The sequence below is a fragment of the Pristiophorus japonicus genome, chromosome 3, assembly GCF_044704955.1.
Source record: "Pristiophorus japonicus isolate sPriJap1 chromosome 3, sPriJap1.hap1, whole genome shotgun sequence".
In the NCBI taxonomy this organism is placed as follows: Eukaryota; Metazoa; Chordata; class Chondrichthyes; family Pristiophoridae; genus Pristiophorus; species Pristiophorus japonicus.
Window position 1 is genome coordinate 316,663,288 of NC_091979.1, and position 144,179 is coordinate 316,807,466.

The following is a 144,179-nucleotide window of genomic DNA, read 5'->3' on the forward strand; positions in this document are numbered from 1 at the left end:
TTCCGAAAGTACTAGGGGACTGAGGGTCTAGTGAGAAGGAGAAACTGAAGGATATCCTTATTAGGCGGTAAATTGTGTTGGGGAAATTGATGGGATTGAAGGCCAATAAATCCCCGGGGCCTGAAGGTCTGCATCCCAGAGTACTTAAGGAAGTGGCCCTAGAAATAGTGGATGCATTGGTGATCATTTTCTAACAGTCTATCAATTCTGGATCAGTTCCTATGGACTGGAGGGTAGCTAATGTAACACTACTTTTTAAAAAGGAAGGAAGAGAGACAACGGGTAATTATAGACCGGGTAGCCTGACATCAGTATTGGGAAAAATGTTGGAATCAATTATTAAAGATGAAATAGCAGCGCATTTGGAAAGCAGTGACAGGATCGGTCCAAGTCAGCATGGATTTATGAAAGGAAAATCATGCTTGACGAATCTTCTGGAATTTTTTGAGGATGTAACGAGCAGAGTGGACAAGGGAGAACCAGTGGATGTGGTGTATTTCGACTTTCAAAAGGCCTTTGACAAGCGATTGGTGTGCAAAATCAAAGCACATGGTATTGGGGATAATGTACTGGCGTGGATAGAGAATTGGTTGGCAGACAGGAAGCAGAGAGTCGGGATAAACGGTTCCTTTTCGGAATGGGAGGCAGTGACTAGTGGAGTGCTGCAGGGCTCAGTCCTGGGACCCCAGCTCTTTACAATATATATTAATGATTGGGATGAAGGAATTGAGTGTAACATCTCCAGGTTTTCAGATGGCACTAAATTGGGTGGCGGTGTGAGCTGTGAGGAGGACACTAAGAGGCTGCAGGGTGATTTGGACAAGTTAGGTGAGTGGGCAAATGCATGGCAGATGCAGTCTAATGTGGATAAATGTGAGGTTATCCACTTTGGGGGCAAAAACATGAAGGCAGAATATTATCTGAATGGCAGCAGATTAGGAAAAGGGGAGGTGCAATGAGACCTAGGTGTCATGGTTCATCAGTTATTGAAAGTTGGCATGCAAGTACAGTAGGCGGTGAAGAAGGCAAATGGCATGTTGGCCTTCAGAGCTCAGTGATTTGAGTATAGGAGCAGGGAGGTCTTACTGTAGTTGTACAGGGCCTTGGTGAGTTCAGTTTTGGTCTCCTAATCTGAGGAAGGACGTTCTTGCCATTGAGGGAGTGCAGCGAAGGTTCACCAGACTGATTTCAGGGATGGCTGGACTGACATTTGAGGAGAGACTGGATCGACTGGGCCTTTATACACTGGAGTTTAGAAGGATGAGAGGGGATCTCATAGAAACGTTTAAGATTCTGACGAGACTGGACAGGTTAGATACAGGAAGAATGTTCCCGATGTTGGGGAAGTCCAGAACCAGGGGGCACAGTCTTAGGATAAGAGGTAGGCCATTTAGGACTGAGATGAGGAGAAACTTCTTCACTCAGAGAGTTGTTAACCTGTGGAATTCCTGCTGCAGAGAGTTGTTGATGGCAGTTCATTGGATATATTCAAGAGGGAGTTAGATATAGCCCTTACGGCTAAAGGGATCAAGAGGTATGGAGAGAAAGCAGGAAAGAGGTACTGAAGGAATGATCAGCCATGATCTTATTAAATGGTGGTGCAGGCTCAAAGGGCCGAATGGCCTACTCCTGCACCTATTTTCTATGTTTCTATGTTTCTATGACATACTGCCCCTCACTGCCTCTGCTCCATGACTTTGTGCAGGAGGGCAGTGGAGCCCAGCTGCCGTGTTCGTCTTGGAGAGAATGTAGGGGGTGAGATGGAATCCGCTGGTAACTCCGGCTCCTTGGGATCTGTCGGCCTCGTTGGTGAGGCACCGGGGGGTTGCATGACATGGCCCGAAAGCATCGATTGGCACATGGCCTCTACAGAGTCGGTGTTTCGCTCCACCGCACTGATGAGCCGCGACATACTGGCAGAATGCTCCTCTGCAAAGGTGGCAATGCTGGCACCTATCCCAGCCCTGGCCTGCAGCAGATCTCGACCTATCTCGACACTCGTCCTCAACAACTGCACCATTTCCTGGAATGCCTCCCCCCAGTCCTGCATCCTCATCGGCTTGTTGCATCATCATGGATGATTGTGGCTTGGTGGCTTTTCTGGCACGGCTTCTGTACCTCCCAACACTTGTTCCCACGTCGTCCAATTCGAATTCCAAAAAATCCGACCCCGAAAGCGATGTTGGCCGAACAGGTGACACACATGTCAGGAGGCTGGAGTCCTCCTCTTGCAGCTCCTCGACCTCAAGTAGTTCGAACACTGGCACTTCTCCCTCCTCTCCCTCCTGGTCTTCGTGTCTCTGTCTCTGGGTGGCGGAGGTTGATGTGGGGGATGTGTGTGATCTGGGGGGTGGGGGAAGGAGCTGGTGTGTTGAGCTGCTGATGGTGTCGAGGTGGAAGGCGGGTTGTTTGACACTGCCTTTGTGTATCAGAGGTGGATGGGGTGCATTGATCGGTGCTGTCCCAATCAACATCTGGACGTAGAGGACAACATTTAGGTGTGTAGCGGGGGGTTGGTCATGTGACATGTTTCCGTCACATTTCACATTCTTACTTCAAGGACTTCCATCGCTACATGAGCACAGCATTAATGGGCGACACAGTGCGGTAAAAAACAGTTGACATAACATTACATGACCTTGCATGACATGAGCGTGACACAGACTGGAGATTCAGTAATGCTTACCCTGCTCTAGCACGGGATCTGCACCACCCTGTGTGGTGGCACGGGGGTGGTCACCCACCATAGCCAAAGCACGCTCCTCTAAGCTAGTCACCTCGATGACATCTGGTGAGCCCCCTCCCATGCCACTCTGCTTTGATGTGTTGGATGCTCTTTTCTTCTGCAGAAATAAAAGTTGCAGCCTTTACCTGTTTTGCTCATGTAACACCCGCACACACAACCACACAGACACAACGGACAGAGAACCTTTTGGAATAGTATGGGAGTGCAACAATACATGTTTATTTATTCTTGATGATGCAACCATATGGTTCCATCGTTTCCTACACTGGTCTCCATCCCACACAACATTGCTCACTGAGGACACAGCCTCCCCCATCTCCCGCCAAATGTGTCTGTATTCGGGTGGTGCAGGCTTGCCACGACCATCCCGGGTAAGGTCTTTATAATGGCACTCCAATTCACATACAAGTTCTTCCAGCACCTCCTCACTAAACCAGGGAGCTCTGGGCCTCCCTCCATTCGTGTTATATCTTGAACAAAGCAATGTGACTGAGTACTGTAGACGTGAGTAAGTGTGACCTTAGTCTCTTTATTCTAACTCCAGAGTGCTGGTACAGCATGGGAGGCCTGCTTATAAACATTACTGCCAAGGGATGCTGGGATCCCTTGGAACTCCAACAGATACACTCTCTGGTGGCAGTAGAATGCTGGTTATATCGGGTTGCATACATAACATCACTCCCTCCCAAAGTCAATAGTATACTTATTTACAGGGTGAGACGATCTGGGGCTTTCCGCTCCCTAGACGATCTTCTCGGTACAAATGCAGGTGCAGGTGAGGCGGTTGGTTCTTCGCTGGGCTGCAGCGCAGCTGGCCTTGCTGGGCTTCATGGTCAACCGTGATGTTGGTTGCCACTTGTATGTGCCGGAGGGTCAAAGTTGGTGGTGTCTTCTTCAGGTTGCTCGTGGCTGTCTGTGAATCGCAGTTTGGTTTGGTCTAAATGCGTTCTGCAAGTTAGTCCATTTGCGAGTTTGACCTGAAACACCCTACTCCCTTCTTTGGCTATGAAAGTGTCAGCAAGCTATTTGGGACCATGTCCATAGTTGAGTACAAATACAGGGTCATTGACTTCAATATCGCATCACAAATTTGCGCGATCATGGTACATGCTTTGTTGATGCTGCCCATCCTCGACGTGATCATGGAGATCAGGCTGGACAAGACAGAGTCTTGTTTTGAGCACACTTTTCATGAGCAGCTTGGCTGGGGGAACCCCGGTGAGCGAGTGGGATCTAGTGCGGTAGCTGAGCACGACTCAGGACAGGCGGGTCTGTAGGGAGCCTTCCGACATGCGTTTCAAGCTTTGCTTGATGAATGAACTGCCCGTCTGCCTGGCCGTTGGATGCGGGCTTGAATTGGACAGATGTGACATGCTTGATCCCATTGCTGGTCATGAATTCCTTGAATTCAACACTGGTGAAGCTTTTCATTCTCTTTTCTATTTCAGTAAGTAACCTTTAGCATTGTTGCTGCCAAATTAAGTTCATCTAGGGGTTAAGTCATGACAGGAGAGCTCGGACACGTGTTATGCTCTTTCTGTACCATGTGGGAAATCAGGGACGCCTCCGGTGTCCCTGACAACTCCGTGTGCGGGAAGTGTATCCGCCTCCAGCTCCTGACGAACCGTGTTGCGGAACTGGAGCTGCGGGTGGATTCACTTTGGAGCATGCACAATGCTAAGAAAGATGTGAATAGCACATTTCATGAGTTGGTCTTACCGCAGGTTAAGGGTTCACAGCCAGATAGGGAATGGAAGACCAACAGGAAGAGCAGTGCAAGGAAGATAGTGCAGGGGTCCCCTGCGGTCATCCACCTGCAAAACAGATACACCGCTTTGGGTTAGGTTGAGGGGGATGACTAATCAGGGGAGATCAGCAGCAGCCATGTTCATGGCAGCGTGGCTAGCTCTGCTGCACAGGAGGGTAGGAAAAAGAGTGGGAGAGCAATAGTGATAGGGGATTCGATTGTAAGGTGAATAAATAGGCATTTCTGCGGCCGCAACCAAGACTCCAGGATGGTATGTTGCCTCCCTGGTGCAAGGATCAAGGATGTCTCGGAGCGGGTGCAGGACATTCTGAAAAGGGAGGGTGAACAGTCAGTTGTTGTGGTGCATATAGGTACCAATGATATAGGTAAAAAATGGGATGAGGTCCTACGAGACAAATTTAGGGAGCTAGGAGTTAAATTAAAAAGTAGGACCTCAAAAGTAGTAATCTCAGGATTGCTACCAGTGCCACGTGCCAGTCAGAGTAGGTATCGCAGGATAGCTCAAATGAATACATGGCTTGAGCAGTGGTGCAGAAAGGAGGGATTCAAATTCCTGGGACATTGGAACTGGTTCTGGGGGCGGTGGGACCAGTACAAACCGGACGGTCTGCACCTGGACAGGACCGGAACCAATGTCCTAGGGGGAGTGTTTGCTAGTGCTGTTTGGGAGGAGTTAAAACTAATATGGCAGGGGGATGGGAACCTATGCAGGGAGACAGAGGGAAATAAAATGGAGACAGAAGCAAAAGATAGAAAGGAGAATAGTAAAAGTGGAGGGCAGAGAAACCCAAGGCAAAAAACGAAAAGGGCCACTTTATAGCAGAATTCGGAAGGGTCAAAGTATGTTCAAAAGACAAGCCTGAAAGCTCTGTGCCTCAATGCGAGGAGTATTCGGAATAAGGTGGACAAATTAACTGCGCAGATAGCAGTTAACTGGTATGATGTGATTGGCATCACGGAGACATGGGTGACCAAGGCTGAGAACTCAACATGCAGGGGTATTCAGCATTTAGGATATATAGACAGAAAGGAAAAGGAGGCGGGGTGGCATTGCTGGTTAAAGAGGAAATTAATGCAATTGTAAGGAAGGACATTAGCTTGGATCATGTGGAATTGGTATGGGTGAAGCTATGGAATAGCAAAGGGCAGAAAACGCGAGTGGGAGTTGTGTACAGGCCACCAAATAGTAGTACTGAAGTTGGGGACAGCATCAAACAAGAAACAAGGGACGTGTGCAATAAAGGTACAGCAGTAATCATGGGCGACTTTAATCTATATATTGATTGGGCTAACCTAACTGGTAGCAATGCGGTGGAGGAGGATTTCCTGGAGTGTATTAGGGATGGTTTTCTAGACCAATATGTTGAGGAACCAACCAGAGAGCTGGCCATCCAAGACTGGGTGATGTGTAATGAGAAGGGACTAATCAGCAATCTTGTTGTGCGAGGCCCCTTGGGGAAGAGTGACCATAATATGGTAGAATTCTTTATTAAGATGGTGAATGACAAAGTTAATTCAGAAACTAGGGTCCTGAACTTAAGGAAAGGTAACTTTGATGGTATGAGGCGCGAATTGCCTAGATTAGTCTGGCAAATGATGCTTAAAGGGTTGACGGTGGATAGGCAATTGCAAACCTTTAAAGATCACATGGATGAACTTCAACATTTGTAAATCCCTCTCTGGAGTAAAAATAAAACGGTGAAGGTGGCTCAACCGTGGCTAACAAGGGAAATTAAGGATAGTGTTAAATCCAAGGAAGAGGCATACAAATTAGCCAGAAAAAGTAGCAAGCCGGAGGACTGGGAGAAATTTAGAATACAGCAGAGGTGGACAAAGGGTTTAATTAAGAGGGGGAAAATAGAGTACGAGAGTAAGCTTGCCGGATACATAAAAAATGACTGCAAAAGCTTCTATAGATATGTGAAGAGAAAAAGATTAGTGAAGACAAACGTTGGTCCCTTGCAATCGGATTCGGGTGAATTTATAATGGGGAACAGAGAAATGGCAGACCAATTGAACAAGTACTTTGGTTCTGTCTTCACAAAGGAAGACACAAATAACCTTCCCGATGTACTAGGGAACCGAAGGTCTTGTGAGAAGGAGGAACTGAAGGATATCCTTATTAGGCGGGAAATTGTGTTCGAGAAATTGACGGGATTGAAGGCCGATAAATCCCCAGGACCTGATAGTCTACATCCCAGAGTACTTAAGGAAGTGGCCCTTGAAATAGTGGATGCTTTGGTGATAATTTTCCAACAGTCTATGGACTCTGGATCGGTTCCTATGGACTGGAGGGTTGCTAATGTAACACCACTTTTTAAAAAAGGAGGGAGAGAGAAAACGGGTAATTATAGACGGGTTAGCCTGACATCAGGCGTGGGGAAAGTGTTGGAATCAATCATTAAGGATGAAATAGCAGCACATTTGGAAAGCAGTGATAGGATTGGTCCAAGTCAGCATGGATTTATGAAGGGGAAATCATGCTTGACGAATCTTCTGGAATTTTTTGAGGATGTAACCAGTAGAGTGGACAAGGGAGAACCAGTGGATGTGGTGTATTTGGACTTTCAAAAGGCTTTTGACAAGGTCCCACACAAGAGATTGGTGTGCAAAATTAAAGCACATGATATTGGGAGTAATGTACTGACGTGGATAGAGAACTGGTTGGCAGACAGGAAGCAGAGAGTCGGGATTAACGGGTCCTTTTCAGAATGGCAGGCAGTGACTAGTGGAGTGCCGCAGGGCTCAGTGCTGGGACCCCAACTCTTTACAATATACATTAATGATTTGGATGATGGAATTGAGTGTAATATCTCCAAGTTCGCAGATGACACTAAACTGGGTGGCGGTGTGAGCTGTGAGGAGGATGCTAAGAGGCTGCAGGGTGACTTGGACAGGTTAGGTGAGTGGGCAAATACATGGAAGATGCGGTATAATGTGGATAAATGTGAGGTTATCCACTTTGGGGGCAAAATCACGAAGGCAGAATATTATCTGAATGGCGGCAGATTAGGAAAAGGGGAGGTGCAGCGAGACCTGGGTGTCATGTACATCAATCATTGAAGATTGGCATGCAGGTACAGCAGGCGGTGAAGGCAGAAAATGGTATGTTGGCCTTCATAGCAAGGGGATTTGAATATAGGAGCAGGGAAGTCTTATTGCAGTTGTACAGGGCCTTGGTGAGGCCCCAACTGGAATATTGTGTTCAGTTTTGGTCTGCTAATCTGAGGAAGGACATTCTTGCTATTGAGGGAATGCAGCGGAGGTTCACCAGACTGATTCCCGGGATGGCAGGACTGTCATATGAGAAGAGAGTGGATCGACTGGGCCTGTATTCACTGGAGTTTAGAAGGATGAGAGGGGATCTCATAGAAACATATAAAATTCTGACGGGACTGGACAGGTTAGATGCAGGAAGAATGTTCCCAATTTTGGGGAAGTCCAGAACCAGGGGTCACAGTCTAAGGATAAGGGGTAAGCCATTTAGGACCGAGATGAGGAGAAACTTCTTCACCCAGAGAGTGGTGAACCTGTGTAATTCTCTACCACAGAAAGTAGTTGAGGCCAATTCACTAAATATATTCAAAAGGGAGTTAGATGAAGTCCTTACTACTCGGGGAATCAAGGGGTATGGCGAGAAAGCAGGAAGGGGGTACTGAAGTTTCATGTTCAGCCATGAACTCATTGAATGGCGGTGCAGGCTAGAAGGGCTGAATGGCCTACTCCTGCACCTATTTTCTATGTTTCTATGTTTCTATGAACACCTCGATCAAATCTCCCCTTAATCTTCACTGCTCTAAGGAGAACAACCTCAATTTCTCCATCTCTCAACACAACTGAAATCTTCCCACCCTGGACCCGTTCTAGTAAATCTCCTCTGCACCCACTCTCAGGCCTTGCCATCCTTCCTAAAGTGTGGTGCCCAGAGTTAGCCACAGGACTCTTGATGGGGCCTAACCATGTTTTATAAAGGCTTAGTATATTTTGTCTCACATATTTGAAGATAACTAATTTTCAGGGTTATGGGGAAAAAGCTGGGGTGTGGGACTAAATTAAACAACTCTTCCAAAGGGCCGGCCCAGGCACGACGGGCCGAAGGACCTCCTTCTGTGCTGTAAGATTCGATGGGCCAGATTTTCCACTGTTTTTGCATGCATAACGCCCACTTAATGCCCATTTCACTGCTGAAATGACGTATAACGCCCATATATCGCCCACTTAGCCACAAAGTGGAAACTGACGGGCATTTTTGGACACTTGTCGCCGAGCATTACTTTCCCCATGTGCGTAACACCGGGAAAAAATAATACCGACCGCCCAACTTTTTTTGGGCGGAATCATCAGAATGGGCGAAATCAACGGCCACAATATCGGCCAGCGGTAGTTTCCGCATGTAATTAACGCCGAGATTCAATAATACCGCCCGCCCATCTTTTTTTGTCGTAAAGATCACATTTGCCAAAAATAACGGGCAGGAGATCACCCAGCGTGACTTTCACCACCTCGCACACATCTCGCCCACAATATCGTTCACCCAAAACACCGCTCAGAAAAAGTGCAACTCTTCTGACCGAATGACAGCGGTGTGGACGCCATTTTTTAAATCGCAGATCGTTTCATTCAAAAGGCTGCTTCAACTTCGGGGGAGTTTGCATTGACTCTGGAGTTCTTCTCAGGTGAAGTGACCATCTCAACAGATATATTTTCAGACTCTGGACTATTGGGGGTTTAGTGTAGGTGTATTTTAGTGAGGAAATTATTGTTTCTGATCAATCACTATTATACTTTCATTGCAATGGGGCCAGCCATTTTTCAGCCTGCATCGATTAATACGCAGCTGCTGCAGAGTGCAGATGGCTCATTGTGTCCCCAATTTAACACATGCAAGAATGAGGAGGAGGTCCAGACCATACACACCCCACACTTACAGGTAAAAGAGGTTTTACCTCGACATGTCCGAGCACACCTGCCTTCGGAGAATGCACTTCCACAAGGTGGTGATCAATGAAATATGTGAGCTCATCAGGCCACATATGTAGCCTGCCATCAGGACATCAGTGTCGGTCGAGGTCAAGGTCACCGCGACACTATCTTTCTACGTGTCCGGTTCCTTTCGGGACTTCGCGGTCGAGATTTCCCTTCTATCTCACCATGCCAACCATCGCTGCATTAGATAGGTCACAGAGGCCCTGTACGCATGAAGGATGGACTTTATCAGCTTCTTCATGACCATGGAGGCTCGGACTGACAGGGCTGGAGCATTCTACCTCATTGCTAACTTCCCCAGGGTGCAGGGAGCAATACAGTGCACTCACATTTCCATGCGGCCACCTTCTCAGGACCCAGAGATTTTTCAGAACAGAAAAGGATTTCACTCCCTGAAGGTCCAACTAGTTGTCGACCACAACCAGATCATAATGGCAGTGAATGCCAAATGTCCGGGCAGCTTCGATCAGGCTCACACCCTGCGTGAGAGCGCTGTCTCTGACATCTTTAAGAGTCAGCCACAAGGATAATGTTGGATGCTTGGTGATAACTGATATGGCCTCATCACCTGGCTGATGATCCCCCTGGTGACACCCACACCGAGGCCGAGAAGTGATACAACCAGACCCACAGAGACACATGCAATGTGGTCCAGAAAACAATAACTGTGCTTAAACAGCGCTTCAGATGCCTGGACCACTCAGGAGGGGAGCTACAATCCAACACTGAGCAAGTAGGTAAATTTGTGGTCGTGTGCTCCATGCTGCACAACCTGGCTATCAGGAGGGGACAAGAATTGCCAGAAGGGACTGATGCTCCACCTCAGGAGAGAGAGGAAGAGGACGAACAAGGGGCTGGACGATGGCCTAGGGCCAGACAATCAGGCTGACTATGCAACCATGCCCACGACCCCCTCCAGACCGCAGGAAAGGGCCCATGGTGGCTACAAAGCTGCAAGACTCTTATGTGAAGAGCTGATATCTGAACGATTTGCCTGAGAGAACGTTGCTGTAAGTGACAACGCTGACACACTGCTGTGTGTGTGCAGCTCAGACATCAATGGTGGCCATTACCTTGGTGCCAGTTAAAGTTTACTTTGATTGAATTAAGTTTTATTTAACCCTTTCATGTTAAGGAATCACCAGTGTGTAACAGTCCAGCTATCTGAGACAATGCGCAACAAGGTTATGTTCAATAAAAAAATGTTTTTCCAACATTGGCCTGAAATCTTAAGTATCTTGGGCAAAAACACCCCATCCCCGCCCACACCCCACTTTTTTCACCATTGACATCAATCAAATATTCAACATGTCCAGCAACACAGAATACAAAGGCAAAGCAGGAGGGTGGTCCCCTCCCCCATACATTACAACAAATTGCATACACCCAGATGGAGATATAACACAGTCATCACCTGCGGACATGCACCTCACTTTCCTTCCCACCTCCCCTTCTTCTCCCCACCTCTACCCCTTCCCCTCCTCGCTCCATGCCGCCTGGCCGAAGAGCTCCTCAGGCAGTGCCTCATTGCGGGGGGTATGAAGGCAGAGACGGTGGTTGCATGGGTACGGGAGCGGGGGGTGCCGAGGGGGGAAGATTCTCTGATCCAGAAGCAGGATCTTGGTCCTGCCTCTCTTCTGTCATTCACAGTGGTGGTGCGGAACCGAGGGATGGAGTGCCACTCTCGGGGACCACTGGGAGGCCTGTGCCAGCAGTGTTCCTGGCTATCTCCTCCAGGGCCTCTGCCATCCATGGAACGTACTCAGTCATGGTGGCCAGCTGTCGGGATATGCCCCCCAATGCATCGAGGAGCTGGTCATCAATGTTTACAGTCCTCCTGGACAAGTCTACCATCTCTCCGCTCTCATGTCGCACTCGTGGACCAGACCTGCCGTGTCCACGAAACCTCCGCGGGGTGGGCGCCGTCCTGAGGACAAATGGGGTGCCCTGTGGCCAGGTGCTTGGAGCCGGTACCTCCAGAGTGGAGGCGGGAATGACCGGAGTAGCACGAGATGGCCTTGGGGTGGAATGGCTTCTGGAGCGTGGTGATGCAGGTTCCTCGAAGTCCGCGCTCTCATCTGTAGAGAAGAGACCCAGCGGATTGCCGGGCGAGAATCGGACCTCCTCAGCAGATGTAGGATCGTCTGGTGAGTCTGGCCCCGCGCCCCCACCTTTTGGCCTCTGTGGTCTTGCCTGGGGTTGTGCTGCTGGCTGATCTGCAAAACACAAATGAGGTTATTAGAGGAGAAGGGGGTGCTAGGGTGAAAAGGTGAGTCCAGCGCTACACACAGCATATGCACGATAAAAGCACCACCGCTCTCAAAATCATCACAGACATCACATTTCATGACCATCAACACATTGTGCATTGCAATGATTTCATTAGGCCAGCATTATTTCTAGGAAAAATTTATATGATTGTTCAGATATGAGTGGGTGTGGCATGTATTGACTTTACATCACGCAATGGTGTATACTTTACTCACATTGCATCACTTCAGGGTCTGCAGCTCCTTGCGTGGCCATCCAGGGGCTGCTTCCCCATGAGTGCAAGCACCCGCTCCTCCGTCTCAGTGATGTCGCTGGGGACTGGTGACCCCTCACCCGTTCACCTCTGCACGGACCTCATCGCCGATAGCTTCTTCTGTAAAAGGTGACAAGACGACATGGTATGAGATCATTGTGTGAGATCTTTGCTAGGTACTGTCACAGAGACTGAGACAACACATAACCGACAGATGTAATCATGATTATTATGATAATTATCATTCTTTACCTAAAGACGTACACCGTGACCGCAGGTCTTGACTTCAACGTTCCCGGTAAAAGTGAAAGACCTCCCATCTGCTGATAGTCACTCATGGTACTTACAAATCAAATTATATAACTACATAAGTACATGTATATCAATGTAATACTTACTCTTGTGGATCCCACAAGGTCGTTCCATCGTTTGCGGCACTGGTTGCCCTCACGCACCACGTTGGTCGCCGACGAGACCACCTCTGTTATCTCGGTCCATATCTTCTGGTAGGCCTTTGGGGTGGGCTTCCCACGCCCTCCTTGGGTCACATCACCCCAGCGTGACTCGACCTCCTGCAGGAGGGAGGCATTTGCCTCATCCGAGAACCTCCTGGCTCTTTTGCAGCCTCCAATGTGTTCGTCTCCCAGCTCACTGCTCTCTCCAGTGTTAGTCTCCACAGTATGTTGTGATGCCTCCTCCTCTCCCTCCATTTTAGGCCAAATTTGGGCAAATACCTGTTTGGTAACAGCTAAGTTTTGTTTCCCTATTTGCTCCAAAGCTCTAAACTCTCCCTCCTTCCTCCCAAAGCAGCCACACCACACCCACACACACCTTCATTCCCTCTCAGCTCCCTCTCTCTCTGTCTCCTCTTCTGCGCATGTCATGGTGACTCTTGACCTCCTGAATCACGGGAATCGAGCGTTGCCATGCCGTTGCTAAGGACGGCCACACTTTACGGCAGAAGGTCAGAGAGATTTAACGCTACCGCCCATTTCATATCGCTCGTGGTAACGCCCAATTTCAAAAATGGAGACTAGGGGCTTTGAGAATGGGCGACAAGCCGGCGATCTGAAAACCCATTTTGACCACCCACACTGGAAATAACGCACATTTTTGGGCGATCTGTACAAAAGTGCAAAATCTAGTCCGACGATTCCTGTCTTTTGTACTCTATGCCTCTATATAAAAAGCCAAGGATCCTGTATGCCTTTTTAACAGTCTTCTCAACTTGTCTTCCACCTTCAAAGACTTGCGTACTTACATGCGCTCTTTTTCTGCACCCTTCAAAATTGGGCCATTTACCTTATATTGCCTCTCCTCATTTTTCGTACCAAAATGAATCACTTCACATGTCTCTGCATTAGATTTCATCTGCCAGGTGTCTGTCCATTGCACCAGTTTTTTTACGTTCTCCTGAAACCTGTTACTATCCTCCTCACTGTTTAATATATTTCTGAGTTTCATCTCATCTGCAAACATTGAAACTATGCCCCATACACCTACGAGCAGCTCATTAATATGTATATAACAAGACCAGTGGTCCAAACACATTTCCCTACAGTCTGAAAAACAAGCGTTCACTACTACTGCCTGCTTTCTGTCCCTTAGCTAATTTTATATGGACACAGCCACTGGCCCTTTTATCCCATGGGCTTCAATTTTGCTAACAAGTCTAATATGTGGCACTTCATCAAACTCCTTTTAAACTCCATATGCACAATATCAACTGCATTACTCTCTTCAAGCCTCTCCGTTACTTTATCAAAGAACTCAATCAAGTTCGACAAACTTGATTTGCCTTTAACAAATCTGTGCTTGCTTTCATTTAGTAGCGTATACTTTGACAAATGCCAATTAATTTTGTCCCGGATTCTTGTTTCTGAAGTTTTCCATACCATCGATGTTAGGTGACTGGCCTGTATTTGTCGGGTTTATCCCTCTCCCCATGTTTGAACAGGGGTATAACATTTGCAATCCTCCAGTCCTCTGGCACCACTCACAGGTCTGAGAAGGATTGGAAGATTGTGGTCAGAGCTTCCGCAATTTCCTCTCTTACTTCCTTCAGCAACATTGGATTCATCCCGTCTGGACAGGGTGACTTTTCTAATTGGATCCATTTCAGTTTGTGTTGATTCCTTGAAATCCGATTGTTCTATCGGAATTGCATAACCCACAACTCTCTTATTCTCCTGTCAATGTATATGGCCCATGGGATCATGTGACCCATATCATTAATATTGCTCTAGTGATCTGATTGGTCTGTGGGAACATGTAACCCACGGGAGGGGACTAATTGGTCTGTTTTCTTTCAATAATGAAAGACACTCTGATTCCTTGTTTAAACAGGCCCTGCTCCCACCTCGGCCTCACCAGTCAGGGCCAGAAGTGTCCCCCTCGAGGGCTTCAGGCTGTTAGTCTCATGTTCCCCGCTCTTCTTACTGTGTGAAGATGCCTTTGTACATTTAAAATGTATGAATACAGCTGCACTGAGCGGGCTGCAAAGGATCAGGAACTCAGCTCTGTGGCCTTAGGCTGGGGGAATTTCCTGGAAGTGACCATCCCCTTTACACTCATGGCCCTGACCCTGGGATTGGGGATGGTGTCAGTGCGAGGGCAGACTGCTGGGCAGGACGTGCTGCTCCAGCACAGTTCCAGTGGCTCAGCAGCCTGACTAGACTTTCCAGTTCCAGGAGTTACCGACATTGAGATCAATTTACCATGGAGATGTCACTGAAGCATGTTGTATAATTGCATTCCAGAGGAGGTTTTCAGTAATATGGTGAGAAGGCGGAGAGAAAACAGTGGGAGTAAGTTTTGTTTACCAGATTCAGTTTCTAGTTTCACATTCAGGAAACGAATTATCTGGAAATGACAACACACCGAGTACTGTGATCACTCAACTCACCATCGGAGGTAAAGTTGACGAAGGAATTCCTTACTCAACTTTACCTCCGATGGTGAGTTGAGTGAGCACAGTACTCGGTGTGTTATCATTTCCATACAAACAGAATTATGAGATTTAGGGAGTGAAATTCCCCTTTTTTATAACTCCATTAGCGCCTCTGCGGGGTGCTAATGGGGCGCATCAAGATTATCGCCCGGGGGAAGGGGTCGATAGCGCCAGCGGGGAAATTGCCCCTGGAGATTTGGGGGCTGCGTGTCGTTGAGCCCCGGCTGGCGCACGCCCAGCAATAACCTCATCAGCATGTGAGGGGACCCCTTACCGCCCCACACCAACCCCTGAGCACCCCATAGGGTAACTTAGCCCGCGGGCACCGAGGATGGTGAGGCCGGTGCCACCGCCAGCTTTGCGGGACGCGAACCTGGCAGACATCCGCCACTGGAGCACCCTTTAAAAGGGAGGCCATTTACGCCATGGGCCGCCATATTCTTCTGTCGGTCCAACAATGGTGGCCCGCGCATTGACCGGGCTGCCATCCTGCAGCCCACAGCTCCGTTATGGGTGCCCGGCTGTTGACCCGGTCGAGGGCATCCCTGGTGGACCAGTGGGGGCTGCCAAAGGGACGGCAGAGCGCGCAGCGGCCTTCCCCTTTAATTGAAGGGGCGGGGTTTCTGCCGCGTCAGCGCTAAGGGGAGATCTGCGAAGCACTGATGTTGCCAGCGAGGCACTGAGCTCCGGAGCATGGCCGTGGACTCGGCATCACACTACTGCCTGGGAGCACCCCTCCACGGACACAGAGCACCTCCGATACTGCTCCGCCCCTCGAAGTGACGAATAAATGTCCCGGCCCCGGAAGGTTACCGCCACCAAACGGGGCGCCGGGCAATTTTGCTCACTTAGATCATTGGAATTCCTTCTGGATTTAAATTTACATTTACATAGAAACATAGAAACATAGAAAATAGGTGCAGGAGTAGGCCATTCGGCCCTTCTAGTCTGCACCGCCATTCAATGAGTTCATGGCTGAACTTGCAACTTCAGTACCCCCTTCCTGCTTTCTCGCCATACCCCTTGATCCCCCTAGTAGTAAGGACTTCATCTAACTCCTTTTTGAATATATTTAGTGAATTGGCCTCAACAACTTTCTGTGGTAAAGAATTCCACAGGTTCACCACTCTCTGGGTGAAGATGTTTCTCCTCATCTCGGTCCTAAATGGTTTACCCCTTATCTTTAGACTGTGACCCCTGGTTCTGGACTTCCCCAACATTGGGAACATTCTTCCTGCAACGAACCTGTCTAAACCCGTCAGAATTTTAAACGTTTCTATGAGATCCCCTCTCATTCTTCTGAACTCCAGTGAATGCAAGCCCAGTTGATCCAGTCTTTCTTGATATGTCAGTCCCGCCATCCCGGGAATCAGTCTGGTGAACCTTCGCTGCACTCCCTCAATAGCAAGAATGTCCTTCCTCAAGTTAGGAGACCAAAACTGTACACATTACTCCAGGTGTGGCCTCAGCAAGGCCCTGTACAACTGTAGCAGCACCTCCCTGCCCCTGCACTCAAATCCCCTCGCTATGAAGGCCAACATGCCATTTGCTTTCTTAACCGCCTGCTGTACCTGCATGCCAACCTTCAATGACTGATGTACCATGACACCCAGGTCTCGTTGCACCTCCCCTTTTCCTAATCTGTCACCATTCAGATAATAATCTGTCTCTCTGCTTTTACCACCAAAGTGGATAACCTCACATTTATCCACATTATACTTCATCTGCCAAGCATTTGCCCACTCACCTAACCTATCCAAGTCACTCTGCAGCCTAATAGCATCCTCCTTGCAGCTCACACTGCCACCCAACTTAGTGTCATCCGCAAATTTGGAGATGCTACATTTAATCCCCTCGTCTAAATCATTAATGTACAATGTAAACAGCTGGGGCCCCAGCACAGACCCTTGCGGTACCCCACGAGCCACTGCCTGCCATTCTGAAAAGTATCCATTTACTCCTACTCTTTGCTTCCTGTCTGACAACCAGTTCTCAATCCATGTCAGCACACTACCCCTAATCCCATGTGCTTTAACTTTGCACATTAATCGCTTGTGTGGGACCTTGTCGAAAGCCTTCTGAAAGTCCAAATATACCACATCAACTGGTTCTCCCATATCCACTCTACTGGAAACATCCTCAAAAAATTCCAGAAGATTTGTCAAGCATGATTTCCCTTTCACAAATCTATGCTGACTTGGACCTATCATGTCACCTTTTTCCAAATGCGCTGCTATGAAATCCTTAATAATTGATTCCATCATTTTACCCACTACTGAGGTCAGGCTGACCGGTCTATAATTCCATGTTCTCTCTCTCTCCCTCCTTTTTTAAAAAGTGGGGTTACATTGGCTACCCTCCACTCGATAGGAACTGATCCAGAGTCAATGGAATGTTGGAAAATGACTGTCAATGCATCCGCTATTTCCAAGGCCACCTCCTTAAGTACTCTGGGATGCAGTCCATCAGGCCCTGGGGATTTATCGGCCTTCAATCCCATCAATTTCCCCAACACAATTTCCCGTCTAATAAGGATTTCCCTCAGTTCCTCCTCCTTACTAGACCCCCCGACCCCTTTTATAACCGGAAGGTTGTTTGTGTCCTCTTTAGTGAATACCGAACCAAAGTACTTGTTCAATTGGTCTGCCATTTCTTTGTTCCCCGTTATGACTTCCCCTGATTCTGACTGCAGGGGACCGACATTTGTCTTTACTAATCTTTTTCTCTTTACATATCTATAGAAACTTTTGCAATCCGTCTTAATGTTCCCTGCAAGCTTCTTCTCGTACTCCATTTTCCCTGCCCTAATCAAACCCTTTGTCCTCCTCTGCTGAGTTCTAAATTTCTCCCAGTCCCCGGGTTCGCTGCTATTTCTGGCCAATTTGTATGCCACTTCCTTGGCTTTAATAATATCCCTGATTTCCCTTGATAGCCACGGTTGAGCCACCTTCCCTTTTTTATTTTTATGCCAGACAGGAATGTACAATTGTTGTAGTTCATCCATGCGGTCTCTAAATGTCTGCCATTGCCCAGCCACAGTCAACCCCTTAAGTATCATTCGTCAATCTATCCTAGCCAATTCACGCCTCATACCTTCAAAGTTACCCTTCTTTAAATTCTGGACCATGGTCTCTGAATTAACTGTTTCATTCTCCACCCTAATGCAGAATTCCACCATATTATGGTCACTCTTCCCCAAGGGGCCTCGCACAACGAGATTGCTAATTAATCCTCTCTCATTACACAACACCCAGTCTAAGATGGCCTCCCCCTAGTTGGTTCTTCAACATATTGGTCTCGAAAACCATCCCTTATGCACTCCAGGCAATCCTCCTCCACCGTATTGCTTCCAGTTTGATTAGCCCAATCTATGTGCATATTAAAGTCACCCATTATAATTGCTGCACCTTTATTGCATGCACCCCTAATTTCCTGTTTGATGCCCTCCCCAACATCACTACTACTGTTTGGAGGTCTGTGCACAACTCCCACTAACGTTTTTTGCCCTTTGGTGTTCTGCAGCTCTACCCATATAGATTCCACATCATCCAAGCTAATGTCCTTCCTAACTGTTGCATTAATCTCCTCCTTAACCAGCAATGCTACCCCACCTCCTTTTCCTTTTATTCTATCATTCCTGAATGTTGAGTACCCCTGGATGTTGAGTTCCCAGCCCTGATCATCCTGGAGCCACGTCTCTGTAATCCCAATCACATCATATTTGTTAACATCTATTTGCACAGTTAATTCATCCACCTTATTACGGATACTCCTTGCATTAAGACACAAAGCCTTCAGGCTTGTTTTTTTAACACCCTTTGCCCTTTTAGAATTTTGCTGTACAGTGGCCCTTTTTGTTCTTTGCCTTAGGTTTCTCTGCCCTCCACTTTTCCTCATCTCCTTTCTGTCTTTTGCTTTTGTCTCCTTCTTGTTTTCCTCTGTCTCCCTGCATTGGTTCCCATCCCTCTGCCATATTAGTTTAACTCCTCCCCAACAGCACTCGCAAACACTCCCCCGAGGACATTGGTTCTGGTCCTGCTCAGGTGCAGACCGTTCGGTTTGTACTGGTCCCACCTCCCCCAGAACCGGTTCCATGCCCCAGGAATTTGAATCCCTCCCTGCTGCACCATTGCTCAAGCCACGTATTCATCTGCGCTCTCCTGCGATTCCTACTCTGACTAGCACGTGGCACTGGTAGCAATCCTGAGATTACTACTTTTGAGGTCCTACTTTTTAATTTAGCTCCTAGCTCCTTACATTCGTTTCATAGGACCTCATCCCTTTTTTTACCTATGTCGTTGGTACCAATGTGCACCACGACAACTGGCTGTTCTCCCTCCCTTTTTAGAATGTCCTGCACCCGCTCAGAGATATCCTTGTCCCTTGCACCAGGAAGGCAACATACCATCCTGGAGTCTCGGTTGTGGCCGCAGAAACGCCTATCTATTCCCCTTACAATTGAATCCCCTATCACTATCGCTCTCCCACTCTTTTTCCTGCCCTCCACTTTTATTTAGAATATTGTACATGGAGTTTGTTTCCAGAAATAGAATAACATACACAGCAATTCAGTTGCCAGCTCTGTTAAACATTTCTACTGACTTTGTGATCCCGATTTTAACTCCAAGGGCTAGACTTTCCACCTTTGTGCAGATCGCCCAAAAGTGGGCGTTATTTCCGGCGTGGGCGGTAAATATGCGTTTTCAGATCGCCGGATTATCAGCCATTTTCAAACACACGCGTTTCCATTTTATAAAATGGCCGTTACCTTGAGCGATCTGAAATGGGTGTTAGCGTTAAATCTTTGACCTTCTGCCATAAAGTGTCGCCGTCCTTAGCAACAGCATGACAACGCTCGTTTCCTGCGCTTCAGGAGGTCAGGGGTCATCATTACATGCGAATAAGAGGAGACAGAGAGAGAGGGAGCAGAGAGGGAGTGAGGGCATGTGTGGGTGTGGTGTGGGTGCTTGTTTGGCTACTTTGGGAGGTAGGGAGAGTTTTGACATTAATACACAATTGTGAGAAAAATTTTAGCTGTTACCAGCCAGATATTTTCTCTAATTTGATGCCTACAATGGAAGGAGTGGAGGAGATGACACAGCACACTGTGGAGACTAACGCTGGCGGGAGCAGTGAGCTGGGAGAGGAACAATTGGGAGGATGAAAGAGAGACAGGAGGTTCTCGGATGAGGCAAATGCCTCCTTCCTGCAGGAGGTCGAGTCACGCTGGGGTGATTTGACCCAGGGAGGGCGTGGGAAGCCCACCCCAAAGGCCTACCAGAAGATATGTGCTGAGATAGCCGAGGTGGTCTCGTCGGTGACCAACGAGGTACATGAGGGCAACCAGTGCTGAAAGCGATGGAATGAACTTGTCGGATCCGCCAGAGTAAGTATGACATTCGTTTACATGTACTTATATATTTATATAATTTGATTTGTAAGTGTAATGAGTGATCAAAATCAAATATGAGGTCTTTCACTTTTACCGGGAATGTTGTACTCCAAACCTGCGTTCAAGGTGTACGTCTTTAGGTAAAGAATGATAATTATCATAATAATCATGATTACATCTGTCGGTTATGTGTTGTATCAGTCTCTGTGACAGTACCTAGCAATGATATCACGCAATGATCTCATGCCATGTCGTCCTGTTATTACCTTTTACAGAAGAAAGTTTCAAAGAATAGGCCCGAGCAGAGGCGAACGGGTGGGGGGCCACCAGTCATCATCGACTTCACCGATATAGAGGAGCGGGTGTTCACACTCGTGGGGAGCCACCCCCAGTCAGCCATGCGAGCAGCTGCAGAACCTAAAGTGATGCCACGTGAGTAAAGTATACACCATTGCATGATGTAAAGTCAATAGATGCCACACCCACTCATATCCGACCAATAATATATGATCGATGATTGCTAAAAGTGTCCTCTAAATAATGCTGGCCTCATGAGAATCATTGCAATGCACAATGTGTTGGTGGTCATCAAATGTGGTGTCTGTGATGATTTTGCTAGCGGTGGTGCTTTTTCGTACATATGCTGTGTGTAGCGCTGCAATCACCTTGTGAGCGTAGCACCCCCTTCTCCTCATTTGTGAGTTGCAGCTCAGCCAGCAGCGCGGCCCCAGGTGAGACCACCGAGCCCAGAAGGTGGGGGCGAGGGGCTGGACTCGGGGGACGATCCTACATCTGGTGCTGAGGAGCACCGATTCTCGCCCGTCAACCTGCTGGGTCCGTTCTCTACGGGTGATGGCGCGGACTTTGAGGAGCCTGCATCGCCAGGCTCCAGAATGCATTCAACCCCAACGCCATCTCGTGCTCCTGCGGCTATTCACACCACCACTCTGGTGGTACCGGGCCCAAGCTCCTCGCCACAGGGCACCTCAGTTGCCCCAGGACAGCGCCGACCCTGCAGAGCTTTCTTAGACGCGGCAGGTCTGCTCCACGAGCGGCAGGTCAGGGCGGCGACATGGTAGTCTTGTCCAGGAGGACTGTTGACATAGGTCAGCAGGTCCTCCAGACATTGTGGGGCATACCCCGACAGCTGGCCAGCATGTCCGGCACCATGGTGGAGTACGTTCTGTGGATGGCAGAGGCCCTGGAGGCGATAGCCAGGAACACTGGTGGCAGAGGCCTCCCAGTGGTCCCGGAGTGCAGCACTGCACCCCTAGGTGCAGGACCCCCAATGCCGACGACACATGCAAGCCAGGAGGAACATCTTGCTTCTGGCTCAGAGAAGGTTCCCACCTCGGGACCCTCCTCTCGTATCCGTGCAACCACCGGCTCTGCCTTCATCCCCCACAATGACGCAGCTCCTGAGGAGAGGCGGCGTGGAGTCAGGAGGGGAAGGGGTAGAGGTGGGGAGAGGAAGGGGGGGTGGGAAGGAAAGTGAGGTGCATTTCCGCAGGTGATGTCTTGTAATATCTCCATCTTGGTGTATCAAATTTGTTGTAAAGTCTGGGGTATGGGGGGAGGGGGCCACCTTGTTGGTTTGCATTTGTGTTCTGTGTTGCTGGAAATGTTGACCATTTGATTGATATCAATGTTATAAAATGTGTTGTGGGGTGGGGTGGGGGTGGGGTGTTTGTGGCAGTTGTACTTATGATTTCAGACAAATGGTCAGATTAAATATTTTTTATTTAACATAACCTTGTTGCGCATTATCTCAGATAGCTGCACCATTACACACTGGTGATTCCTTAACATGAATGGGTATAACTAAATTTAACTTGAATCAACTTAAACTTTAACTGGCACCAAGGTGATGCGCACCATTGATGTCTGAGCTACACACACAGCAGTGTGTCAGCTTTGTCAATAACAGCAACGTTCTTACAGGCAAAGCGCTCAATTATGAGATGCTGACGTAAGAGTCTAGCAGCTGTGTAGCCACCACGGGCCCTTTCCAGCAGTCTAGAGGGGAGCGTGGACATGGTTGCATAGCCAGCCTGATTGTGTGGCCCGAGGTCAGCATCCACCTCCTCGTCCTCCTCTTCCTCTCTCTCCTGAGGTGGACCGTCAATCCCTTCTGGCAATTCTTGCCCCCTCCTGAAAGCCAAGTTGTGCAGCATGCAACACACGACCACGAATTGAGCCTGAAAGGAACCGGATGCGTAGAACGAAAGTGCCGCAGTGACGTTGCCCTCGATGGACAGTGCGGTCCTGAAGGTGCTGGCAGGCTGCAGATCTGCTCTGATGAGCTGGCATATCTCACTAATAACGTCCTTGTGGAAGCGCAGTCTCCGAAGGCAGGTGTTCTCGGACAAGTCGAGCTAAGACCGCTTCTACCTGTAAGTGCGGCGGGTGTCTGGTCTGGTCCTCCTCATCAGTCTGGCACGTCTTAGATTGGGCACATAATGCTGTCGATTACACCCTGTGCCATTTCTACTCTGCAGCATCTGCGTTGTCATCAAGGCAGGCTGAGAAATGGCTGGCCCCATTCCAATAACTATAAGTATAATGCCGATTGTTCACAAGCAATAAATGTCCCCACTAAGACACCTAAAGTAAAATCCAATCATCCACAGTATGATAAGATGTCTGTTCAGATGTTCACATCACCTTAAAAGAACTCCAGAGTACATCCGAACTCCCCTGAAGTTGAAGCAGAGCAGCCTTTTAAATGAAGTGACGTGCGATTTACGAAATGACGTCCACACCGCTGAGAGTACTTCAGGTCAGTTCAACTTTTTCACGGCGTTTTTTTCGGCGAGCGAGATTGTGGGCGATATGCGTACGAGGTGCTGAAAGTCACGCTGGGTGATATTATGGCCATTGGTTTCGCCCATTCTGATCTTTCCGCTCAAAAAAAGTGGATGGGCAGTATTAATTTTTATCAGCGTTACGTACATGCCGAAAGTAACGCTCGCCGATAAGTGACCTAGAAATGGGCGTTACTTTCCATTTTGTGGCTAACTGGACGATATATGGGCGTTACACCACATTTTAGCGTTAAAATGGACGTTAAGTGGGCGGTATGCCTGCAAATATAATGGAGAATCTAGCCCCGAGTCACTTACAACTTCACTTTCAAAACCTTAACTGTCTAGCCTTTAACCCTTCATTCACCACAGCATTTCTGCAGTTACTGACCTGCTCAATCACACCCTCACCTCCAGCTTTGATGCCCTTGTCCCCATTTAATCCATTACTCTCTTTCACCCTGGTTGTTCTCCCTGGTACAGACCTCATCGCTGCTCCCTCAACTCCAAGAGACACAGACATGATCGTTTATAGCGGATAAATGGTTTTGCTATTCATCGCCAGATCTTACTGGACCACATGAAGCGTTATCGGGCCCCGCTCTCCTCTGTCAAAACTGATCACTGTTCCACGATCATCCTGAAACACAATGAAAACCCCTGGCTTCTATTCTCCACGACAAACAGCAATCTTCAATCCCTCTCCACCTGCCTCTTCCACCCTCATCTCCAATAACAAGTGCGAGGAGGTCACGGACATCTTGGTCATGAACACTGAGACCATCCATTCAGCTGTGTCTACCACTTCCGTCCTTTGACCAAGCCCACCAGGACAAACTCCACCGATAGTTTCCCTCTGCCCTAGCTCTGAACTTGTATCTTTCTCTAGTTTCTCTCCAATCTCCCCTCATGGCCACTCCAAGCTCACCTTGTCCATCGGACCCACCTCCTTGTCACTCAAACCCTATTTTCACCAAATTGATGACCACCCTACTTCCCTTCCTGGCCCCTATATTAGCACATATTGTTAAATCTCCTCAGGCACTGTCCCCCTCCCCTTCAAATCTGCTGTCACCACCCTTCTCAACAATTCATCTCCAACTCCTCTGTCCTTGTGCATCACAGACCCATCTCCAAATTCCTTTCCTCTCCAAAGTCTTTGAATGTGTTATCGCCTCCCATGCCGATTTTTCCCAAAACTCCATGTTTGAATCCCTGCAATCAGTTTTCCACCCCTGCCACTGAACTGAAACGGCCCTCATCAAAGTCAGAAGGCGGTCAGCAGGGACTACAAAGGGCAGCGACAGCTTGGAGCAGCAACAGTCGGGAGGAGACCAGCATCGCGAGAGCGGAGCGGGCATGGTGGGACTACAAAGGGCAGCGACAGCTTGGAGCAGCGACAGTCGGGAGGAGACCAGCATCGCGAGAGCGGAGCGGGCATGGTGGGACTACAAAGGGCAGCGACAGCTTGGAGCACCAACAGTCGGGAGGAGACCAGCTGGGGACACTGCGGTGCATCCACGAGACTGAGAGCTACGTGGATAATTCCCTGGATTCTGGGGCGGTCCCAGCAGATTGGAACACTGCAAATGTAACGCCCCTATTTAAAAAAGGAGGCAGAAAAAAAGCAGGTAACTATAGACCAGTTAGCCTAACATCTGTGGTTGGGAAAATGTTGGAGTCCATTATTAAAGAAGCAGTAGCAGGAAATTTGGAAAAGCATAATTCGATCAGGCAGAGTCAGCATGGATTTATGAAGGGGAAGTCATGTTTGACAAATTTGCTGGAATTCTTTGAGGATTTAACGAGCAGGGTGGATAAAGGGGAACCAATGGATGTGGTGTATTTGGATTTCCAGAAGGCATTTGACAAGGTGCCCAATAAAAGGTTACTGCACAAGATAAAAGCTCACGGGGTTAGGGGTAATATATTAGCATGGATAGAGGATTGGCTAACTAACAGAAAGCAGAGAGTCGGGATAAATGCTTCATTCTTGGGTTGACAATCAGTAACTAGTGGGGTGCCACAGGAATCAGTGCTGGGATCCCAACTATTTACAATCAATATTAATGACTTGGAAGAAGGGACCGAGTGTAACGTAGCCAAGTTTGCTGATGATACAAAGATGGGAGGAAAAGCAATGTGTGAGGAAGACAGAAAAAATCTGCAAAAGGACATAGACAGGCTAAGTGAGTGGGCAAATATTTGGCAGATGGAGTATAATGTTGGAAAGTGTATGGTTATAAACTTTGGCAGAAAGAATCAAAGAGACAGTTATTATTTAAATGGAGAAAAATTGCAAAGTGCTGCAGTACAGTGCAACCTGGGGGTACTGGTACATGAAACACAAAAGGTTAGTGTGCAGGTACAGCAAGTGATCAGGAAGGCCAATGGAATCTTGGCCTTTATTGCAAAGGGGATGAAGAATAAAAGCAAGGAAGTCTTGCTACAGTTATACGGGGTATTGGTGAGGCCACACATGGAATACTGCGTCCAGTTTTTATTATATATGTAAATCTGTAAATACTTTGTTTAACCACCAGAGGGCTCATGCCCTGGAGTCCCAAGGGATCCCACAATCCCTTGGGAGCCCTTGTACATCAGGAGGCCTCACAGGCTGGAGAAGCACTCGGGAGACCTGTTACTTTCAGCTTACAGTATCTGGTTAAATTCTTGATTCAAGACATAACAACTGGCGGCGAGATACAGACAACGAACCCCACCGCAACAATGCAGAGAACCGTGGACATCCTGGAGATATTTTCGGAGGGAGATGATTGGGAAACCTTCGTGGAGCGACTCAACCAATACTTCGTGGCCAACCAGCTGGAAGGAGAAGCGAATGCTGCCAAACGAAGGGCGATCCTCCTCACCGTTTGCGGGGCACCACCGTATGGCCTCATGAAAAATCTGCTCGCTCCAGCAAAACCCACAGAGAAGTCGTACGATGATTTGTGCACACTGGTCCGGGAGCATCTAAACCCAAAGGAAAGCGTTCTGATGGCGAGGTACCGGTTCTACACGTATAAGAGGTTTGAAGGCCAGGAAGTGGCGAGCTACGTCGCCGAGCTAAGACACCTTGCAGGACATTGCGAATTTGAAGGACACTTGGAACACATGCTCAGGGACTTCTTTGTACTTGGCAAGGCCAAGTAATACTTCGCAAAATTTTGACTGTAGAGACCCAACCTTGAGTAAAGCCATAGCGATAGCCCAGGCGTTCATCGCCACCAGTGATAATACCAAACAAATCTCTCAGCACGTGAATGCTGCTGCAAATACTGTGAACAAAGTAACGTTGTTTTCGAATCATAATGTACAGGTCAGGCCTCACATGCCTGCAGCTGCATGTCCGCAGATATCTCAGAGTCCACCATCAAGGGTGGTGAATGCAAGGCCATTAACACCTTGTTGGCGCTGCGGAGGTGATCATTATTTCCGTTCATGTTGCTTCAAAGGATACGTTTGCAAGGGCTGTGGAACAGTGGGACACCTCCAATGTATGTGCAGGCGAGCTACAAACCCTGCTAATCCTGCAAAGCACCATGATGCAGAGGAGGACAGATCCACGGTGGATCATGACGAACCAGAGCCTCTGACTGAGGAGGCAGAGGTATATGGGGTGCACACATTTACCACAAAGTGTCCCCCAATAATGCTGAAGGTTGAATTAAACGGACTCCCGCTGTCAATGGAGCTGGACACGGGCGCGAGCCAGCCCATAATGAGCAAAAAGACTTTCGATAAATTGTGGTGCAGCAAGGCCTCAAGGCCAGTCCTGACTCCCATTTGTACTAAACTGAGAATGTACACAAAGGAACTGATTCCCGTAATCGGCAGTGATACCGTAAAGGTCTCCAATGATGGGGCGATGCACAATTTACCACTCTGGGTGGTACTGGGCGATGGCCCCACGCTGTTCGGCAGGAGCTGGCTGGGAAAGATATGCTGGAACTGGGACAGCGTCCGAGCGCTCTCGTCCGCTGACGACACTTCATGTGCCCAGGTCCTAAACAAGTTCCCCTCACTGTTCGAACCGGGCATCAGGAAGTTCCAAGGAGCAAAAGTGCAGATCCACCTGATTCCGGGGGTGCGACCCACCCACCACAAGGCGAGAGGGGCACCGTACACGGTGAGAGAGAGGGTGGAGATTGAGCTGGACAGGCTGCACCGAGAGGGCATCATTTCGCCGATCAAATTCAATGAGTGGGCCAGTCCGATTGTTCCAGTTCTCAAGGGAGACGGCAACGTCAGAATCTGTGGTGATTACAAAGTAACTATCAATCGTTTCTCCCTGCAGGATCAATACCCGCTACCAAAGGCAGACGACCTATTTGTGATGCTGGCGGGAGGAAAAACATTTGCGAAGCTGGACTTGACCTCGGCCTACATGACGCAGGAGCTGGAGGAACCATCGAAGGGCCTCACCTGCATCAACACGCACAAAGGTCTCTTCATTTATAACAGATGCCCATTTGGGATTGATCAGCTGCGGTGATATTCTAAAGGAACATGGAATGCTTGCTGAAGTCGGTCCCGCGCACCGTGGCCTTCCAGGACCACATCTTGGTTACAGGTCGGGACACTGTCGAACACCTGCAGAACCTGGAGGAGGTTCTTAGTCGGCTTAATTGTGTGGGGCTCAGGTTAAAATTCTCGGTGCCTTTTCCTGGCGCCTGAAGTGGAGTTCCTGGGGAGAAGAATCGCGACGGACGGCATCAGGCCCACCGATTCGAAGACGGAGGCAATCAAGAATGCACTGAGACCATAGAACGTGACGGAGCTGCGGTCGTTTCTAGGACTCCTGAACTACTTTGGTAACTTCTTACCAGGTCTTAGCACACTTTTAGAACCACTGCACTCTTTACTATGTAAAGGAGATGAATGGGTATGGGGTAAATACCAAGAAAATGCTTTTGAGAAAGATAGGAAACTGTTATGCTCAAACAAATTGCTTGTGTTGTATGATCCAATTAAGCGTTTGTTACTAGCATGTGGTGCGTCGTCATACGGTGTCGGGTGTATATTGCAACAAGCTGATGAATCTGGGAAATTGCAACCGGTTGTTTATGCATCCAGAAGTCTGTCTAAGGCTGAGAGGGCCTACAGCATGATTGTAAAAGAAGCGTTAGCGTGTGTTTATGGGGTAAAGAAAATGCATCAATACCTGTTTGGACTCAAATTTGAATTGGAAACCGACCGTAAGCCACTGATATCCCTCTATTCTGAAAGTAAGGGGTTAAATACGAATGCATCGGCCCGCATCCAGAGATGGGCGCTCACATTGTCCACATACAACTACGCCATCCGCCACAGGCCAGGCACAGAAAACTGTGCCGATGCTCTCAGTAGGCTGCCATTTCCCACCACGGGGGCAGAGATGACACAGCCCGCAGATTTAGTTATGGTAATGGAAGCATTCGAGAGTGAGCAATGCCTATTACCGCCCGACAGATTAGAACCTGGATGACCCAGCACCCCTTAGCGTCCTTAGTAAAAAACTGTGTGCTCCACGGGAGCTGGTCTCGTGTCCCGTTAGAGATGCAGGAAGAAATAAAGCCGTACCAGCGGCGCAGAGATGAAATGTCCTTACAGGCAGACTGCCTCCTATGGTGTAATCGGGTCGCGGTGACAAAACGGGCAGGGACACTTTAATTAGTGACCTCCACAGTACCCACCCAGGTATTGTAATGATGAAAGCGATAGCCAGATGCCACATGTGGTGGCCCGGTAGAGATGCAGACTTAGTGTCCTGCGTGCACAAATGTAACACATGTTCACAGTTAAGCAATGCACTCAGGGAGGTGCCACTAAGTTTATGGTCCTAGCCCTCCAAACCGTGGTCCAGGGTCCATGTCAACTCTGCAGGCCCATTCTTGGGAAAAATGTTCCTTGTGGTTGTAGATGCATACTCAAATGGATTGAATGTGAGATAATGTCGGCAAGCACATCCGCTGCCATCATTGAAAGCCTGTGGGCCATGTTTGCCACGCACGGCCTGCCTGATGTCCTTGTGAGTGACAATGGGTCGTGCTTCACCAGTGCCGAGTTCAAAGTGTTCATGACCCGCAATGGGATCAAACATGTCATATCTTATCCGTTTAAACCAGCGTCCAATGGTGAGGCAGAGCGAGCAGTGCAAACAATCAAGCAGAGCTTGAAGAGGGTAAGTGAAGGCTCACTGCAGACTCGCCTATCCCGAGTCCTGCTTAGTTACCGCACAAGACACCACTCGCTCACTGGGGATCCCCCCACTGAACTGCTCATGAAGAGGGCACTTAAGACAAGGCTCTCGCTAGTCCACCCTGATCCACACAAACAGGTAGAGAGCAGGCGGCTTCAACAGTATACATATCATGATCATGCAAATGTGTCACGCGAAATCAAGATTAATGATCCTGTACTTGTGTTGAACTATGGACAAGGTCCCAAGTGGCTTCCCGGCACTGTCGTGGCCAAAGAGGGGAGTAGGGTGTTTCTGGTCAAACTTTCAAATGGACTCACCTGCAGAAAGTACTTGGACCAAACCAAACTCAGATTTATGGACTATCCAGAACAACCCACAATAGACTCTACCTTTTTCGACCCTCCAACACACACACAAGTGGCAACCGACCCAGCGGTTGACCACGAAGCAGAACCCATCACCTGCAGCAGCCCAGCAGGACTCAGCACACCCAGCAGCCCAGCAAGGCCAGCTGCACAGCAGCCAAGCGATGGTCCAAGAAACGACTCACCAAAACCAGCATTTGCACCGAAACGATCAACCAAGGAAAGGAAGGCCCCAGATCGACTCACATTGTAAATAGTTACACTATTGACTTTGGCGGGGGAGTATTGTTATACATGTAAACCTGTAACTACCTTGTTTAACCACCAGAGGGCTCATCCCCTGGAGTCCCAGGGGATCCCACAATCGCTTGGGAGCACCTGTAATTAAGGAGGTCTCACAGGCCGGAGAGGCACTCTGGAGACCTGTAATAAAGGCCTACGGTCACACCTTACTTTGAGCTTACAGTATCTGGTCAGACTCTTTATTCAAGACATACTTTGGAAGCAGATCAGAGAAGGTTTACTCGGTTGATTCCGGAGATGAGGGGGTTGACTTATGAGGAAAGGTTGAGTAGATTGGGCCTTTACTTGTTGGAATTCAGAAGAATGAGAGATAATCTTATCGAAACGTATAAGATTATTAGGGGGCTTGCTAAGGTGGATGCAGAGAGGATGTTTCCACTGATAGGGGAGACTAGAACTAGGGGGTATAATCTTAGAATAAGGAGCCGCCTATTTAAAACTCAGATGAGGAGGAATTTCTTCTCTCAGAGTGTTGTAAATCTGTGGAATTCGCTGCCTCAGAGAACTGTGGAAGCTGGGTCATTGAATAAATTTAAGACAGAGATAGACTATTTCTTAACCGATGAAGGAATAAGGGGTTATGGGGAGCGGACAGGGAAGTGGGCCTGAGTCCATGATCGGATCAGCCATGATCGGATTAAATGGCGGAGCAGGCTCGAGGGACCATATGGCCTACACCCACTCCTATTTCTTATGTTCTTATGTTCAAAGGAATTTGCTCTCCTGAGTAGCCTCGAAGCTCGAACTTGAATTTCTCAAATGGGAAATCACTCAATTTGTCGAGAAATAGCGATTCCGGTACTACGCTCACGGATGCGCCAATGTCGATTTCCATGGGTATTCTGGTTCCTGCAACATCGACTGGGATGGTGATACTTTTCGAATCACTGTTAGATACCCTTGTGCTCCTGATCAATTGTATTTCTTCGTCCTGTTGCTTTTCTTCCTTGTTATGTAGTCTCTGAGGATTTCTACTTATAGCCTTGAAAGTTGGTTTACTCTTCAGTCGGCATGCTTTCACAAGATGCCCAGTTTTCCTGCAGAAGAAACACTCTGCCTTCACATATGGACAACTTTGAGCAATGTGTTGTCACAGGCACCGATAGCATGACTACAATGCTCTGTTACCATGGCCAGTTGCTGAGGCCTTGGGGTTCAACTGCCTTTTTCTTTTAACCTGTGGGTGATTCACCTCGGTTGTCTGATGACTGGAAATGGCTCGAAATTCTCGGGAGTATTTGTGGGCCATATCCATTGACATAGCTGTCTGACAAGCTGAATGAAAAGTCAAGATAGGAGTTGTCAATAACTTTTTTCTAATTGCTTCATTTTTTATTCCACAAATAAAGCGGTCACGCAATACTCGGTCCTGAAAGTTTCTGAAATGACAGTGAATAGGTAGCTTCTTTAAGGCTATAATGTATGCACTGATACGCTAGTCGGGTAATTGATTCCGTATTCCAAACGCTACCTTTCAGCAATTTCCAGGGGCTCAGGACTGTAGTGCTGTTCTTATTCTCATTAGTGGCATGTCCTTTGGCTTGACAGGAACAAGCACATTTTTCAGGATTTCATACACCTCGGGGCCTGCTTCTGTCAGGAAATTAGCCCATTTTCTTTCTAAAACCACCTGATTATTACTTTCATCATCGTGGACTTCGATGATACTATTTGCTGAGAAAAACATTTCTAGCCACTCCACATGTGCTCTGAAAGTCTCTCGGTCATGTTGAAACTCACCATGCGCCCTATTATTGCCATAGGCCCAGCCATCTGAACTCTTCAGTTCAACCAAGTGTGCTTGAAATTTTCTTTGGATTTTTAACTGTTAATCAAAACACAGAAGCCCTCAAAGTATCTCTGTCGGTTGGCTGAATCATCCACCAACAAAAATTTCAGCTAGGGAATCCAATTATCCCATCCTTCATCGCCAAATTTGATATATTCTCGATGACATCACAAATGAACCCTTACAAGATGGCTCTTAACACAGGAACTTGTCAAGTGACCTGTCACGTGATGCCTTTATTGTATTTATAGCAGTGGCTGCATTACCACAGTAGTCCTTTAGGTGGAGCAGTAGTTCACAAGGTGGAACTATATATTACTTCTGTAAACCTGAGGAACAGTTTATAGAAACTGCCTCATCGCCTCCCTATCATTGTTATTCCAAAGCACTTAAGATGCAAGGATATCGGCGAAAGGTCGTCAACCTGTAACAATAACTCTGTTTCTCTCCACAGAATCTGCCTGATCTGCTGAGTAGTTCCAGCATTTTCTGATTTTAATTTCAGATTTCCAGCAGCATGTTTTGTTTTTGTAAGAGACGTTGAATTATTTTATGAAATCCAGCCATTGTTGCTATGCAGCAAAATATAACATCAACAGAGCAACCAATATACGCACAGCAAGTTCCAAACAATGCAAGAAAAAACAAATAATCCAGAGGCATTCTTTTGTTTTGGTGACATTGATTAACATATTTTCTGCAGATGCTAATGTACCTGTTGATTTCAATTTCCTGTCTCAAGTATAATTCTGCAAAATCATCTGACTCAAAAGGGTGTGGATGGTATATACGTATCTTGGAAAAGCTGAACGCACTTAGTTCTGATTTTGCAGCTGATCAGACAACAGAAATAAATGCAAACAAGAAACCGGCCTATTCATTCTGATCGTCATAGAATCATAGAATCATAGAAATTTACAGCACGGAAGGAGGCCATTTCAGCCCATCGTGTCCGCGCTGGCCTAATCCCACTTTCCCGTTCTAGGTCCGTAACCCTGCAGGTTACAGCACTTGAAGTGCACATCCAAGTACTGTTTAAATGTGGTGAGGGTTTCTGCCTCTACCACCCTTTCAGGCAGTGAGTTCCAGACCCCCACAATCCTCTGCATGAAGAAATTTCCCCTCAAATCCCCTCTAAACCTTCTACCATTTACTTTAAATTTATGCCCCCCTGGTTGTTGAACCCTCATAATTTTATACACCTCAATGAGGTCTCCTCTCAGCCTCTTCTGTTCCAAGGAAAACAAACCCAGCCTATCCAATCTGTCCTCATAGCTAAGATTCTCCACTCCCAGCAACATCCTCGTAAATCTCCTCTGTACCCTCTCCAGTGCAATCACGTCCTTCCTGTAATGCAGTGAACGGAACTGCACGCAGTACTCCAGCTGTGGCCTAACCAGTGTTTTATACAGTTCAAACTAACCTCTCTGCTCTTGCATTCTATGCCTCGGCTAATAAAGGCAAGCATTCCGTATGCCTTCGAAACCACGTGATCTATCTGGCCTGCTACCTTCATCTTCATCATAGGCAGTTCTTCGAAATCGAGGAAGACTTGCTTTCACTCTAAAAGTGAGTTCTTAGGTGACTAAACAGTTCAATACAGGAATTACAGTCTGTGTCACAGGTGGGACAGACAGATGTTGGAGGAAAGGGTGGGTGGGGAGTCTGTTTTGCCACATGCTCCTTCCTCTGCCTGCGCTTGATTTCTGCATGCTCTCAGAGATGGGACTCAAGGTGCTCTGCGCCCTCCTGGATGCTCTTCCTCCACTTAGGGCGGTCTTTGGCCAGGGACTCCCAGGTGTCAGTGGGGATGTTGCATTTTATCAAGAAGGCTTTGATTCTTTAGGGATCTGTGGACATGCACTCCCAGGTCCCTTTGTTCCTCTACACTTCTCATTTAATGTGTATTCCCTTTCCTTGTTAGCCCTTCCCAAATGCATTACCTCACACTTCTCCTGATTAAATTCCATTTGCCACTGTTCTGTCATGAGGTAAGAGAGATTTTCATCTGCAATTAACATATATAGTAAAGATGTTGTAAGAACATAAGAACATAAGAAATAGGAGCAGGAGAAGGCCATACGGCCCCTCGAGCCTGCTCCACCATTTAATACGATCATGACTGATCTGATCATGGACTCAGCTCCACTTCCCTGCCCACTCTACATAACCGCTTATTTCCTTATCGTTGAAGAAACTGTCTATTTCTGTCTTAAATTTATTCAATGTCCCAGCTTCCACAGGTCTCTGAGGCAGCAAATTCTACTGATCCACAACCCTCTGAGAGAAGAAATTTCTCCTCATCTCAGTTTTAATTGGGCAGCCCCTTATTCTAAGATCATGCCTTCTAGTTCTAATCTCCCCTATCAATGGAAACATCCTCTCTGTATCCACTTTGTCAAGCCCCCTCATAATCTTATACGTTTCGATAAGATCACCTCTCATTCTTCTGAATTCCAATGAGTAGAGGCCCAAACGACTCAACCTTCCTCATAAGTCAAACCCCTCATCACTGGAATCAACCTTGTGAACCTTCTATGAACTGCCTCCAAAGCAAGTATATCCTTTCGTAAATATGGAAACCAAAACTGCACGCAGTATTCCAGGTGTGGTCTCACCAATACCCTGCACAACTGTAGCACGACTTCCCTGCTTTTATACTCCATCCCCTTTGCAATAAAGGCCAAGATTCCATTGGCCTTCCTGATCACTTGCTGTACGTGCATACTAACCTTTTATGTTTCATGCACAAATACACCCAGGTCCCGCTGTACTGCAATCCTTCTCCATTTAAATAATAACTTGCTCTTTGATTTTTTTCTGCCAAAGTGCATGACCTCACATTTTCCAACATTATACTCCATCTGCCAAATCTTTTCCCACTCACTTAGCCTGTCTATGTCCTTTTGCATATTTTTTCTGTCTTCCTCACACATTGCTTTTCCTCCCATCTTTTTGTCGTTGGCAAACTTGGATACATTACACTCAGTCCCTTCCTCCAAGTCGTTAATATAGATTGTAAATAGTTGGGGTCCCAGCACTGATCCCTGCAGCACCCCACTGGTTACTGATTGCCAAACCAAGAATGAACCATTTATACCTACTCTTTGTTTTCTGTTCGTTAGCAAATCCTCTATCCATGCTAATATATTACCCCCAAGCTCATGAACTTTTATCTTGTGCAGTAACGTTTATGTGGCACCTTGTCAAATGCCTTCTGGAAATCCAAATACACCGCATCCAATGGTTCCCCCTTATCCACCCTGTTCGTTACATCCTCAAAGAATTTCAGCAAATTTGTCAAACATGACTTCCCCTTCATAAATCCATGCTGTCTCTGCCTGACCGAATTTTGCTTTTCCAAATGTCCAGCTACTGCTTCTTTAATAATGGAATCCAACATCTTCCCAACCATAGATTTTAGGCTAACTGGTTTATAGTTTCCTGCTTTTTGTCTGCCTCCTTTTTTAAATAGGGGTGTTACATTTGCAGTTTTCCAATCTGCTGGGACCGCCCCAGAATCCAGGGAATTTTGGTAAATTACAACCATTGCATCCACTATCCCTGCCGCTTCTTCTCTTCAGACCCTCGGATGCAAGCCATCACATCCAGGGGATTTATCCGCCTTTAGTCCCATTATCTTACTGAGCACCACCGCCTTAGTGATTGTGATTGTGTTAAGTTCCTCCCCCCCGAGAGCCCCTTGACTATCCACTGTTGGAATTTTATTAATGTCCTCTACCGTAAAGACATATAAAATATTTGTTCAGAGTTTCTGCCATCTCCATGTTCCCCATTACTAATTACCCTGTCTCATCCTCCAAAGGAACAACATTTACTTTAGCCACCTTTTCCTTTTTATATACCTATAGAAACTCTTGCTGGCTGTTTTTATATTTCGTGCTAGTTTACTTTCATAGTTTACCTTCCCTTTCTTAATTGTTTTTTTAGTCATTCTTTGCTGGCTTTTAAAAGGTTCCCAAAATGCTTGAAACTATCATTAAGGAAGAAATAGCGGGACATCTGGATAGGACTAGTGCAATCAAGCAGACGCAGCATGGATTCATGAAAGGGAAATCATGTTTAACTAATTTACTGGAATTCTTTGAGGATATAACGAGCATGGTGGATAGAGGTGTACCGATGGATGTGGTGTATTTAGATTTCCAAAAGGCATTCGATAAGGTGCCACACAAAAGGTTACTGCAGAAGATAAAGGTACGCGGAGTCAGAGGAAATGTATTAGCATGGATAGAGAATTGGCTGGCGAACAGAAAGCAGAGAGTCGGATAAACGGGTCCTTTTCCGGTTGGCAATCAGTGGTTAGTGGTGTGCCACAGGGATCAGTACTGGGACCACAACTGTTTACAATATACATAGATGACCTAGAAGAGGGGACAGAGTATAATGCAACAAAATTTGCAGATGACACTAAGATTAGTGGGAAAGCGGGTTGTGTAGAGGACTCAGAGAGACTGCAAGGAGATTTGGATAGGTTAAGCGAATGGGCTAAGGTTTGGCAGATGGAATGAAGTGTGAGGTCATCCACCTTGGGAAAAAAAACAGTAAAAGGGAATATTATTTGAATGGGGAGAAATTACAACATGCTGTGGTGCAGAGGGACCTGGGGGTCCTTGTGCATGAATCCCAAAAGGTTAGTTTGCAGGTGCAGCAGGTAATCAGGAAGGCAAATGGAATGTTGGCGTTCATTGCGAAAGGGATGGAGTACAAAAGCAGGGAGGTGTTGCTGCAACTGTATAAGGTATTGGTAAGGCCGCACCTGGAGTACTGCGTGCAGTTTTGGTCACCTTACATAAGGAAGGATATACTAGCTTTGGAAGGGGTACAGAGACGATTCACTAGGCTGATTCGAGAAATGAGGGGGTTACATTATGATGATAGATTGAGTAGTATGGGTCTTTACTCCTTGGAGTTCAGAAGGATGAGGGGTGATCTTATAGAAACATTTAAAATCATGAAAGGGATAGACAAGATAGAGGCAGAGAGGTTGTTTCCATTGGTGGGGGAGACTAGAACTAGGGGGCACAGCCTCAAGATATGGAGGAGCCAATTTAAAACCGAGTTGAGAAGGAATTTCTTCTCCCAGAGGGTTGTGAATCTGTGGAATTCTCTGCCCAAGGAAGCAGTTGAGACTGGCTCATTGAATGTTTTCAAATCACAGATAGATAGATTTTTAACCAATAAAGGAATTAAGGGTTACGGGGAGAGGGCGGGTAAGTGGAGCCGAGTCCACGACCACATCAGCCATGATCTTATTGAATGGCGGAGCAGGCTCGAGGGGCTAGATGGCCTACTCCTGTTCCTAATTCTTATGTTTTTATGTTCTGTCCTCCCACTTGTTTTGGCCACATTGTATAGCCTTGTTTTTAATTGGATGGCGTCCTTTATTTCTTTAGTTAACCACGGATGGTTATCTTTTCTCTTACGGCCTTTCCTCCTCACTGGAATATATTTTTCTTGAGTGTTGTGAAATATCTCCCTTAATGTACACCACTGTTCATCAACCTTCCGACACTTCAATCTGTTTTCCCAGTCCACTTTAGCCAGCTCTGCCCTTATACCTTCATAGTCTCCTTTATTTAAGCTTATTACATAGAAACATAGAAAATAGGTGCAGGAGTCGGCCATTCGGCCCTTCGAGCCTGCACCGCCATTCAATGAGTTCATGGCTGAACATGCAACTTCAGTACCCCATTCCTGCTTTCTCGCCATACCCCTTGATCCCCCTAGTAGTAAGGACTACATCTAACTCCTTTTTGAATATATTTAGTGAATTGGCCGCAACAACTTTCTGTGGGAGAGAATTCCACAGGTTCACCACTCTCTGGGTGAAGAAGTTTCTCCTCATCTCGGTCCTAAATGGCTTACCCCTTATCCTTAGACTGTGACCCCTGGTTCTGGACTTCCCCAACATTGGGAACATTCTTCTTGCATCTAACCTGTCTGAACCCGTCAGAATTTTAAATGTTTCTATGAGGTCCCCTCTCATTCTTCTCAACTCCAGTGAATACAAGCCCAGTCTTTCTTGATATGTCAGTCCCGCCATCCCGGGAATCAGTCTGGTGAACCTTCGCTGCACTCCCTCAATAGCAAGAATGTCCTTCCTCAAGTTAGGAGACCAAAACTGTACACAATACTCCAGGTGTGGCCTCACCAAGGCCCTGTACAACTGTAGTAACATCTCCCTGCCCCTGTACTCAAATCCCCTCGCAATGAAGGCCAACATGCCATTTGTTTTCTTAACCGCCTGCTGTACCTGCATGCCAACCTTCAATGACTGATGTACCATGACACCCAGGTCTCGTTGCACCTCCCCTTTTCCTAATCTGTCACCATTCAGATAATAGTCTGTCTCTCTGTTTTTACCACCAAAGTGGATAACCTCACATTTATCCACATTATACTTCATCTGCCATGCATTTGCCCACTCACCTAACCTGTCCAAGTCGCTCTGCAGCCTCATAGCATCCTCCTCGCAGCTCACACTGCCACCCAACTTAGTGTCATTCGCAAATTTGGAGATACTACATTTAATCCCCTCATCTAAATCATTAACGTACAATGTAAACTGCTGGGGCCCCAGCACAGAACCTTGCGGAACCCCACTAGTCACTGCCTGCCATTCTGAAAAGTACCCACTTACTCCTACTCTTTGCTTCCTGTCTGCCAACCAGTTCTCAATCCATGTCAGCACAATACCCCCAATCCCATGTGCTTTAACTTTGCACATTAAGCTCTTGTGTGGCACCTTGTCAAAAGCCCTCTGAAAGTCCAAATACACCACATCAACTGGTTCTCTGGTTAGAGATCCAACTTTCTCACCCTCCATCGGAATTTGAAATTCAACCATGCTATGATCACTCATTCCAAGGGGATCCTTTACCAGGAGATTGTTTACTAATCCTGTCTCATTACACAGGACCAGATCTAAGATAGCCTGCCCCCTGGTTGGTTCTGTTACATACGGCTCAAGGAACCCGTCCCTTATGCACTCTATGAACTCTTCCTCATGGCTACCCTGACCAATTTGATTTGTCCAATCAATATGGAGGTTAAAATCACCCATGATTATTGCTGTTCCCTTTTTACAAGCCCCCACTATTTCCTGGTTTATACTCCGACCAACAGAGTTGCTACTGTTAGGGGGCCTATAGACTACACCCAGCAGTAACTTTTTCTCCTTATTATTCCTTATCTCCACCCAAACTGTTTCAAAACCCTTATCATTTGAGCCAATCGCGTTTCTCACTATTGCAGTGATTCCATTCTTTATCAATAGAGCTACCCCACCCCCTTTTCCTTTTTGTCTGTCCTTCCAGATTGTCAAATACACCTGAAAGTTTAATTCCCAGTCCTGGTCACCTTGCAACTGTTACGTATGTAAACATTGTAACTGTGTAAGACTTGCCACCATAGGGCGCAACTGTTGGAGGCCCAAGGGTCACCTGCACACCTCGTGCAAGGGAGTATAAAAGGTTGTCTGCCATACTGCTTAGGCACTCTGGGGTTGTATTAAAGAGACTAAGGTCACATCAGTTTTAGCTCAAAGTACTCTATCTTGTGGAGTTCTTCCATACTTAATAGCAACCACGTCTCTGTAATGGCGATCAGATCATACCCATTTTTCTCAATTTTTGCCGTCAACCCATCTATTTTGTTACAAATGCTATGTGCATTTGGACATAGTGCATTTACGTTTGCTTTATTACCCTTTTTTCCTGCTTATTTCCTCTCTCCTTCAAACTCACTTTCTTTATTTTTGCTTTCTAATTCCAGCTTTTCTCCCCTCCCTACTGAATCTATTTTCAGATTCCCATCCCCCTGCCAAGCTAGTTTAAACCCTCCCCAACAGCACTAGCAACCCCTCCCACGAGGATATTGGTCCCGGCTCTGTTCATGTGCAACCCGTCCGGCTTGTACAGGTCCCACCTCCCCCAGAAGCTGTCACAATGCCTCAGGAAACTAAAGCCCTCCTGCCTGCACCATCTCTCCAGCCACGTATTCATCTGCTCTATCCTCCTATTTCTGTACTCACTAGCTCGTGGCACTGGGAGTAATCCGGAGATTACTGCCTTTGAGGTCCTGCTTTTTAATCTCTCTCCTGGCTCCTTAAACTCTGCCTGCTGGACCTCATCCCTCTTCCTACCTGTGTCAGCTGTGGTTCAGTGATAGCACTCTCACCTCTGAGTCAGTCCCATTCTAGAGATATGAGCACATAATACAGGCTGACACTTCAGTGCAGTGCTGAGGGAGTGCTACACTGTTAGAGGCGCTGACTTTCAAATGGGATGTGAAACAGAGACCACATCTGCCTCCTGAGTTGGACGTAAAAGATCCCATGGCACTATATTTAAGAAATGCAGGTAAGTTCTCCCTGGTGTATTGACCAATATTTATCTCTTAACCAACACCACTAAAACAGACGATCTGGTCATTAACACATTGCAGTTTGTCGGACCTTACTGTGTGCAAATTGGCTGCCACATTTCCTATATTACAATAGTGACTACACTTTAAAAGTATATTATTAGCAGAAAGGGCTTTGGGACGTACTGAGGGTCGTGAAAGGTGCTATAGAAATGCAACTCTTTCTTTCTATAAAAGATCCTATCCTTTATATTACACTAATTAAAGAATAGAAGTCAGTCTTGTGCATGCTGAAATACCAATCAACTCACACATCCACCACTGAGTGAGAAACAAGGATCTGGATTTACTTCTGCGAGACCACCTAAGAATGGAAGGAGGATGAAAATGGGGTGCGGAATCATACTGTCAGATTCTCACTCCTCAGAGAACCTCCAGAAAGTCCAGCCCCACATCTCCGACCCAGCAATTTGTCCACCCTCCATCATGTAATGTGTTGGTGGGATGAGTGGGACAGGGAGTGGGAAACAGGCCGAGTTCCCAGCCTCCCATCTGATACATCACCAACCAACAGGGGAGGGGTGGCAGTACAAGCTGGGGAAGTAGCAGAACGCCCTTTTGTACAGCGATGGCCCAGTACGGGCACTCTCCCTCTCTTCTGTCCCCAGTCACTAAGTTTATACAAACGCCGGCTCATTCAGCAGCGGTAAGTAAAATTGTGCTGCTAATCTTTGGGGTGTTTCTGCCCCGGTTAATGGCGGATCTTTCTCTCTCTGGTGTTGCTGTGCGATGCCACCATTCCCTGGCTGGCAGTGGTTTCTATTTTTATATCAGATTTCCAGCATCCGCAGTATTTTGCTTTTATATCCTTCCATCGGTGAGGAGACCAATACTGTGCACAGTACTCCAGGTGTGGTCTCACCAAAGCCCTACATAATTGCAGGAAGACTTACTTATGCTCCAATCACCTGCCATAAAGATGAACAGATCATTTGCTTTCCTAACTGCCTGCATAATAACATTCTCTGATTTGTGTACAAGGACTCCCAAGTCCCTCTGCACACCAACATTTACTGGTTTCTCAACTTTTAAAAACTATTCTACTTTTAGAAACATAGAAAATAGGTGCAGGAGTAGGCCATTCGGCCCTTCGAGCCTGCACCACCATTCAATAAGATCATGGCTGATCATTCATCTCAGTACCCCTTTCCTGCTTTCTCTCCATACCCCTTGATCCCTTTAGCCGTAAGGGCCATATCTAACTCCCTCTTGAATATACCCAATGAACTGGCATCAACAACTCTCTGCGGTAGGGAATTCCACAGGTTCACAACTCTCTGAGTGAAGAAGTTTCTCCTCATCTCAGTCCTAAATGGCTTACACCTTAACCTTAGACTGTGACCCCTGGTTCTGGACTTCCCCAACATCGGGAACATTCTTCTTCCATCTAACCTGTCCAGTCCCTGCAGAATTTTATATGTTTCTCTGAGATCCCCTCTCATTCTTCTAAACTCCAGGGAATACAGGCCCAGTCGATGCAGTGTCTCCTCATATGTCAGTCCTGCCATTCCGGGCACCAGTCTGGTGAACCTTGGACAGATCCTGTCACTGCTTTCCAAATGCACTGCTATTTCATCTTTGATTCCAACATTTTCCCCACTACTGATGTCAGGCTAACTGGTCTATAATTCTCCATTTTCTCTCTCCCTCCTTTTTTAAAAAGTGGTGTTACATTAGCTACCCTCCAGTCCATAGGAACTAATCCAGAGTCGATAGACTATTTGAAAATGATCACCAATGTATCCACTATTTCTAGGGCCACTTCCTTAAGTACTCTGGGTTGAAAACTATCAGGCCCTGGGGATTTATCGGCCTTCAATCTCATCAATTTCCCAAACACAATTTCCTGAATAATAAGGATTTCCTTCAGTTCCTCCTTCTCGCTAGACCCTCGGTCAGCCTAGTATTTCCAGAATGTTTTTTGTGTCTTCCTTAGTGAAGACAGAACCAAAGTATTTGTTCAATTGGTCTGCCATTTCTTTGTTCCCCATTATAAATTCACCTGATTCTGACCGCAAGCGACCTACGTTTGTCTTCACTAATCTTTTTCCTCCTCACATATCTATAGAAGCTTTTGCAGTCATGTTTTATGTTTCCAGCAAGCCTCCTCTCATACTCTATTTTCCCCACCCTGATTAAACACTTTGTCCTCCTCTGCTGAATTCTAAATTTCTCCCAGTCCTCAGGTTTGCTGCTTTTTCTGGCCAATTGATATGCCTCTTCCTTGGATTTAACACTATCCCTAATTTCCCTTGTTGAGCCACCTTCCCTGTTTTATTTTTACTCCTGTGATGTACAATTGTTGAAGTTCATCCATGTGATATTTAAATGTTTGCCATTGCCTATCCACCGTCAACCCTTTAAGTATCTTTCGCCAGTCTATTCTAGACAATTCACGTCTTATACCATCGAAGTTACCTTTCCTTAAGTTCAGGACCCTAGTCTCTGAATTAACTGTGTCACTCTGCATCTTAATAAAGAATTCTATCATATTATGGTCACTCTTCCCCAAGAGGCCTCGCACAACAAGATTGCTAATTAGTCCTTTCTTGGTACACATCAGCCAATCTTGGATGGCCAGCCCTCTAGTTGGTTCCTCGACATATTGGTCTAGAAATCCATCCCTAATACACTCCAGGAAATCCTCCTCCATCGTACTGCAACCAGTTTGGTTAAACCAATTTATATGTAGATTAAAGTCGCCCATGATAACTGCTGTACCTTTATTGCATGAATCCCTAATTTCTTGTTTGATGCTGTGTCCAACCTCACTACTACTGTTTGGTAGTCTGTACACAACTCCCACTCATGTTTTCTGCCCTTTGGTATTCTGCAGCTCCACCCATACAGATTCCATATCCTCCAAACTAATGTCCTTCCTTACTATTTCTATTCTTCCTACCAGAGTGGACAATTTCACATTTCCCCACATTATACTCCATCTGCCACCTTCTTGCCCATTCACTAAACCTGTCTATAAACCTTCACAGTTTCTTTGAATTGATCTTACAGCTTACTTTCCCACCTAGCTTTGTATTGTCAGCAAACTTGGATATACCACACCTAGTCCCCTCATCTAAGTAATTGATATAGAATGTAAATAGCTGAAGTCCTTGCAGCAACCCTCTATTTACAAGTTGCCAAGCCGAAAATGACGCGTTTATTCCTACTTTCTGTTTTCTCTCCGTTAGTAGAATCCAAGCTAATATATTGTCCTATTCCCATGAGCCCTTATCTCATGTAACATCTTGTGTGGCACTTTATTGAATGCCTTTATAAAATACAAATATACTACATCCAGTGGTTTCCCCTTATCTACTCTGCTAATTGCACCCTCAAAAAATTCTAATAGATTTGTCCAACACAATTTCTCTTTCATAAAACTGTGTTGATTCTGCCATATCACATTATGGGGTAAAATTCAGCACCTTAGCACCTCCCATTAGTTCAGTAATTGGTGTTAATGGGATGTGACAACATGAATGTGGGGCGAGGGGAACCCCGCTCCACACATCAAATCCCCTCCACCGCAGCGTCGGTGCTAACAGTTATTGCTGGGAGCCTCAACACCAGGTGGATCGTGATGTCAGTGAGTGTGCAATGCTCACTGACCGCCCGATCTGCAAAACTGATTGTCGCCACTTACCTTAGTGCCAGAAGAAACAGCCAACGGTAGAGCTGGCATGGAGCACCAGGAAGTCTACTCCAGTGATGTTTATTTAAGGGATCATCAGCAGTGAGTTGCAGCCGTAGGTTCGTGGAGCTTCAGTGCTTTCTTCTCAGTTTCATATAATGCAACAGTCTCAATCCGTGATTTCAAGGTTATTGAATATCAGGAGTGTTGTAGCAACTAAAAAGTGCTGCATTTATTCTTTAAAAAATCATACCACTACAATTGACAACATTAATTGGGGCTGTGCTGGTAGTCGACCTCCCCCTCCAGGATCTACGGCAGAGGGAGCGGAGGCAGGGAGAAAGATTGGAACATGTGGCCAGAGGAAGGAGGAGGGCCATAAGTGCTCTCAACAAGAGGGGGTTGGGCGCCTCTTGCAAAATTGTGCTGGAGTTAGCCGAGGCGCTGCCACGATAGCCCCGTGCCCCACCAATAGCACCCCGGGCCGGGGCACAACCGCCGATGACCCCTTAGTGCCACACAATGACCCCGCGGCCATTTACATTGGCCAGTGCCCCGTAAGTATTCCATGAGCGGTGTCAGTGCCAGCCTCGTGGATCGCGAACCAGGCCGAACTCCGCTCACAAGGTGAAAGTTACAGGGGAGGTCGGGAGCGCCCTGTGCAGCCATATTACCTGTTTCACCGACTCACCGATCGGCTCGTTCTTTACTTCCCTGGCATGGCCCAAGCTGCCATTGTGCAGCTTGGCATTCTGTCTTGTGTGCCAGGCTGCAGCCTTGGCACCAGGCCGCCCTGGTGACCCAGTGGAGGCCATCAGAGGCCCAGCAAAGTGCGCCAGTGCTGCCAATCGTGTCCTAAGATGGGCAACAAATACTGGCCTTGTCAGCAATGCCCACATCCCAGGAACAAATAGAAAAAAGGTATCGCCCTGGTACCTGCCCCATCAGGAAGTGGAACTCGGCGAGATTGCGCTCCACTTCCTGTGAGGGGCGGTAACCGCAATTCCGCGGCCGGGGCGGGACTTCTGTGCCGGGCGCAGGAAGTCCCGCCCCCAGCCGGTTAGCACCCCCAATCAGGGCACTGGGAAATTTCTTCCCCGAGGACTCCAATCATTTCTTTGAGCAGTGAGCACGTATTTTGCATGCAGTGTAAAACATTGGTGCATATTGCTCAATCTCCAACCTTTCTAATGACACCGCCCATTCCTGGGCGATAATGAAATTCTCGCCCTTTGGTTCTTTGTCTCATTTTATAGGTTTAGCTTCGATTCACATTCAGGAAATGATTAATTGCGTACAATAACTGGATAGTATAAATAAGCTGGAAAACAACACACTAAACACTCTTCTCGATCAATTCACCATTGGAACGATTGTTGAAGCTGAAAAAGAAATTTTAACAACGCATTGTCCATCGATCAGCACGATGAGGTAACGGTCATTGGAATTCCTCCTTTATTTAAATTTACGTGTAGACTATTGAACAAGGAACTAGTTTTCAGAAATAAAGTAGTTTACATTACAAAGCAGTTGAAATGCAGAGAGCTGGGATTAGTGGCTCACAGTGAGACACAGAGATAAGGGAACACTGCTGCACCAAGACTGGTGATAGTCAGTAAACATGAGGCAAAAGGCAGACCTGTTCATAGGATTATAACTCAAACAACAATTTACATTATTTTGGACTGGGCTCTGTTGAAAGTACAAAGTTAAACTTGAATATTATACTGTCGTGGAAAGGCGTATTCTGTAAGTGCCCTCAGGTCATATCCAGAGTTTGAAGAAAGAAAGTTTCACTTTGTGTTCCATGGGAATCTAGAAGGGATCTACTAATGTAAAATAGTGATTTCCAGCACTTTCATATATCCAAACTAAAGCAACCTGAACTATAAAGCAAAGGGAGAGTACAGCATGGACTGGGATGGGGGAATGGACACAGCATGAAATGCAGGAGGAGAGTGCCAGCCTAAAGTGTGTAGGAGAAGGAAAAGTGCTGACTTACATTGAGAATGGGGGCGGGGGAGAAGAGTGCTGACATGAACTGGGGGAAAGGACAGGTGCAGCAGTTTGAACGGAGCAGCAAAGGGAGGAAAGCCACCATGAACTGGGGCAGGGGTAAGAATGACAGCTTGGATTGTGGGGGGAGGGAGACGAGAGCCAACAGGAACAAGAGGCAGGCGGAGTAGAGTGCAAGGAGAAGCTGGGATGGCTGGGGGATGAAATGTATCGACGTGAGTTTAACAGCAAGGAAGAAAGAATTTGTGTTGATGTAACACCTTATCACACCTCTCAGAAATGTCCCAAAGTGCTTCACATTCAGTGAATTATGTTGCAGTGCAGTCACTGTTGTTTTGTCAGGAAATGTGACAACTCAGTTTGCACAACAACAACAACTGGCATTTATATAGCACCTTTAACCTAGGAAAACATCCCAAGGTGCTTCACAGCAACGTAATCAGACAACAATGGACACTGAGGCAAAGAAGGGGATGGTTAGAGGGATGACAAAAGCTTAGTCAAAGAGATAGGAGATTGTAAAGGAGGAGAGTGAGGTGGAGAGGTTCAGCGAGGGAATTCCAGAGTATCGGGCCTGTCTGGGCTGATGGCTCGGCCACCATCAGTGGGTGAAGTGGGAGAAGGACACGAGCCCGAGTTAGAGGAACACAGAATTCACGGATAATGCCATAGAATCTATGAGGTCCACTTGATCCACTGGAATAGGCAGAGGCTGCCTTGGTTTAACATCACACCTGGAGGATGGCATGGTGGAAGATTTTCAGCAGGGTAAGAGTCAGTTCATGAAACATGGTCTTTCAGAATGCTGATATCTTTGTGTTGGGCCTTCTTTTCTGCTTTAAGGATGGGATTAGAGAGGGTTACATAGGATACACAGCACAGAAACCGGCCATTCAGCCCAGCCAGTCCATGCTGGTTTATGCTCCACTCGAGCCTCCTCCTGTCTTTCCTCAGCTAATTCTATCTGCATAACCCTCTAATCCCTTCTCCCTCATATGCTTATCTAGTCTCCCCTGAAATGCATCTATACTATTTGCTTCAACCACTCCATATGGTAGTGAGTTCCACATTCTCACCGCTCTCTGGGTAAAGAAGCTTCTTTTGAATTCCCTATTTGATTTCTTGGTGTCTGTCTTACACTGATGGCCTCTAGTTTTGCTCCTCCTCAGAGTGGAAACACTCTCTCTGTGTCGACTCTATCATAACCTTTCATAATTTTAAAGACTTCTAGGTTCTCCTTCCGCATGTTGGGGTGGAGAATGACCTGCTCACAGACAGCAGGGTCCCTGTGGAGGACCAGGTTGATGATCTGTTTAGTGGAGAGTTACCTGGACTGCCAATGTGAGAGGGAGAGTGTTTTAGAATTAGCTCTGACCATTTTAGTGAGGAACTCCCATTTCAGAATGGAATGCATGAATGAGAAGGAGATGTAATGGGTGAACCAACAGGCAGACTGAGTACTTCAACCAATGTTCCTGTTCATATCATTGGGAGTGGAGGTGTTTGAGGTGATGCTGTACATTGCGTGAGAAGATTAAATGTCCATGAGCTGGTACATCAGCCAGCATGAAGGAGACCAGTGTAAGTACAGCTGAGATTTGCAGTCATACCTTTTCCTTTTGCAGTGGTTTTTGCAGAGGTCACCTTTGTGTGACCAGAGATTTCATGGTCAGTGGGTCCAGGAGTCGGGAGAAGGCTTTAGTTAAAGAAACCGGAGAGAGGGGAGGGGGTGACACAGCCAGTCTGAGACGGGTTTTGATGAATTTTGTTCTCTTGCAGCAACACACAGAAGGATTTGTTGAAAGTGAAGCTCGATTGGCTTCAATGTCACTTCACATGGGGCCCACAGAAGGAAAACATTGACTTGGACAACATGAAGTCTAGATTGCAAGATTCAATACAGGCTGGTGTGAAATATCAGGCCAGGTCTTACAACCACCTCGCTTTTGTAAACTGTCTGCAAGGCAACTGTGAAGAGGCAATTCAAAACTTAAAGGAAGCTGAAAAGATTCTGAGGGAGAACCATGAACATGAATTTGAAAGAAGAAGCATCATCACCTATGGAAACTATGCCTGGGTATATTATCACATGGGCCAACTGACAGAGGCCCAGTCCTACCTCGACAAGCTGGAGATGATCTGTAAACAATTTACTGATGGCTCTTGGTATACAGCACTGATACCTGAAGTATACGGGGAGAAGGGTTGGTCACTGTTGACTTCTGCTGCTCAATACTATGAAGAGGCAAAGGAATGTTTTGAGAAGGCTCTGGAGGAAGATCCTGATGACACTGAATGGAACGTTGGCTATGCGACTGCTCTGTTCCGTCTGGAAGGGTTTTCTCGTACCCCAGAGAGTGGTGACCGCAGCCAATCAGTGAAGCAGTTGCGACGTGTGCTGGAACTTGATCCAGATGACTCTGTAGCCATGGTGCTGTTGGCTCTAAAACTACAAGAGTTCAATCAAAAGGAGGAAGCACTGAAATTAGTTGAACAAGCATTGCAGAAGTCCCCTGATCTTCCATATGTAACTCGTTATGCAGCAAAATTTTACAGAGCAAAAGGAGATGTGGAAAAAGCTGTGGAGCTGTTGAAGAAAGCATTCGAAATTACCCCAAACTCTACCTTTTTACACCACCAAATAGGTCAGTGTTACAAAAAAAAACTATATCGACTGATCAAATATCCAGGCAGCAAAGACCCTCGCAATCCTGCTTTTCAACAGAAAGCTGACTTAATCAATAAATGCAAGTACCATTTTGAAAAGGCATTTGAGCCCCGCCCATTAACATCTATTAAGGCACAACTGGATTTTGCAAAAATCTGTTCATTAAATAAAGAATTTTTCGAAACAGAGGCGATCTACAGCAATCTACTGAAATTAGAAAATATTCGCCAAGAAAATAAGCAGCAAATATGTTTAGCGGTCGGATTATTTGAACTGCACCAGAAAAGATCTGAATCAAATGCCGTCACCCATTTTCTGGAAGGAGTGAAAGTCAAATATGACTCAATAGAATGGAGAAGGTGTCACGAAAACTTGGAGAAGATAGCAGACAGGCGACTTTGTATAAATTCAAGAGACAGCAAAGCCCTTGGTGTTCTTGGGTTACTGCACCAGCTGGATGGGAAGAATTGTAAAGCTATTGAATGCTTTGAAAAGGCCCTGGAGTTTGATTGTCACAATGAAGAATATCTAAGTGCTCTCGCTGAATTACGCCTTTCTATCCAGACAACTCTCTCGTTCCCAGCTAAAACTAAACATATTTTTGAAAGATGCATTAATACTCTCTGATTTATGAGCAGGTTTGGTAGGATACTTGCTTCACTTATTATATTCTGCTGGTACTTTCTTTTGAATTATTATTTTACTCGTGTGTCTAATTTTCAAACAATGATCTTTCTGCAGTTATTCAAAATTCCTGTGCTTCATTCAAGAATATTGACACCACTGGTGAACTAACCAATAGGATTTGTTCCTGTATCCTTCGACCTTTTGCTATGTGTGAAACGATAAAAAATAACGTGGGTTTTGGGGGAATTAGAGTTAAATGAGCCAATGGGTCAGAGCCACAATAGTTGTATTTTATGAATTATAGGAACAGTTTTTTAGACAATAATACACATTACATGGGCCCGATTTTAACTCCAGATGGGTTTTGGGTGGGTGAGTGGCGAGGGGAATGGGAAACTCACCTATTGCTGCAGATATCGGGCCTGGGGTATTTTAAATCCCGAACTTCATTATCGTGCGGCCAGACCACTTCCCGGCCACAGGGCGTGCAGGCAGGTGCGGTGAAGGTGGTTCTGGGAGGGTCTCGGGGATGGAATGGGGGATGTGGGGAGTCCGGGGCAGGGGAGCCCCAAACTTTCATTTTGGGGCCTGGCGGGGCATTCCTGCACAAAGGAAAGTCAAACACTTACACCTTGACATCCTGATTCTCCTCAGAGCTGCTTCGGCCTGTTGGAAAAGCTGCACCGGCTTCCCCCTGCCCAGGCCAGAGTTAACAGCGCAGTCAGGGCCCGATGATGTCACCACACCCCGTGTGTGATGTCACCACACCCCGGTCCGTGTGTGATGTCACCAGACCCCGGTCCGTGTGTGATGTCACCAGACCCCGGTCCGTGTGTGATGTCACCACACCCCGGTCCGTGTGTGATGTCACCAGACCCCGGTCCGTTATTGTCAATGATGACCCTGCCACTTTTGACGAGTGGCTTAGTCCAATCTCTGCCAAGTGGGCAGGTTTAAAATCGCCCCCAATGAAGTTCTTAAATAATCTAGAAAACTGGGTAGATAGAGGAACACTGATGTACAAATATATACGAAAAATGTGATTTATTATGATCATCATCTGTTTAGGTGTTTTAACAGCAATGCAGGCAAAGCATTATAGCTAGAAGTGCATAAGCTTCAGTGCACTCTGAGCATGTGACTTATACTCTTTTTATGGTAATGATGGTGTAAAAATATCTCCAATCCAGCCCATAGAGGGTGCAATAAAACCACTCTGTCGACATATCTTTCACTTGCTGCTTCTTCACAATAAAGTCCACCATCGGGTGAAAGGCTTTCCATGTGTACCAGCTGAGAGAGGACCAACGACCACTGCAGGCCCTTCAAATAAATCATCAGCTTGATTCTGTTGCTCTGAAGCTTTGCTGACAGACGATTGGACTCCCATCCAGAGCGTTCATTCAGATCTCAGCCTCTGTCACTGGGAGTCTCCCTGCCCTGTAACTGGTCAGCTGCACCTGCTCTTCATCAAACCTTCTGTGTCCCTCGTTGGCCAACACAGAGCAGCTTGGACAATACCCGGGAAAGTCCCTTTTCCAGAGACTGTCACCATCTCTGTGAAGAAACGCAGTCGAGGGAGGAAAGCTAAAGGATCTAGAAATAGGTTAAAATGGGATAAAATATCAAAACACAATGGCTGCAAACACTGATTTTCCCGAGATTTCAATTGTAATTGTAATATCAGAGATTGAACATTAAAATAACCAATAAAATTAATCTGTGGCAAAGACTTAGTTTGTGTTGTTGTTATGTATGCAATAAAGGTTCAAACTGAGTACTGTTTAACTGAGCAAGGTACAACCTTGGCTATGTTTTATTTAGGCCCAAAATGCCTGACTCTCAAAATGGCTGGCCTTTTATACCTGAGCAGCACCATGTGCATGCTGCTCAGTGGCCTCCAACAATGTCGCCATCTGGTGGCTACAAAGAGAATGTGAAATTAATACATGACAATTGTTGGTCTGTGTGAATGCGGACAGTTAGTGTGGTACAGGACATGATGGGAAAAACTTGCACGATATTTTCTGGCAGTCGGTAATGTTTATGGCCACTTGCCAGCATTTGATAAAAATATTCAATTCCCAAACGGGAAATAGGGCATAATTTGCAATAAAATTGAGCAAATTTTCCTTCCTGTGTCAGGCTTTTTTGAAACTTGTGGTCAGCTCTCCACAGCAATAATGGGCCCCTGGGTGAGGTGCTGGAGGGTGACCAGTGCCCATGGGACTGTGTCCCACGAAGGAGTCAACACCTTAAGGAGCGGAGGGAAGGGCAACAGATAGCAGAGAAAACGGGTAAGAAACAAAAACCTTTCTGGTTACTGGGTGTTCCCAGGCCCCAGGATGTATTTTCTGGCACTGCACAGGCGTCCTCTCCACCTCTAACCCAGAGGTGACTGCTGGGATGTTCTGGGAAAACTTACACATTCACACACAAGTGCAGAGCAACAGTTGCAGTGACAGCCACAGCGAGATCGTGAGGAGCGGCGAACTACTAAAGTGTCAGCCCAACCAGCACCAACTGACCTGGGAGGGCAAGAAGTCAAAAGGATCAAAGGTGTGACATCACAGGAAAGCAGGGAAGTGATTGGTTGGTCAGTTTTTCTCTCTTTTCTTGGGCATTGGTTTATATTAAGAGCCAGAATTAAAAACTAAAACGTTCAAAACTTGAAAACATAATTAATTAAATACATTAGAGATGGCAGGGCAGGCAACATGTTACTGCTGCAACATGTGGGAGCAGGTGGAGACCATTGAGGCCCATGGTGACCACATTGACAGTAAGTGTTGGCAGCTCGAGGAACTTTGGCTCCGTGTTGATCAGTCCAAGCTTCAAACACTGCAACACATCAGGGACACATCACGCTTACCTGGACACTGTGTTTCAGGAGGCAGTCACACCCCTTAGATTAATTAATTCAAACTTGGTCCGTGGTCAGGGACAGGAGGGTGTGACTACGAGTGAGGCAGGTATGGGGACCCAGGATGTAGTGATGGAGGAGCCTCAGCCCTTGCTCTTGTCCAACAGGTTCAACGCTCTTACTCCCTGTGTGGACCAAAACAGGGACTGCAGGGAGGATGAGCAAACTGACCACAGCAATGTGATACAGGGGACCATTTAAATGGGGGGAGTAAAAAGAAATGTTGTAGTGGTCGGGGACAGTATCAGTCGGGGGATAGATACTGTTCTCTGTAGCTGAGAGCGTGAGTCCCGAAGGTGGTGCTGCCTGCCCGGTGCCAGGGTTAAGGACATCTCCTCAGGGCTGCAGAGGAACTTGGAGTGGGAGGGGGTAGATCCAATTGTTGTGGTCCACGTACTCCTGGATTGCGGTTACTGGGATCACACACAGATGAGTTCCTCACGGGCAGCCTGGGCAGAAAGGGACTGTCTAGGTTGTCTCCTCCCTTTCTCTTCCTCCTTTTCCTCTTCCTCCTCCTCCTCCTGCTCATGCTCCTGACCCTCAGCTGCTTGCTGTATAGCAGGTGGCAAGCGCTGTGCCCTCATGATGGCGAGGTTGTGCAACATGCAGCAGACCACCACGAATCTTGACACCCGCTCTGGTGAGTACTACAGGGCCCCTCCAGAATGGTCCAGGCAGCGGAACTATTATTTCAGCATCCCAGTGGCCTGCTCCAGCACATTTTGTGTGGTAGCACGGCTTTCATTGGCTTGTGCACCAGAGTCATCAGCCATATGGTCAGCAGATGGACCTTGTCGCCCAGTAGCCACCCTTTGGCTTTCCATTTTGGCTCAAGTGCAGCTGGCACAGCAGACTGCTGTAGAATGAAGGTGTCATGACTGTTGCCAGGATACCGGGCATTGACCTGCATGTTGTGCTGCCTACAGTCATACACCAGCTGGACCTTGAGGGAGTGGAATCCCTTTTGGTTCTGGCAGGGGGCCCACAAAGTAATGTACGTGCAGCCAATGGCACCCCACACCATGGGGAGGCCTGCAATCCTAGCGAAGCCTCGTGCTCGCTTCCCCTGCTTGTCTCTGGCGAGAGAGAATGAAATGTAGTCAGAGATCTTTGAATAGAGAGACTCCGTGACCTCCTTTAACCAACAATGGATGGACAACTGCGAGATGTTGCAAATATCTCCAGCTCCAGCCTGGAAGGAGCCAGACCCATAAATGTTCATCGCCATGGTCACCTTCCCAGCCACTGGTAATGTGGTCCGTGCCCTGCTCTGAGGTTACAGTTGTGGTTGCAGGAGGTGGCAGATTTCAGTGAGGTCGTCCTTACTGAAGCGAAGGCGTCTCACACATTGTTTCTCATTGAGGTTCATATGGAAGAATTGCTCCCTAAACACCCTGGATATGGCCTGCTGCTGAAAGCCCTTCTCCCCATCCTCCTCCCCCCTCTTCCAGTAGATTGTCCTGCTCTGTGTGCCCTCTGTTCATTCTCCAAGTCTTGCTGCATTCCAAGGGGAATGCCTACTAGTGCACGCATGTCTGGGAGCAACTGGTTTGTGTAGAAGCTTCGAAGGCAGTCCTTCAGCATCTGCCACACCGCTCTCTGTAGTCTTTTGCAACTTGAAACAACTGTAGAAAGTACCAAACACTTGTAGACTCGTAGCAACATCCAGAAGAAATCAAGTTTCTGACTCAGAGACGAGAGAGCTACCACTGAGCCAAAGCTGACACAGGCACTTGTTCAATTGACTGAGTTTGGTTTTCCCGGTGGCTCATCTGGTTAAAGCTGTGAATAGCTCAGCCATATAAGCAGAAAGATCGCAGGATCCGAGTCTGGATTCCTGCTAGCTGCAAGTTCTCCAGTATCAGCGGCTTGAGCCTTTGACGATCTTTGCTGTGCCCTTCTTGTGCCTGCTCCTCTCCTGCGATATTGGACTCCTGCTGGCTGCTGACTTTGCTCGAGGGACAATTGCACCGGCCTCAGATGTTCCCCGGCCTCCAAACTGCACAGCAACCATCAGCTGCACAGAGGAAAACATTGAAACAAGGAATCCCCTCTGGGAACAGTCTCTCCGCACGGCACAAACAAACAGGTAACTCTATTCCACCTTGTTTACACATCATAGACAAAACCTTTAGGTTCCGTCAATCACCTATCTAACCTATCCTGATAGAGTATTTTGCAGCCTCACAGTCCTCTGTGAAAAAAGTTTCTCCTGCTCCCTGTCCTAAATCTCTTACATTAAACATTGAGGTGGAGACATTCGGGAGTGGTGTTAATGTTTTTCAACTTTTTAACAATGTGTGTTTTGTGTTCCAGGAAGGAAGTTGAGCACTAAATCCGAGAGAGTAACAGGAGGCAGGCTGGGCGGTACTTGTGCAGTGCTGTACAATGGGCCATGCAGCAGTGCTGCGTTGGAAGGCTCCTTCCCTCCCAGGCTCTGCAAGGGAAATACTTACCTGGTCCCCGACGGCAGACACGACACGGCCCGATCAGCCCAATGCACTGCAGCTGAGTGCCAGGACGATTGATCATGACGGAAGGGGATTGAAAATAATCAATTTGCAGCATTGCACAAATGTTTTAAATTATCTCGGCCACCTCGCCATTAAGCATCGCCCCCGAAGCACCCGGCCTCCCGATGAACATGTCCTGCAACTGTCGGTGTCTTCGGCCGGCGAAGCTGCAGGGGACGGAATAGAAGTTCGGGTTCGGGGCGATGCACACGGCAATGATGTCATGGTCTCTGGGCGAATCGCGGTACAATGTGGGTATCGATCATCTCACCACGCCCGGTCAGTAAGTGGTTAATGCATCCTGATCAGCCCCTGGAGGCAATAACAGGAGGCGCTAAGGAGCCAATTTCTAGGCCTAGGTCTATGTTCCCTTGTTCTAGATACCACAACTGCGAGACACAGTCAGTTTCAATCTACACTGTCCCATCCTTTCATAATGTTAAATACCTCTATCAAATCAGCCCATAATTCTCCAATTAATGAAAACAGACCTGAATTTTTTGGCTCCATCTGTAGTGATGACTATAGTTGAATAGTCTGCTCATTACCCGATCCCCCATCCTCGACTCCCCCTCCCACCACTCCCTCCGCGACACCCTGGTCATTCCGCATTTACCCCCAGCAACCCCTCCCTTCCCACGGTACCTTCACATGCCAGCACAGGAGATGCAACACCTGTCCTTTTGCCTCCTCCCTTCCCACTATCCAGGGCCCCAAACACTCCTTCCCCGTGAAACAGCAATTTACTTGTAACTCTTTCAATTTAGTATTCACCGTATTCGCTGCTCACGATGTGGTCCCCTCGACAACGGGCAGAGCAAATGCAGATGGGGTGACCACTTTGCAGAATCTCTTTGTTCAGTCCGTAAGCGTGACCCTGAGCTTCCGGTTGCCTCACTTTATTTCTCCACTTCATTCCGACTCTGACCTCCCCGACCTCGGCCTCCGACACTGTTCGAATGAAGCTCGACGCAAACTCAAGGAGCAGAAGCTCATCTTTCGTTTCGGCACTTTACAGCCTTCTCAACTCAACATCCAGTTCCACAATTTCAGACCAGAACCTCTGCCCGTCTTTTGTTCACTTTCCTCCCTTTTTATTACAATGCCCACCACCTTTTTATTTTTTTTTCTCTCTTTCCCACGGCAATTGGTGATGATTCCACCATTCACATTCCATCGAGACTCATCTTTTGTTTCCTAATTTGTACCATTACCATCTCATTTTTGTCTGTTAAATCCCTCCTGTCTTCCAGCCGATCACAGAACGTCCCTTTTGTTCTTCCTCCACTCCCCCGTTCAGTGTCCCTGTACTTCCTTAATAATCTGTTACAGTTCAAACTTTCCCAGTAAAAATACAAACAAAAAAATGCCAAAAAAGTTGCTGCCCCTTTAAGGTTCTGTCATGGAGCCCTTAAAGGAACAGTGACTTTTAAAGGAAAGTTCCTTTCCTTAGGACCACTCCAAATAGGCTCACAAAGCAAATAACAGGATCATGGGGAGATCCAACTGAAAAGGCTGGGAAATTTCACCTTTGGCCTGTTTAAATATTTTAAAGTAACTTGTGGCTCACACACTTTGTTTAAGAGCAGCCTTAAGCAGGAAATTCTGAGAGCTGGTAAATCGCCTCATTGGCCTTGCTGTCTGGGACACTTCCCCTTAAACCCCTGTACCTTGCTCCTTCTCGCCCCACCAACAAAACCTGCTAAAAATCTACCTGTCTAACCTTTCACCTTTCCTTTACTATTGCTGGGTATCCATTCCCCCTCTATGGATCATCTTGGGACATTTACTGTAACATTAAAGGCACTAAATAAATGTAAGCTCTGATCCGTTATTGTGTGAAACTACCTCAATATGGTATCTGTGTGACTCGTTCAGTGAAAATATTGCTATAAATGTGCACAAATTAAGGGTTTTAATTTGCAGTTTAAGTAAAAAGTTGGGGAGCAGGATAGAATTGCAGATGCACCATCAGAAAATTGAAACAAAATTCCAATGGATTTACTCTCTCAGAGAAACCCTTCGTGGAGCAACAAATGGGCTGGATTTTCAAACAAATCTGGAAATAAATATAAAAGTTCATTTTAAAATGTAAAATCTCGAAGGGCTATAAGAATAAATGTGAAACACAGTATTCTGGCTGACTGGATATACCATGTGCTCTCATCGGTAAGTGGAAGATTAATATTATCAGATCACAGCTCAGTCTATAAAGCACAGGACACATTCAAACAAATCTGTGACCAGTACTGAACATAAATAATAGATTTATAGTAAATGTAGACTTTATTCTTCCTCTGGGAATCAATACAAGATGGAAGCTTCTCCCGCGACCTTGACATTAAATTAGCCCTTGACACACACTTGCTCTATTTCTCACATACCACAGGGTTCTCTCAATAGCCCTGTATTTCTACTGGTTTCAGACTGGGCAGACGGCCAAACACAAGCCTTCGCTCACAAACCCTGCAGATTGCGACACGGGGCTTATACTTGGCCACCTGCACTCAGTTCAACAGTCAGCCTGAAGTCAGCAGAGATACAGAGCTGTCCATCAATGGTCTACAAAGATCCATGGTCGTGACCCTCTCACACACCTGGCTCAAGTCTTCCACACAAACCTGGCTGTCAATCGAGCCTATTACTTCAGAAATATCCTCCAGAATATCGATTACTCAGGATGTCTGAATTGAATGGAACGACTCACCTCATCGACCTGAGCCAAACAAGGGGAATAATGAATCCCTTTGTATTTTTAGCTCAAATAACATGCTTGATCTGTGTAATCTACTGGTTCAGATAGAATCAACAGCACGGTGCAAGCTTTTCTACTTCATTCCAACTTTTATCTATCATTGTATTAAAATCGTCGACTTTTGGGCCCTTTTCTGTGCTCATTGCAAGAGATCTGATTGGTCCATCAGAATCACATGAGCCACAACTCTGTTACCCTTACACGCATGGTGACATTCCCCCTTGAAGTAGTAATTGCTGAGTGTTAGGTGATTGAAGTGCTTTGAGAAAACATATAAAGGTGAGACTACCTACGATGAGTGGAATATAGCTCCACCTAGTGGACTACTGCTCCACCTAGTGGACCACTGTGGTAATTTTGTGGTGGATTTCAAAATTGAATGCATTTTCTCTTACGTTTCAGAATTACGTTCTCTTGGAAACTTCCTTAAATGGCCTCATTTTAAGATCACTCGGTTGGTTTTATATTCGTCAGCTAACATTTATTTGTGGGGCCACTAAGATCTGGGTTCCTAGGTTCCTCAGCCGAGAATGGCTGTTTCTCCATTTTCCCAGCATATCACTCACTCCAGTATTGGCCCTGAAATTCGGCCGGAGGTTTCTTCCGGACAAACGCCTCTGACCGGAGAATTTTAACGTAATTACCTGGTGGTTCCGGAGGAGCGTGGGATTCCGGTGGGGAGGCCTTCTCTTCCCGTGCTGCGAAGTGTGCTCCACTCCTCCGGGTTCCCACGGAGACGGTGCAATCACGTGTGACTGCTCAGCCAATCAGGTCCAGTATTAGCAATGGGAGCTCCGTATCGACCAGTTCTATCGCTATTAATGAGGGAAACAAAACACACTAAACACCACAATAAAAAATAAAAAACACACTGAACATAATTAAAATTAATTGAAATTAAAGTTAATAAATGCCTTAGAAAAAATATATATTGTTCCCATTTTTTTTAAAGTTTTGTAATGAAGGTTAAAAATAAACTTACCTTTGTGGGCAGGGTTTTTAACAATAAAATGTGCTTTTTTAATTTAATGTTATTATATTTTTGAGTATTTTAAAACTCTTACACCTGTAAAAGTCGGCTATGTGCCTGCTTTTATCAGGCGCAAGAGTTTTGAGGACATTTGCTGGGCAAGATTTGGGTAAATCCTGCAATCTTGCCCGTACAAATGTCCTCCCTCCTGAGATGTGTGCGATCTGTCGAGCTCCAGCTGTACAGATCGGAAAAGCTGCTTTTCAGCGCGTGCGCATTGTGCGCTGAAAACCGGCTTTTGCGATGCCTTCCCCGGTCCGTACACACTCCGTACAGACCCGGGGAGGTCGGGATTTCCAGGCCAACATCATCAAACCGGGGACCAACCCTGGTTCAATGAGAAGTGTGGAAGAGCTTGCCACGAGCAGGTCTAACAACACTCAATAAGCACGATGCCACCCAGGACAGCCCGCTTGATTGGTATCCCATCCACCACCTTGAACATTGACTCTCTCCACCACCAGCGCATCGTGGCTGCCGTGTGTATCATCGATAAGATGGACTGCAGCAACTCGCCAAGGCTTCTTCGACAGCACCTCCCAAACCCGCGACCTCTACCACCTAGAAGGACATGGGCAGCAGGCGGATGGGAACGCCACCACCAACAAGTTCCCCTGCAAGTCACACACTAGCATGACTTGGAAGCATATCGTCTTTCCTTCATCATTGCTGGGTCAAGCTCCTGTAAAATAAAAATTATAAAAAGGAGAGAGGGACAGGAGGGTGAAGAGGGTGAGGTAGCATCCTTCCTCCTGTGGGCACAGGACATCCATCTGCCTCTAGATCATCTCCACCAGGACCTCCATTGCTGCATCCAAGAACATGTGCATCCTCTCACTCAGTCCCTGAGTCATCCTGCAACGTGCCACTGCGTGCCAGCCAGAGCACTGCTCCAGTGGAAGTGAGCGCGAGGAGCCCATACATACTGCTGCAAGAAAAGCTAGCCTGCTCTACTTAAAGGTTGTCTGCACCTCTTAAAGGGAAGGTGCATTCTGCCTGCAGCAGATCATTCAACTGGCTGAGGAAGACAGTCCAAAAAATCATATAATAATGGCACAACAGGTGAGAGAGCATGCACAAAGGTTCTCTGATGCAGCACTGGAGGCCTTTGTGCAGGAGGTCAACTCGAGGAGAGAGGTGCTGCTCCCACAGGGGGCCCAGGAGGTCCTCCAGGCAGCAGACCAAAGTGCAGTGGGAACAGCTAGACAATGTGATGAATACCAGCAGTGTAGCACCTAGGACATGGACACAGTGCAGGAAGAAGTTTAATGACCTCATATGAGTATTCAAGGTCAGTAAAATTATCTTCAAATTCTATATCCCACCAACTGGTCCAGTAGCCTTCAACATTATTAATTCACCAAAACCCCATCAATCACCTACAAAGCATTTCTATCAATCACAACTCAGATCTCACATTCATAACTTTACCTTACCCTCACACATTACCACTGCTGCAAGTCTCAAACCCAAATCTCACAACTTACACACACTGACAGCTATTCAACTATGACAGACATATCACCCAAACACATTGCACCTGACACCTTTCCTGTCATGTATCTCACACTACTGTACATAACTGTATCTTACCATGCTATACATGACTGTAACTAGATATGACCTGTAACCACAAGCATACCTTACCACCAGGGGTGCACTTGCAGGAGACACTGCATACCTGTTCCACACAGGTATATAAAGGCAGGTCTCAGGCAAGTGTGGCACTCGAGAGCTGTGAAATAAAGGTGCAGGTCCAGAGTGACCTTGACTTCAGCATTGCCTTGTGTAAGTCTGTACCGCAGGGTCAGGACTTTACAGTGGGGACGAGTTACGGGATCACAGAATCCACAGAATGGCTACCAACGGCTCAGATGAGAAATACAATGCCGGAGACAATTGGGAGGACTTTATAGAAAGACTCCAGCAAAGCTTTGTAACCAAAGACGATGAGGCAGACAAGAGAAGAGCCCATCTCTTGACCAGCTGTGGCTCGAAAACATACGCCTTAATGAAGGACCTGCTGGCACCCGAGAAACCAGCAAGCAAGTCGTTTGAGGAGTTGAGCACACTGGTGAGAGACCACCTGAAGCCAGCGAGCAGCCTACACATGGCCAGACACAGGTTCTACAACTACAGACGCTGTGTACAGAGCATACCCGACTTTGTGGCGGAACTTCGGAGGCTGGCTAGTTTATGTGAGTTCTCCGATGAACTAAGGAGAGAAGTACTGAGATACTTTTTTATTGAAGGAATAGGCCATGCAGGCATAATCCGAAATCTTATAGAGACCAAGAACTTGACCTTAGAGGCAGCAGCACTGGTCGCACAGACATTCTTGGCAGGAGAAGAAGAAACGAGGTTGATCTATACTGCGGGTACGACAACTAACGAAACATCAGAACAAGGGGTTCAAAGCGTGAATCAAGCCACTACCCCCACACACAGACAAAGACAGGAGAGCAGGTCTTCAACAGCAGGCAGTGGCGCCAGAAGCCATCAAGGTCCACATGAACGGCCGTTCACACCTCATCAACCCACAATGCGAGCAATCAACTACAGACTGAGAGAAGCTCAAGAGAGATCAGCCAGACGCAGCTCATCCTTCGGAAACAATGGAAGCGGTCTGTGCTGGAGATGTGGGGGAAGGCACTCAACAGGGGGTGTCGATTTCAGCATGCTGTTTGCAGAAACTGCAACTATACAGGGCATCTGGCTCGCATGTGCAGAAAAACAACAGCTCGGCTGATATACGAATCGGATGGGTCGGAAAGCGGACCAGAAGACGGTGGGGACAGTGCCCGGGATGCTGGGGTACAGCGGGTCAACACGATCAATGTCCACTGTTCTTACAACAAGACGCCTCCAATAATGATGAGGGTCCTTCTCAACGGGATACCCATCAACATGGAACTGGACACGGGAGCTAGTTAATCTCTCATGAGCGTCCAACAATTTGAACAGCTGTGGCCGCACAAAAGCAACAGACCAAAACTCACAAGGATCGACACCAAACTAAGGACCTATACCAAAGAAATCGTCCCAATCCTTGGCAGCACCATGCTCTCAGTCACACACAAAGGGACGGTGAACCGACTTCCCCTGCGGATTGTGCCCGGAGATCTCCCAGCACTGTTGGGGAGAAGCTGGCTGGCAAAACTAAATTGAAAATGGGATGATGTTCACGCCATGTCGTCAGAGGAACGGACCTCCTGCTCAACAGTTTTAAGTCGTTTTGAACATCTCTTTCAGCCAGGTGTGGGCACCTTCAAAGGGGCTAAAGTTAAAATCTACAACACACAGGATGCCAGACTGGTCCATCACAAGGCTAGAGCTGTGCCTTCTGTGATGAGGGAAAAGACTGAACACGAACTGGACCGGCTTCTGCGGGAAGGCATTATCTAACCCATGGAATTTAGCGACTGGGCAAGTCACATCATTCCCGTCATGAAGCCTGATGGATCCATACGAATCTGTGGGGATTACAAGTCTACCATAAACAGAGTCTCCCTACAGGACCAATACCCGCTGCCCAGAGTAGAGGACCTATTTGCCACATTGGCTGGAGGAAAACTTTTCTCGAAACTAGATCTCACATCTGCGTATATGACACAAGAACTGACCGAAGAGTCTAAGCTACTCACCACCATCAACACACATCGAGGCCTTTTTGTGTACAATCAATGCCCATTCGGCATCAGGTTGGCAGCTGCTATATTCCAGCGCAACATGGAGAGTCTGCCCAAGTCCATCCCGGGGACGGTTGTGTTTCAAGATGACATACTCATCACGGGCAGGGACACCGACTCCCATCTCTGCAATTTGGAGCAAGTACCAAGTCGATTGGACCGGGTAGGCCCAAGAGTTAAGAAATCCAAGTTTCTGTTTCTCGCGCCCGAGGTTGAATTTTTGGGCAGAAGGACTCCGCCCAACAGAATCCAAAACCGAAGCAATTCGTCTGGCACCCAGGCCCCGGAACTGCGCGCCTTTCTCGGGCGACTCAATTACTTTGGGAGCTTTATGCAGAACTTGAGTTCGCTGCTGGAGCCTCTCCACGTGCTACTCAGAAAGGGGTGCGATTGGTTTTGGGGAAACGCCCAAGAATGTGCCTTCAATAAGGCATGCGTCAGCATATGGGGTCAGGTGCGTTTTACAGCATGTCAATGATGCGAGTAAATTACAACCCATTGCTTATGCCTCCAGGTCACTTTCGCGGGCGGAGCGCGGGTATAGTATGGTTGAGAAGGAGGCGCTCGCGTGCGTGTACGGTGTCAAAAAGATGCACCAATACCTTTTCGGGGCCAAGTTCGCATTAGAAACTGACCACAAACCCCTAACGTCCCTGCTATCCGAGTGCAAAGCAATAAATGCCAACGCCTCGGCGTGTATTCAGCGGTGGGCACTCATGCTGGCGTCCTACGACTATACCATAAGGCACAGACCAGGCACAGACAACTGTGCCGACGCGCTTAGCAGGCTACTCCTGGTGACCACGGAAGGGTCTGATGAACAGGACTGTGAGATGGTCATGGCAATCAATGCCTTTGAATCCACAGGTTCGCCCATGACGGCTCGTCAAATCAGAGCCTGGATGACCAGCAACCCCACGTTATCCTTAGTCAAAAGATGTGTTTTAACTGGTGACTGGGCAGAGGCTCGTGATGCCTGCCCCGAGGAGATCAAACCTTTCCATAGGCGCACGCATGAACTATCACTCCAGGCAGACTGCCTGATGTGGGGCAGCCGAGTAGTTATGCCCTTGCGAGGCAGAGAGGTGTTTGTCCGGGAGCTCCACCGCGAGCACCCGGGGATCGTCCTTATGAAGGCCATAGCCAGATCCCACGTCTGGTGGCCTGGCATTGACGCGGACTTGGAGCTCTGCGTCCGGCAGTGCACCATTTGTGCCCAACTCAGTAATGCACCCAGGGAGGCCCCCCTAAGCCCCTGGCCCTGGCCCACCAAACCGTGGTCGCGGGTGCATGTAGACTATGCGGGCCCATTCATGGGCAAAATGTTCCTCGTAGTCGTCGATGCATTTTCAAAGTGGATCGAGTGCACCATTTTAAACTCGAGTACCACCTCCACCACTGTGGAGAGCCTTAGAACCATGTTTGCAATGCCCGTAATTCCTGACATATTGGTCAGTGATAATGGTCCGTGCTTCACCAGCGCAGAATTTCAAGATTTTATAGTTGACCACGGCATAAATCATGTTAAGGTGGCACTGTTCAAGCTGGCCTCCAATGGCCAGGTGGAGCAAGCAGTACAAATCGTTAAACAAGGCATGTTAAAAATCCAAGGTCCCATGCTGCAGAGCTGCCTGTCGCGACTGCTACTGGCATACAGATCTCGTCCGCATTCGTTGACTGGGGTTCCCCCCGTGCAACTGTTGATGAACTGGACCTTAAAGACTAGGCTCTCGTTAATCCTCCCAGACATACATGAAATTGTTGAGGCAAAGTGCCGGAAGCTAACTGAGTACCATGAACGAAATTTGAGGGGGAGGTGGAATGAGATAGGGGACAAAGTGTTTGTGCTAATCTATGGCAGGGGTCCCAAATTGCTTGCAGGGACAGAAACAGGCAAGGAAGGAAACAGGCTACTGGTTGTACAAATGGACAATGGCCAAACCTGCTGGGGGCATGTCGACCAAGTAAAAAGTAGATTCACCAACAACACTGCAGAACCAGAGGCAGACTACAATGTGGAACTCACACCACACCTGGTGGACAGACAGAGGGAACAACCTGAGAAAAGGGCAGTCTCAACAGACAGCCCAGGCGAGATACCAGCAGTCACACCGAAAGAAAAACAGGCACCAAGGCAAACAACTGACCCACAACTAAGACGCTCCATGCGAGAGCGCAGACCACCTGAGAGACTAAATCTATAAAGCCAATAAGACCTTGGGGGAGGGTGTGGCAAGTGTGGCACTCGAGAGCTGTGAAATAAAGGTGCAGGTCCAGAGTGACCTTGACTTCAGCATGTGCCTTGTTTAAGTCTGTACTGCAGGGTCAGGACTTTACACTTCCTTGTAGGAAAAGGTGGCGCATAACCAGCGCCAACAGAACCTAACCAGTGGGATACAGGCTTGCCTGCAGCACCTCACCCACTTGGAGGAGATGGTACAGGCCATTTTTTGGAGGGGCATGGCTGAGCCCGTGGATAGCGGAGGGGTGGAAAGAGCACATCACACTTGCCCCCTCATCCCACATCCCGAACTAACACTCCGCGGAGTTTAGAGGGTAGATTAGAGGCGGGATCTTCACATGGTGAGTCACCGGGCGTGAGTGGTCTGCAGTGAGGCAGAGGACAAGGTAGTGCAGGTGCCAGCTCCTTGGAGGGTGAGAGCACATATGAGTTCTGCTGCAGTGGACTCAGATGAGGCCTTCGATGGGCAGCCTACAGAGAAACATTGATGGGTGTCTGTATAACAAAAGGCTTGGTACATTGGCAGGCCTGCCAGAAAGTCTGAGTGCAATGTCGAGGAGCATGGAGGAGCACCAAACTTGCACAGGGCTTTGGGCAGAGCTTGGAGCCCATCCTTTCCAGCATGGAAGGTGTGACAGATCCATTATTCATTTGGGAGGCCCTGGGTTCCGAGAGTTCGGGAGGCCTGAGAGTTCGGGAGGTCTGAGAGTTCAGGAGGCCTGAGAATTCGGGAGGTCTGAGTGTTCAGGAGGTCTGAGAGTTCGGGAGATCTGAGAGTTCAGGAGGCCTGAGTGTTCAGGAGGTCTGAGTGTTCGGGAGGCCTGAGAATTCGGGAGGTCTGAGAGTTATGGAGGCCTGAGTGTTCAGGAGGTCTGAGAGTTCGGGAGGTCTGAGAGTTCGGGAGGTCTGAGAGTTATGGAGGCCTGAGTGTTCAGGAGGTCTGAGAGTTCGGGAGGTCTGAGAGTTCGGGAGGTCTGAGAGTTCGGGAGGTCTGAGAGATCCGGAGGTCCGAGAGTTCGGGAGGTCTGAGTGTTCGGGAGGTCTGAGAATTCGGGAGGTCTGAGAGTTATGGAGGCCTGAGTGTTCGGGAGGTCTGAGAGATCCAGAGGTCCGAGAGTTCGGGAGGTCTGAGAGTTCTGGGGATCCAAGAGTTTGGGAGGTCCCGAGTCAGGAGTCCGAGGAGCAGAAAGCCCGGAGGTCGGCGAGGAGTTAACTTCTGGCGATGACCTCACAGTCCTCGTCCGGGCAGGTAAATGATTGGCTGTTTGATTTGGTAAGTATCTTTCTTTTTCTCTTTCTCTTTCTCTTTTATAATCAGATAAGTCTAATTAGAGGGATGACAGGGCAGCTCAGTCCCATGGACTTTACATCCTGCAGCATGTGGGAAGTCCTGGATGCTTCGTACGGCCTAGACGGCCACGTGCGCAGGAGGTGTCTCCAGCTTCAACTACTCCAGCTCCGCGTTTCGAGCTTGAGTGGCGGCTGGAGTCAATACGGTGCATCCGCGAGGCTGAGAGCTACGTGGATAGCACGTTACAGGAGGTGGTCACCATGCAGCTTAAAAGTCTGCAGGTAACGGTGAAGTGGGTGAACACCAGACGGAGGAAGAATGCTAAACAGGTTGTACAGGATTCCCCCCGAGTCCACCTCACTTTCCAACCGATATTCTCTTCTGAGCATCGGTGAGAGCGATGGTGCCTCTGGGGAGTGCAGCCAGAGCCAAGTCCAAGGCACCATGGGTGGTTCAGCTGCACAGCGGGGAGGGACAAAGAATAAAAGAGCTGTCGTGATAGGGGATTCAATAGTTAGGGGAATAGAGGCCTTTCTGCGGCCGTAGGCTTGACTCCAGGATGGTATGGTGCCTCCCTGGTGCCATGATCAAGGATGTCACAGAGCAGACGCAGGGCATTCTGGGGGGAGAGAGTCAATAGCTAGAGGTTGTGGTCCATATTGGGACCAATGACATAGGTAGAACGAGGGATGAGGTCCTGCAGGCAGAATTTAGGCCGCTAGGAGAAAAATTAAAGGGTAGGACCTCAAAGGGAGTCATCAACATCAGAGGCAGTCCCTCGGAATCGAGGAGGACTTGCTTCCACTCTTAAAATGAGTTTGTGGGTGGTTGAACAGTCCAATATGAGAACCGCAGACTCTGTCACAGGTGGGGCAGATAGTCATTGAGAGAAGGGGTGGGAAGAACTAGTTTTCCGCACACTCTTTCTGCTGCCTGCGCTTGTTTTCTGCATGCTCTCGGCGATGAGATTTGAGGCGCTCAGTGCCCTCCCAGATGCACTTCCTCCACTTAGGGCGGTCTTTGGTCAGGGACTCCCAGGTGTCAGTGGGAATATTGCACTTTATCAGCGAGGCTTTGAGGGTGTCCTTATAACGTTTCCTCTGCCCAGCTTTGGCTTGTTTGCTGAGTAGAGTGCTTGCTTTGGGAGTCTTGTGTCAGGCATGCGAACAATGTGGCCTGCCCAGCAGAGCTGATCAAGTGTGGTCAGTGCTTCAATGCTGGGGAGGTTGGCCTGGTCAAGGACGCTAATGTTGGTGCGTCTGTCCTCCCAGAGGATTTGTAGGATCTTGCGGAGACTTTGTTGGTGGTATCTCTCCAGCGACTTGAGGTGTCTGCTGCACATGGTCCATGTCTCTGAGCCATACAGGAGGACAAGTATTACTACAGCCCTGCAGACCATGAGCTTGGTGGCAGTTTTGATGGTCTGGTCTTCAAACACTCCTTTCCTCAGACGGCCGAAGGCTGCACTGGTGCACTGGAGGCAGTGTTGCACTTGTTCTCTGCATGCTCTCGACGATGAGACATGAGGTGCTCAGCGCCCTCCCGGATATACTAGGGTAGCACTTTGTAGGAGCACATGGAAGACAGGCACTAAGGTAATGCACAAGGGTGATTAGTTGACTTTGTTTGGTTATATCGGATGGATTGATGGATAAAGTTGGATTGGAATGTCTCCTTTGTGATGGCTTTTAGTTCCACATTGTGGCCAAGCGAATGCTGCAATGGTCAGTAACAGAGGGAAGGTAAGGTGTGGGATTATTGTTCAATCGGGAATCGGGGTTGTGTTCTCTCGTACCCTAGTCGGATTATTCGCTCACGGAAAGCCCGGGAAGGAAGGGCTGTCTGGATTGCCTCCTCCCTTCCACTTCCTCCTTTTCCACTTCCCCATCTTCCACTTCCTTCTCCTCTTCCTCCTCCTCCTCCTCTGATTCCTCCCCCTCCCTCTCCTCAGCTGGTCACTGTATTGCTGGTGGCAACGGCTGTGCTCTCATGATAGCAAGGTTCGGGAACCTGTAGCAGAACACGACGAATCTTGAGACGTGATCTAGTGAGTACTGCAGGGCAGCAGAAGCCTTGTTTAAGGACACAAATGGTCTGCTTTATCAGATTCTGTCTGGCAGCACGTCTCTAATTGTACACATGCTACCCATGTGTTGTTGGGTTGCGGAGCGGAGCCATGAGCCAGATGTTCAGCGGATAGCCCTTGTCACCCAGCAGCCACCTCTGCTTTGTGTTGGTGGCTCAAAGACTGAGTGAACAGCGGACTGGCACAGACGAAAGCATCATAACTGCTGCAAGGAAACCGGGCATTCAGCATCATGATGTGCTGAGCATGGTCGCACACCAACTGCACATTCAGCGAGTGGTAACCTTTGCGGTTGTGGTACATCTCAGCACTTGGTGTGGCACCCACAAAGCTACATGCGTGCAGTCGATGGCACCCTGCACCATGGGGAATCCCGTTACCCTGGTAAAGCAGGTGCGCACTCTGCCTGGATCTCTCTGGTCAGAGAGAAAACAATGAAGTCACCTCTCCTGGCATAAAGAGCATCTGTCACATCTCTTATATAGTAATGGGCAGCGAATTGGGAGATATTACAGATGTTGCCTGCTCCAGCTGGGAAGGATCCAGATGCAAAAAAATTGGGACCACGGTGACCTTATCAGCCATTGCCCTAGAGTGAGGCTGCAGGTCATGTTGTGGGAGGTAGCAGAGTTTGTGAGCATCACCAAGTAAAGTGCACGCACCTCACTCACTGCTCCTGGCTCAGGCTGAGGTAAGAGAATTGCTCTCGGAAGACCCTAAGTGGTTAATTCCTCCTGCTGAGAGACCTTATTCCCCTCCTCCTCCTCCCTCTGTGAGCAGCTTGTTCTCTTCTTCGCTGCCTCTGCTCCATCTCCCTGTCATGCTGCAGGCCAAGGGGAAATACAACTAGAACACCCATGTCTGGGAGCAAGTGGGCTGACCAGAAAACTTGAAATCAGAAACAAGGCCCTCTCCACTTGCCGCACCACTCCCTGTCACCCACCAACTTTAAACAACTCGAAAAAGCTCCAAACGGTTCCACAAACTTACACGGAGCCAGTGGAAATTAATCAGCAACTGACCTGAGAGTGGTTGATGATCCCTTTAAATATCACTGGTCGGGTGTCCTTTCAGCTGCTGAACCCTGTTCAGCTGTGCGAGGGTAACACAGGGCGTTTCCTGCACCATTGAGGATGAAAATAGCAGTTCTGGTGTCAAACTATCATTGCACGCTGACTGAGGTCACGATGTTCCCAATCTACATAATCTGGCGCACGCTCCAAGCGCCGACACTAACGTCCTCAGAAAGATGGTGTCCAGCACGGCCTGCACCAGAATTGTGCGAGCACGGCGCGGATGCTGTTTTGACCCAAAAAGGCACCTGTAGCGCCCAAACAACAGGTACTATGCAATCGAATTTTTAGTCCCAGGTGTCTGTTTAGTACCTCCAGGCGTTCAAATTGTGGTAATCACCAATTAGGACTAAAATTGTATGCTAAATCCAGACTTTCAAACAGGCGGGTCTTATTAGCACTGCTCCATTTCGCACCTGTTTTCAACCATTTGGTTCTTTGTTACATTTTATAGGTTTAGTTTCTATTCACATTCAGACAATGATTTAAGCAATAACTGACTGAACAGGATAAACGAGCTGGAAAACAACACATCAACACACTTCTCGATCAACTCTCCATTGGAAGTACAGTTGGAGCTGAAAAGGGAATTCAACGCATTGTCCATCGATCAGCACTATGAGGTAACGGTCATTGGAATTCCTCCTTTATTTAAATTTACGTGTAGACTATTGAACAAGGAACTAGTTTTCAGAAATAAAGTAGCTTACATTACAAAGCAGTTGAAATGCAGAGAGCTGGGATTAGTGGCTCACAGTGAGACACACAGATAAGGGAACACTGCTGCACCAAGACTGGTGATAGTCAGTAAACATGAGGCAAAAGGCAGACCTGTTCATAGGATTATAACTCAAACAACAATTTAAATTATTTTTGACTCGGCTTTGTTGAAAGTACAAAGTTAAACTTGAATATTACACTGTGGTGGAAAGGTGTATTCTGTAAGTGCCCTCAGGTCATATCCAGAGTTTGAAGAAAGAAAGTTTCACTTTGTGTTCCATGGGAATCTAGAAGGGATCTACTAATGTAAAATAGTGATTTCCAGCACTTTCATATATCCATACTAAAGCAACCTGAACTATAAAGCAAAGGGAGAGTACAGCATGGACTGTGATGGGGGGATGGACACAGCATGAAATGCAGGAGGAGAGTGCCAGCTTAAAGTGTGTAGGAGAAGGAAAAGTGCTGACTTACATTGAGAATGGGGGCGGGGGAGAAGAGTGCTGACATGAACTGGGGGAAAGGACAGGTGCAGCAGTTTGAACAGAGCAGCAAAGGGAGGAAAGCCACCATGAACTGGGGCAGGGGTAAGAATGACAGCTTGGATTGTGGGGGGAGGGAGACGAGAGCCAACAGGAACAAGAGGCCGACGGAGTAGAGTGCAAGGAGAAGCTGGGATGACTGGGGGATGAAGTGTATCGACGTGAATTTAACAGCAAGGAAGAAAGAATTTGTATTGATGTAACACATTATCACACCTCTTAGAAATGCCCCAAAGTGCTTCACATTCAGTGAATTATTTTGCAGTGCAGTCACTGTTGTTTTGTCGGGAAATGCGACAATTCAGTTTGCAGAACAACAATAACTGGCAATTATATAGCACTTTTCACCGAGTAAAACATCCCACAGTGCTTCACAGCAACGTAATCAGACAACAATGGACACCGAGGCAAAGAAGGGGGTGGTTAGAGGGATGACAAAAGCTTAGTCAAAGAGATAGGAGATTGTAAAGGAGGAGAGTGAGGTGGAGAGGTTCAGCGAGGGAATTCCAGAGTATCGGGCCTGTCTGGTCTGATGGCTCGGCCACCATCAGTGGGTGAAGTGGGAGAAGGACACGAGCCCGAGTTAGAGTAACACAGAATTCACGGATAATGCCATAGAATCTATGAGGTCCACTTGATCCACTGGAATAGGCAGAGGCTGCCTTGGTTTAACATCACACCTGGAGGATGGCATGGTGGAAGATTTTCAGCAGGGTAAGAGTCAGTTCATGAAACATGGTCTTTCAGAATGCTGATATCTTTGTGTTGGGCCTTTTCTGCTTTAAGGATGGGATTGGAGAGTGTTACATAGGATAGACAGCACAGAAACCGGCCATTCAGCTCAACCAGTCCATGTTGGTTTATGCTCCACTCGAGCCTCCTCCTGTCTTTCCTCAGCTAATTCTATCTGCATAACCCTCTAATCCCTTCTCCCTCATTTGCTTATCTAGTCTCCCCTTAAATGCATCGATACTATTTACTTCAACCACTCCCTATGGTCGCGAGTTCCACATTCTCACCGCTCTCTGGGTAAAGAAGTTTCTTTTGTATTCCCTATTTGATTTCTTGGTGTCTATTTTACACCTGATGGCCTCTAGTTTTGCTCCTCCTCACAGTGGAAACACTCTCTCTGTGTCGACTCTATCATAAACTTTCATAATGTGAAAGACCTCTCGGTTCTCCTTCCGCATGTTGGGGTGGGGAATGACCTGCTCACAGACAGCAGGGTCCCTGTGGAGGACCAGGTTGATGATCTGTTTAGTGGAGAGTTACCTGGACTGCCAATGTGAGAGGGAGAGTGTTTTAGAATTAGCTCTGACCTTTTTAGTGAGGAACTCCCATTTCAGAATGGAATGCATGAATGAAAAGGAGTGGAGGTGTTTGAGGCGATGCTGCACATTGAGCGAGAAGACTAAATGTCCAGGAGCTGGTACATCAGCGAGCATGAAGGAGACCAGTGTGAGTACAGCTGAGATTTGCAGTCATACCTTTTCCTTTTGCAGTCGTTTTTGCAGAGGTCACCTTTGTGTGACCAGAGATTTCATGGTTAGTGGATCCAGGAGTCGGGAGAAGGCTTTAGTTAAAGAAACCGGAGAGAGGGGAGGGGGTGACACAGCCAGTCTGAGACGGGTTTTGATGAATTTTGTTCTCTTGCAGCAACACACAGAAGGATTTGTTGAAAGTGAAGCTCGATCAGCTTCAATGTCACTTCACGTGGGGCCCACAGAAAGAAAACATTGACTTGGACGACATGAAGTATAGATTGCAAGATTCAATACAGGCTGGTGTGAAATATCAGGCCAGGTCTTACAACCACCTCACTTTTGTAAACTGTCTGCAAGGCAACTGTGAAGAGGCAATTAAAAACTTAAAGGAAGCTGAAAAGATTCTGAGGGAGAACCATGAACATGAATTTGAAAGAAGAAGCATCATCACCTATGGAAACTATGCCTGGGTATATTATCACATGGGCCAACTGACAGAGGCCCAGTCCTACCTCGACAAGCTGGAGATGATCTGTAAACAATTTACTGATGGCTCTCGGTATACAGCACTGATACCTGAAGTATACGGGGAGAAGGGTTGGTCACTGTTGAATTCTCCTAGTCAATACTATGAAGAGGCAAAGGAATGTTTTGAGAAGGCTCTGGAGGAAGATCCTGATGATACTGAATGGAACGTTGGCTATGCGACTGCTCTGTTCCGTCTGGAAGGGATTTCTGGTACCCCAGAGAGTGGTGACCGCAGCCAATCAGTGAAGCAGTTGCGACGTGTGCTGGAACTTGATCCAGATGACTCTGTAGCCATGGTGCTGTTGGCTCTAAAACTACAAGAGTTCAATCAAAAGGAGGAAGCACTGAAATTAGTTGAACAAGCATTGCAGAAGTCCCCTGATCTTCCATATGTAACTCGTTATGCAGCAAAGTTTTACAGAAGAGAAGGAAATGTGGAAAAAGCTGTGGAGCTATTGAAGAAAGCATTAGAAATTAGCCCAAACTCTACCTTCATACACCACCAAATAGGTCTGTGTTACAGAAAAAAACTATATCAACTGATCAAATATCCAGGCAGCAAAGACCCTCGCAATGCTGCTTTTCAACAGAAAACTGAGTTGATCAAACTATGCAAGTACCATTTTGAAAAGGCATTTGAGCCCCGCCCATTAACATTTATTTTTGCACAACTGGATTTTGCAGGAATCTGTTCATTAAATGGAGAATATCTCAAAGCAGAGGAGATTTACAGTAATCTACTGAAATTAGAGGATTTTCATCCTGATAATAAGCAGGCAGTATATGCGCAGTTTGGGTTATATGAACTGCATCACAAAAGATCTGAATCAAATGCCATCAGCTATTTTCTGGAAGGACTTAAAATCCAACGTGACACAGTGGAATGGCAATTGTGTCGTGAAAACTTGAGAAAGATTGCAACAAAACAAATTGACAGGAATCCCAGAGACAGCAAGGCCTTTGGTGTTCTTGGGTTACTGCACCAGCTGGATGGGGAGAAGTGTGAAGCTATTGAGTGCTTTGAAAAGGCCTTGGAGTTTGATTGTGACAATGAAGAATATCTAAGTGCTCTTTGTGAATTACGCCTTTCTATCTAAATCAACGACGACTCTCCCAGCTAAAACTAAACACAGCGGGTAGAGTTTCTGCTTTGGGTGCAAATTGCACTTGAAGTTACGCTGGTTAGCTTACAGTTTAAGTTTCCACTAAATGCATTTGCTTAATTACAAACGTAAAATCTTCCAAGAACCAGTGCAGTCAGTCAGTGTAACAGAATGTAATCAGTTATTTTTTGCATTAAAAATATTCATTGATATATTTAAGAGTGGCAATTGGTGCAGCTTTATTGATACAGCTGAAAATGGATGTAACCTGCAAAATTAAATATTTTTAGTCAGTCTTTCAGCTGTGCTTTACCTGATTTAAGGTGATGAAAATGGCTTTAAAATCTATACTGAACCAGTTATAAGTTTTATTGTTGCACACTAGTCAGACTTTTAATAATTTAAATATTTTTAAGATGTAAAACCTATTAAATTGTGCCTACTAGTGCCTGGGCACCTCAGAAAACCAGCTCAATTTGAAAACGCTCCTCGAAAGGTTGCAAATGGACGCAATGGGCGGAAACTCACCATCCTTGTTATTTCTATCTGGGGGTGTGGCCAGTTTTGTGGGCGGCGCCAGCTTCGGGCAGAAAGCTTTTTAAACCAGGGCTAAAGATCACGGAAATCTCGGTTGATGCTTGACAGAACTTATGCTCGAGTTTCTGCGATCTTTTACACTGGTTCGGCCGATTTCACCCGGATTGTGCAATTTCCCTGCTACACGGGATGGCCGGTATCATGCCTGAAGAAAGATTAATTTCTCTCTCTCTCTGTGTAACGAGCCGCCCGCAGCTCCCTGATTTGCAGCCTCTTCAATGGATGGGGAACAACAGCCTGTCGGGTGAAGCAACAACCGCGGGCCCTTTGCTCAATAAAACCTGGCGGGACAGCATCAGAGTCCCGAATAAGAGATGAATTATTTTTTGGTGGGGGACAGGATGAGTGCCAGTGCTCCTTCAGAATAATGTGGGCTTAATTTTATTCATCCCACTGCTGACAAGGAGCCTCAGTCACTGACATTGTTAAAACGGGATGGTCGGTATCACGCCTGAAGAAAGATTATGTTCTCTCTCTCCCTGTAACGAGCCGCCCGCAGCTCCCTGATTTCCTGCCTCTTCAATGGAAGCGGTTAATTTCCACCACGGCTAAGGGATATAAAAATAAGTTAAAATGATGAAAAATAATAAAGCTTTATAGTTGCAGATACAGATTTCCCAATGAGAAATGTTAATTTGCTGTAATATCAGAGATTGAGTGTTAAAATAACCAATAAAAAGATACTACAACTACAATTTTATTTGTGTCATTGATCTGTGCTAATGCTGACAGTAAGTGTCACTCATAATCCACACTTTGTGATGGTGAACTGTACCAGCTCTGTAAGGAACATTCAGACCAGCCTTTAACACAGGCAGTAAACTGAACAGCTGTTGATTGTGGAGTGAAACATGGCCCTTACACTGCTAGCTGTAGCCACAGTGCTATTAGAGAAAGGTGAGGGAGGAATGGTTGGGAAGATCCAGAGGAATGGGACAATGGAAGAATCTAACATTGGGAGAGGCTGCAGACGCCTCACATCATATTTAGTCCTATTGGAAAAGCAGCCCCTGGAAGGGTTCAGCTTTTCTGTGGAGGTATTGTCCCAGGTCTGTGCAATGCTGGAAACTAGTTTTAAGGTATTGGAGGGGCTGCACAGACACCTGTGTGTGGGAGGCCGGTGGGGGGGGGTAAATTGGACAGCCCCGAAGACATAAGAACATTCAAAATCAGAGCAGGAGGAGGCCATTTGGCCCTTCGAGCCTGCTCCGCCATTCAATGAGATCATGACTGATGTACCTCAATTCCACCTTCCCGCACTATCCCCATATCCTTTAATTCCCTTTATTCCCAAAATTTTATCGGCCTCTGTCTTGAATATACTCAACGACTGAGCATCCACAGCTCTCTGGGGTAGAGAATTGCCAAGGTTCACACCCCTTTGAGTGAAGACATTTCTCCTCATCTCAGTCCTAAATTGCCTATCCCTTATTCTATGACTGTGACCCTGTGTTCTAAATTCCCCAGACAGGGAAAACATTTACCCAGCATTAACCCCCCAGCATTACCCCTGTCAAGCCCCGTAAGAATTTTATATCTTTCAATTTTTCAATTGTGTGAAAACAAATTATCTTTTTTTCAAGGGGAACTCTTTTTGGAGCAAGGGAAGAACATTTCCGGTCAAAAGGACTGCTCCTCCCGCTACAATCCCCGGCCGAAAGGACTGTTCCCCACTGGCTGGACCCACTACAATCCCCCCGAAAGGACACTTCCCCCACCGGCTGGACCCAGTACAATCCCCGGAAAGGACTGTTCCCCACCGGCTGGACCCAGTACAATCCCCCCGAAAGGACTGTTCCCCACCGGCTGGACCCACTACAATCCCCCCCGAAAGGACACTTCCCTCACCGGCTGGACCCACTACAATCCCTCCGAAAGGACTGTTCCCCACCGGCTGGACCCACTACAATCCCTCCGAAAGGACTGTTCCCCACCGGCTGGACCCACTACAATCCCTCCGAAAGGACTGTTCCCCACTGGCTGGACCCACTACAATCCCCTGAAAGGACTGTTCCCCACCGGCTGGACCCACTACAATCCCTCCGAAAGGACTGTTCCCCACCGGCTGGACCCAGTACAATCCCCCCGAAAGGACTGTTCCCCACCGGCTGGACCCACTACAATCCCCCCGAAAGGACTGTTCCTCACCGGCTGGACCCAGTACAATCCCCCTGAAAGGACTGTTCCTCACCGGCTGGACCCACTACAATCCCCTGAAAGGACTGTTCCTCACCGGCTGGACCCACTACAATCCCCTGAAAGGACTGTTCCCCACCGGCTGGACCCACTACAATCCCCTGAAAGGACTGTTCCCCACCGGCTGGACCCACTACAATCCCCTGAAAGGACTGTTCCCCACCGGCTGGACCCACTACAATCCCCTGAAAGGACTGTTCCTCACCGGCTGGACCCACTACAATCCCGGACTGAATGGCCCCCCCCGGTCACCCTGCGAGTTGAAGTTCAGGAGCCGGAGGGCCATTCGGCCGGAGATTGCAGCGGGTCCCGCCGGTGGGGAGCAGTCCTTTCAGGGGAGTGGGTTTCAGCTTGCATCAGCGTCTCTGGTTGTCCTGGCAACTTCAGCTTTTCGCGCATGCCCAGAGAGTTTTTACCGTAGACTTGTAGCTCCGCCCCAAACTAACTTCGGAGAGCGTTGCACCAAATTCAAATATTTCTTTGACGAAAGTCCCAATTTTTTTTCTCTGCCGCAAACGCACAGAAAAAAATCATACATTAACATGTGTGGGCATCAAAAATCCAGCAAATAGAAAATAGGGGCCTTTATCTCTCTGCAGCCTCTTTGTGTGCTCCTCTCAGCTTGCTTTCCCACCTAACTTTGTATCATCAGCAAAGTTGGATACGTTTTACAGCGTCCCTTCATCGAAGTCATTAATATAGATTGTAAGTAGCTGAGGCCCAAGCACTGAACCTTGAGGTACCCCTCTAGTCACAGCCTGCCAAACTTAAACATTCTTGGTTATTCCTACTCTCTGTTTTCTGTCCATTAACCAGTTTCAATCCATGCTAATATATTACCCCCAATACCATGAGACGTAATTTTGTGTAATAACCTCTGGTGTGACACCTTATCGAATGTTTTTTGAAAATCCAAATACACTACACCCACTGGTTTCCCCCTTATCCATCCTGCAAGTTACATCTTCAAAAAACTCAAAACAGATTTGTCAAATACAATTTCCCATTCATAAAAGATGGATGCAGGGATCATGAAGTGCGATTAACCTGTGGCTGTTGATTGCAATGCAGGCAGCAAGTCAACTTTGTGCTGCCTGCTCATTTGAATGATCTGTGTATCCAACTAGTGCTAACCACACAACAGGGGAGCTAGCGGGCACCAAGTTTGTCGGATGGAGAACTGGAGGTCTTGTTGGAGGAGGTGGAAAGGAGGCGAGATGTTCTGTATCCACAGTGGGGCCGGAGGCCCTCCAGACACACGGTCAAAAGGAAGTGGAAGCAGATAGCCGTGGTGGTCAGTGCCCGGAGTCAAGCCCCGAGGACCTGGATACAGTGCCGCAAGAAGTTCAATGACCTCACATGAGTGGTCAAGGTCAGTGAATGCATCTTCAAATACCATGTCTTCCCAACTGCAACACGAGCCACACCCACTGCTCAATTCACCACATCCCCATCACTCACCTACCAACAATCTCTCCAACAACCAACAGGCCTCATACCTCACATCCGTAGCTTCACTTCGCCCTCACACACTGAACTCCGACATCTCACAGCTTGCACACTCAGCCAGCTATTCAACCATGATAGCCACATCAGCCAAACAGTTTGCACGACAGTCACTGACACACTTCCCTCTCTCTCATTGGACAAGGTGGCATACAACCAAATGCAGCAGGTGCTAACTGGAGGGGACAGGCGCGTTTGCATGTCCTAACACCCATGGAGGAGATGGTGCCGGCCTTTATTGAAATGCCCAAAGTTGAGCAAGTGGCCAGCGGCAGGGCTAAAACCATCCCATTTTCCTCTCATCCCACAATCTGATTTACAAGCTGCAGATGGTGTAAGCACGTACCTCTTACTTTCCCCTCACTTCCTTGCACCACAACTTATTCTTGTGCCTTTTTCCTTTCAGATACACAAGAGTTGCAATCTGCCCAGGCAGTGGAGGAACAGCAAGAAGAGAGTGACCGTCACTTGATTTCACACTCACAGCCACCGGCTCAGATACTGACACTGCTATGTTAGAGGATAGATTAGAGGCGGGATCTGCACGTGGTGAGACACCGAGCACGAGTGGGTTGCAGCCAGGGCAGGTGGCAAGGATAGCACAGGTGCCAGCTCACCGGAGGGCGAGGGCACAGACAGATTTCATTGCCGAGGATTCAGATACGGAATTCGATGGGGCAGCCGACAGAGGAACGCTGACGGGTTTGCACAATGAAGGCTTGGTGCATTGGCAGGCCTGCCAGAAAGCCTGTGGTCAATGTCACGGAGCATGGAGGAGTCTTCACCAGCTTGGCACAGGGCATGGAAGTGGTGGCAAACTCTGTTCGCACACTTGTGGACCCAACCATGATGCAGCATCTGATGGCCAGTGTCACCACTTCCATTGCAGCACAAGCAGCCACCCATCCTCTGAACTCTGCAGCCAACTAACCGGCCTCTGATCGGGCCCACAAAGACCCCAGAACATCCTGACTATACTCCCCCCGCACCCCGTCTCAGGTGATAGCCTCCTAAACGAATGTTAATTGGGATCCTATTATGTAGACTTTATTGTCTGACTTCCTCTTTCATAATTGTCAAGAATTAATTCATTCACTCAATAGCTCATGCAGATCCTCATTGGAGGTTGATAGTGTAAATGCTAATTCATCCTGAACTGGTTAATGTTAGTTTTGTGAGTTAAATTCTAATCAGCAGCAGTATTGGGGGAGGGGCAAGATTTAAACAGCAGAGGAGAGACCAGTGTAGACCTAATCAGCAGCAGCATTGGAGGAGAGGCAAGATTTAAACAACAGAGGAGAGACCAGTGTAGACCTAATCAGCAGCAGCATTGGAGGAGAGGCAAGATTTAAACAACAGAGGAGAGACCAGTGTAGACCTAATCAACAGCAGCATTGGAGGAGGGGCAAGATTTAAACAGCAGAGGAGAGACCAGTGTAGACCTAATCAGCAGCAGCATCGGAGGAGCAGAGAGGAGAAAGATCCAGCAGTGACATCACAGGACTACTGGTAAATGATTGGAGCTGAGGCGGACCAGAGCGAGAGCGAGAGCGAGTGCTGAGCAACTCAACACAGGCTGAATTTGAAATCGTGACGTCAGAGTAAAAAAGCCAAAATGACGTCGGCACAAAGGAAGCAGCTGATTGGTGAGTAGCTGGTGAGTGTTTTTTTTAAATTTAAAGTTTATTTCTCCCAGGTTAGTTCATAGTCTATTAAATATGTCTGTACAAGATGATTTTTTAGACCAGTATGTTGAGCAGTCTATGAGGGAACAGGCTATCCTAGATTGAATATTCTGCAATGAGATGACATTAATTAATAGTCTTGTTGTGCGCGGTCCTTCAGGGAAGAGTGACCATAACATGATAGAATTCTTTATTAAGATAGAAAGTGAAGTAGTCCAATCCAAACACAGGAAACTATGAAGGTATGAGGAATGAATTGGCTATGATAGATTGAGAAGATTCATTAAAAGGCATGATGGTGGATAGGCAATGGCTAACATTTAAGGAACGAATGCATGAAATGCAACAGTTATACATTCCTTTCTGGTGCAAAAACACAAAAGGAAAAGTGGCCCGACCATGGCTAGCAAAAGAAATTAAGGATAGTAATAAGTGAGGTTATCCACTTTGCTTGCAAAAACAGGAAGGCAGATTATTATCTGAATGGTGACAGATTAAGAAAAGGGTAGGTGCAACGAGACCTGGGTATCATGGTACATCAGTCATTGAAGGTCGGCATGCAGGTACAGCAGGCAGTAAAGAAGGCAAATGGCATGCTGGCCTTCATAGCAAGGGGATTTGAGTATAGGAGCAGGGAGGTCTTACTACAGTTGTACAGGGCCTTGGTGAGACCACACCTTGAGTATTGTGTGCAGTTTTGGTCTCCTAATCTGAGGAAGGACATTCTTGCTATTGAGGGAGTGCAGCGAAGGTTCACCAGATTGATTCCCGGGATGGCAAAACTGACATATGAAGAAAGACTATATCGACTACGCTTATATTCACTGGAATTTAGAAGTATGAGGGGGGATCTCATAGAAACATATAAAATTCTGACGGGATTGGACAGGTTAGATGCAGGAAGAATGTTCCCGATGTTGAGGAAGTCCAGAACCAGGGGTCACAGTCTAAGGATAAGGATTAAGCCATTTAGGACCGAGATGAGGAGAAACCTCTTCACCCAGAGAGTGGTGAACCTGTGGAATTCTCTACCACAGAAAGTTGTTGAGGCCAGTTTGTTAGATATATTCAAAAGAGAGTGAGATGTGGCCCTTATGGCTAAAGGGATCAAGGGGTATGGAGAGAAAGCAGGAATGGGGTACTGAAGTTGCATGATCAACCATGATCATATTGAATGGTGGTGCAGGCTCGAAGGGCCGAATGGCCTTCTCCTGCACCTACTTTCTATGTTTCTATGTTTCTATCCACAGAGGGGTCATACAAAGTTGCCAGAAAAAGTAGGAAGCCTGAGGATTATTGGGAGCAGTTCAGAATTCAGCAAAAAAGGACCAAGAGATTGATTAAGAAAGGAAAAATAGAGTATGAGAGTAAATTTGCAAGGAACATAAAAACCGACTGCAAAAGTTTCTACAAGTATGTAAAAAGAAAAAGATTAGTGAAGACAAATTTAGATCCTTTACAGTCAGAAACGGGAGAATTTATAATGGGAAACAAGGAAATGGCAGAACAATTAAATAAATACTTTGGTTCTGTCTTCACGCAAGACGACACAAATAACATCCCAGAAATGCTAGGGAACCAAGGGTCTAGTGAGCAAGAGGAATTAAAGGAAATGATTATTGGTAAGAAAATAGTGCTGGAGAAACTAATAGGACTGAGGGCCGATAAATCCCCAGGGCCTGATAATCTGCATCCCAGAGAACTAAAAGAGGTAGCCATGGAAATAGTGGCTGCATTGGTTGTCATTTTCCAAAATTCTATAGATTATGGAACAGTTCCTGCAGATTGGAGGGTGGCAAATGTAACCCCACTATTTAAAAAAGGAGGGAGAGAGAAAACAGGGAACTACACACCGGTTAGCCTAACAACAATAGTAGGAAAAAAATGCTAGAGTCTATTATGTAGGATGTGATAACGGCACACTTAGAAACTATCAAAAGGATTAGACAAAATCAACATGGATTTGTGAAAGGAAAATTGAGTTTGACAAACCTACTGGAGTTTTTTGAGGATGTAACTGATAGAATAGATAAGGGAGAACCAGTGGATGTAGTGTATTTGGATTTTCAGAAGGCCTTTGATAAAATCCCACATAAGACATTAGTGTGCAAAATTAAAGCACATAGGATTGGGGGCAATATACTGGCATGGGATTGAAAATTGGTTAACTGACAGGAAACAGAGAGTAGGAATAAACGGGTCTTTTTTGGGGTGGCGGGCAGTGACTAGTGGGGTACCACAAGGATCCGTGCTTAGGCCTCAGCTATTCAAAATATATATATAAATGATTTGGATGAGGGAACCTATTGCAAAATTTCCAAGTTTGCTGACGACACAAAACTAGGTGGGATTGTGAGTTGTGAGGAGGATGCAAAGACTCTGCAAGGTGATTTAGATAGGTTGAGTGAGTGGGCAAACACATGGCAGATGCAGAATAATGTGGATAAATGTGAAGTTATCCACTTTGGCAGAAAAAACATAAAGACAAAGTATTATTTAAATGGTGATAGCTTGGGAAATGTCGATGTATAAAGGGACCTGGGTGTCCTTGTACATCAGTCATTGAAAGCAAACATGCCGGTGCAGTCAGCAGTTAGTAAGGAAGATGGTATGTTGACCTTCATTGCAAGAGGATTTGAGTACAGGAGCAAGGATGTCTTACTACAGTTATACAGAGCCTTGGTGAGACCATACCTGGAATATTGTGTGCAGTTTTGGTCTCCTTACCTAAAAAAGGATATACTTGCCATAGAGGGAGTGCAACGAAGGTTCACCAGACTGATTCCTGGGATGGCAGGACTGTCGTATGAGGAGAGATTGGGTCAACTCGGCCTGTCTTCATTGAAATGTATAAAATTCTGATGGGGTTGGGCAGACTGGATGCGGGGAGGATCTTTCCGGTGGCTGGGAAGTCTGGAACAAGAGGTCACAGTCTCAGGATACAGGGTAGGAAATTTCGGACTGAGATGTGGAGAAATTTCTTCACTTGACACAAAAGGCATCAAGGGGCATGGGGAGAAAGCGAGAATATGGTGTTGAGATAGAGGATCAGCCATGATCATATTGAATGGTGGTGCAGGCTCGAAGGGCCGAATGGCCTACTATTGCTCCTATTTTCTCAATAGAGGCATGACAGGGCAGCTCAGTCCCGTGGTATGCACACTCTGCCATGTGGGAACTCCAGGACACTTCCCGTGTCCTGGACAAACACATGTGTAGGAAGTGTCGTCAGCTGGAGGAGCTCGAGCTCCGGGTTTTGGAGCTTGAGTAGCAACGGGCATCACTGCGGTGCATCCGTTAGGCTGAGAACTTCGGGAATAGCATGTTTCAGGAGATGGTCACTCAGCACCCTAGGAGTGAGCAGCCAGGGAGGAAATGGGTGACTGCCAGACAGAAGAGGAGGACCAGGCATGTAGTGCAGGACTCTCCTGTGTGCATCTCGCTTTCCAATCTGGGTTCTGTTCTGAGTACTGGTGAGGGCGATGGCTCCTCTGGGTTCCAGAGCAAAGTACACAGCACCACGGATGGCTCAGCTGTACAGGGGGGAGAAAGGAGAGAGGGAGAGCAATAGTAGTAGAGGATTCGATCATTACAGGAGCAGAGAGGCATTTCTGCGGCTGCAGGCGGGACTCCAGGATAAAGTGTTGCCTCCCTGTAGTCAGGGTTAAGGATGTCTCTGAGCGACTGCAGAACATTCTGAGGGGGGAAGGTGTAAGTATTTCTAAATCTAGTTCCCCATTATACACAGTTCTTTGACTTCAGGATTTATAAAGAACAAAATACACACGGCTCAGGGTTTTGGATCAACGAAGATTTGTTCATGTATTGAACATACACACAATTACTGCCCAGTACAAATCCCTACGATTTTTATTGGACGGATTAACCCCAAAATACAAACCCCTATGAAAGGGTCATTTGCATCAGCACAATATGACATGGTGAAACCCGTCCGCGGTTTGACTGTTACCTGTAAACTTACCCAGATTAAATCACAAAACCCTTCTATGATTTGACTGGAAACGTACAATCACCAATTCCCCGGCTGTCTGCTGAGGTTGACTGTAGGCCCAGATCTTAGTTGCAGCTTGCGTCCCGAAGACACACTGCTGTCTGTTGCTGTTTCGATACTGTTCCTGTACTGGCTTTCCCCTCGGAAATGGCTCTTCTTTAGACCAAAGACCAACTTGCAACCTCAAAACAGATTTCCTTTCCCTCCTGTGAAGACAATGGCAGCATCAAATGTGTGAATGTCTCTCGCAGGGAATTCTTGGTGGCTAATTGTCCCTCATTTAGGGTCATTGTCCATGATTACTCTGGCCACCGCCTGTCTGTCGTGTGAAGTCCTTTCTGACAATATAACCTTCCCTAGGTGACTTCATTGTTGGTTTCCAGTCGCATTCTTATTCAAATGGTTCAGGGCCCAGTCTCGGCCTGCACTGATACCAGCCTTTCTGGGACCATGGTCTAAGGTACGCCTCTTTAACAATGTAACCCCTTAAGGTAAATGAATATGTGAATGTTCCTGTATCTTTTCAGACAGAAACCATTGAAGGTGTGAATGTCTGTCTTCTGGTGCTATTGTCTGTGTTGATTAGATCAAATGGCAGTTAGCCTGCATCATTGTCTCTGATGGTGTCTCATGGTTTTGCTGCAATGTTAGAATTAACCCTTTGCTGCCCAACTCTTTTTGTGGGCTGTAATGCAGTTCTGAGTTTTTATATTTAATAGTCCAATTTTTAGCGTTGGGGGAGGAACGGAGCCTACAAGGGTGAACAGCCAGAGGTCATGGTCCATATTGGTAAATGATAAACCCAGCAATTACAGGCCAGTGAGTTTAACCCCGGTAGTGTGAAGCTTTGAGAAACAGTGATCAGGGACAAAATGAACAGTCACTTGGATAAGTGTGGATTAATTAAAGATAGCCAGCATGGATTTGTTAAAGGCAAATAGTGTTTCATTAACTTGATTAAGTTTTTTGATGAGGTGACAGAGAGCGTTGATGAGGGTAATGCGATTTCCAAAAGGCGTTCGACAAACTGGCACAAAATAGACTTGCCAGGAACGTTGAAGCCCATGGAATAAAAGGGGCAGTGGCAGCATGGTTACAAAATTCGCGAAGGGACAGGGAACAGATTCCACAAAATTGCCACTCGTCCTGATTGGGGGCGGTAACCTTCTGGGGCTGGGACTCCTTGTGCCCGGCTCGGGAGTCCCACCCGGGGTGTGGAATTTGGCCCTTCCGCCCCTCAACAAGGTGGAGCGCCATTGGAGATTGTTCGTGTCCGTGGAGGGGCGCTCCCGGGGCAGTAGGATGGCCCTGACTTCGGAGCCCAGCGCCCTGCTGGCAGCATCAGCGTCTCGTGTCTGCTCCGTTAGCACTGATGTGGCAGAATGTCCCTCAGGTTCAATTAAAGGGGAGGGCTGCTGTGTGCTCTGCAGTCCCGTTGGTGGCCGCCATTGGGCCAACAGGGACACCCTCGACTGGGCCAACAGTGCGGCTCTCATAACAGAGCGCCGGGCTGCAGGATTGCGGTTCTGTCGAGGCGAGGACCACCATTGTCGGGCTGACAGGGAGTCGGGTAACAGAAAAATAAAGCGGCCCACGGCGCAAACGGCCTCCCCATTCGGGTGTAGTGTCGGCGGTGGATGTCCGCGGGTTCGCGACTCGTGAAGCTGGCGGTGAAATCGGCCGACGCCATCCTCGCCGCCCGCTGAGTATTTTCCTCCGCCGGGCGCAAAGGGGTCAGCGCGGGGTGGTGACGGGTCCGTGTGCACGCCGATGGTATCATCGTCGTGAATGCGCCAGGCCGGGGCACAAATCGTGGGCCGCGCCGTTAACGGTACAACACCCCCAAAACCTCCGGGGCAATTTCCACGGGGGCACTATCGTCCTCTTCCCCCGGGCGATAACCTCGTTGCGTCCCATTAGTGTCCATTAGCGCGAATGGAGCTATAAAAATGGTCAATTTGGCCCTCAGAGATTAGTGGTTAACGGTTGTTTTTAGGACTGGTGGAAGGTACACAGTGCTGTTCCCCGGGGATCACTTCTGCGACCACTGCTTTTCTTGATATATAATAATGACTTGGACATGAATGCACAGGGCACAATTTCAAAATTTGCAGATGAGACAAAATTTGGAAGTATAGTGAACAGTGAGCAGGAGAGTGATCGATTTCAGCAAGTCATAGACGGGCTGGTGAAATGGGCGGACACGATGCAGATGAAATTTAATGCAGAAAAGTGTGAAGTGATACATTTTGGTCGCAAGAATGAGGAAAGGACATATAAACTAAATGGTACAATCCGAAACAGGGTGAATGAATAGCGGGTATGTGTGCACAAATTGTTGAAGGTGGCAGGGCAGGATGAGAAAGCAGTTACAAAGGCTTACGGGATCCTGGGCTTCATAAATAAAGGTAGAGAGTACAAAAGTGTGTAAATTATGATGAACGTGTATAAAACACTGGTGTGGCCCCAACTGGGGCATTGTGTCCAATTTTGGGCACCACACATTACGAAGGATGTGAAGGCCTTAGAGAAGCTGCAGAAAAAATGAACAAGAATGATTCCAGGAATGAGGAACTTCAGTTATGTTGGTCAACTGGAGAAGCTGGGGCTTTCTCCTTGGAGCAGAGAAGATGGAGATGGAGCTTTGATAGAGGTGTTCAAAATAATGAGGGGTCTGGACAAAGTAGCTAGAGAGAGAAACTGTTCCCATAGGCAGAAGAGTCAAGAACCAGAGGAATCAGATTCAACGTGATTGGCAAAAGAACCAAAGGTGATGTAAGAAAAAATGTTTGTACGCAGCGAGTGGTTGGGTTCTGAATGCACTGCCTGAAAGGGTGGTGGAGGCAGACTCAATCTTATCTTTCAAAAGGGAATTGGATAAGTATCTGAAGGAAAAACAAATTGACGGTTATACCGGGAAAGGGCAGGGGAGTGGGACTACCTGAGAGTCGCCACAGGCTCGACGGGCTGAATGGCCTTCTTCCATGCTGTAACCATTCTATGGTTCAATGAATTCAGGCATAGACTGGGTGGTAAATGACAGGAGTTAATGTGAAGAGTCGAGGATTTGTCTGGTGCCTTTGGTTCGTATCCCTGTCAGGGTATATATATATTTTTTTTATTCGTTCATGGGATGTGGGCGTTGATGGCAAGGCCAGCATTTATTGCCCATCACTACTTGCTCTTGAGCAGGTTATTGTGAGCCGCCATTGTGAACCACCGCAGACCCTATGATGAAGGTGCTCCCACAGTGGTTAGGGCGTGAGTTCCAGGATTTTGACCCAGCAATGATGAAGGAACGGCGATATATTTCCAAGTCAGGATGGCGTGTAACTTGGAGGTGATGGTGTTCCCATGTACCTGCTGCCCTTGTCCTTCTAGATGGATGGGGGCGCGTGTTTGGGAGGTGCTGCCAAAGAAGCCTTGGCGAGTTGCTGCAGTGCATCTTGTAGATGGTACACACTGCAGCCACGGTGAGCTAGTGGTGGAGGGAGTGAATGTTTAAGGTGATGGAAGGGCTGCCAATGAAGCAGGCTGCTTTGTCCTGGATGGTGTCAAGCTTCTTAAGTGTTTTTGCACAGAGTCCGCTCCGTCGAGCAGGATGAGACATGTTCGCGTTTCTTCTTCCAAAAGGTACACAGCGGGAGCTCTGTGATCACCAGCGACGTCTTCACAGCCTGACATGCCGAGGATCAGCAAATCCTTCTCTGCCGGGCTGTACAACGTCAAGCCCACAGACCGCGTGGCCTCGCAGTCTTTCAAGTCGTCTATCTCAGAGGTCTTAGACCACAGCGAGCGGGAGAGACTAGATCACCCGCTAACTCTGGACGAGCTGACAAAGGCTGTCCCGTCCCTCATGATGAGTAAAACTCCCGGAAGCGACGGTTTACCGGTCTAGTTGTATTCGGCTCTGTGGGACTGGATAGGCCCAGGCCTGCTGGAAGTGTACGGGGGTATGCTTCTGGCTGGCAGCATGTCAGAATCAATGAGGAAAGGCATCATCACCTTCATCTACAAGCAGAAGGGGGAAAGGAAGGAAATCAAAAACTGGCGGCCATTTCGCTGCTCAATGTGGTCGACAAGATCCTGTCAAAGGTCATCGCAAACAGGGTCAAGTCTGCTCGGGAGCTGGTGATCCGGCAGGAAGATCTCTGATAGCCTCGCGCTACTCAGGGATACGATCGCCTACGTGCGGGACAGGAGGGTGGACACCTGTTTAATCAGCTTGCCTTTGACAGGATATCGCACACGTACCTGATGGACGTGCTCTCCAAATGGGTTTTGGGGAGGGTATCCGCAATTGGATCCAACTGTTCTACACAGACATCAGTAGCACAGTTCTAATCAATGGGCGGGAAACTGGAAGCTTTCCGATCAGGTCTGGAGTCAGGCAAGGCTGTCCCCTCTCCTCTGTCTTGTTTGTGTGTTGTGTCGAACCCTTTGCCGAGTCCATCAGGAAGGATGCGGGCATTAGGGGGTGACAATCCCAGGCAGCGGAGGCGTTCAGGTCAAGACCTCCCTGTACATGGACGACGTCACCATCTTTTGCTCGGATCCACAGTCAGTCCGCGGATTGCTCACAATCTGTGACCAGTTTGAACTGGCCTCGGGGGCGAAGGTCAATCGCAGCAAAAGCGAGGCCATGTTCTTTGGAAGCTGGTCTGACCGATCCTTTATTCCCTTCACCGTGAAGTCAGATTACCTGAAGGTGTTGGGAATATGGTTCGGAGCAGACGGGGCGTGCGTGAAAAACTGGAAGGAGCGTATCGCTAAAGCCAAACATAAACTGGGATGGTGAAAGTTGTGCTCACTTTCCATTGCAGGAAAGAACCTGGTCACGAGGAGTGAGGTGCTCTCGGTGTTGTACGTGGTGCAGGTCTGGCCCATACCCCACTCCTGTGCCGTGGCAGTCACCCGAGTCATCTTCCATTTCATCTGGAGATCGAAAATGGACCGTGTCCGCAGAGACATGATGTACAAATCTCTGGACAAGGGGGGAAAGGACGTTCCAAACATGGCCCTCATCCTGATGGCCACCTTTGTGTGCGGCTGCATTGAGCTGTGCATTGACCCTTCGTACGCAAACACCAAGTGTCAGTACGTGCTGAGATTCTATCTGTCCCCGGTGTTGCGAAGGATGGGTCTGGCCAGGCTGCCACGGAACGCTCCGACCAGTTGGACCATGCCTCAGCACCTGTCCTTCGTTGAAAGGTTTTCAAGAAAAACACCTTTGACCACAAGGCCATAAAGCAGTGGTCAGCACGCAAGGTCCTGGACGCCCTACAAAAGAAGGAGATGATGGATCCTGTCGGACGGTTCCCCGAGCAGACTGTCGAACTCGTTTGGCAGAATGTCTCATCGGCAGAGCTTTCATACAAGCACCAAGACGTAGCTTGGTTGACGGTGAGATGGGCCCTACCCGTCAGGTCCTTCATACACAGCCGGGGTTTCAGAGACACGGCACTCTAGCCCTGAGTCGGCTGTGGTGCGGACGAGACTGACATCCATCTCTTTCGGGATTGCCCCTTTGCAAGGCAGGTCTGGAAGGAGATGCAGTGGTAGCTGTCGAGGTTCATCGCAAGCAGCTCCGTAACACAGGACTCTGTGCTCTACGGACTGTTCCCCGGGACACACACCGAGACAGACATCATCTGCTGCTGGAGAGCCATTAACTCGGTGAAAGACGCACTTTGGTCTTCCCAAAACTTGCTGGTCTTCCAGAGCAAGGAGATGTCCACGGCCAAGTGTTACAGACTGGCCCAATCCAAGATCCAGGAGTACGTACTGAGGGTCACACTAAAGATTGGTGCAGTTGCCGCAAAGACATGATGGAGAAGAGGCACAGTTTAAGGCCCTTCCGCCACGGTAAACCCAGGGTATGAAATCAGACCCCCCTCGGGCTGTACTTGTTAATCTGCTTGTATACATAGAGCACCATGTACTGAAAAACACCTGTGTTGTGCCATGTATAATGAAAGTCTCTGCACTCTTTAGTAACTTGTAAAAAAATGTAAATGTATCCCCATCTGTTCCATGTACTGTTTTTTCTGCATAGTGCTACATGTAACGTGATTGGTGATCGGTATTGAAATGTATCCTGGAATCAAACAGGTTCGACCTTTTGGGCCAAGTGGTCTTTTTCAGTTGCTGAACCGGCCTATGTTTATAATCGGCTCCATGGGGTTCTGTGTCAGCACACAATGTTACTGTGTGACACCAGAATTTCCTGAACAGGAATGTTGCTTCTGAGTTTCCATTTCTCGGTTTAGTTTCTATTCACTTTCAGGAAATGATTCATAGCGATTAATGACTGAACGGTATAAATGAGCTGAAAAACAACACTCCAAACATTCGGTCAACTCACCATTGGAAGGACAGTTGGAGCTGACGAAAAAATTCAACACATTGTCCATCGATCAGCATTATGAGGTAAAGATCATTATAATAACTTCTGTATTTAATTTTACATGTAGACTATCGATCAAGGAACTAGTTTTCAGAAATAAAGTAGCTTACATTACAAAGCAGTTGAAATGCAGAGAGCTGGGATTAGTGGCTCACAGTGAGACACACAGATAAGGGAACACTGCTGCACCAAGACTGGTGATAGTCAGTAAACATGAGGCAAAAGGCAGACCTGTTCATAGGATTATAACTCAAACAAAAATTTACATTATTTTGGACTGGGCTCTGTTGAAAGTACAAAGTTAAACTTGAATATTATACTGTCGTGGAAAGGCGCATTCTGTAAGTGCCCTCAGGTCATATGCAGAGTTTGAAGAAAGAAAGTTTCACTTTGTGTTCCATGGGAATCTAGAAGGGATCTACTAATGTAAAATAGTGATTTCCAGCACTTTCATATATCCAAACTAAAGCAACCTGAACTATAAAGCAAAGGGAGAGTACAGCATGGACTGGGATGGGGGGATGGACACAACATGAAATGCAGGAGGAGAGTGCCAGCTTAAAGTGTGTAGGAGAAGGAAAAGTGCTGACTTACATTGAGAATGGGGCGGGGGAGAAGAGTGTTGACATGAACTGGGGGAAAGGACAGGTGCAGCAGTTTGAACGGAGCAGCAAAGGGAGGAAAGCCACCATGAACTGGGGCAGGGGTAAGAATGACAGCTTGGATTGTGGGGGGAGGGAGACGAGAGCCAACAGGAACAAGAGGCAGGCGGAGTAGAGTGCAAGGAGAAGCTGGGATGGCTGGGGAATGAAATGTATCGACGTGAGTTTAACAGCAAGGAAGAAAGAATTTGTGTTGATGTAACACCTTATCACACCTCTCAGAATGCTTCACATTCAGTGAATTATTTTGCAGTGTAGTCACTGTTGTTTTGTCGGGAAATGTGACAGCTCAGTTTGCACAATAACAACAACTGGCATTTATATAGCGCCTTTAACCTCGGAAAACATTCCAAGGCGCTTCACAGCAACGTAATCAGACAACAATGGACACCGAGGCAAAGAAGGAGATACTTAGAGGGTGGGGTAGATTTTAAGGAGATCTTAAAGGAGGAGAATGAGGTGGAGAGGTTCAGCGAGGGAATTCCAGAGTATCGGGCCTGTCTGGGCTGATGGCTCAGCCACCATCGGTGGGTGCAGTGGGGGATGGACACGAGCCCGAGTTAGAGGAACACAGAATTCACAGAGGATTATAGAACTGAAGGAGGTTACGGGGATACGGAGGGGTGAGGCTGTGAAGGGATTTGAACACCAGGATGAGAATTTTAAATGTGAGACATTGGTGGATCAGGACCCAATGTAGGTCAGCGAACACATGGATGGGTGAGCGGGACTGGTGCAGCTAGCAGAGTTTTAGATGGGCTGACATTTATGAAGGGTGGAAGTTGGGAATCCGGCCAGGAAAACATTGGAGTATCCGAGTCAGGTGGTGAAATTAAATGGATGAGCCAGGGGTGGATCAGGTGATTGGGTGGATGTAGACGGTCTTTGCGATGGAGAGGTTTTGGGCTCGGAAGCTCAGCACACAGCATGTTCCCAAAAATAGCAACAAGATGAAAGACCACCCAATCTGTTTCTGGTGGTGTTGCTCCAGGGAAGAATATTGGAAAATACAACTCCCTGCCTTTCTTCAAATAGTGCCATAGAATCCTTAATGTCCCCCTGAACCACTGGGACAGGCAGATGCTGCCTTGGTTTAACATCTTGCCTGGACGATGGTGTAGTGGAAGATTTGCAGCAGGGTAAGAGTCAATGCTGAAAATACCATTGTAATGGGCCTGCTTTTCAGTTTCTGCATGTTGGAGTGAGGAATGATCTAGGTCAGAGACAGCAGGGTCCCTGTGGAGGACCAGGTTAGAGATCCTATTTAGTAGTGAATTATCGGACTGCCAATGTGAGAGGGAGAGCGTTTTAGAATTAGCACTGACCTTTTTAGTGAGGTGAGTCCAATTGTGGAATGGAATACTAGAATGAGAAGGAGATGTAATTGGTGAACCAAGAGGCAGACCGAGTAGTTCAACCAATCCTACTGTTTGTTGCAGTAATTAATTCAAATTCGATCCGTGGTCAGGTACAGGAGGATGTGACTACGAGTGAGGAAGGTATGAGGACTCAGGATGGAGTGATGGAGGAGCATCAGCCCATGCTCTTTTCCAACAGGTTCGAGGCTCTTACTCCCTGTATGGACATGAGCAGGGACTGCAGGAAGAATGAGCAAACTGACTACAGCACCGTGGTACAGGGGGAGTAAAAGAAATGTTGTAGTGGTGGGGACAGTATCATTAGGGGGACAGATAAGGTTCACTGCAGCCGAGAGCGTGAGTCCCGAAGGCTGTGTTGCCGGCCCGGTGTCAGGGTTAATGACATCTCCTCAGGGCTGGAGAGGAATTTGGAGTGGGAGGGGGAAGATCCAGTTGTCATGGTCCACTTGGGTACCAACGACATAGATAGGACCAAGACAGAGGTTCTGCTGAGAGAGTATGAGCAGCTAGGGGCCAAATTAAAAAGCAGAACCACAAAGGTAATAATCTCTGGATTAGGAAAAGGGGAGGTGCAACGAGACCTGGGTGTCATGGTACGTCAGTCATTGAAAGTTGGCATGCAGGTACAGCAGGCGGTGAAGAAGGCAAATGGTATGTTGGCCTTCATAGCGAGGGGATTTGAGTACAGGGGCAGGGAGGTCTTACTGCAGTTGTACAGGGCCTTGGTGAGGCCTCACCTGGAATATTGTGTTCAGTTTTGGTCTCCTAATCTGAGGAAGGACGTTCTTGCTATTGAGGGAGTGCAACAAAGGTTCACCAGACTGATTCCAGGGATGGCAGGACTGACATATGAGGAGAGACTGGATCAACTGGGCCTGTATTCACTGGCATTTAGAAGATTGAGAGGGGATCTCATAGAAACATATAAAATTCTGACGGGATTGGACAGGTTAGATGCAGGAAGAATGTCCCCGATGTTGGGGAAGTCCAGAACCAGGGGTCACAGTCTAAGGATAAGGGGTAAGCCATTTAGGACTGAGATGAGGAGAAACTTCTTTACTCAGAGAGTTGTTAACCTGTAGAATTCCCTACCGCAGAGAGTTGTTGAGGCCAGTTCATTGGATATATTCAAGAGGGAGTTAGATATAGCCCTTACAATTAAAGGGATCAAGGGGTATGGAGAGAAAGCAGGAAAGGGGTACTGAGGTGAATGATCAGCCATGATCTTATTGAATGGTGGTGCAGGTTCGAAGGGCTGAATGGCCTACTCCTGCACTTATTTTCTATGTTTCTATGTTTCTATTCCTACCCGAGCCATGAGCAAATTTATATAGGGTAAATAAGATCAGCGAGTTAAACACGTGGCTCAAAGACTGGTATGGGAGAAATGGGTTTTGGTTCATGGGACACTGGCACCAGTACAGTGGTCAGAGGGAGCTGTTCCATTGGGACGGGCTCCACACTTAGACTGTGCTGGGACTAGGGTCCTGGCAAATCAAATAACTAGGGCTGTAGAGAGGGCTTGAAGCTGATTCGGGTGAGCGAAAATTTAAAAAGTCAAAGAATAAGGAAAAGGCAATAGATCAAAGTTGCACTGGGGGAAATGAAAACCAGAGAGTGCCAGGAAGGGACAGAATGCATAAACATAAAGGTGTATCAGAAAGTGGGGTCAAAGTTGGAAAAAATGGTAATTTAACAAAAGAGATGGGGTGATGGCATAAATAGATACAAATGCATATGATATGATAGCCATTTCAAAACCGTGGTTGCAAGGTGACCAAGACTGGGAACTAGATATTCAGGGGTATTTGACAATTCGGAAGGATAGACAGAAAGGAAAAAGCCGTAGAGTGGCTCTATTAATAAAGGCTGAGATCAGTGCATTAGTGAGAAACGATATTGGCACAGAAGATCAAGGTATTGAATCAGTTTGGGTGGAGAGAAGGAATAATAAGGAGAAAAAGTCGCTGGTGGGTGTAGTCTATAGGCCCCCTAACAGTAGCTACACTGTTGGATGCAGCATAAATCAAGAAATAATGGAGGCTTGTAATAAAGGAACGGCAATAATCATGGGTGATTTTAAAGTTCATATTGATTGGACAAAGCAAATTGGCCAGGGTAGCCTAGAGATAGAGTTCATAGAGTGTATCCAGGATGGTTTCCTTGAACAGTACATTGCGGAACCAACCAGGGAGCAGGCTATCTTAGTTCTGGTACTGTGTAATGAGACATGATTAATAAATGATCTCATAGTAAAGGATCCTCTAGGAATGAGTGACCATCAATCAATTGAATTTCAAATTCAGTTGGAGGGTGAGAAAGTTGGTTCTCAAACCAGAGTCCTTAGCATAAATAAAGGAGACTACAAAGGTATGAAGGCAGAGTTGGCTAAAGTGGACTGGGAAAATAGATTAAAGTATGGGACAGTTGATGAGCAGTGGCAGACATTTAAGGAGATATTTCATAACATGCAACAAAAATATATCCCAATGAGAAGGAAAGACTGTAAGAGAAGGGGTAACCATCCGTGGCTAACTAAGGAAATAAGGAATGGTATCAAATTGAAAAGAAGGGCATACAATGTGGCCAAGATTAGTGGGAGGCCAGAGGACTGGGAAACTTTTAAAATCCAGCAAAGAAGGTCTAAAAAAATGATAAAGAGAGGGAAGATAGATTATGAAAGTAAAATAGCACGAAACATAAAAACAGATAGTAAGAGTTTCTACAGGACCATAAAAAGGAAAAGAATGGCTAAAGTAAATGTTGGTCCACTAGAAAATGAGACGGGGGAATTAATAATGGAGAACAGGGAAATGGCAGAGACGTTGAACAAATATTTTGTATTGGTATTCAAGGTAGAAGACACTAAAAACATCCCAATATTGGATAATCAAGGGGCTATAGGGAGGGAGGAACTTAATACAATCACTATCACTAATGAAGTAGTACTTGGTAAAATAATGGGACTAAAGGCAGACAAGTCCCCTGGACCTGATAGCTTACAGCCTAGGGTCTTAAAAGAAGTGGGCAAAAATTTTGCAGATCGAGTATAATGTGGAAAAATGTGAGGTTATCCACTTTGGCAGAAAAAATGGAAAAGCAAATTATAATTTAAATGGAGAACAATTGCAAAGTGCTGCAGAACAGGGGGATCTGGGGGTCCTTGTGCATGAAACACAAAAAGTTAGTATGCAGATACAACAAGTAATCAGGAAAGCAAATGGAATGTTGGCCTTTATTGCAGGGGGGATAGAGTATAAAAGCAGAGAAGTCCTGCTATGGATGTACAGGTATTGGTAAGGCCATATTTGGAGTACTGGAGTGCAATTTTGGTCTCCGTATTTAAGGAAGGATATACTTGCATTGGAGGTTGTTCAGAGAAGGTTCACTCGGTTGATTCCGGAGATGAGGGGGCTGACTTATGAAGAAAGGTTGAATAGGTCGGGCCTATACACATTGGAGTTCAGAAGAATGAGAGGTGATCATATCGAAACATGTAAGATCATGAGGGGGCTCGACAAGATGGATGCAGAGAGGATATTTTCACTCTTCGGGGAAACTAAAACTAGGGGACATAGTCTCAGAATAAGGGGCCGCCCATTTAAAACAGAGATGAGGAGGAATTTCTTCTCAGAGGGTTGGAAATCTATGGAATTCTCGACACCAGAGAGCTGTAGAGGCTGGGTCATTGAATATATTTAAGATGGAGATAGACAGATTTTTGAGCGATAAGAGAATAAAGGTTTATGGGCAGTTGGCAGGGAAGTGGAGCTGAGTCCATGATCAGATCAGCCATGATCTTATTAAATGTTGGAGCAGGCTCAAGGGGACAGGTGGCCTACTACTGCTCCTATTTGTTATGTTCTTGTATCATTGGGAGTGGAGGTGTTTGAGGTGATGCTGCACATTGGGTGAGAAGACTAAATGGCCACGAGCTGGTACATCAGCCAGCATGAAGGAGACCAGTGTAAGTACAGCTGAGATTTGCAGTCATCCCTTTACCGTTAGCAGTGGTTTTTGCAGAGATTTCATGGTCAGTGGGTCCAGGAGTCGGGAGAAGGCTTTAGTTAAAGAAACCGGAGAGAGGGGAGGGGGTGACACAGCCAGTCTGAGACGGGTTTTGATGAATTTTGTTCTCTTGCAGCAACACACAGAAGGATTTGTTGAAAGTGAGTCTCGATTGGCTTCAATGTCACTTCACATGGGGCCCACAGAAAGAAAACATTGACTTGGACGACATGAAGTAAAGATTGCAAGATTCAATACAGGCTGGTGTGAAATATCAGGCCAGGTCTTACAACCACCTCGCTTTTGTAAACTGTCTGCAAGGCAACTGTGAAGAGGCAATTCAAAACTTAAAGGAAGCTGAAAAGATTCTGAGGGAGAACCATGAACATGAATTTGAAAAAAGAAGCATCATCACCTATGGAAACTATGCCTGGGTATATTATCACATGGGCCAACTGACAGAGGCCCAGTCCTACCTCGACAAGCTGGAGATGATCTGTAAACAATTTACTGATGGCTCTCAGTATACAGCACTGATACCTGAAGTATGCGGGGAGAAGGGTTGGTCACTGTTGAAATGTGGCAGGAAATATTATGAAAGAGGCAAAGGAATGTTTTGAGAAGACTCTGAAGGAAGATCCTGATGACACTGAATGGAACGTTGGCTATGCGACTGCTCTGTTCCGTCTGGAAGGGTTTTCTGGTACCCCAGAGAGTGGTGACCGCAGCCAATCAGTGAAGCAGTTGCGACGTGTGCTGGAACTTGATCCAGATGACTCTGTAGCCATGGTGATGTTGGCTCTAAAACTACAAGAGTTCAATCAAAAGGTGGAAGCACTGAAATTAGTTGAACAAGCATTGCAGAAGTCCCCTGATCTTCCATATGTAACTCGTTATGCAGCAAAATTTTACAGAAGAGAAGGAGATGTGGAAAAAGCTGTGGAGCTGTTGAAGAAAGCATTAGAAATTAGCCCAAACTCTACCTTCATACACCACCAAATAGGTCTGTGTTACAGAAAAAAACTATTTCAACTGATCAAATATCCAGGCAGCAAATACCCTCGCAATGCTGCTGTACAGCAGAAAGCTAAGTTGATCAAACTATGCAAGTACTATTTTCATAAGGCATTTGAGCACCGCCCATTAACATCTATTAAGGCACAACTGGATTTTGCAGCAATTTGTTCATTTTACAGTGAATATCTCAAAGCAGAGGAGGTCAACAGAAATCTACTGAAATTAGAAGATATTCGTCCAGAAAATAAGCAGGCAATATGTTTAGCGGCTGGATTATTTGAACTGCACCAGAAAAGTTCTGAATCAAATGCCATCAGCTATTTTCTGGAAGGAGTGAAAGTCAAATATGACTCAATAGATTGGACTAGGTGTCACGAAAACCTGGAGACGATAGCAGAGAGACGACTTTGCAGGAATTCAAGAGACAGTAAAGCCCTTGGTATTCTTGGGTTACTGCATCAGCGGGATGGAAGAATTGAATGCTTTGAAAAGGCCCTGGAGTTGGATTGTCACAATGAAGAATATCTAAGTGCTCTTTGTGAATTACGTCTTTCTATATCGGCAATGCTGACTTTCCCAGAAAAACCAACACATTTTTGAATGATGCATTAATACTTTCTGATGCATGAGTAGGTTTGGTTGGGTACTTGTTTCACTTATTATATTTTGCTGACAATTTCTTTCGAATAAGCATTTTACTCCTGTGTATAATTTTCAAATGATAATCTTATTGTAATTATGCTAAATCCCTGTGCACTAACCAAATACAATTTGTTTCCGTATCCTTAGACCTTTTACTATGTGTGGAATGAATCAAAATAACATGGGTTTTGGGGAATTACAGTTAAATGAGCCAATGAAATAGAGCCAAAATAGTTAGTCATGAATTATAGGAACTGTTTTTAAAACAATAATACACATTACATGGTCCCGATCGTAACTCCAGACGGATTTTGTGTGGGTCAGTGGCGAGGGGAGTGGGAAACTCACCCGTTGCTGCCGATATTTGCCCGGGGTATTTTAAATCCGGAACTTCATTATTGTGCGACCAATTCACTTCCCGCCCATACGGAAAGCAGGTAGGCGCATTGAGGGAGGGTCTCTGGGGATGGAAGGGGGGATGTGGGGAGTCCGGGGCAGTGGAGCCCTAGACTTTCATTTTGGGGCCTGGTGGGGCATTCCTGTACAAAGGAAAGTCAAACACTTAGACCTTGACATCCTGATTCTCCTCAGAGCTGCTTCGGCCTGTTGGAAAAGCTGCACCGGCTTCCCCTGCCCAGGCCAGAGTTAACGGCGTAGTCAGGGCCCGATGATGTCACCACACCCCGTGTGTGATGTCACCACACCCCGGTCCGTGTGTGATGTCACCACACCCTGGTCCGTGTGTGGTGTCACCAGACCCCGGTCCGTGTGTGATGTCACCACACCCCGGTCCGTGTGTGATGTCACAACACCCCGGTCCATGTGTGATGTCACCAGACCCCAGTCCGTGTGTGATGTCACCACACCCCGGTCCGTGTGTGATGTCACAACACCCCGGTCCATGTGTGATGTCACCAGACCCCAGTCCGTGTGTGATGTCACCACACCCTAGTCCGTGTGTGAAGTCTCCAGACCCCGGTCCGTGTGTGATGTCACAACACCCCGGTCCGCAAGTGATGTCACCACACCCCGGTCCTTGTGTGATGTCACCACACCCTGGTCCATGTGTGAAGTCTCCAGACCCCGGTTCGTGTATGATGTCACCAGACCCCGGTCCACGTGTGATGTCACCACACCCCGGTCCGCGTGTGATGTCACCACACCCCGGTCCGCGTGTGATGTCACCAGACCCCGGTCCGCGTGTGATGTCACCAGACCCCGGTCCGTGTGTGATGTCACCACATCCTTGTCTGTTATTGTCAATGAGGACCCCGCCCACTTTGGGCGAGTGGCTTAGCCCAATTTCTGTGAAGTGGGCAGGTTTAAAATCTCCCCCATGAAGTTCTCATGTAATCTAGAAAACTGGGTAGATAGAGGGACACTGATCTCCAAATATATATGAAAAATGTGTTTTATTGTGATCAGCATCTCTTGAGTGTCTTTTAACAGCAATGCAGGTAAAGCATTATAGCTGGAGGTGCCATAACCTTCAGTGCAGTCTGAGCACGTGAGATGTGACTTATATTCTTTATATGGTTATTGCAGCCCATAAAGGAAGTAATAAAACCACTCTGCCGACTATCTTCACTTATCTTCACAATAAAGTCCACCTTCGGGTGAAAGGCTTTCCATGTGTACCAGTTGAGAGAGGACCAACGACCACTGCAGGCCCTTCAAATAAATCATCAGCTTGATTCTGTTGCTCTGAAGCTTTGCTGACAGATGATTGGATTCCCATCCAGAGCGTTCATTCAGATCTCAGCCTCTGTCACTGGGAGTCTCCCTGCCCTGTAACTGGTCAGCTGCACCTGCTCTTCATCAAACCTTCTGTGTCCCTCATTGGCCAACACAGAGCAGCTTGGACAATACCCGGGAAAGTCCCTTTTCCAGAGACTGTCACCATCACGATGAAGGGAAACGCAGTAGAGGGAGGAAAGTTAAAGGATATAGAAATAGGTTAAAATACGTTAAAAAGCAATAAAACGCAATGGCTGCAGACACTGATTGTCCAAACAGAGAATGTAATATCAGAGAGTGAATATTAAATAACCAATAAAATAAAACTGTGGCAAAGATTTAATTTCTGTTGTTGATCTGATGGGAAAAACCTGCACGATATTTTCTGGCAGTCGGTAATGTTTATGGCCATTTGCCAGCATTTGGTGAACGGCAATTCATACATTTCATCTTGGTCACCACAGAGCCGATTGGGCCAAAGATGAGGAGAAGTCCATTTTATGGAGACTGTCGTCATCTCAGCTAAAGGAAGACACAGTAGACGGAGGAAAGCTAAGAGGATATAAGAAGAGTTTCAAAATAATGAAAACGTTATCATTACAGACACAGATTCTGCCAACAGAAGTCACACACGCCAATGATACTTGCCGGTTACAACCCAGACAGCAATGATCCTCTGCCAGTGAGGATGGTTTACAATCCCCCATTTGCCGATTTGGCAATTTTGTAAAGAAAAAGTAAAGTTCATTGAAACATTTTGTTCCTCCTAGTAGTAGATTCTCTGTTGCTGACGAGAAAATTAAGTTTTAAAATTGATTCCCAAAGGAAATAGAGAATAAGTTGCAATAAAATTGAACCAATGAATCTTCCTTTTTTGTCAAAATATTAAAAGATAATCCAATGCCCGTGCTCATTATAGAATCCAATGTATTTGAAAATGCACAAAATAAGTTGTTAAAAAGCATTTTGGAGTTCACATCTTTTTTGAGGGTTGAGTCAGGTTCTTTGAAAGATTTGATGAGCTTTTGCTACTTGTCGAAGTGTGGAAATTATGGGAAGTGCATGTGATTGGCTGTTGATGGAAGACAGGATGGACATTGGTGTGGTGTCCCACATAGTCAAACACCCTGCTACACTCGATGGTCTCCACATCAATAATGGGCCCCTGGGTGATGTACTGGAGGGCAACCAGTGCCCATGGGACTGTGTCCCACGAGGGAGTCAACACCTTAAGGAGCGGAGGGAAGGGCAACAAATAGCAGAGAAAACGGGTAAGAAACAAAAACCTTTCTGGTTACTGGGTGTTCCCAGGCCCCAGGATGTATTTTCTGGCACTGCACAGGTGCCCTCTCCACCTCTAACCCAGAGGTGACTGCTGGGATGTTCTGGGAAAACTTACACTTTCATACATTCACACAAAAGTGCAGAGCAACAGTGTGAGTGAGAGCCACAATGTGATCCGATTGTGAGCTTCCTCAGTGCATTCCCACTGGAGCCTTCCTTCCTCCTTCCTTCCCTTGGTGTGGAAGAAGTGCTTCCTGATTTCTCCCATCATAAGTGTAGCTAATTATAAGATTCTGCTCCCTTGTTCTGGATTCCCCACCAGAGGAAATAGTTTCTCTGTATTGACCCGATCGAATCCCATTATCATTTTAAACACCTCAATTAGCGGTGAGGCCATTGAGGGATTTGAAAACAAGGATGAGAATTTTAAAAGCGAGGCATTGCCGGATGGAGCCAATGCAAGTCAGCGAACACAGGGGTGATGGGTGAATGGGACTTGGTGCGAGTTAGGATACGGGCACAGAGTTTTGGATAAGCTCAAGTTTACAGAGGGTGCAAGGTGGGAGGCCGGCCAGGAGAGCATTGGAATAGTGGAGTCTCGAGATAATTAAAGCGAGGATGAATGTTTCAGCAGCAGATGAGCTGAGGCAGAGTCGGAGACGGTAAACGATACGATATTACAAACACTGAGCAATGCTGGTTCCTGTCCAGAGGGGACGCCAGTTTTACATTTCTCTCGAGTTCAAATGAATTAAAATCAGGAGAGATATTTAACGGGCCAACGACTCACTACTACCCGGTTTACACAGTCGCTCAAAGTCAAGCTCACTCTGGAGTCTGGGTCTGGGAGTTAAAATGGCCCAGGCCTCACACTGAGGAGTCCGTGGGGATTTCCCTCTCCCCTCGCAACCCAGGCCCCAAGTTAAAATCAGGACAATTAAAGCCTGTTATAAAGTGGAAACGAGTATTCTGTAAGTGACTTGATCTTATTTTCAGACTTTGAAGAAGAGTCTATTCTGTGACCCATGGTAATGTAGCAGGGACTTCCTAATGACAGCCGAAAGCATTCTCAACTGCAATTTCCATGGCAACAGAAAATAAACACGACTTTACATTCCTGCCTAAGGTCCCATGGAATCTGACTGCACTTACTGTCGATTCACAAATAAAACCAACTTCCAAATGGAAAGAGACCAGATGTCGTTAGTTTGACATTCCAGATCCAGTTTCTTTGTTGTCAACTCTGGTTGGAGGCATTGCTGGAGGTTTGATCATGTGACATTCTGATCACATGCCACCTGACCATGTGATGCCTGACCATATGGCATCTGACCACATGATGTCTGATCATGTGACGCATGATCATGACATCTGATCATGTGACTTGTACAAAGGCTGTTGGCTGGGAAATTGTGGTCAGAGGCATCCTTCGGACGAATGTCTCGGACCCGGAAAAATTTTAGGAAAATAGCTGGTCACGGAGGAGCCTACGATTGTGGTCGGAGGCCTTCATTCGCTGCGCAGCGTACGGGGAGCTGACTTCTGGATGCTGGAGTCACATGGGCCTGGGTAGTATTCTCATTGATAAAAATGGGAACTCTGTTTTTACAAGTTCCCATTACTGTCGATGAGAAAACCCTCCTAAAACAAGAAACACAGCATAATAAATTAAAAACAACTCACATATTTAAAATTAATTGAAATTAAATGTAACTAAGTGTTTTAGAAAAAATATATATTTTTTGAATTTTTTTAATGTATTTTAACAGAGTTAAAAATAAACTTACCTTAATGGATTTTACATTAAAATGAATGATTAAATAAAAATGTTATAGGTTTTGAAAGTGTTACGCTAGTAAAAGTAAGATATGCACCTGCTTTTGCCAGGAGTAAAAGTTTGAAGGACATTCGCTAGGCAAGAGTTGGACAAATAGCCCAAACTCTGCCACACAAAACTTCCTTATCCCGGGATGTGCTCGTTGACGGATCGGAAAAGCCGGTTTTCAGCGCATGTGCATCTTGCCACGAAAACCGACTTTTGTGATCCCTCGCCAGGTCTGTGCGCACATCGTACGGACTCGGCAAGGCTGCAATTTTCAGCCCAATTGCGTTTACCTTATAACCGTTACGTTCCCTGGAGTTGAGTATTTTTGCTTGTGGTTACATGCCAGCAGCTGGTGGGCGATAACTTCCAAGAACCAGGAGACCACCCGTGAGCAGACGGATAAGGGAATCCGAGGGCGGAAAAAGGGGGAATCTGAGGACCGGGAATAGGGGAAACCGAGGGTGGGGTACCGGGGAAACCGAGGGCAGGGTACAGGGGAAACCGAGGGTGGGGTACAGGGGAAACCGAGGGCGGGGTACCGGGGAAACTGAAGGCGGGGCACAGGGGAATCCGAGGGCAGGGTACAGGGGAAACCGAGGGTGGGGTACCGGGGAAACCGAGGGCAGGGTACAGGGGAAACCGAGGGCGGGGAATGGGAGAACCGAGGGCAGGGTACAGGGGAAACCGAGGGCAGGGCACAGGGGAAACCGAGGGTGGGGTACAGGGGAAACCGAGGGCGGGGTACAGGGGAAACCGAGGGTGAGGTACAGGGGAAATCGAGGGTGGGGAATGGGAGAACCGAGGGCAGGGTACAGGGGAAACCGAGGGTGGGGAATGGGAGAACCGAGGGTGGGGTACAGGGGAAACCGAGGGTGGGGTACAGGGGAAACCGAATGTGGGGTACAAGGAGAAACTGAGGGTGGGGTACAAGGAGAAACCGAGGGTGGGGTACAGGAGAAACCGAATGTGGGGTACAAGGAGAAACTGAGGGTGGGGTACAAGGGGAAACCGAGGGCGGGGTACAGGAGAAACCGAATGTGGGGTACAAGGAGAAACTGAGGGTGGGGTACAAGGAGAAACAGAGGGTGGGGTACAAGGAGAAACCGAGGGTGGGGTACAAGGAGAAACTGCGGGTGGGGTACAAGGAGAAACCGAGGGTGGGGTACAAGGAGAAACCGAGGGTGGGGTACAAGGAGAAACTGAGGGTGGGGTACAAGGAGAAACCGAGGGTGGGGTACAAGGAGAAACCGAGGATGGGGTACAGGGGAAACCGAGGGCGGGGTACAAGGAGAAACTGCGGGTGGGGTACAAGGAGAAACCGAGGGCGGGGTACAGGAGAAACCGAGGGTGGGGTACAAGGAGAAACTGCGGGTGGGGTACAAGGAGAAACCGAGGGTGGGGTACAAGGAGAAACCGAGGGCGGGGTACAGGGGAAACCGAGGGTGGGTGAGCAATTTGCAGAGGGGAAACCAGAAGTCAAAGGAATTTTTTCCACCAGTAACTAATGGTAACACACTGAAATTGTACTGATGACTAACAGTAATACTGGTAACACTCAGATTCCCGTCACAACCAACAGTAATACAATAACTCATTGATAGGCTATACGTTACAAGCAGTAATAGGTGTAAAGTCTCTCTATCCTACGTGTAACTAGCAGTAATACTTTAACCCACTGATAATCACCCTAAAACCATACCCAGAATCCCCCTGCACTGCACCAGGTGAGGTCAGGTTCCCCAGTTGAAGCCACATTTAACAGGCCCCATCTCTCTCTCTCTATCTCCTTGGAATCTGATTTGGTCTCCGGTTCCGTGTGAAGGTGACAATTCTGAACTGGGAACCTCAGTCTGAGCTGATCTGTATTTGGACTTCACACGTCAAACCCGGCCGGCACAGACCCACCTGAACCAAACCGAGAGATTGCACAAAGGCCAGTGAGCTCAGTGTTTGGGGCACTTCTCACAGGGCACATTGTCCTAAACTCAGCTCAGCACCAACATTTCTAAACCGCTCCATGTGCTCGGTCTCAATAAAGGAGGGTTTTCATAGAATTATAGAAATGATTGCACAGGAGGAGACCATTCGGTCTCGGACCTCGCACTCTCTTCTGTAATCCCATTCCCCCCCAGGTCTTTTTATATTCTTCCTTTTCAAATATTTATCACATTTCCTTTAGGTTTTAGACGCTACCTCAATAGCTACATGTGGTGAAGGATCCCACGGTCTAATAGCCCACAGTTCAATGACCTTCCTCCTCCGTTCCCCCTTGTTTCTTCCAGTGAGAATCCTTGGTTTCCGTTCCCTAGTTCCCCATTCGCCCACCACTGGAAATAATCTTTCACTATTTACCCACAGTAAGGTCCCCAGGTTTCACTCACCCCTTTACTGGCTGCTCCTCTCTCAGTGTCACTCCCACTCACCACGTTGCTGCTGCACCCGGCTCTGTGGGAAATACTGGACCCTGCACCCACCCCATTCCCCAGTCTCACTCTCCCCGAGCCCCCATTCCCCAGTCTCCCTCTCTCCCCGAGCCCCCATTCCCCAGTCTCCCTCTCCCCGAGCCCCCATTCCCCAGTCTCTCTCTCCCCGAGCCCCCATTCCCCAGTCTCACTCTCCCTGAGCCCCCATTCCCCAGTCTCCCTCTCCCCGAGCCCCCATTCCCCAGTCTCACTCTCCCTGAGCCCCCATTCCCCAGTCTCCCTCTCCCCGAGCCCCCATTCCCCAGTCTCCCTCTTTCCTCCACACTTGATTTTCTTCGATTTCAGAGTACCCCACTTTCAGAGCAACCCCCGTTTTGAAAGACACAACATTTCAAAGACCCCTAAATTCAGAGAACAGGGGGCCGGTCACAACGTGCTGTGTCTCCCTGTGCCCCCCCAGCCCCCGTGTCATCCACCCCCTGCCCGCGATTTTAACTACCAGGTTTTTGGGGATAGTATAATTCAACTCAGTTCCAGATGGGAATTATCAGACATGGTCAGTTTCACTTTCACTTTCCAGTTTCAGGAACCATTTCCTCAAAACCAGGTGATTCCGGAGGCTATAAGAATATCCGGGAAGACAAAGCTTGCAGTGTTCCGGCTGATCGGCGAACTGAGGTACCGGTGACATCCAGACCAGCATCATGAGGTCAGTGATCACTTCGCTTTACACACAGTTATCAGATGTACTGACATTTTAAGACAATAACAGTGACATTGACCCTGATATTAACCAGAGACGGGATCGGGGAGGGGGGGGAGGAGCAATCGCGGGCGACAAAAACACAACATCGTGGGACGTGGGAATTTCCAATTCAATGGGGATTCCTCATCATCATTTTATCTCTGGGTTTCATGTCTCCTGTCCATGTGACCAGTGGTGACACGGACCTGGATGGTGTGATTTCACTTTGACTATTTAAAGGGACAGTTCCCAGTGGTGATGGAGGAGGAGATTTGCAGTTAGCTACATTGGGCTGGAAGGAGTGCAGGCAGCGTTATAGAAGGAAGGAGGACAAAGGCTGTGCCCAGGTTTAATGAGGCGTCTCTGGATGTGTTGCTGGGTACAGTAAGGGCAAGAAATGAGTCCTGTTTCCCAGCAATGGTAAAAAGAAAGCTGCAGCCACTTCAAAGAAGTTGTGGCTGGAAGTGGTGCAAGAAGTAAGCAGCAGGAGCCTCATAATGAGGCTATGGATTCAGTACAGTGTAAAGTCCTGTCCCCTCGGTACAGATTCACACGAGGCATGAAGTGAAGTCAAGGTCACTCTGGACCTGCACCTTTATTTCACAGCTCTGGAATGATGCACTTGCCTGAGACCTGTCCTTATATACCTGTCTCTTGCAAGTGTACACCTGGTGGTAAGGTATGCTGGTGGTTAAGGTCATATCTTATTACAGTCATGTATAGCATGTTAGGATACAGTTATATATAATAATGTAAGATACATGACATCACCCTCCCGCAAGATCTTATTGTCTTTATAGGTTCAGTCTCTCAGGTGGTCTACGCTCTCGCGTGGAGCGTCTGAGTTGTGGTTCAGCTGTTTGCCTTGGTGTCTGTTTTGATTTTTGGGTGTGATTGTTGTTGACTCGCCTGGGCTGTCTGTTGGGATTGCCCTTTCCTCAGGTTGTTCCCTCTGCCTGTCCATCAGGTGTGGTGCGAGTTCCACATTGTCGTCTGCCTCTGGTTCCGCAGTGTTGTTGGTAAATCTGCTTTTGACTTGGTCTACATGCCTCTGGCAGGTTTTGCCATTGTCCATTTGTACTACCAGTAGCCTGTTTCCTTCCTTGCCCGTTACTGTCCCTGCAAGCCATTTGGGACCCCTGCCATAGTTTAGTACAAACACTTTGGCCCCTATCTCATTCCATTTCACCCTCGAATTTCTGTCATGGTATTCAGTCAGCTTACAGCGCTTTGCCTCAACGATTTCGTGCATGTCTGGGAGGATTAATGAGAGCCTTGTTTTTAAAGTCCTTTTCATCAACAGTTGCACGGGGGGGTCCCAGTCAGTGAGTGCGGACGAGATCTGTATGCCAGCAGCAGTCGCGTCAGGCGACCCTGCAGCATGGGACCTTGGATTTTAAGCATGCCTTGTTTAATGATTTGCACTGCTCTCTCCGCCTGGCCGTTGGAGGCTGGCTTGAACGGTGCCGTCTTGACGTGATTTATGCCGTGGTCAATTATAAAGTCTTGGAATTCTGCGCTGGTGAAGCATGGACCATTGTCACTGACCAATATGTCAGGGATTCTGTGCATTGCAAAGATGGTTGCGAGGCTCTCCACGGTGGTGGAGGTTGTGCTCGAGTTTAAAATGGTGCATTCGATCGACTTTGAAAATGCATCTACAACTACGAGGAATATTTTGCCCATGAATGGGCCGGCATAGTCTACGTGTACCCGCGACCACGGTTTGGTAGGCCAGGGCCAGGGGCTCAGTGGAGCCTCCCTGGGGGCATTGCTGAATTGGACACAAATGGTGCACCTTCGGATGCAGAGCTCCAAGTCTGCGTCAATACCAGGCCACCAGACGTGGGATCTGGCTATGGCCTTCATGACAACGATCCCCGGGTGCTCGCGGTGGAGCTCCCGGACAAATGCCTCTCTGCCTCACAGAGGCATGACTACTCGGCTGCCACACATCAGGCAGTCTGCTTGTAGTGATAGCTCATGCATGCGCCTGTGAAAGGGTTTTAATTCCTCGGGGCAGGCATCGCGAGCCTCTGACCAGTCACCGGTTAGAACACATCTTTTTACTAAGGATAATGAGGGGTCGCTGGCCGTCCAGGCTCTGATTTGGCGAGCCGTCATGGGCAAACCTGTGGACTCAAAGGCATTGATTGCCATGACTATCTCACAGTCCTGTTTGTCAGACCCTTCCGTGGTCGCCAGGAGTAGCCTGCTGAGCGCGTCGGCACAGTTGTCTGTGCCTTATGGTATAGTCGTAGGGTGCCAGCATGAGTGCCAACCGTTGAATTCGCGCCGAGGCGTTGGCGTTTATTGCCTTGCTCTCGGATAGGAGGGATGTGAGGGGCTTGTGGTCGGTTTCTAATGCAAACTTGGCCCCGAAAAGATATTGGTGCATCTTTTTGACACCGTACACGCACGCGAGCGCCTCCTTCTCTACCATTCTGTATCCGCACTCCGCCCGCGAAAGTGACCTGGAGGCATAAGCTATGGGTTGTAATTTGCCCGCACTATTGACATGTTGCAAAAGGCACCCGACCCCATATGCTGATGTATCGCATGTGAGAACTAGCTTTTTACCTGGGTCAAAGAAAGTCAAAACACTGTTGGAACACAGAAGGTTGCGTGCCTTATTGAAGGCACGTTCCTGGGCGACCCCCAAAACCAATCGCACTCCTTCCTGAGTAGCACATGGAGAGGCTCCAGCAGCGTGCTTAAGTTCTGCATAAAGTTCCCAAAGTAATTGAGTAGCCCGAGAAAGGCGCGCAGTTCTGAGACATTCCGGGGCCTGGGTGCCAGGCGAATTGCTTGTTTTGGACTCTGTTGGGCGGATTCCATCAGCGGCAATCCTTTAGCCCAAAAATTCAACCTCAGGTGTGAGAAACAGGCACTTGGATTTCTTGACTCGTAGGCCTACCCAATCGAACCGCTTTCGTACTTCCTCCAAATTACGGAGATGGGAGTCGGTGTCCCTGCCCGTGATAAGTATGTCGTCTTGAAATACAACCGTCCCCGGGATGGACTTGAGCAGACTCTCCATGTTGCGCTGGAATATGGCAGCTGCCGACCTGATGCCGAATGGGCATCGATTGGACTTGAAAAGGCCTCGATGTGTGTTGATGGTGGTGAATAGCTTGGATTCCTCGGTCAATTCTTGCGTCATATACGCAGATGTGAGGTCTAATTTTGAGAAAAGTTTACCTCCACCCAATGTGGCAAATAAGTCCTCCGCTCTGGGCAGCGGGTACAGGTCCTGTAGGGAGACTCTGTTTATGGTAGATTTGTAGTCCCCACAGATTCGTACGGATCCATCAGGCTTCATGACTGGGACGATGGGACTTACCCAGTCACTAAATTTCACGGGTGATATAATGCCTTCCCGCAGAAGCCTGTCTAGTTCGTGTTCAATCTTTTCCCTCATCACATAGGGTACAGCTCTGGCCTTGTGATGGACCGGTCTAGCATCCTGTGTGATGTAGATTTTGACTTTGGCCCCTTTGAAAGTGCCCACACCTGGCTGAAAGAGATGTTCAAATCGCTTTATAACTGTTGAGCAGGAGGTCCGTTCCTCTAATGACATGGCATGGGCATCATCCCATTTCCAGTTTAGTTTTGCCAGCCAGCTTCTCCCAAGCCGTGCTGGGGGGTCTCTGGGGACAATCCACAGAGGAAGTCGGTTCACTGTCACTTTGTGTGTGACAGAGAACATGGCGCTGTCGAGGACTGGTACGATTTCTTTGGTATAGGTCCTTAGTTTGGTGTCGACCCTTGTGAGTTTTGGTCAGTCTCTTTTATACGGCCACAGTAGTTCAACTTGTTGAGCGCCCATGACAGATTGACTCGCTCCCGTATCCAGCTCCATGTTGACAGATATCCCATTGAGTAGGACACTCATCATTATAGGAGGCGTCCTGTCGTAGGAGCAGCGGCCATTGATCGTGTTGACCCGCTGTACACCGGTGTCCCGGGTACTGTCCCCACCATCTTCTGGTCCGCTTTCTGACCCATCTGATTCGTATACTAGCCGAGCTGCTGTTTTTTTGCGGGCCAAATGCCCTGTATAGTCACAGTTCCTGTAAACAGCCTGCTGAAATCGACATCCCCTTGACGAGTGCCCACCCCCACACCTCCAGCACAGACCTGTTCCATTGTTCAAAGTGTTCCCAAAGAATGAGCTGCGTCTGGCTGATCTCTCTTGAGCGTCTCTCAGTTTATTGTTGATTGTGGGTTGATGAGGTGTGAACGGCCGTTCCTGTGGCCCTTGATGGCTTCTGCCTGCTGTCGACTGCCTGTTCTCCCGGTTTTGTCTGTGTGTGTGGGTAGCAGCTTGTTTAGTGCTGTGAACTTCTTGTTTCAATATTTCGTTAGTTGTCATACCTGCATTGTAAATCAACCTCATTTCTTCTTCCCCTACCAAGAATGTCTGTGCAACCAGTGCTGCTGCCTCTAAGGTCAGGTTCTTGGTCTCTATGAGCTTTCGGAATATGCCTGCGTGGCCTATTCCTTCAATGAAAAAGTCTCTCAGCATTTCTCTCCTCAGTTCATCGGAGAACTCACATAAACTAGCCAACCTCCGAATTTCCGCCACGAAGTCGGGTATGCTCTGGCCCACACAGCGTCTGTAATTGTAGAATCTGTGTCTGGCCATGTGTAGGCTGCTCGCTGGCTTCAGGTGGTCTCTTACCAGTGTGCTCAATTCTTCAAACGACTTGCTTGCTGGTTTCTTGGGTGGCAGCAGATCCTTCATTAAAGCGTATGTTTTCGAGCCACAGCTGGTCAAGAGATGGGTTCTTCTCTTGTCTGCCTTATCATCGCCTAACCAGTCTTTGGTTACAAAGCTTTGCTGGAGTCTTTCTATAAAGTCTTCCCAATTGTCTCCTACATTGTTCTTTTCATCTGATCTGTTGTTCGCCATTCTGTGGATTCTGTAATCCCGTAACTCGTCACCACTGTAAAGTCCTGTCCCCTCAGTACAGATTCACACGAGGCATGTAGTGAAGTCAAGGTCACTCTGGACCTGCACCTTTATTTCACAGCTCTGGAATGCCGCACTTGCCTGAGACCTGTGCTTATATACCTGTCTCTTGCAAGTGCACCCCTGATGGTAAGGTATGCTGGTGGTTACAGGTCATATCTTATTACAGTCATGTATAGCATGTTAGGATACAGTTATATATAATAATGTAAGATACATGACATCCAGGAAGCATTTTAATGACCTAACTTGGTCAGGAAATGTGAGCAAAGTTGCAGATTCACCAACATCCTGTAGTCCATCCCCTCTCACTCGGTCTTGTTACACATCACTCCTCACACCTACTTACAATTCAGCAGCAACCTGCATTCCATTCCAATACAAGGGAGAGGGTGAGGACTGGAAGTGGGCCATCACAGACTGTGGAGCTTACCACAGCGGAAGAGGAGGCCTTGGAGATCACCGGCCTCTCTGCCTCTCAGCATCGGAGATGGCCAGAGGTTGCACATTACTGCAGGGTGACAGAATTCATCTCTCACACCCAAATCCACCTTGTCTCTCCTCCACAGATATCACGTGAAGAACAGGAGCCCCTGCCCGTTGATGGTGAGCATTCCTCAGAGAAGCTCATTCCTGCTGAGTGTGCATCGGCAGAGGACACATGCGGGCCAGGCACCAGCGCAGACACAAGCATTTCAGTGGGTCCTCTTAGAAAGTTAGGTGGGATGTTACCAAGTGAATCGCACTTCACAAGTGAGCACCAGCAGAGAGTGATGGTAGGGATAGCTATAGAGAGGCCATGTCGGAGGGTGCAATCCTTTCCAAGCTCTGCTCAGCTGGAGAGAGATGTGGAACCTGAGGATTTATCAATGAAAAGGAGAATGACAGAAGGTCAGCAACACCTGTGTGAGGTATTGGTAGCCCTGGAGATCCCAGGGCTATCCTGGAGGGTTGGCATCTCAGATTGAAGGCAGTCACGGCATGTACAGGGTTAAGATTAAGTCTTGGCAGCTGATTCATCAAGCTTTGTGGAATTTTCCATCACTGAGGGAAGACGATGGAGGAGACAATTTGACATACTTCAGTTACTTCCAATGTGAAGCACCCTGTTTGAAGTAGACACCAGAATTACTGCTTGAGAACGAGAAAGATTTGTTCTATAATTGGTTCCATTGCTGTGTGTAACCCCATCTCTTCTGTTATTATTAGTGGATTTCAAAGTGGGGTCATGTGCTTTGGAGGCAGACAAATCGTTGAATACATAAGATTTAAATTCAAACAAACTAGTCTCTCATGATTGCCTCAGGGTGAAGGTGTCGTGCATTGTCCATTCACCATTGGGTTAATTTTCTGGAATCACACAGCACTGTACTTTGAGGAGACAAAAGTATTTTGCTTGCTGTACCTCTGCCTGTGAGCTTCAACTCAGTGAGCCCTTGATTAGAGGTGGGTACGGTGCCTGCCCAGTACCAAAAAATACAGCATGGGGCCTGGAAGGACCCAAGAACCTGAGAGGTTATTGTTTCTCATATAATATGCTCTGCCAATTTTTCCATTCTTCCCCTCTCCTGAAGGAGTTGCCTCATCAGTGGTACAGTCCCGTGGGCACTGGACATCCTCCAATACCTTAAAACCAGTTTCCAGCATTGCACATACCTCCAGAAAAAGGATGAAACTTCCAGGGGCTGATTTTCCAATCGGTCTAAGTATGATGTGAGGCCTCTGCAGCCTCCCCCAATGTTAGGTTCTTCCATTGTCCGAATCCTCTGGACCAACGGCGAGAGCGGGATCAGGGCAGCAGAGGGCATGGGGATAAAATCAGCAGTGACCGAGACCAATGGCAAGAGTGGGATCAGAGGAGCAGCGGTGGTTGGGATAAAACCATCGAGCTGGGAGTAGAGTGAACGGACCTGTGAGGGGGGAAATCAGTGTGACATCACAGGAAAGCAGGTAAGTTGTTGGTTGGAGAGGATTTCTGGTTTTTTCTCTTTTTTTCTAAACTATGGCATTGGTTTAAATTAAGAGCCCTGAGTGTAGATTTGAAAAATTCCTAGATAATTGATATTTCAAAACTTGAAAACCTAATTAGCTAAATAAAATACAATCAAGATGGCAGGGCAGGCATGTATTGCAGCTGTAGCATGTGGGAGCTGCTGGACACCGGTGTGATCCATAGTGACCACATGCGCAGTAAATGTTGGCAGCTGGAGGACATTCGGCTCAGAGTTGATGAGCTGGAGTCCGAGCTGCAGACATTGTGATAGATCAGGGAGGGGAGAGTTATCTGGACACTTTGTTCAAGGAAGCAGTCACACCCCTTAGGTTAAATACTTGAAATTTGTTCTGTGGTCAGGGACAGGAGGGTGTGACTACGAGCGAGGCAGGTATGGGGATGCAGAAGGTGGCATTAGAGAAGTCTCAGCCTTTGCTCTTGTCCAACAGGTACTGTGCTGTTACTCCCTGTGGTGGACGGGAGCATGAACTGCAGGGAGGCTGAGCAAACTGACCAGAGTGCTGTGGTACTGGGGGCCAGTCAAGTTGGGAGAATAAAAAGGAATGTAGTGTGGTCGGGGCAGTATAGTAAGGGGAATAGATACTGTTCTCTTCAGTCGAGGGCGTGATTCAGGGTTAAGGACATCTCCTCGGGCCTGGAGAGGAACATGGAGTGGGAGGGGGTAGATCCAGTTGTTGTGGTCCACGTAGGTACCAACGAGACAGGTAGGACTAATAAAGAGGTTCTGCAGAGGGCGTATGAGCAGTTAGGGGCTAAATTAAAAAGCAGAACCACAAAGGTAATAATCTCTGGATTAAAACCTGAGCCATGAGAAAATTGTCATATGGTCAATAAAATCAGAGAGTTGAATGCATGGCTCAAAGATTGGTGTGGGAGAAATGGGGTTTGATTCATGGGTCACTGGCACCATTACTGAGGAAAGAGGGAGCTGTTCCATTGGGACAGGCTTCACTTGAACCATGCTGAGACCAGTGTCCTGGCCAATCAAATAACTCGGGCTGTGGATAGGGCTTTAAACTACAGAGTCGGGGGGGAAGGTACAGATGAGGGGAAATTTAGAAAGTTAAAGAGAAAGGACAAGGCAATAGCGTAGGATAGCGACAGGGGTAATGATAACCAGAGTGTGGCTGGAAGGGACAGAGCAAACTAACATAGCAGTGCCCCAGAAAATAGGGTCAGAGTAGGGAAAACTTGTAAAAAGATAAAATTACAGACTCTTTATCTGAATGCATGCAGCATTCATAATAAGAGAGATGAATTGACGGCACAAATGAAATAAATGGGTATCATCTGATAGCCATTGCAGAGAAGTGGTTGCAAGGTGATCAGAGCTGGGAACTGAATATTCAGAGTTATTTTGACATTTCTGAAGAATAAGCAGAAAGGAAAAGGAGGTAGGGTAGCTCTGTTAACAAAGAATGAGATCAGTACTGTAGTGAGAAAAGATCTTGGCCCGGTAGATAAAGATGTAGAATTAGTTTGGATGGAGATAAGAAATAATAAGGGAAATATGTCACTGGTGGGAGTAGTCTATAGGACCCCAACAGTAGCTACACTGTAGGACAGAGTATAAATCAAGAAATAATGGGGGTTTGTAATTTAAATAAAAGCAATTACAAACGTATGAAGACAGAGTTGGCTAAAGGGGACTGGGAAAATAGATTAAAATGTAAAATTTTAGATAAGCAGTGGCAGACATTTAAGGAGATATTTCATAATTCTCAACAAAGATATAATCCAGTGAGAAAGAATCTACGAGAAGGATGAACAATGCATGGCTAACTAAGGAAGTTAAGGATGGTATCAAATTGAAAGAAAAGGCATACAATGTTGTGAAGATTAGCGGTAGGCCAGAAGATTGGGAACTTTTTAGAAACCAGCAAAGGATGACTAAAAACATAATAAAGAGGGAGACAATTAATTATGAGAGTAAATTTGCAAGAAATATAAAAACAGACAATAAGAGCTTCTACAAGTGTATAAAAAGGAAGAGAATAGCTAAACTAAATGTTGATCGCTTAGAGGATGAGACTGGGGAATTAGTAATGGGAAAAAAGGAAATGTCAGAGACTTTGAACAAATATTTTGTATCTGTCTTCATGGTAGGAGACAGTAAAAGCATCCCAATAATATTAGATAATCAAGGGGCAAAAGGGAGGGAGGAACTTAAAACAATCACTATCACTAGAGAAAAAGTACTAGGCAAACTAATGGGACTAAAGGCTGACAAGTCCCCTGGACCTGATGACCTGCATCCTAGGGTCTTAAAATAAGTGGCTGCAGAGATAGTGGATGCATTGGTTGTAATCTTCCAAATTTCCCTAGATTCTGTAAAGGACACAGCAGATTGGAGGGAGACAGAAAGCAGGAAAATATAGGCCAGTTAGCCTAATATCTGTCATTGGGATAATGCTGCAATCGATTATTCATCATAGGCGGTCCCTCGTATTGAGGATAATTTGCTTCCATGCCAATAACGGATGAGTTCACAGGTGTTTCAATGAAGGACCTAGTATTCCGGTTCCCGAACAACATCCTGAAGGGTGGAAGGTGCCTCTTTGTGGATTTTTTCACTGTGTGGTGGCCGTTGCACACCAGCCACCACACAGGCTTGACAGAGCTAGGTCTTGGTCCAGTGACAAGGATTAACCAAGACGGCTGGAGACCAGCTCTGCTGCATGGACCTAGTGGGCTGGCCCGTGCTACCTCTGGGCCCTCGCCTCTTCTGGGCCCTGAACCCACACCTCTCCTTAGCTCGATCACATAAAGGTGCAGCAGTTATAATGGGTGACTTTAATATGCACATAGATTGTGTTAACCAAACTTGAAGCAATACGGTGGAGGAGGATTTCCTGGAGTGCATAAGGGATGGTTTTTTAGACCAATATGTCGAGGAACCAACTAGGGGGGAGGCCATCTTACACTGGGTGTTGTGTAATGAGAGAGGATTAATTAGCAATGGCAGACATTTAGAGACCGCATGGATGAACTACAACAATTGTACATTCCTGTTTGGCGTAAAAATAAAAAAGGGAAGGTGGCTCAACCATGGCTATCAAGGGAAATCAGGGATAGTATTAAAGCCAAGGAAGTGGCATACAAATTGGCCAGAAATAGAGCGAACCTGGGGACTGGGAGAAATTTAGAACTCAGCAGAGGAGGACAAAGGGTTTGATTAGGGCAGGGAAAATGGAGTCCGAGAAGAAGCTTGCAGGGAATATTAAGACGGATTGCAAAAGTTTCTACAGATACGTAAAGAGAAAAAGGTTAGTAAAGACAAACGTAGGTCCCCTGCAGTCAGAATCAGGGGAAGTCATAACGGGGAACAAAGAAATGGCGGACCAATTGAACAAGTACTTTGGTTCGGTATTCACTGAGGAGGACACAAACAACCTTCCGAATATAAAAGGGGTCGGAGGGTCTAGTAAGGAGGAGGAACTGAGGGAAATCCTTATTAGTCGAGAAATTGTGTTGGGGAAATTGATGGGATTGAAGGCCGATAAATCCCCAGGGCCTGATGGACTGCATCCCAGAGTACTTAAGAAGGTGGCCTTGGAAATAGTGGATGCATTGACAGTCATTTTCTAACATTCCATTGACTCTGGATCAGTTCCTATGGAGTGGAGGGTAGCCAATGTAACCCCACTTTTTAAAAAAGGAGGGAGAGAGATAACAGGGAATTATAGACCGGTCAGCTTGACATCGGTAGTGGGTAAAATGATGGAATCAATTATTAAGGATGTCATAGCAGTGCATTTGGAAAGAGGTGATATGATAGGTCCAAGTCAGCATGGATTTGTGAAAGGGAAATCATGCTTGACAAATCTTCTGGAATTTTTTGAGGATGTTTCCAGTAGAGTGGACAAGGGAGAACCAGTTGATGTGGTGTATTTGGACTTTCAGAAGGCTTTCGACAAGGTCCCACACAAGAGATTAATGTGCAAAGTTAAAGCACATGGGATTGGGGGTAGTGTGCTGACATGGATTGAGAACTGGTTGTCAGACAGGAAGCAAAGAGTAGGAGTAAATGGGTACTTTTCAGAATGGCAGGCAGTGACTAGTGGGGTACCGCAAGGTTCTGTGCTGGGGCCCCAGCTGTTTACACTGTACATTAATGATTTAGACGAGGGGATTAAATGTAGTATCTCCAAATTTGCGGATGACACTAAGTTGGGTGGCAGTGTGAGCTGCGAGGAGGATGCTATGAGGCTGCAGAGCGACTTGGATAGGTTAGGTGAGTGGGCAAATGCATGGCAGATGAAGTATAATGTGGATAAATGTGAGGTTGTCCACTTTGGTGGTAAAAACAGAGAGACAGACTATTATCTGAATGGTGACAGATTGGGAAAAGGGGAGGTGCAACGAGACCTGGGTGTCATGGTACATCAGTCATTGAAGGTTGGCATGCAGGTACAGCAGGCGGTTAAGAAAGCAAATGGCATGTTGGCCTTCATAGCGAGGGGATTTGAGTACAGGGGCAGGGAGGTGTTGCTGCAGTTGTACAGGGCCTTGGTGAGGCCACACCTGGAGTATTGTGTACAGTTTTGATCTCCTAACCTGAGGAAGGACATTCTTGCTATTGAGGGAGTGCAGCGAAGGTTCAGCAGGCTGATTCCCGGGATGGCGGGACTGACCTATCAAGAAAGACTGGATCAACTGGGCTTGTATTCACTGGAGTTCAGAAGAATGAGAGGGGACCTCATAGAAACGTTTAAAATTCTGACGGGGTTAGACAGGTTAGATGCAGGAAGAATGTTCCAAATGTTGGGGAAGTCCAGAACCAGGGGACACAGTCTAAGGATAAGGGGTAAGCCATTTAGGACTGAGATGAGGAGGAATTTCTTCACCCAGGGAGTGGTGAACCTGTGGAATTCTCTACCACAGAAAGTTGTTGAGGCCAATTCACTAAATATATTCAAAAAGGAGTTAGATGAAGTCCTTACTACTAGGGGAATCAAGCGGTATGATGAGAAAGCAGGAATGGGGTACTGAAGTTGCATGTTCAGCCATGAACTCATTGAATGGCGGTGCAGGCTAGAAGGGCCGAATGGCCTACTCCTGCACCTATTTTCAAAAAAAAACATCGCTCCACGATCACCCGCCACTCCTGCGCCCTGACCTCACTGCTCCTGCTGTACCTGCCTACGCCCCAATCACCAACCTGGATCTTGATGATGTCCAATCCAGTGACCCTCTTCGCTGCTGTCATCCTCCTGCACCAGCTCGCGCTGTACCTTGCAGTGGTGTGCCACCACTCGCCACTCCAAGGGTCACTCACCACTCCTTTTAAGGCCCCGACCTGCCCCTGATGTTCCCTCACAGGTCGGGGCCACCACGCTGTCCAGGGGCCACTCGCCGATCCTTTTTTTTTTAATCCATTATTAAGGGAGCAGGAGCAGGACATTTAGAAAATCATAATACAATCAAGCAGAGTCACATGGTTTTATAAAAGAGAAATCGTGTTTGACGAATTTATTACTGTTCTTTGTGGTTGAAATGAGCAGGGTGGATGAAGGGGAATCAGTAGATGTAGAGTATTTGGATTTCCAAATGTCATTCGATAAGGTGCCACATAAAAGGTTATTGCAGAAGATAAGAGCTCACGGTGTTGGGGGTAATATATTAACATGGATAGAGGATTTGCTAACTAACAGAAAACAGAAAGTCGGGAAAAATCAATCATTTTCAGTTTGGCAAACAGTAACTAGTGAGGTGCTACAGGGATCAGTGCTGGGGCTTCAACTATTTACAATCTATGTTAATGACTTGGATGAAGGGACCAAGTGTACTGTAGTCAAATTTGCTGACGGTACAAAGATAGGTGGGAAAGCAAGTTTTGAGGAGGACACAAAGAGGCCAAAACTGCTCATTTCATTAAGGTATGTAACCACTGTAAATCGGAGGCCACGCTGTGGAGTGGAGTGGCTGCTGACTTTTCATGGAATGACCACTGCTAGCCCAATTACCCTCCCGGGATTCCCCCCTCACCGCTCCGCTGCTGCCGATCCCCACGGCCAGCACGTCATCACCGTGTGTACCACCGATCTACCCCCATCCCCCATTCCCCCCCCCCACCCGCCATTCCCGACGGCGACATTTCCCAGTGGTACCAAAACTAGCTTTTTCCGGCTGGTCGAGTGAGGCTGAGGCCTCCTGCAGCGATGGTGCAGCTTCCCTTAAAGGGGAGGATGCACTGCCGCTGACGCCATGTTTTTTTTCCGGCAACTGCCATGTTGGCCTGACAAATAGGCCCCGGGTTCAGCCGGGCCACCATCAGGCAGCCTGGCATGCCCTCTTGAATGTCGGGGCACCAGCCCGGCCAAAACTCTCCCTGGTGGCCCAGTGGGCTGAAGTTTTAAAAGCACGGAGGCTCTCCCCTTTAAGTGAGGGGAAGAGTCGAGTGACACGATGCCATGATGACATCATCGCGGCAGTGACACCGCGGACCCCCCAACTTCCGCCCCTCAGTTGTTGTTACCGCCACTTTTTTGCCTCTCGGGTGTTGTCACCGCTCCCATTAGGATCGACTTTCGGATCAAAACAGAAAAAGCCAAAGAGCCGCAGCTGCGGTAAAAAACATCCCCTGAAGTCCCAAGGGATCCCAGCATCCCTTGGGAGCACTGTATATAAGCCGACCCTAAGGCCTGTTCCCCACTCTGGAGTGTCTTAATAAAGACTGAGGTCACTGTTACTTTAATCTCCCTGTGTGCAGCCTCATCTGTATTAGGAACACAATAACTGGCGACGAGAATACGAATCCAATGCAAAGATGCAGCAAACTGTGGGTATCCTGAAGAAGTTCTCAGAGGGTGAGGACTGGGAAGCCTATGTCGAACGGCTAGACCAGTACTTTGTAGCCAACGAGCTGGACGGAGAAGGAAGCGCTGCAAAAAGGAGAGTGGTCCTCCTCACTGTCTGCGGGGCACCGACCTACAGCCTCAGGAAGAATCTTCTGGCTCCATTGAAAGTCATGAGGAGCTGTGCACACTGATTCGGGAGCATCTTAACCCAAGGGAGAGCGTGCTGATGGCGAGGTATCGGTTCTAAACGTGCCAGCGATCTGAAGGTCAGGAAATGGCGAGCTATGTCGCCGAGCTAAGGCGACGTGCAGGACAATGTGAGTTTGATGGCTATCTGGAGCAAATGCTCGGAGACTTTTTTGTACTGGGCATTGGCCATTCGACCATCCTATGAAAACTTTTGATTGTAGAGACACCGACCCTCAGTAAGGCCATTGCGATAGCACAGGCGTTTATGTCCACCAGTGATAACACCAAACAAATCTCTCAGCACACAAGTGCTAGCAATGTTCATAAATTAACTGGAACTGTGTTTGCAATCATAAATGTACAGGGCAGAACCCATGAGTCTGCAACTGCCAGCAGGCCTCAGGTGACCCAGATGACTCAGAGTCCCCAACAAAGGATGAATGCAAGGCAATTCACACCTTGTTGGCATTGTGGAGGCTTCCATTCAGCCTATTCATGCCGCTTCAAAGGGTATGTTTGCAAGAGCTGAGGAACAATGGGGCACCTCCAACGAGCTTACAGATGAGCTGCAAGCTCTGCAGAACCTGCTAACCACCAAATGGCAGAAGAAGATCGGTCCATGATGGATCAAAGCTGAAGTACACACATTTTCGACAAAATATCCACCTATAATGCTAAACGTAAAATTGAATGGCTTGCCCGTAGCCATGGAACTGGACACTGGCGCTAGCCAATCCATCATGAGTAAAAAGATGTTTGAGAGACTGTGGTGCAACAAAGCATTCAGACCAGCCCTGAGCCGCATCCACACGAAACTGAGAACGTACACCCAAGAGCTCATCACTGTCCTGGGCAGTGCCATGGTCAAGGTCACCTACGAGGGCACGGTGCACGAACTGCCACTCTGGATTGTCCCGGGCGATGGCCCCACACTGCTTGGAAGGAGCTGACTGGGCAAAATCCGCTGGAACTGGGATGACATCCAAGTGCTGTCACATGTCGATGAGGCCTCATGTACTCAGGTTCTTAACAAACTTCCTTCCCTTTTTGAGCCAGGCATTGGAAACTTTTCCGGGGCGAAGGTGCGGAGCCACTTGGTCCCAGAGGCACGACCCATTCACCACAAGGTGCGAGCGGTACCTCACATGATGAGGGAGAGAGTGGAAATCGAGCTGGACAGGCTGCAACGCGAGGCCATCATCTCCCCAGTGGAATTCAGCGAGTGGGCCAGCCCGATTGTTCCAGTACTCAAAAGTGATGGCACGGTCAGGATTTGCGACGATTATAAAGTAACTATTAATCGTTTCTCGTTACAGGACCAATATCTGCTACCTAAGACCGACGACCTATTTGCGACGCTGGCAGGAGGCAAGACATTCACCAAGCTCGACCTGACTTCAGTCTACATGACGCAAGAGCTGGAGGAGTCTTCGAAGGGCCTCACCTGCATCAACACGCACAAGGGACTGTTCATCTACAACAGATGCACGTTTGGAATTCGGTCGGCTGCAGAGAAACATGGAGAGCCTACTCAAGAGGGTATCACACACGATGGTCTTTCACGACGACATATTGGTCACGGGTCGGGACACCGCCGAGCACCTACAAAGCCTGGAGGAGGTCCTCCAGCGACTGGATCGCGTAGGACTGCGGCTGAAGAGGTCGAAATGCGTCTTCATGGCAACAGAAGTGGAGTTTTTGGGGAGAAATATCGCGGCGGACGGCATTCGGCCCACAGACGCCAAGACAGAGGCTATCAGGAATGCACCCAGGCCACACAACGTCATGGAGCTGCGGTCGTTCATGGGACTCCTCAACTATTTTGGTAAATTCCTACCGGGGTTAAGCACCCATTTAGAGTCCCCACCCATGTGTTATTGCACAAAGGTGAGAACTGGGTATGGGGAAAAATACCAAGTAAATGCTTTTGAGAAAGCCAGAAACATTTTATGCTCCAACAAGCTGCTTGTAATGTATAACCCGTGTAAAAGACTTGTGCTAGCTTGTGACGCGTCGTTGTACGGAGTTAGGTGTGTATTACAACAAGCTAATGTTGCGGGGAAGTTGCAACCTGTCGCCTATCCTTCCAGGAGCTTGTCTAAGGTCGAGAGGGCCTACAGCATGATTGAGAAAGAGGCATTAGTGTGTGTATTCGGGGTAAAGAAAATGCATCAGTACCTGTATGGCCTCAAATCTGAGCTGGAAACCGATCACAAGCCCCTCACATCACTGTTTGCTGAAAACAAGGGGATAAATACTAATTCCTCAGCCCGCATACAAAGGTGTGCACTCTTGCTATCAAGGTATAATTATACCATCCGCCACAGGCCAGGCACTGAGAACTGTGCGGATGCTCTCCGTGGGCTACCATTGCCCACCGCGGGGGTGGAAATGGCGCAGCCTGCAAACTTGTTGATGATGGTGCAGCCCGCAGACTTGTTGATGGTCATGGAAGCATTTTGAAAATGATAAATCACCTGTCACGGCCCACCAGATTTGGATTTGGACTTGGACCAGCAAAGATCTTCTGCTGTCCCGAGTAAAAAAACTGTGTACTGCATGGGAGCTGGGCCAACATCCCCGTTGAAATGCAAGAGCCAATCAAGCCGTTCCAGCGGCGAAAGGATGAGCTGTCCATTCAGGCAGATTGCCTGTTGTTGGGTAACCGCGTAGTGCTACCCAAAAAGGGCAGGGAGACGTTCATCTCGGATCTCCACAGCACACATCCGGCTGTAGCAATGATGAAAGCGATAGCCAGATCCCACGTGTGGTGGCCTGGTAGCGACTCCGACTTAGAGTCCTGTGTACGGCAATGCAGCGTATGTGCTCAGTTGAGCAATGCGCCCAGAGAGGCACCGCTAAGTTTGTGGTCCTGGCCATCCATACCATGGACGAGAATCCATGTCGACTATGCGGGCCCGTTTCTCGGTAAAATGTTCCTGGTGGTGGATGCTTTTTCAAAATGGATTGAATGTGAAATAATGTCGGGAAGCACCGCCACCGCCACCATTGAAAGCCTGAGGGCCATATTTGTCACCCACGGCCTACCTGACATACTGGTCAGTGACAACGGGCCATGTTTCACCAGTGCCGAATTTAAAGAATTCGTGACCCGCAATGGGATCAAACATGTCACCTCGGCCCTGTTTAAACCAGCCTCCAATGGGCAGGCAGAGAGGCAGTACAAACCATCAAACAGAGCCTTAAACGACAGAAAGCGCACTCCAAACCCACGTGTCCCGAGTACTGCTCAGCTACCGCGCGAGACCCCACTCGCTCACAGTTGTGCCCCCGGCTGAGCTACTCATGAAAAGGACACTTAAAACCAGACTCTCGCTGGTTCACCCCAACCTGCATGATCAGGTAGAGAGCAGGCGGCAGCAACAAAATGTAAACGATGGTCGTGCCACTGTGTCATGGGAAATTGATCTGACTGACCCTGTGTATGTGCTAATCTATGGACATGGTCCCAAGTGGATCGCGGGCAGGGTGATAACTAAAGAAGGGAATAGGGTGTTTGTAGTCAAACTAAACAGTGGACAAATTTGCAGAAAACACCTGGACCAAACGAGGCTGCGGTTCACAGACTGCCCTGTACAACTCACAGCAGACACCACCTTTATCGAGCCCACAACACACACCCAAAGGATCAACGTCACCACCAGGAAATTGAACCCATCACGTCCAACAACCCAGCAAGGCCAGGCTCACCCAGCAGCCCTGCAGGACCAACAACACGCCAGCCCAGCGAGGGCACAGCCAACACACCAGAACAGACATTTGTACTGACGTGGTCCACCAGGGAAATAAAGACTCCTGACCGCCTCGCCTTGTAAATAGTTTTCACTTTGACTTTGGGGGTGGGGGGAGTGATGTTGTGTATCTGTAAAGCATGTACTCCCATGTTCTGCCACTAGGGAGCTCATCCCCTGAAGTCCCAAGGGATCCCAGCATCCCTTGGGAGCACTGGATATAAGCCGGCCTCTAAGGCCTGTTCCTCACTCTGGAGTATCTTATTAAAGACTGAGGTCATTGTTAATTTAACCTCCCTGTGCGCAGCCACATCTGTGTTAGGAACACAATACAAACGGTTCCACAAACTTACACAGTGCCAGTGGAAATTAATCAGCAACTGACCTGAGAGTGGTTGATGATCCCTTTAAATATCACTGGTCGGGTGTCCTTTCAGCTGCTGAACCCTGTTCAGCTGTGCGAGGGTAACACAGGGCGTTTCCTGCACCATTGAGGATGAAAATAGCAGTTCTGGTGTCAAATTATCATTGCACGCTGACTGAGGTCACGATGTTCCCAATCTACATAATCTGGCACACGCTCCAAGCGCCGACACTAACGTCCTCAGAAAGATGGTGTCCAGCACGGCCTGCACCAGAATTGTGCGAGCACGGCGCGGATGCTGTTTTGACCCAAAAAGGCACCTGTAGCGCCCAAACAACAGGTGCTACGCAATCGAATTTTTAGTCCCAGGTGTCTGTTTAGTACCTCCAGGCGTTCAAATTGTGGTAATCACCAAGTAGGACTAAAATTGTATGCTAAATCCAGACTTTCAAACAGGCGGGTCTTATTAGCACTGCTCCATTTCGCACCTGTTTTCAACCATTTGGTTCTCTGTTACGTTTTATAGATTTAGTTTCTATTCACATTCAGACAATGATTTAAGCAATAACTGACTGAACAGGATAAACGAGCTGGAAAACAACACATCAACACACTTCTCGATCAACTCTCCATTGGAAGTACAGTTGGAGCTGAAGAGGGAATTCAACGCATTGTCCATCGATCAGCACTATGAGGTAACGGTCATTGGAATTCCTCCTTTATTTAAATTTACGTGTAGACTATTGAACAAGGAACTAGTTTTCAGAAATAAAGTAGTTTACATTACAAAGCAGTTGAAATGCAGAGAGCTGGGATTAGTGGCTCACAGTGTGACACACAGATAAGGGAACACTGCTGCACCAAGACTGGTGATAGTCAGTAAACATGAGGCAAAAGGCAGACCTGTTCATAGGATTATATTCAGTAATAATTCAAATTACAATTAAAATTGGTTTCTGTTCAGAATTCATAGAAAGTACAAAGTTAATCTTGAATATTATACTGTGGTGGAAAGGCGCATTCTGTAAGTGCCCTTAGGTCATATCCAGAGTTTGAAGAAAGAAAGTTTCACTTTGTGTTCCATGGGAATCTAGAAGGGACCTACTAATGTAAAATAGTGATTTCCAGCACTTTCATATATCCAAACTAAAGCAACCTGAACTATAAAGCAAAGGGAGAGTACAGCATGGACTGGGATGGGGGAATGGACACAGCATGAAATGCAGGAGGAGAGTGCCAGCTTAAAGTATGTAGGAGAAGGAAAAGTGCTGACTTACATTGAGAATGGGGACGGGGGAGAAGAGTGCTGACATGAACTGGGGGAAAGGACAGGTGCAGCAGTTTGAACGGAGCAGCAAAGGGAGGAAAGCCACCATGAACTGGGGCAGGGGTAAGAATGACAGCTTGGATTGTGGGGGGAGGGAGACGAGAGCCAACAGGAACAAGAGGCCGGCGGAGTAGAGTGCAAGGAGAAGCTGGGATGGCTGGGGGATGAAGTGTATCGACGTGAGTTTAACAGCAAGGAAGAAAGAATTTGTATTGATGTAACACCTTATCACACCTCTCAGAAATGTCCCAAAGTGCTTCACATTCAGTGAATTATTTTGCAGTGCAGTCAGTTGTTTTGTCGGGCAATGTGACAGCTCAGTTTGCACAACAACAACTGGCATTTATATAGCGCCTTTAAACATCCCAAGGCTCTTCACAGTAAATTAATCAGACAACAATGGACACCGAGGCAAAGGTGGAGATATTTAGAAGGCTGACAAAAAGCTTATTCAAAGAGATAGGTTTTATGGAGAGTCTTAAAGTGGGATAGTGAGGTGGCGAAGTTTAGCTGAAGCCACGGCCAACATTGGTGTGTTCGGTGGAGGATGGACACGAGCCCAAGTTGGAGGAATGCAGAATTCGCGGAGGATCTGTTATTGGTGGTTTTGCTTGAGGGAAGAATATTGGAAAATACATCTCCTTGCTTTTCTTCAAATAGTGCCATTGAATCTTTAAGGTCCACCTGAACCACTTGAACAGGCAGATACTGCCTTGGCTTAAAATCTCACCTGTATGGTGAAAGATTTTCAGCAGGATAAGAGTCAGTTCATGAAACATGGTCTTTCAGAATCCTTTGTGTTGGACCTTCTTTTTTGCTTTAAGGGTAGGATTACAGAGGATTACATAGGATACACAGCACAGAAACAGGCCATTCAGCCCAACCATGCTGGTTTATGCTCCACTCGAGCTTCCTCTTGTCTTTCCTCAGCTAATTCTATCTGCATAACCCTCTAATCCCTTCTCCCTCATTTGCTTACCGGGTCTCCCCTTAAATGCATCTATAGTATTTCCTTCAACTAGTCCCGATGGTCGCGAGTTCCACATTCTCACCGCTCTCTGGGTAAAGAAGCTTCTTTTGAATTCCCTATTTGATTTCTTGGTGTCTATCTTATACTGATGGCCTCTAGTTTTGCTCTTTCGCAAAAGAGGAAATATTCTCTCTGTAAGCACTCTTATCAAAACCTTTCAGAATTTTAAAGAACTTCAATTGAATGTTGGAGTTGGAATGATCTGGCTCACAGACAGCAGGGTCCATGAGGGTTCCTGTTCAGTGGAGAGTTACCTGGACTGCCAATGTGAGACGGAGAGCATTTTAGAATTAGCTCTGATCTTTTTAGTGAGGAGCTCCCATTTCAGAATGGAATACATGAATGAGAAGGAGATGTAATGGGTGAACCAACAGGCAGCCTCAGAACTTCAATCAATGTTCCTGTTCATATCATTGGGAGTGGAAGTGTTTGAGGTGATGCTGCACATTGGGTGAGAAGACTAAATGTCCAGGAGCTGGTACATCAGCCAGCATGAAGGAGACCAGTGTAAGTACAGCTGAGATTTGCAGTCATACCGTTGCCTTTTGCAGTGGTTTTAGCAGAGGTCACCTTTGTGTGACCAGAGATTTCATGGTCAGTGGGTCCAGGAGTCGGGAGAAGGCTTTAGTTAAAGAAACCGGAGAGAGGGGAGGGGGTGACACAGCCAGTCTGAGATGGGTTTTGATGAATTTTGTTCTCTTGCAGCAACACACAGAAGGATTTGTTGAAAGTGAAGCTCGATCAGCTTCAATGTCACTTCACATGGGGCCCACAGAAAGAAAACATTGACTTGGACAACATGAAGTATAGATTGCAAGATTCAATACAGGCTGGTGTGGAATATCAGGCCAGGTCTTACAACCACCTCGCTTTTGTAAACTGTCTGCAAGGCAACTGTGAAGAGGCAATTCAAAACTTAAAGGAAGCTGAAAAGATTCTGGGGGAGAACCATGAACATGAATTTGAAAGAAGAAGCATCATCACCTATGGAAACTATGCCTGGGTATATTATCACATGGGCCAACTGACAGAGGCCCAGTCCCACCTCGACAAGCTGGAGATGATCTGTAAACAATTTACTGATGGCTCTCGGTATACAGCACTGATACCTGAAGTATACGGGGAGAAGGGTTGGTCACTGTTGAGTTCTGCTGCTCAATACTATGAAGAGGCAAAGGAATGTTTTGAGAAGGCTCTGGAGGAAGATCCTGATGACACTGAATGGAACGTTGGCTATGCGACTGTTCTGTTCCGTCTGGAAGGGTTTTCTGGTACCCCAGAGAGTGGTGACCGCAGCCAATCAGTGAAGCAGTTGCGACGTGTGCTGGAACTTGATCCAGATGACTCTGTAGCCATGGTGATGTTGGCTCTAAAACTACAAGAGTTCAATCAAAAGGAGGAAGCACTGAAATTAGTTGAACAAGCATTGCAGAAGTCCCCTGATCTTCCATATGTAACTCGTTATGCAGCAAAATTTTACAGAATTAATGGAGATGTGGAAAAAGCTGTGGAGCTGTTGAAGAAAGCATTCGAAATTACCCCAAACTCTACCTTCTTACACCACCAAATAGGTCTGTGTTACAGAAAAAAACTATATCGACTGATCAACAATCCAGGCAGTAAAGACCCTCGCAATCCTGCTTTTCAACAGAAAGCTGACTTAATCAATAAATGCAAGTACCATTTTGAAAAGGCATTTGAGCCCCGCCCATTAACATCTATTAAGCCACAGCTGGATTTTGCAGGAATCTGTTCATTAAATGAAGAATTTTTCAAAGCAGATGCGATCTACAGCAATCTACTGAAATTAGAAAATATTCGCCAAGAAAATAAGCAGCAAATATGTTTAGCGGTCGGATTATTTGAACTGCACCAGAAAAGATCTGAATCAAATGCCGTCACTCATTTTCTGGAAGGAGTGAAAGTCAAATATGACTCAATAGAACGGAGAAGGTGTCACGAAAACTTGGAGAAGATAGCAGAAACACAACTTTGCATAAATTCAAGAGACAGCAAAGCCCTTGGTGTTCTTGGGTTACTGCACCAGCTGGATGGGAAGAATTGTAAAGCTATTGAATGCTTTGAAAAGGCCCTGGAGTTTGATTGTCACAATGAAGAATATCTAAGTGCTCTCGCTGAATTACGCCTTTCTATCTAGACAACTCTCTTGTTCCCAGCTAAAACTAAACATATTTTTGAAAGATGCATTAATACTCTCTGATTTATGAGCAGGTTTGGTAGGGTACTCGCTTCACTTATTATATTCTGCTGGTACTTTCTTTTGAATTATTTTACTCGTGTGTATAATTTTCAAACAATGATCTTTCTGTAGTTATTCAAAATTCCTGTGCTTCATTCAAGAATATTGACACCACTGGTGAACTAACCAATAGGATTTGTTCCTGTATCCTTCGACCTTTTGCTATGTGTGAAACGATAAAAAATAACGTGGGTTTGGGGGGAATTAGAGTTAAATGAGCCAATGGGACAGAGCCACAATAGTTGTATTTTATGAATTATAGGAACAGTTTTTTAGACAATAATACACATTACATGGGCCCGATTTTAACTCCAGATGGGTTTTGGGTGGATGAGCGGCGAGGGGAATGGGAAACTCACCTGTTGCTGCAGATATCGGGCCCGGGGTATTTTAAATCCCGAACTTCATTATCGTGCGGCCATTCCACTTCCTGGCCACAGGGCGTGCAGGCAGGTGCGGTGAAGGTGGTTCTGGGAGGGTCTCGGGGATGGAAGGGGGGATGTGGGGAGTCCGGGGCAGGGGAGCCCTAAACTTTCATTTTGGGGCCTGGCGGGGCATTCCTGCACAAAGGAAAGTCAAACACTTACACCTTGACATCCTGATTCTCCTCAGAGCTGCTTCGGCCTGTTGGAAAAGCTGCACCGGCTTCCCCCGCCCAGGCCAGAGTTAACGGCGTAGTCAGGGCCCGATGATGTCACCACACCCCGTGTGTGATGTCACCACACCCCGGTCCGTGTGTGATGTCACCACATCCCGGTCCGTGTGTGATGTCACCAGACCCCGGTCCGTGTGTGATGTCACCACACCCCGGTCCGTGTATGATGTCACCACATCCCGGTCCGTGTGTGATGTCACCAGACCCAGGTCCGTGTGTGATGTCACCACACCCCAGTCCGTTATTGTCAATGATGACCCCGCCACTTTGGACGAGTGGCTTAGTCCAATCTCTGCCAAGTGGGCAGGTTTAAAATCGCCCCCAATGAAGTTCTAAATAATTTAGAAAACTAGGTAGATAGAGGGACACTGATGTCCAAATATATACGAAAAATGTGATTTATTATGATCATCATCTGTTTAGGTGTTTTAACAGCAATGCAGGTAAAGCATTATAGCTGGAGGTGCATAAGCTTCAGTGCACTGTGAGCATGTGACTTATACTCTTTTTATGGTAATGATGGTGTAAAAAAATCTCCAATCCAGCCCATAGAGGGTGCAATAAAACCACTCTGTCGACCTATCTTTCACTTGCTGCCTCTTCACAATAAAGTCCACCTTCGGGTGAAAGGCTTTCCATGTGTACCAGTTGAGAGAGGACCAACGACCACTGCAGGCCCTTCAAATAAATCATCAGCTTGATTCTGTTGCTCTGAAGCTTTGCTGACAGACGATTGGACTCCCATCCAGAGCGTTCATTCAGATCTCAGCCTCTGTCACTGGGAGTCTCCCTGCCCTGTAACTGGTCAGCTGCACCAGCTCTTCATCAAACCTTCTGTGTCCCTCAGTGGCCAACACAGAGCAGCTTGGACAATACCCGGGAAAGTCCCTTTTCCAGAGACTGTCACCATCTCTGTGAAGAAACTCAGTCGAGGGAGGAAAGCGAAAGGATCTAGAAATAGGTTAAAATGGGAATAAAATATCAAAACACAATGGCTGCAGACACTGATTTTCCCGAGATTTCAATTGTAATTGTAATATCAGAGATTGAACATTAAAATAACCAATAAAATTAATCTGTGGCAAAGACTTAGTTTGTGTTGTTGTTATGTATGCAATAAAGGTTCAAACTGAGTACTGTTTAACTAAGCAAGGTACAACCTTGGCTATGTTTTATTTAGGCCCAAAATGCCTGACTCTCAAAATCAAGGGGCTATGGCGGGGAGGAACTTAATACAATCACGGTCACTAAAGAAAGAGTACTCGGTAAAATAATGGGACTAAAGGTGGACAAGTCCCCTGGACCTGATGGCTTGCATCCTCGGGTCTTAAAAGAAGTGGCTGCAGAGATAGTGGATGCATTGGTTGTAATGTACCAAAATTTCCTGCATTCTGGAGAGGTCATTTTCCGGTTGGCATACAACAACGAGTGGGGTGCCGCAGGGATCGGTGCTGGGACCTATCTATATTAATGACTTGGATGAAGGGACCGAATGTAATGTAGCCAAGTTTGCTGAAAGATGGGCGGGAAAGCAAATTGAGAGGACACAAAAAATCTGCAAAGGTATATAGACAGGTTAAGTGAGTGGGCAAACATTTGGCAGATGGAATATAATGTCAGAAAATGTGAGGTTATCCACTTTGGCAGACAAAATATAAAAGCAAATTATAATTTAAATGTAGAAAAATTGCAAAGTGCTTCAGTGCAGAGGGACCTGGGGATACTTGTGCATGAAACACAAAAAGTTAGTATGCAGGTACAGCAAATAATCAGGAAGGCAAATGGAATGTTGGCCTTTATTGCAAGGGGGATAAATTATAAAAGCAGAGAAGTCCTGCTACAACTGTAAAGGGTATTGCGTGCAGTTTTGGTCTCCGTATTTAAGGAATTGAATAGATGCATTGGAGGCTGTTGAGAGAAGTTTCACGAGGTTGATTCCAGAGATGAAGGGGTTGACTTATGAAGATAGGTTGAGTAGGTTGGGACTATACTTATTGGAGTTCAGAAGAATGAGAGGTGATCTTATCGAAACATATGATAATGAGAGAGTTCGACAAGTTGGATGCAGAGAGGATATTTCCACTTGTTAGTGTTAGTGTTTATCCGAAGAATCACTCAACACTCAGAGTCGGTTCCAATGCCAGTGCGGCCTTTATTGATGCCAGCGGGGAGGAAGTCACAGGACTGGATCCAGGCTTCTCTCCCCGTTGGTGTCAATAAAGACCGCACTGGCATTGGAACCGACTCTGAGTGTTGAGTGATTCTTCTGATAAACACTAACACTAACAGTGGCATCATGAGCAGGATTTCGGGGTCGCTGAACGCTCTTGGAGAAACCGGGTGAGTATATCTTAAACAAAATAAAGGGTGCGGAAGGTGGATGCTGATTGATCGACACGAGGAGACGGTCCAATATCTCAAACACCTAGCCTGAGTCTGAATTAAGAGGACTTTAGTCCCACGTGACGGCCAGGAATTAAGTAGGTGCCGGGAACACACTTGGACCGTGGGATCGTGATACTGAAAGGCATCTTCCGGACCCAACAGTGTAATTTGAAATATACCCTGGGGTAGAACGAAGCGGTGTACAGCGGCTAACGGAATCCAAACCTGTGAACAGGGTTGGACCAACAGGCTGAGCGGTGGTAGGTAGTTGTTAAGGATACGTAGAGTACTGCGGGAATTGCTTAAACTCGTTTTAAGAATTGTATAAGTTTGTGTAACAGCAAAACTTGTGACCTGACAGTAGCCAGGAGACGGTCTACTACAAGTTGCGCTCGGAAGAAAGCGGACCTCTGAGAGTAGATTCCTAACGGTACTAGTCCTACCCAGGGATGGCCATGAAAACAAGTAACCTCGAGTGGGGACCAGAAGGTCCCTTACCCGCCACCTGGCGGAAAAACAAAAGAAGCTCATCGAAAAAAATGATTAGAGCAAGATGGGATCCTCAGGACCTGCCAGCGAAGCAAAGGGAATGGTGGGAGAAGGAAAAGAAAGACAAAGAGGGAAGGGCAGTAGTTTTGATACTGCGAGCCCATGTAAAGTTAACAGAGAAAGTTAACCAGTATGTGCAAACAAAAAGAAAGCAAGTAACTGTTGCAAACGGACAGACAGTTTTGCCGGTCCTGACCATAAATAGCCCAAGTGCACCACCTAGTGAGGAAGATTGGGAATGAAACGGATAGTTGCGACTCGGTTAAAGGGGACGTCTTGCCACCCCCATATGCCACAATAAACCCGGCCCCGATCGCGCCGCTAAAGGTGGATCGCATACCCGAGATCCCAGCAGGAGCAAGACGCAATGGCAGTCCCACCATACCCGCACAAACACGAATAACATACACATCGCTGTCCCCCGGGGACACGATGCAGTTGTTAGACAAACTGCCACCCCTCATACCCCGCCATAACAATGCAACCTTCTGGCAGAAGCTCAAGGAAATGACAAGTTGCCACCAGCTCCACAATCAAGATATCGCTGGTATAGTTAGGATTAAAATGCCAGAAAACTACTGGGACAGACTACCTAATGATTACCGAAGCGGTACCTGGTGTACCGACCTGACTGCTACTAGGTAACAGCAGGAGACGAATGTGACACTCGTTCTAGGCCAGGTTCCCGTAAACTGGAACTCTCTGGTGGGAGTAGTGCAGAAGAAGTACGAACGGGCACCAGAGTACGGGGTTAGGGAATTTGAGGCGTTCTTGGCACATCGCGGAGTACCGGACGCAGACCGGCAGAACCCGGCCTTCATACAGTTGTATAAGGACGGACTCAGTTCCACACACCAAGCCATCCTAAAAACAGGCTTAGTGGTACATAATCATTTTGATGATCTGGAAAGTTGGGCGACCTCGGTAGACAATCAACAAAGGTCCAAGATAGCCGCCAGTACAGCGGAGGTCTGCGCGGCCACCGACAAAAAGGCGGCTGAGACATGCTCCAACTGCAACAAAACGGGACATCGCCGCGCCGAGTGTAGAGCCCCAAAACGCGACGGACGCAACAAGTGTAGGAACTGTGACCGATTAGGTCACGAGTCAAAGGACTGTTGGGCAAAGGGAGGTGGCAAGGAAGGGAAGGGACCGCAACGGGGACCTAAAACGGGACAAAACCCCAATGAAAGAGCCCCGGACGTTAGTACCCTCGGAAATCAGCAGCTGCTGGACATTATACAGCAGCTGACCCAGTACAGCGGAGGTCTGCGCGGCCACCGACATAGTGGAATTGCTAAACACCGGGAGGTTAAAAACAGTGTCAGATACGCGACGAGCTACCTGGGAGGCAGTACGATTACCCAAAGACCAGTCCATACAAGTAATCAGGGATATAGGTTTTAATCCCGCAGAGGGAATAGTGACCGAAGGTGAACCCCATAGCTGCAAAACTGAGATAGACCAAGGAACGGAAGGGGGAATAGCCGATGAACCTCTGAGCGACCCCAATTTAACCCTTTACATTGATGGGTCCCGACGATCTATTGACGGGCAATTCCGCACCGGGTGGGGCGTGGTAGACCAGGATGGTGCCACCCTCCTGTGAGGGGCACTGGAAGGGACAGTGTCCGTCCAAGTGGCGGAGCTGGTAGCGTTGACCGAAGCCCTCAAATGGGCAAAGGGGAAGCGTGTAAATGTTTATACTGACAGCCGGTACGCATTCGGGGTAGTACACGAATACGTGATAGCCTGGAGCAGACGTGGATACATCACTTCAGGGGGGACATTAAACACGAGAATATAGTTCGGGAATTGGTAAAAGCCGTTAAAAGACCTGCGACGGCAGCAGTAATAAAGATCAAGGCGCATCAAAGGGTAGAGACCAGGGAACAACGGGGAAACATGTTGGCAGATCAAGCAGCTAGGAGCGCAGCGGAAGAAGATGAGCCCCAGATAATTAAAGTGGCCGTGATAGGACCAGGAGAGCTGAATATCCGTAAGGTACAGGAAGAAAGTAGCTCGGAGGAACGGTCGCTATGGGAGAGCAAGGGGGCTAGCATTGGGGAGGACGGGGTATGGAGAAAGGGATTACAAGTAGTCGCCCCGTCCTCAATCCAGACCGAACTACTCCGGCTACACCACGAGCCAGACCACACTGGGCGAGACGGAATGCTGAGCCGTCTGCTCAAAGACTGGTGGTGGGCCGGGGTAGGGCGAGACGTAGCCAAACATTGCCAGCGCTGCATAGTATGTGCACAGCATAATCCAGGCAGACCCATAAAGGTTAAAATGGCACATCAGACACATCCCAGGGGCCCGTGGGAGAATCTACAGATTGATTTCACAGGGCCCCTACCCACCAGTCGGGGAAAGAAATACTGCCTGGTCATTATCGGTCAGTTTACCAGGTGGGTTGAGGTTTTTCCCACCCGGGATTGCGGAGCACACACGGTAGCGCAGATTCTCGCATTCGACATGATCCCACGGTGGGGAGTGCCCCTTCAAATTGACTCAGAACAGGGGACACACTTTACGGGACAGGTCATGAAGCGGGCATGTGGTCTGCTTGGAATCCGACAAGGGTTCCACATCCCGTACCACCCCCAGAGCTCGGGAATGGTCGAGCGAATGAACCGTACCCTCAAGACAGCAATTGCCAAAGCCATAACTGAGACCGGGAAGGGATGGGTGGATGTTTTACCCTGCATATTAATGAGACTTAGGGCTACCCCTAACCGGACCACAGGCCTGACCCCCTTTGAATTGATGACGGGGAGGGCCATGAGACTCCCCGAAGGCATCATAACGGGGGGAGAGGACATGGGGCCTTTACGAGATCGGATTAAACAATATGTAAAACAATTAGATTCACAGCTAAAGGAACTAAGGAAAGAGGTGCTGGAGCAACAGACCATACGGGACTTGGAGATCCAAAACAAAGGAAAGGCCGACGCACCCCTCCCACAGGTAGGCGACAAAGTGTTGGTACAAGTCACCCCCGACAGGACGGGGTTTGCCCCAAGGTGGACCGGACCGTATGACATCATTTTGACTAGCGACACGTGTGCATGTGTCGACATGAGAGGAAAAGGCCGGTGGAAGCATTGGTCGCAATTAAAAAGGTATAACTCAGAAGGATAATGGCTGAACCAAGGGTGATACGCCTAGACGAGACGGAATGGTATTCTGTAAAATACCAGGAGTGGTTGGACACCCTTTTGGAAGGGGTGTTCGGAGGAATAGCTTTGGCCTTGGTGATAATAGGAGTTTGGGTAATATTTAAGTGGGTAAAGACACGGGCGTACGCCCCACAGATTCAGCTCGAAATGGTTCGATTGTAACCTTGTGCTTCTGATTTCGCAGGGTGACAGGGACATTCGTAGAACAAAAAAAACTTAACCCCTGGTGACGACCAGGCCGTCTGTTTAAAATTACAGATAATACTTACCAGAATGGGAATACGAACGGCGCAACTCGTAATATGGATAGCCCTGCGACATGCACGTACCCTGGACAACACCGACGGACAGCAGAGCACGCTGGTGTCAATAAAGGCCGCACTGGCATTGGAACCGACTCTGAGTGTTGAGTGATTCTTCTGATAAACACTAACACTAACACCACTCATAGGGGAAACTAAAACGAGGGGGCTTACACTCAGAATAAGGGGCTGCCCTTTTAAAACTGAGATGAGGAGGAATTTCTTCTCTCAGAAGATTGTAAATCTGTGGAATTCTCTGCCCCAGAGAGCTGTGGTGGCTGGGTTGTTGAATATATTTAAGGCGGAGATAGACTGATTTTTGAGTAATAAGGGAATAAAGGATTATGGGGAACGAGCAGAGAAGTGGAGCTGAGTCCATGATCAGATTAGCCATGTTCTTATTAAATGGCGGAGCAGGCTCGTGGGGTCAAATGGCCAACTCCTGCTCCTTTTCTTATGTTCTTATGTAGGTCCCAGCAGATTGGAAAAGTGCAAATGTAACGCCCCTATTTTAAAAAGGAGGGAGACAGACAGCAGGAAACTATAGATTAGTTAGCCTAACATCTGTCATTGGGAAAATGCTGGAGTCCATTATTAAGGAAGCATTAGCAGGACATTTGGAAAAGCATGATTCAATCAAGCAGAGTCAGCATGGTTTTATGAAAGGGAAATCATGTTTGACAAATTTGCTGGAGTTCTTTGAGGATGTAATGAGCAGGATGGATAAGGGGGAACCAGTGGATGTGGTATATTTGGATTTCCAAAAGACATTCCATAAGGTGCCACAAAAAAGGTGATTGCACAAGATTAGAGCTCATGGGGTTGGGGTAATATATTAGCATGGATAACAGATTGGCTAAATAACAGAAAACAGAGGGTTGGGATAAATAAGTCATTTTCCGGTTGGCAAATGGTAATTACTGGGGTGCCACATGTATTGGTGCTGGGGCCGCAACTATTTACAATCTATATTAATGACTTGGATGAAGGGAACGAGTGCAATGTAGTCAAGTTTGTTGATGATACAAAGATGAGTGGGAAAGCAAGTTGTGAGGAGAACACAAAAATTCTGCAGAGATATAGTCATCACCATAGGAAGTCCCTCGAATCGAGGATGACTTGCTTCCATGTCAAAAAATTCACCGGTGTTTCAATGAAGGACCTAAAATTCCAGGTCCCGAACTAAATTTTGAAGGGTGGAAGATGCCTGTGTGTGGATTTTTTTAATGTGTGGTGACCGCTGCACACCAGCCACCACACGGGCTTGACAGAGCTAGGCCTTGCTCCAGTGGCAAGGAGTAACCAAGACGACTGGAGACCAGCTCTGCTGCACAGATCTAGTGCGCCCACATATCGCAGTGTGAGCTGGCCCGTGCTGCCCCTGGGCCCTCGCCTCTTCTGGGCCCAAAACTCATGTCTCTCCCGATCACGTCCCTCTACAATCTCTCGCCTCTCCTTCGCCCTGATCTCGCCGTTCCTGCTGTATCTGCCCACGCTCCAATCATCGACCTGGATCTTGGTGATGTCCCTTTTCACTGCCGTTGCTCTCCTGCTCCTTTCACTCCCCGGCCTGCTCCGATGGTGCTCGCAGGCCGGAGGCCGCTGAGCCTGCTGGGCTAGGCCGCCACACTGCTCCTTCCGCTCCCCGGCCTGCTCCCGATGGTGCTCGCAGCCATACAGACAGGCCAAATGAGTGAGCAAACATTTGGCAGATTGAGTATAATTGGAAAAGTGGGAGGTTATTCACTTCAGCAGGCAAAATAAAAAAGCAAAATATTATTTAAATGAAGAGAAATTACAAAGTGCTGCAGTACAGAGGGACCTGGGCGTCCTTGTGCACGAAACATAAAAAGTTAATATGAAGGTACAGCAAGTAATCAGGAAGGCAAATAGAATGTTGGCCTTTATTGCAAGGGGGACGGAGTATAAAAGCAGAGAAGTCCTGCTACAACTGTACAGGGTATTGGTGACGCCACACCTGGAGTACTGCGTACAGTTTTGGTATCTGTATTTAAGGAAGGATATACTTGCATTGGAGGCTGTTCAGAGAAGGTTCACTAGGTTGATTCGGGAGATGAGGGGGTTGACCTATGAAGATAGGTTGAGTAGGTTGGGACTATACACATTGGAGTTCAGAAGAATGAGAGGTGATCTTATCGAAACATAAGATAATGAGGGAGCTCGACAAATTGAATGCAGAGAGGATATTTCCATTCATCGGGGAAACTAAAACTAGTGGGCGGGGGGTGGCATAGTTTCAGAATAAGGGGTCACCCATTTAGAACTGAGATGAGGAGGAATTTCTTCTCTTAAAGGATGGTAAATCTGTGGAATTCTCTGCCCCAGAGAGCTGTGGAGGCTGGGTCACTGAATATATTTAATGTGGAGATAGACTGAGTTTTGAGCGATAAGGGAGTGGGCAGGGAAGTGGAGCTGAGCCCAAGATCAGATCAGCCATGATATTATTAAATGGATGGGCCAAATGGCCTACTCCTGCTTCTATTTCTTATGTTCTTATGATACAATTGTTGACTTCTTCAGTCGGTTGGTTATGTATGGTTGACGGGGCAGTGTGATCCCCTTGTGGCAACATCACCACTGGAGGAAGGAGTTACACAGTCATACAGTGGGGTCGAGCATTCCCTGCAACTCATTCTGATCCGCCATATTGTACATCCAAGTAACTGGAAATATCCCGTGCTTTCTCTATTACTCTTACCTGTTGTTGATGTCTGAGACTTTGCTTTTATCTTTACAATTCACCATCAATTGAGTTGCAAAGAGGCAAAGAATGCTGTTGAAGATCCAAACGGTCAACTGATGGGATATTCTGGTTGTGTGCTTAGCGTGGTCAGCAGGGTAGTGCCAATGCAGTCACAGATTGTCGGTGAATGATGTTATAAGGGGTAAGCCATTTAGGACCAAGATGAGGAGAAACTTCTTCACCCAGAGAGTGGTGAACCTGTGGAATTCTCTACCACAGAAAGTTGTTGAGGCCAATTCACTAAATATATTCAAAAAGGAGTTAGATGTAGTCCTTACTACTCGGGGGATCAAGGGGTATGGCGAGAAAGCAGGAACGGGGTACTGAAGTTGCATGTTCAGCCATGAACCCATTGAATGGTGGTGCAGGCTCGAAGGGCCGAATGGCCTACTCCTGCACCTATTTTCTATGTTTCTATGTTCCTCACCATTGCGGATGCCACCTGTTCTCTAGCAAGCAAGGGTTCAAAACGATGATAAGTCAGCCGCCTTATTTTTGCCTGGATAGTTTTGCTTTATAATTAAGTTTAAAATGGCAGAGTGGAGACAGGCTGTGTGAGAGAAGGGGTAATGTTCTGTTGATCACAAATTAGTGAAGACAAATGATTTCTTGGACCCAAAATGTGCAGGTAAACGCAGGCCGGCATATGTGTCAAAGTTCATGGAGGGAGTGGAGTGGGAGGGACAAAATAAAGGTCCTGGGTTGTGTCACCACCATGGAAACAGAAACAAAGAACAGGAAAAGCTTGTGCTAAGGTTTCAGGTAAGTTGGCCCAGGGCCTTCGCACGGCGACAGAACTTACCGGGCCCATGATCCTGTAGAATGAGGAATAAGGAAGATACATGATTGAATGGATCTTTCTGTAGTTCTGGTTCTTGGAGTATATCCTTGTGGGTTTGGGTTATTGTCAGTGTAGAAGGGTTAGGAAGAGCACCGATGCATATGCGAGTCGAAGGAACAAGGAATGGGCCACGCCTACCACCCAAATGACCATAATGGATATTATAATTCTCATTTGTACTTTGTAAACTTCTGCTCAAATATTGAGCACATTAAGTCTCACTTATGCTGGAATAAAATCATGACCTGTTACCAATTTGGAGTCAGCTTTGAACCATTGTTTCGACAAAATTTTTTATTTATATAGCGCCTTTAATGCAGTAAAATATTCCAAGGCACATCACAGGAGTGTTAGAAGACAAAACAAATTAATTTGACTCCAAAGGGACTTCCATTGTTTTCTTACAACCCCTCATGGAAAAACAAATGGGCTGGATTTTCAAACAAATGTGGAAACAAATATAAAAGTTCAGTTTAAAATGTTAAAAACTAGAAGGACTGTAAGAATAAATGTGAAACACAGATTTTGTGGGAAGGTGGTTCGGGTGATTGTGTTGTTGTTATCTTCTACTTTTCCCTACTGTTTTTCTGGTCAATGCATTTCTGGCAACTAAAATAGAGGCTAAAGGTGATCTGTGGGGCAAGTTTTCATCTTCAGCATTCCCAGAGCAGACAGTTTGGCCACGTTTGCCTCATTCAGAGGCCTCAGGTTTTCTATCCATTAATGACACAGGAGATGAATTTCCCTAACTTTGGCAAAAGAGCCACACAAATCCCGGAAATCCACCCCCCAAAACTCTGCTCGTGTTGCTGTGGCCTCTGGAGTATGCACAAGAGCGAATTAGCAGATTGTATCTTTCCGATTTTTACCCTCTCCCTCACCGACATTATACAGGGGCTGAATTTCCACCTATTCATAGTCAATAATGGGAAATGTAGTCCTCCAAATATCTTTCCCAGCCGAAGTTGAGTGATGTACAAGTCTGGAAAACGATTTTCACCTAAGTTGCAAAAGTAAGACAAGGGGGCAGCAATTTGGTAGTTTTGCGTCTCGTGTTACCGGCTGAGGGTCGCTAACGGGCCATTAAGTGGTTGGCGACTGAGTGCGGCAAATGCAGCGATGCCTGTGAATGTCAGCGGCGGTTGAGCGCTGGTGCTAATTCATAGAGCCTGGGCCTCTAGTGCACCGCAGGTCGTGATGTCATAAAGTGCACAGTGCCCCGTTATTGCTCCGAACATAAAATTGACTCTCAGATCCAAGATCAGATATGATCTTATTAAATGCCGGAGCAGGCTCGAGGGGCCAAATGGCCTACTCCTGATCCAATTTCTTATGTTCTCCCTGCTATATCGGTTCGCGCTAACAATGCCAGCAAGAGGAGGCGTTGTGCACTCAGCTGGCCACTTGGGGAGCGGTAATTAAAGGGAATCTTGTCCAGCTTCTGCTTAAATGCATCTATACTATTCGCTTCAACCACTCCCTGTGGTAGCGAGTTCCACATTTTCACCACTCTCTGGGTAAGGAAGTTTCTTCTGAATTCCCTATTGGATTTCTTGGTGATTGTCTTATATCGATGGCCTCTGGTTATGCTCTTCACCACATGTGAAACATTCTCTCTGTATCCACTCTATCAAAACCTTTCATAATTTTAAAGACCTCTATTAGGTGTTTGGGGCTGTAATGGCAGTCACGCAGGCCGCCTTGCAAAACAGAACTGCCAACAACCTGTTTGTGCAGCATCACAGGCCCTTCAAGCGACAGAAGCAGCTTCTCATGCCGTTACCAATGTGCTCGAAATTGTTTAACGCACTGCCGCTACTGCCCTGCTCTCGAACTTTACACCCTAAGAGAAGTAGTTAGCGTTTGATGCAGCAGTCCACTTCCCTCTTGGAGAGCGCTGAGACTAAATATCGTTAGAGGAGAGAATGATTGGCGCCTGCTGCTATTTTTTCAAATTTTCAAAATTTAACTCCCCAAATGAGGCGCTAACTAATTTTTACCCAATAGGACAGGTTTCAGGTAATAAAAAGCACATTTAGGATGGATGTCAATCAATCATTTGAGAGAGAATTTATTCCTTCATAAAGCTTCAGATGTACAAACAAGGCTTCAAAACCAATAAATCCATGACAACTTTTCTTAATAATTCTTAAAAGCAACTTTAGAAATGTATATACTTAATAGATCATTTTAGGTTAAAATTATTTCATAAATGTTAAAAGAAATTTGTAGTGTGTACCCTTTGTGTAAGTACTGTATAACTTAGCATTAAAAAGTGCTTCAGTAATATTAAGTCACACTGTTGCCATTGAAGTGTTGGGCAATTCCTCACAGCAGCATTGGTATACATGTAATGTGAATTATGTCACGTGTGATGTCAATGATGTCATGCGAAATGCCAATGTCACATGATGTGCATGATGTTCCACTAAATTCAAATATCACGTGTGATATGAATGATGTCACGTGATGCAAATACTGTGTGTGATGTCAATGATGTAACACGATCTCATGTCACATGTCTTGTAACTTGATCATTATTTGGAATATCATGACATCATTCACAGCACCACTGCATATCCACACACCAAAAAAGACCAATTTAAACTATTTAGAACTCTAAAGATTAACTTCATTCCACAAAAACTGCCGGGCAAATATCCCAGCCTTGGGCAGTAGGGCAATGTGACCTCACTGCACGACACTTGCTGAAACTGAACTGGCGTGATCTGGAAGGAATCCCTGAGGGCCACATTAGCTATTCATCATTGAACTTGCCCCTTCTAAACAGGGCCGCCTATTGGGAACTTGCATCCCAAAGCACCGTCCTCAAAGAAATATATAGATTGTTTAGAAGGAAGTGACTATCAGAGGCATTGCAGCCTCAAACATCCAGAGGTATGGAGCCGATCAGGAAGTTCACCAAGGTAAGGCAAGCTAGCACTGTGCTTCATCACAGGGGCGTGTCAAGCACAATTTTCTCTCACACGGTTATAACCTGACTGAGGCTGCATGCTAAGCCTTCACAAAACACTTTTCTCAAAGTTTCCCAAAACGCCTGCATTGCTGTGGAGCACATTTCATTGCTGCCACTTCAAACTGGAACGGCAAACCCATGAAGCAAAGCTTACCGCACCACGAGTCGGGATAATGCATTTTGGTCTACTCAATGAGTGATCAATTGGTATCTATGTGCTCCTCAAATTTCCAACGTCACAGCATTACTTCTGTTCTTGCAAGTCAAAGCAATGCATAAAAGGAGCAGACCAGAATCAGAAGAGGTTCCTTCATTTTTGACCCGTGAGACTGTATGAATAGGCCATGCTGGAGGCTGAGAACATACAGGGAGTGGACTATGGTAATGTTGGAGGTCTTCCCCAAAGCCAAGGGATAGAACCGTCCTATTGTGTTCTTCCTCCCCTCACTCACATGCATGCACCGCAGCAAACCCCCATGGCATATTGTAGCTATGCAAGCTGTTTGAGGGGCTGCTATTCAACCATTATTCGAACACATCTTTCTATAGTTGCCCCCGAAGAAACTGCAGGCCTCAGCAGAGGGGCTCATAATCCCACCACCTCACAGCATTCACTCCATCCATAGCAAATGCCAGCCCAAGTGTACCCAGCCTGGAAGATTTAGGTAGTCAGTTTGAGGTGGGTACACTGGGTTCATCACAAACAGGAGCATGGTAGAGAAGGAACAAGAGCCTGCTGGACACGTAACAAGCTGCAGAGGGTCTTGTGAGGCCTGCATTGAAAATAAATATGTTACCTACCTGAACACTAACATTTTCTCCAGTTAATAGATGATGAGCCAAGCACTCTAGGGGATATGATGCTAACTGTGGAGCAAGTCCACTTCCCACTTCAGTCATATATGATCATTCAACACGTCTGCAGTCCAGCCGGCAGAATGTGACAACTTCAGGACTATTTACAGCAGAGCTCCAGGCCAGTCGCAATATCGCTCATGAATTCTCCCATTGTTGCTATAGGAGCCTTGGGTTCCAATCTCCAAAAGACTGCTTTGTTCGATTGCAACATACTGGGAATTCTATTAGAACAAAAAATTATTATGCAATGCTTCACTCTGTTGCCCAGATAGTTGCACTCCTGCAGATCACTGTTCATGCTAAGAATGTTCCCAGCAGCAGGACCATGGCTGCAGTGCACAGGAATGAAGCTGTTGTCTCGACAGGTGACACCAAATCACCAGCCCCTTAGCCCAGCCTCCCTCAAAACCCTAAATCAAAAAGATATGACAGGAAGCAGGCACTACCTCATCGAACCGTAGTAGAGCACAGGGAGAAAGGCCCACTTCATTGCCAAGAAGCTCCCACCAATATCCAGCACCCAGCTGCTTAAAGAGGAGCTCCCAAAACATGCACATTCACGGTGACAAGTACAGCAGAGTGCATGTTAATATCCATGCCATTGAATGAATTGCTTGCCAGTTTTTGACTGCAGACCTGGTGAGATCAATCCCAGTCTAGTTTTTCACCCCCACCCCTTTCTCCCCAGCCACCACTCTGATACCATCGGCGATAAAGACTGGAAAAGTTACCCTTGCATTGTAAATTCATGCTGGAGCAGGGATCACCACCAACATCCCTGCCACCAAAAGATCAGATCCATACAAGCAAGATATAGAAGGGAAGCCCACTGTCGGGTTCCCAAAACAGCAGTGAACATCCTTTAACACGTATTCAACATTCCTCATATTGTTTTTCAACTTTCAATCCTTTAAAAACATGGCAACTCAATGTATACAGTAATTTCATTCTGAATATGCAGTATTGTAGAGTTTAAAAATGTACAGATTCAGATACACATTACTGGAGAAATGACCACCATTATGAGGCTCTGGCATGCAAGCCAGAAATTAGTATCTGTAAATGGGCCAGTTTTGGTGGGGGGGAAATTGTCCATTGAGTAGCCTATAGTTTATTGGAAATATTTCTTCAAAAGAGCTTTAAGATATCTTCGTTGAGCTACAGTCATGGAGACGCTGACCTTTGCACTGTACTTTGTGCATAAAACTATGGTCAAGCTGCATTTTTGAGTATTTATGCAGCAATACTATGGTTATGCTCAAAGGGTTGGTATCATTTTGGGGTGTAAGTCATGAATTACATATTTTCTTGATGTGCTTGACTTTCTCCCCGCCCTGTCCGAGCTGAAGCAACTAGGCCCCAGCGGTGTTGCGGTAAGTTCTGCCCGTCACTCGCTAGAGTTACGGCGGAAGACCGGTAGAATCCCGGCGAATTTTCAGGGCCATTGGGGATCATTTGTTGAGTTTGCACCATCAAGCACCGAGCCTTGGTTGCCTGCGGCGCGCATCAGGAAATTGGAGCCAAGCGCTTCTAATTTCAAAATAAAAAAGGGACACGTCATGACTTCTGTTCATCTATAAACATAACTATACGAGTTAAATCATTATGGGCACGAACATTACACAAATATCTTTTGAGGCATTCT

General features: G+C 47.2%; 3 protein-coding genes and 1 long non-coding RNA gene across 4 annotated transcripts; 3 read left to right on the top strand and 1 right to left on the bottom strand.

Annotated features, from left to right (window-relative positions):
* Positions 1-2,691: 2,691 nt before the first annotated feature.
* Positions 2,692-72,201, bottom strand: LOC139259579 (uncharacterized). Its single transcript, XR_011592600.1, has 3 exons — positions 72,068-72,201; positions 58,043-58,213; positions 2,692-2,843 (listed from the first exon to the last, which is right to left on the bottom strand). It is a non-coding gene; the product is annotated as an uncharacterized lncRNA (long non-coding RNA).
* On the top strand, positions 21,523-49,207 carry LOC139260430 (interferon-induced protein with tetratricopeptide repeats 5-like). Its single transcript, XM_070876992.1, has 3 exons — positions 21,523-21,804; positions 24,396-24,532; positions 47,692-49,207. Exons 1-3 carry the CDS (start codon positions 21,523-21,525, stop codon positions 49,205-49,207), a joined length of 1,935 nt encoding a protein of 644 aa, XP_070733093.1.
* Positions 69,338-74,466, top strand: LOC139259577 (interferon-induced protein with tetratricopeptide repeats 5-like). Its single transcript, XM_070875071.1, has 2 exons — positions 69,338-69,432; positions 71,728-74,466. Exons 1-2 carry the CDS (start codon positions 69,428-69,430, stop codon positions 73,178-73,180), a joined length of 1,458 nt encoding a protein of 485 aa, XP_070731172.1. The 5' UTR covers positions 69,338-69,427; the 3' UTR covers positions 73,181-74,466.
* A 50,664-nt stretch (positions 74,467-125,130) lies between these two features.
* LOC139256025 (interferon-induced protein with tetratricopeptide repeats 5-like) lies at positions 125,131-128,489 on the top strand. Its single transcript, XM_070874104.1, has 2 exons — positions 125,131-125,222; positions 126,467-128,489. Exons 1-2 carry the CDS (start codon positions 125,131-125,133, stop codon positions 127,917-127,919), a joined length of 1,545 nt encoding a protein of 514 aa, XP_070730205.1. The 3' UTR covers positions 127,920-128,489.
* Positions 128,490-144,179: the final 15,690 nt, after the last annotated feature.

Bases quoted from the DNA above. Each gene is read 5' to 3' on its own strand.
- LOC139256025 (XM_070874104.1), top strand. From the start codon at position 125,131: ATGGACACCGAGGCAAAGGTGGAGATATTTAGAAGGCTGACAAAAAGC. The intron at 125,223-126,466 runs GTGAGGTGGCGA...GTTCTCTTGCAG, and splicing joins GAGAGTCTTAAAGTGGGATA to CAACACACAGAAGGATTTGT.
- LOC139260430 (XM_070876992.1), top strand. From the start codon at position 21,523: ATGTCCGGCACCATGGTGGAGTACGTTCTGTGGATGGCAGAGGCCCTG. The intron at 21,805-24,395 runs GTCAGGAGGGGA...CCCTGCAATCAG, and splicing joins CTGAGGAGAGGCGGCGTGGA to TTTTCCACCCCTGCCACTGA. The intron at 24,533-47,691 runs GTGGGACTACAA...GTTCTCTTGCAG, and splicing joins GCGAGAGCGGAGCGGGCATG to CAACACACAGAAGGATTTGT.